General features: G+C 54.9%; 1 protein-coding gene across 1 annotated transcript; it reads right to left on the reverse strand.

Moving 5' to 3' along the window:
- Window positions 1-38,013: 38,013 nt before the first annotated feature.
- Window positions 38,014-103,607, reverse strand: BCOR (BCL6 corepressor). The gene is given in 17 exon segments (XM_054205557.1): window positions 38,014-39,134; window positions 40,310-40,460; window positions 40,672-40,749; window positions 41,946-42,091; window positions 48,807-48,973; window positions 54,671-54,940; window positions 55,302-55,630; window positions 61,220-61,573; window positions 61,974-62,255; window positions 70,349-70,532; window positions 71,022-71,075; window positions 71,806-72,984; window positions 72,986-73,528; window positions 73,530-74,639; window positions 75,555-75,633; window positions 77,172-77,301; window positions 103,378-103,607. Coding segments are annotated over 16 exon segments (5,307 nt in total). The 5' UTR covers window positions 77,258-77,301; window positions 103,378-103,607; the 3' UTR covers window positions 38,014-38,839.
- Window positions 103,608-142,207: the final 38,600 nt, after the last annotated feature.

Raw genomic sequence — 142,207 nt, forward strand, 5'->3', positions numbered from 1 at the left:
AGCACATATCCTCCCTGACACTTCCCTTGACTAAGAGCAGCACAGTCTCAGGGGTTCTCCCATGAGTTCACTGCCGTCCTAGGTTGGGAAGGATCAGGCTGCTTGTCCCCTTCTTCCTGTCCTCCCCCAAGGACTGCAATGTAGCCTTCTAGGACCCTATCATCCCCTCCCTCACAGAGTTTCTAGTACTGTGGCCAGGCTCTCCAACAAAAGTCTCACCAGGGATGGATAGCATCCTCACCCACGCTCCCCATCCTGCTTCTTCTGCCACTTCCACCTCCAGGGAACAGGCTCTAGACTGCTTCTGCCAGCAAGGAACACAGCCTTTTGCTGTTTAAGGAAAGATGTGGGTGGGGAGAGAGTCCCTTGAGCTAAGTGGAGAGGCAAAATCTGCAGTCAGAACTGCAAAAGCTGTTCCTCCCCCATGTACTCATCCCTTCCAGGCCACAGCCTTGTCCTTCTCCCCAGAATACATCTGACCCTGTTGCATTAGACCCTTCCCCACCTGAGACTTCTATTAACACTTACAGAAGAAAAGGAAAGGTGTCCAGTACTTCACCGGCGTTACCCACCACCTGTTCTGTTCATTGAGTGCCTGGCCATGCTTTCACATCCCAGCAGATCTGCAGAAGGTGGTCACAGATCAGCCTCCCCCTGCCACTCCCTGGGCTACATTTTGCATCAGGAGCCCTCCCTAGCCTGACAGAAAATCCCATGTACCACAGATTATCTGTTTCCCGCCGCCACTGTTCCTACTACTGCTGAAGCTGTAGTGAGAGCTGGTGAGGCCAGTGCTTATTTCATTACAGCCTGTACCTCATCCAAACAGGGTACAGGTAGATGGATGGAAAATTCCATAGGATTAGTCTTACTACAGCGTATAACTGTGTCTGAACATGGTCACCACCAAAAAATCACCACAACTGAACACATTTTAGCTTTAAGTGCAAGAGCAAATTGGGATCAATTTTAACCCCTGTGTTGCCAAGTCTCATCGTGTTACCAAAGACCTTGTGATACCCAATACTCTTTAAAGCCTGTGTTCCGAGATTCGGGTTACACGAGAATCTCACCTCAGTCTCTTTTACACATACCCTTCTTCATGTCTTATTTTTGTCTCCCTCATATAGCTTCCTGACTTTGTGAACCTCAAAGTTTCAAAAAATAAACAGACACCCTCTTCTTCACTGAGATTTTTAATCTCATGACCAAGGGAGCAGCTGGACTTCTGATTGGACTACTCCACTACTTGGACTCGACAGTACTATACGCATACTGACTCAAATGCAGACAACAGGTACACTTCCAAAATGCCTTTTCCTCTCCATCTCTGACCCAAAAGCCATGTCTGATGTTGTGTTGAAGAAAAGCAGCAAACACAATTGTGTTCACATGTGAGAAAATATTGAACTGGAGGCACACCTTAGCACACAGAAGAGGGTTAAAAAGAAGAGTTAAGAAGCCAAAAGCATCCTTACCTTTTTCTAAGGTCTCTCTTCATGCTCAGCATCTCACATCATGGCCCAGATCTACCTCACACAGCCCAAACGTTCTGTCCTGCTCTCTCTGCATGTCTTTTTAGCCATCTGCTGTAAGTCACTTTTTCTCAGAATAAAACCAAGTTTTGCTCCAAGTTATGCACTGTCAATCCAAAGCATCGGCTCACTCTGTTTAACTATGGGCATGGGGAACATTAGAAACTATTTCTATAAAACGGTACTAGGCTGTTATTTGATACAGGGGTCAGAGTAGAGGACATGGTCTAGATTTGACCAAGACAGAGTTTAAAAGCGGTCTGGATAAATGGGGTTTCACTGTAGGGTAGACAGGGTTAGAGGTCAGCCTTTGCAGAGGAAGAAGAAAAGAGTTCTGATCCAACTAGGTAATTTCTGCGAAAAGCAGACTTATTTATCAAAAACTGAATTGATCTAGCTTGCACAACATTAAAGCCAAAGAATAAATAATAAACAGCACCTCCACTTGTCACATAGTAAAAAAGAACAAAAGTGCACAACTGGGAAAATGGAATTTGGAGAAACGTCCAATACAGAAAAAAATAAGGCAGAGTTGCACTAGCAAAATAAAACCAACCTGTGATTTATTAGCAACTATTGTGTGCTCTGTGCTGTATTTCTTTATTCAAATAAAGCCCTGTTCAAATTCCTCTGAGGTGACTTTTCAGCAACATTTAGCACACTGCAAGGCAGGGCTTGAGGGTCACGAGTTCAAGAAAGGACTTGTGTTCTGTCCTCCAGCCACCTGATCTGAGCCACATACATGACTTATTCAGCTGTGGTGATGCTGCTGGTGGGAGGGAACACTCTGTCTTGTGCATTAGCGTCTCCTGTAAATTATCTCAGGAACAAGACTGATACAGCTACAGACCGAAGGAGCATTTCAGCTGTCCTAGGCTGGAGGGAAGCTACAGCTGATGGCAAGAAAGGACAAGAAGCAAGGAAGAGAGAAAAATGTCATTTTGGAGGGCACGGTATGAAAATTTTAACAGCATTATTTGCACGGGCCAAACAGCAATAAAACACAAGCGTGTTGGAATAGTTTATTCTCCTCTGGCTTCAAGCAATGCAGAAAGATCTGCTGCTGGGTCTCCCGATGTCACTTTTTTCCCCCTCCTTTTTATTATTAGCCTCCTACATTTTCTCTGCCTTTAACAGTAAATTGCTTTCCAATCAGCACGCTGTGACAAGGCTAACCAGAGGCAGCCAGAGCCCGTGCAGTGCAGGGCCCAGGCAGGCGGCAACGACTCCTATTCACTGCAGTGACACCTCCATGGTATTTTTCTTACCTTCCCTGACCCTTCAAGATCAGGGGGCCCTGACCATAATGCTCAGGCAGTGAAAAAAACACAAATCCTGCTGGACTTGCAGCTGGGGGAGAAACAACCTCAGGAACTGGAAAAGGAGCTGTCAGCCTTCATTATTAATATCCAGCTGTTAATATTTAATGTCATAAAACCGCGGCTCCCTCCGCAGCCTAGTCATCAGACATGCAGGGGTCACACCAGCCAGAATCCTTTAGACAGACGATTCAATGTCCCTGTGCTTTAGCTTCATGCCAGGACTGCTAAAGGTGTTCCAGATATATTTGAGATGAAATGCTAGAAGCTTTAATAAAGCCTGAGATTAAAAAAAAAAAAAAAAAAAAAAAGGAAAAGGAAAAGGAAAAGGAAAAGGAAAAGGAAAAGGAGAAAAAAAAAAGTGGTTACGTTCCTGCCTTCCCAAGCAGCTCTGCTCTTCAGCGCTGACCCCATCCACTAAGCCAAAGGGCACCTGCAGCTGGCAAAACATACACGGCACTGGCCAAAGCAAGACCCCGTGTTAGCATAGCACAGACGTCACCCACCGCTGCAGCTGGACCTGCGGGGTCAAGTTACTGCCCTAGGCTTGGTGTCCTGGCACGGAGGAAAGGCTTAAACACAAGGTAAAGGGAGGGCTAAGATTTAAATCCTTTACACTACTACAGCCAGATGACTCTACGTTAGGGAAAAGACCATCTAGTCCACCCTAGGCTGTGTTCCCAGGCAGTGTGGCACACGCTGAGGAGTGCAAGGCAAAGCACGCCAGGAAATGCTATTGAATGTTTGATCTCTCCTTTTAGCAGATGAAGGGAGACAGAGAGAGGGCCTCTATCATGGGGGCCAGGCAAGGGACATTTTAGTGGTTATTTTCAGAGCCTTCATCCTTACAGCTTCACAGAAGGGTCAAACACAAATGTTGGTAGCAGGCAGTTTTCCTGTCGGCGGGAGTGGGAGTGCGTCACCTCTGCCGGCACAGAGCCACGGGTCCTGTTCCCCCCCTGCGGATCCCGGGCTCTCCCCTCTAGCGGTTCCGTTTGCTTTGCCAACGTTGCCACTAAAGCTGCCTCGCAGTATTAATTTTTAAAGACTCCTTCCTCCTCCCGGGTATAGATTCAGAGGCAGCTCCAGAAGCCCACACATACATACCAGCGCAGCGTAGCAGCCAAACGCGTCAAACGAGATTTTAAGGGAGAACGGGGGAATAAAAAGCACAGCCAGAATGCTTTGGCACGCAGCGCAAAGATAAGCGTGGCACCTCGTGCTACATCTGCTACTCCTTGGCCTTCCCTGCCTCTCCTGTTTCCACCTGTATGCTCAAGATAGATTGATTTCTTTCTTTTTTTTTACAGAGCGGTGTAGTCAGAGGGGCTGGAGCACCCCAGGCAATGAAGAAACAAAAGTAATGAGAATCCTCCAAGTATGTTAGTCAGCATGATATGAAGACAGCTGAGACGGTCCACGAAGAATTGGTCAGATCCAGCAGAGCTCATTAGCTCTGGCTTGGGGCTACTTCTGCCAGACCTGGGGTAGCACGAGGTCCCAGGTGTCTCTGAGCTGCACTCTGGGCTCCAGGCTGCCACATCGGCCCAGCCCTGGCCTTTGCTGGCACCGCGGCTCGATACAGCACAGCCCCTCAGCTAGGCAAAGCGCTGCAAAGCACGATGCAGAGGTATCCGAGTGGCTTTTCAGGAAACAACCTGGATGCAGCAGTGCCCGTACTGAGACGGAGCTATTAAACCTAAGCTGGGCTTGAGCCGACTCTATGCAGTGCCCTCAGGTGACTCTATCCTCCAGCCCCAACTTGTGTGTTTGGGAACACAGCGCAGAGACAGCCCAACGACCCTGCCTACAAAGTCATCCCAGGTGTGCAGAGAATTGGTGGTGCAGATTCAGCGCTCTGGGAACACACGGGGTCCGTTTTGGTCTGGAAGCAGATAGCTGTGTCCTCGCAGCACTGTGCAGGAGCCCAGCTCAGGCTGTTAACGCACAAGGGCAGTTCCAGCTTCCAACCCTTGTTACAGGTGACCCACAACCCAATTAAATTGTCTACGGACAGGGAGGAACTGACTGCAAGCGGATACTAAAATAAGGTGATTATGACTGTAGTGGTCAGATGTGATGAGCAGCAGAAGGCAAACCTCCCCTTCCACCACACTCAGTCATGGTAAAAGTGACTATTTACAGATAGCGTCTCCCTGTCTATGGATAACAGTAACTTCAGACAACTCCTGCAAACTAGGACAACAAGTGAACTCCAGCAGTTAATTATAGTAAATATTTACATAACGGCTGGGCCCTTCAAATTTAGAAGGAATAGTTAATGCAAGGACATGCCCTTTAACCATCCCATTTTATTACACAAACCACTAGGGAACCCAGCACACTAAGATTTGCAAATGAAGTGTTTGATATTGGCTGAGACATTAAACTACTTACCTAGTGCTATAAAATGCATAGGTACAGTACATCATTCTTTCTGCAGAAATTTCAACCCCCTTTACTTTAGTTAACTCTTTGTCTGCACTTAACGTGTTGTGTGCTACAAAGAAACACAGTACCTAACCCTGAATAGACCTGGTGCCACCGCTTAGCAGAGTCTGACTTAAAATAAAACTGTTTTCCCCTTTGCTGTTACTAAATGTGGCATCACTTATGTAGATTCTATTGATGTGTCTAATCTACTTAACATCCTCGATGTTCTCCTATTAGCTGGTTGCTTGGGAATTTGCCTTACACAAAAGATTCTGCTTCTGTGCCCCATCCCCTGCTTACTCCACACACGCACTGTGTAATTAAACCAGGTTCTGTAAGTGGGGTAGTATTTTATCATCCAAAATGACTTGCTTCTCATGAGCATTGTAGCAAGTCCTGTAATAGCAAATGCTGTGGATGCTGGGACTGAAGGTGCTGCATGGTTTTCAGCCGGGATATAGTTTTAAAAGGATCACAGTCTAAGTTTGGGAATCCAAGTCATTCACAAGCACTGGCAGGATTCAGATGTGCCTTGGGCAAAGTGTGATCTACACCAGGAGCAAGATGAGACACTGGCGACTCTCAGGAGACACCAGTTGTGGCCATCAGCTGGTGTGACTCTAGAAATACCTGAAGACAAAGCATAATGAGCTCATAATCTTCAGGAGCTCAGTATGGAAGAAAAAGGAAAGGAATGAAAAACAAAAAAATCCCAGAAGGCATTTCCTTTTCCCCACTACAAAAAATTGCATTCCCAGCTGCACAAATCAAATACAGGAAAGGGTTGCCCACGATTGCATTAGACATAGTTTTAGGTGGTCCATAAAAGAGCTCTTCTTACTGAAATGTTATCCCAGGTAGTATTTCCTGCTCTATGACTTCCTTTCTAGAGGATTTTTGTGTTACCTTGGGGAGGAAAATGCTGAAAGGTATCATAAGTCAAGGTGCCAAAGTGTGCAGTGTAAAATTAGCTGAGAAGAGAGGATGAAGCGGCCCAAGAAATGGTCAAAGTTTAGCCAAGGGACAACTGCTGCAAAATCGGGAACTCAAAGTGCTTAATGAATGTGGGGTTTGCATGCATCAGAAACCTTTTGCCAGGCTGGCTGATTTATGTGACTGAGAAGGCACAGATGAACCCTCCCTCCTGAGCTCGCTCGCAACATTATGGGGCAGGCTAAGAGGGTTACTCAACGTTATTACTGCTGTTGCTGTTGTTTATTTATTAATGCATCTGTATCAGAGAGCGTGGCTGATCCTGGGAGTCTCGCTGTGCTACGTGCGCAGGATGCAGAGCAAGACAGAGCAGCCGCTGCCCAAGAGGGCTCCAGGTGCTCCCTTTCCCCAGAACCGGAGCAAGCTCCCGAAACTGTCCCCAGGGACACAGATCCCCCTTTGCACTGCCGTGTTAGCCACTTATTATTTCCCAGCATAAATATATTTTATAGAGAAATAAAGTCTGCAATTCGGAAAAGGGAGTGCTTTCACACACCCGCTTCTCATCTATAAAGGCCCATGATTTGGCATCTCAGGTTAGAGTATGAAATTATGACACCAGAATTGACTTTAGGAGTTTCTGATGCTTCCTTGGATGATTGCTTCTATAACTTATAGAGACAGGGGAGCGTTTGTATTCTAGTGAACACATAAATTAATATCCATACGTGAAAACGATGTGGAAGGAGCAGGACTGGGGCAGGGATGAGTTTCCTATAGTGTGTAACACCAAAGGAGAGTTTGTCAGCAGCAGTTTCTGTTGTATTTGGAATGTTGTGGTGAGAGTCTGCAAGTGTAATGAAGTAAAATAAAAACGTTTTATGCTTGACTTTTTAAAGCAGCTGAGAAATTTATGGTCTTTTCCATCATCATGCCATTTGGGGGGGGGGAGGGAGTACTACTAAAAATAAATATACATTTTGATTCTTGCTGGTAGATACAAACCAGATTTTCATACTTTCACATGGGCTTTTTATACTTTACACCATGAGGAGGGCAGGTTATTTTGCGGAATAAAGAATAGATGTAAAGGTATCGGAGTCTGGCCTTATAACACATAGGAGATAAGATTTTACTTTTCTTGCTTGCTGAAAGCTTTATTTTAGTCTGTCATGGCAGAGATGCAGTTATTTGGTTTAGCTTCTCTACATTTCTAACAGCAACAATATTATATCTGCTGAAAAGAAATTAGCGCAAAATACGCAACAGAACATCCCATCCCCTGCACAGCCCATGGATCTCAAAGCTTGCTAAACCCATGTCAGCGAAGTTTTAAAAGCAGAAGGGATGAAAACCCCAGCCCCTCTGAAGTCAATGGGAAGCTCTCGGTGAGGGACAGAAAACAGGGGGGCTGATTTTCACCAAGACAGTGTCCCCCACCACTGTCTTACATCAGAAACAGCAACCAGGATGCTTCTGTTTCTCTCACCTCTGACCCAAATCTTTTTAAAATTTAACATAAGATGTTATAGGCGCAACATCAAAGAGTGGGAGACACAAAGAAAACCTTGGCCTGCTCCTGGCCCTACGCGCTGGTGAAACTGTAACGCTGCGTGAGCTGCGACAGCAGGTAAGACGCCGCCGTCGGCGCGGCACGCTGCCTGTCAGATGCCGCTGCCACTAGGAGCAAGAGAAGAGCTTGCCACGCACCGGTGGCTGGACCAGATGGAGGCTTTGGCCTCCACTGCAACGTTCGAGTCCTCCCCAGACCTGATGGCAAAGTCACATGCCAGTTTGTTAGACTGGAGGGCTCAAAGCGATCCTGAGAGAAAGCCTTATTCCACATAAATCGTCTGGAGCTGATGGATGGCAGGAGCCTCAACTATAAAAATCTCAGCCAGAAACATGATAAATAGTTGCATCCTGTTAAAAATAGGCAGCAGAGCAGCAGTCACACACATTGGCTGAGTAGGAATGCCAGTCAATGACTGAACTGCCAAGGCATTTTGGCGTTCAGCTCCAGAACAGGATTTCAGGCTATTCTTGCAAGTGAACAACCTCTGTAGTAACCTGGTTTTCAGTCCACATTGAATTTCCTCTGGATACCTTAGGAGTTGGCAGAAGCAAACCCAGAGGAATGTTTTGGTTGACTCTGGTTTTTATATATATAGCATGTGCTGAAGCCAGCTTCTCCTGGCCAAAACCAAGTTTTTCCCCGTGGGCATCATTTAAATTTGTTTGCTTTACCACCAAATCCTTATTTTGTGTAAAGCACTCAAGGGAGAAAGTTGCCTCCCTGCCTCCTCCACCAGTGTTTCTGCGTTTACTGTAACAGTAGCATATTTGCATGGCGCCTGCTGCATTGGAGGCTCAGACTCCCATAGTGCAGGTAATAAACAAATATTACTGTGAGCTTTCTGGAGCAATTCTCTCCCTCATAAGAACTTCTATAAAACAACAGTCACTAGATTACAGACAGAACAGCAAACCTTTTAAAAAAATTCTCTCGACACTTAAAACTACAAACTAGGTACACCGGTCACATGTGGTTTGCTCTATATGTAGGGGAACTAATGAAACCTTGCAAATTTGGGTCGTACTGCCAAAAACTTCCTCCCTATGACACTTAAAACTTTGTCTCACTTCTTTGAAATTTCCACTGTAGCAGCCCAAATCCTTCCCAAGCCCCTAATCTCCAGCCTGGTATAGCTTCAGGCCTCTTCCATGTTCCTTAAACACACAAACTAGGTCATCTTTTCACCTCCGCAGTGCCCTCCTCCTGTCCTGTGTGACTCCTACCATGCCCACATATGCCCCCACACCACTCTTCCAGCCTTTCAGCTTGGCAAGAGACAGCACATGCTGTGACTCAACCAGAAATAAGTAGATTTGGACTGGGGAGCTGTCAGATGCCAAACCGCAAGGGTAACATCTTCTCTTCAGCTTTTCCTTGGTGGGAGTACTAATTGGCATCATTCTCCTCCAAGCACCACCATTGCCATTGCCCTCTGCCAGATTTGACTCCATGCTGACCAGCGGAGCTCAAAAGCTCATACTTGGGGACTTACAGATAAAGAGTATGTTTATGTAACTTTTGTGTCCCTAGGAAACGAGGCTGAAAACAGGAATATGAACTATGTCCTGTTAGCATGTTTACAGATGTCTTCCTTGTTAATATTTCTGTTGAACTTACCCCTGAGACGCTGAGCAACTCAATGCGAAGCACTGTATAAAGATAGTAAGGCATGGTCTCTACTCCAATTGAAGAAGACAAGTAAAGTATTAAAATCTATACTGCTCTGCTATTAAAGAAAATGGCTTTTGTAAATACGCAGTGAAGAATAAGTTGTACACAAGCATGGCACACAAATACAGGGACAGCTTCAGGCTGCGGTTGTCCATATCTGATCATCTGCAAACATAGATAGATCCAAGCTTGTCCTATCTGAACCTAACTTTGAAAACACATGTGGCTTGTAAAAGGCATTCATAGTAGCTCAAATGCTAAATATGAAGACCCCTCTGCTACTCAGGAGGAAATGCTAATGAAAGGGGTAAGATTTAAACCACATCCCTTGTACGGAGTCAACCTCCCAACTTCAGACTGGCAACAGAAGCTCTGTAGAGACTGATCACTCTGCTCCATTGCCTCGTTATTAACCACACATCATATTTTCCCCAATAGCCATGGGTTCAGAACACTCACTGGTAGGGGGGACGCTTGTCTCAAAACTCCACTTGGCCCAGACTTGAACCTCTATGGGTGCAGCCTCTCCTCATGCTGCTGTTTCACTTCATGTTTCCTTGGAGCAGAGACAGGCATCTTGTTCTGCTGTAGCTCAGGGAGATGCCCGAGCCACAAGATCACAGCATTAACAACCATCTTAGCTCTAATATTTCATCAGCCTATATAGTCATGATGCGCTCCGATTGGGATAGTCAATAGCTTGATGGTCAGGCCACTTTGCTAGGAGAAGCGCTTAGATCTGCCCAAATTAGGCAGGGTGAGGCTCCAAAAACAGGTTTTCCATCTGTTAAGAGATTGCTCTAACCAACGGATAATGGGTGGAACTTGCCCACAAGCTCAGGAAGTAGCTAAGTGGGGAACATGGGCCTCTGAACATACCTAACTAGATGCCTTAGCTGATTTAGGCCTTATTTTAAAACTTTGCTACATACGTGAACCAAATCAGATTGGAGTTGTTCTCCATCAAAGCTCTGTAGATAAGCAGAACACTCAACCATCATCCTTCTTTTTCTTTGCTCCATCAAGAAGGAGTTATGCAACTTTAAACTGTGCTGATGGGGCATACAAAACAGACCGAGCCCTTCCCACAGACCATCCCTCAGCCATCCCAGGAAGCTCTAGCACGCATGCTTGGCTCAGTTTCAAGCCCCCAAAAGAGCTCATGTCAGTTACCAACGTCAGCAGAACATGACTTGAGAACCAGGATTCCTGGTTTGCAAAATACTGTCATGATGCCATCCAGCAAGTAGCTAGAAGCTAACTACGCACATTATAATGAAGATGGGCATGTAAAGGTCCTCCTCGCTCGTTAATCTTGTTTGGGTTTTTTGGGGTTTGGGGATTTTTTTTGAGAGGGAAGAGGTTTTGGGTGGGTGTAGAAGACTTAGCAGTGAAATATCAGGAAAGCAAGTCAAATAGAGAAGCAGTAAGGACTTTAGGTTTTGCATCTCTCATCTTGAATCCCAGCTTTCCTGCAACTAAATTTATGGGGAGGGATGTGGGGAGGGAAATCTGCACTTATTCATTTCTGGAAGTTAAGATGAAGTCATTATGGCTTGCATGGTATGTTTGCTATTATGAAGCTGCAAACAGAGCTACAGAAAGAGCATTTAGTGGGAAATATTGTCAGCTGGCAGTCTCGGGCACTTGAGTATCCTCCATAACATGCATAACGGAATCAATTTAAACCTAGTGAAAGGGACATTGTCTGATAAAGTAATTCCTCTTTGAACACAAGATGGCAGCCTTAAATAAATGCAACCCCGCACAGCTTTTAATCTTACACATCATTAAATTCCTAATTTACACATTATGTTTTCATGGGCCAACCCATAACTCATTAGTGTTGAACTCATGAGTTGTAAAGACCAACACACTAGACAAATGCTGGTTTCTTTATCCGCTTTTCTTTGGGTGGTAGTTCTCTTTTAATTTACCACAGAGCCAAACTTCAAATTCAACATTAAGAAAGCTTTCTGATCTTGTGTGCTTTGTGCACACTCTGCCCCAAAGAAAAACCTCTCTGATTACTGCTCTGTACCCACAGATTTTACTGTCAGAGGGTGGAGAAAGGAATGGGGAATACCAAGGTTTTTCTCCTTGTTCAAGATACTAGAGTTCCGTGGAAGATATATTTTTCTGTGGGAGGATTTCAAACAGGCCTTGGAGTCAAAACCAAAACAGACTACATAAAGCATAGAATCTGGAGCTGGTCTTCCCACTCTTCCACAAAACTTAACATACCTAATAATGTTTTGATCTCTTTTCTTTCCATTCTCTTGTCCGGGTGTTGCCTGAAAGATGACAAGTCACAAATGCCATCTGAAGAGGAAGGGCTTCATAGTGCTCCAGTACCATGATACTAGAAATAATTATACCAGAATATGTGGCAATGGCAAGAGAAAGACTACAACCACTTTCTCTGCTTTGGAAACTATGGGTGAAAAATGTCCATCATAGAAGTCTTTGCAAGAGACCTGATACCACTGCTTTAATATTACATGTAAGAACATAAATGGCTATTGGAGCACGTCAGGCCAAGGGCTCTTTCAAGTCAGCCACTGGTCTCCGCTTCTCTATGCAGGCAGTGGCGAAGTGTGAGTCACCATGTGGGGCCATGGAAAGCAGAGCAGCCAGGCAAGAATTGAGGCTAAGTTTTTTCTTCCTGGGTTGGGCTGCAGTTTGTCTTGGCCGCAGGGTCACTGGTCTGCAAGAGCAGCTACTTTGAGCAAGCCAAGGTCCAGCAGCCCAGGCCCCTCTGTGCCCTGCTGGAACTGGGCTGAGGTTCTCTAGAAGGCCAGGAACACTGCTCACGACAAGAAGTTCAGGATCAGCCCTTTCAACCACAGTTGAGCAAGCTGCTGGGTTAAGTCAACACTCCCCTGGGGAACGTTCTGCTGTGTTACTGCCCAAGAAAAGCCATAAACCTAAAATCAAGTAACATTGATGAGGAGAGAGGAGGAATATTCCCACCTCAAGTGTAAACAGTTGCAGGATCTCCTCCCCATCCTCCACTAAGCCAAGTGGAGGCCATCCACAACACCAGCAGAAGAAATTTTGATGAAAGTCCCTGTCTAGGCTCTTGCCAGTCACATCTCCAGCATCTCGCAGCACTTGCACCACTGGGCACCTTACAGACCTTTCAACCCTTTTAGAGAATAACAGTGCTGACACAAGTCATCTGCGCAGCATCCCCCTGTAGCTAATTTCTTATTCTTATACTATGGATGTCTTCATTCATTTTTCTCCTGTTTCCATTCATTTTTCTCCTGTTTTCTTTATCCATCCCTTCTCTTTTTTTTTGGTGGGGGAGAACACACAGGTTTGTTCATAATGAGTTAATGTCCATCTAAAGGGGAAAAGAAAGACATAACAATCAGGCAAAGTATCTTTCTACTGGTACCAGTTTCCCAGTGGAAACTCTCAATGAGCTTGTGGATGGTGAGGGACACTTAGTGTGCAGCAGTGGGGGTTGTTCTTGTGCAGCGGATGAAGAGATTGCGTCTCTTTACAGAGAGTAAACTACCTGGGGAAGAAGGTGGGCCTGTGATGTACAACTAAACAGCAGCAGCAGGTTTTGCTTTAATCTCTAGCACAGATTTTCAGAATGACTTAAAATCATACTGTACTTCTCTATGCCTTAGTTTACTCCTGGGGTAAAAGGATCTAGCACTCAGAGCATTTATATGATGATTCCACTTCACACTCCTCTGCAAACACATTGAGACTTGGAGACCCAAGCTGCATTCTGTCCTTCCTCCACATCCTCCCCATTAGTGATCACTCTAGAGGTCCCCAGCAACATCTGTGCAACCTCGTAAGGGCATATTTTAAAAACAATGGATTGCACAAGCATACCAGGAAGGAATGGATTCCTTTCGTGGTTAAAGCACAGCAGGAGGGCCTCAAAGATTTAGGTTCTATTCCCAGCTCTGCCCAATAGTTTGAACAAATTATTCAACCTTTCCAAGCTTCCAGTTCCCCTTTATGAAAGGGGAACAGTACTTAATGGGGATGCCTGTGATGATTAATGCACGTGATGTGAAGGAGATGAGGGTTGTATTCCTAGATGCATAACAGCGAGTACTATCCTTGGCTTGCCAAATCTCCTTTACTCCTGGCCAGAGATGGGACACAGCCTCCAGAGGTGGCAATTACAGCACTGCCAAATATTGCAGCGATGTGTGGCACAGGGCACAGCCACCCCTCCTTGGCAGGGCGCCTCTCCAAACAGGGCTGAGCCGCGCAAGTGCTCCGGGTAGGGCAGTGTCCCTGCAAGCAGCCCAACCCTGCCCAGGCAGCTCCGGGCAGATGCAGAGCCAGGGTGGCCGGCAGGCTCAGTGCCTGCTGCCGTGCTGCCGCCGCTGCTGCTGCAAGCACAGTGGTGGGGCTCAGTGCAGCCTGGAGCAGCCCATGCCCTGCCTGCGCTGCCCCACTGCTTGGCCCGCCCACACCTTGCCTCTGCTGCCCACACCCTGCCTGCCCTGCACAGGCTGCCCACACCCTGCTCCCCATTCCCTGCCTGGGCACTGCTTACCCTGACTGTGCTGCTACCCTGCCTCCCCAGAGGATCCCAGAGAGCCCCCCACAGCCTTCTGTTCCCCCACACCCCCTGCTTCTGCACAGCCCCTCTCCAGCCAGCCCTCACCTCCAGAGTCAACGCTTCACAAGTGTCTGCTCCTGCTGCTGACACCCACACATACAGAGAGAGTCAGGGTTAGACATCTTTCCATGCTTCCCATTGCCGCTCGCTGTCATGGGCACAGCCCACCTGGACACATGGGAGCCCAGCGGCTCCCATCTCTGCACACCTTTTCCCTCACCCACAGCCCCTCCGCAGCCTCTCGTGTGCCCTCTTGCCCTCACACGCTGCCTCTCTCACACACAGGGCTGAGGCAACCCTCCACACAAGGGCCAGCCTCCGCAAGCCTCGCCAGAACACAAACGAGACGTACCCTTCAGCTACACACTGCCAAAGACAGCACCTCACGCCGCGCAAAGGATTCCCTCTCTTTTGGCCTCCTTTGCATGCCAGACTTACTCCACACCCTGCATACACCCCTCTGATCCCAAATATAGCCACGCACAGCCGAAGTGTGCACACACCAGCAGGTCCAGAAACCCTAACAGCGACACCCCACTGATATTTACCATCCAGGCTGTTCTCAAACACTACTATAACAGACAAACCCTGTGGCAGAAACAACTGCTCCGTATCTCTCCACCAGTCTTGCTCTGCATGTGCAAACACACAAGTCCTGGCTCCAGGGCTGTGCTGCACATCTCCCACGCGCTCCCTACCTAGCTCTATACCCGTATACTTTACAGACAATACATAATTCTGTAAGTATCCCAAATATAGCCCCTACACTTCCACGGGAGTGACTTCCCAAACTCTCTGTGCAACTCAGACACCGTGAGTACATCCACACATCCCATATAGATTTTCACGCTACCCAAGTCAATAGTGCTTTACTGGCAGGACAAGTTACATTGTGGTTGCCAAATCAAGAGACAAGATCCCTTAGATCTTCGTTAGAGGTAGATGCAGTCTGCCCAGAATGGAGACTCAGACTGCTTAGGGCTTTTATTCAGCTTATTCATTTGTCCACTTGCATTTAATGAATTAGCAAAAAGCCATTGTAATATTTATCTCTATTCTTGCAGGAAAACATACATCAGGATCCCATTGTGTCTGATGCGGTGTGAAAACAGATCAAGAGCTGACCCTTGCACCAAACAGAATACATCCTAAGTAAGCGAGAAGACACAACAACCAGTAAGTACTAGAGATGATGGCATTATGCAGAGCTGTTCTCTCCTCCTGCCTTACCACATGAATTTACTTTCAAAATCTCTTATCATTCTTAACACTGCAGTGGGCTACTTTATGCCTTCCTGCACTTTGGACACTAAGGGGAAAAAAAAACAACCATTTTTTTTTCTCTTTGTCACATTGGTGACATAATCAGCTCTGTCTTGGTTTTCCCTGGCTTCCATGTCCAGCTTCTGGCCATGGATAGTGCCTTTGGTGAGATTTCACCCCACTTTATGTCCTTTTCATTGTCACAAGGTCAGGTCACTTCCTTACAAGTGACCTGCTGTGGTCAAGGTTGTTTTCCTTGACCTGGTTTATTGCCTTTTAAATGCTTTAGTGTTTTGACTGTTTCTCAGGTTGAGCACAGGATGTTTGTTGCACTGGTAAGAGGTTAGTACTGTGAAGCGTAGGGAGTGATATATGGATGGCTCATGCTTTCTTTTGGATTTAATTTTTCATCCTCTAGTGCTCTGTGGTGAAAGGAGTGTTTGCTGCTTGCCTAGGGAGACACCTGACATTTAGACTTTATCTTCTGTAAAGACTTGGGCCAAAATTCCCTTCTCTGACTTTGGGAGTGGCAGAAAAGGACACACAGTTGAAGTGAAAGAGGGGACAAAGAGGGGTTTGTGCCCTTCTGATCCCATGCTGCAGTAAGGAACCATACAGCCCTCTGACGAAAATCGATTGCTCCAATATAAAGGGGGCTTTCATTCCCCAGGCACCTTGCAGTTTGCCCTGCAGAAACTCCTCAGTCCCGTAGTACTCCTGGGCCTTGTGGTGCGGGAGAAGAAAAGAAGAGCCGCAGCGTCCTTCTGTAATGTCCTAACCAGAGGAGTCCCCAGTGCCTCTTTTTGGGGCTTTCACAGCCCCTGCGCACTGAAGTAGAATACAAGGGCTGAAGAAAAGGGAAAGAATCTTGCCCTTGAATACTTTGTGCTCAAAGCACTGAAACGCATAGGGTTTCCATTCTTTCTCTCTTTTTTTTCTTTTATTTTTTTTGGCTGAGACCTAATTTTGCATTGTCCTAACCTGATTTGGCTGCCCCTGCCTCTGGCTGTAGCTCACGTCCTGAGCCAGTAATGTTGATTTAACAGAGACAGATCTGACAGGAGCAGAAAGAACAGGGAAAGGAGACCTTTCTGGAGATAACCCTCCAGTGTAAAACAGATAGGTGTGCGAATCTTCCCATCTCCAAGGGCACTGGGGAGCAATGATGTCTCCCTCCAGAGTACTCGCTTTCCAAGAACTAAGCACAGTGGCTTTCAGAAATTCTCTCCTTAGATGCTTACAACAGTTTTGCTAGATGGGGCCAGCACCAAGAGATGCTATTGGGTGCAGCTGGTCTTCCCATAGCTCTTTATTCCTGACTTTCCCTAACCCGAGCAGCCACAGCAGCAGAGGACAGTTCTGAAGGGGAGGACACCTCTGTTGGGCATATGAATGGTTGATCATGGGTCAAAGATGCCAGGAGAGGTTTCTTCTGTGAATGAAAGGCTGAAAGTTTGTGTTCCCCACTCCTAAGACACAACCGTCACGTGAGGTTAGTTTGTACTGCCTGTGCCCACACCTGCGCCTTTCCAATTGTTCAGATATCTGAGCTGCAATGACTGATGGCCCATTAATAGCTAAAAAGCCCCCTTGGCACAGTTGCTAAAAGAGGTATGAACTTTCTGTAAATGGCGCTGTTTTATAGTTGTTGGAATAAATGCTACTTACCTGGTTTCCCAATTTTAGATAAGGATTTTGTGTCTTCTTTGATGTGCTCAGTGTGAGAAAGGATCAGTACGGTTGCGTTTTGTGGTTGCCACTGCTGGCCTCCCTGTGGGTAAGTAGTAACTGCTTGCAGAACTGTAGGCAAAGATCTTCTGCATAAATCTTTTATTTCATCAAGTATGATAGGCTGTAAAAGTTAGACCTGCAGCTTTTACTCCTAGGCAAGAAGGACAGAGTTATGCTCTGTCTAACTCTTTTTTTATCAGAAATTTCACTGGCGGGTTGTGTCGATCAGGTGGATTCTTCATAGTACAGAAAGGCTAGCGAGCTTTCCTTGTCATGCTTTGAAAGGAGGCCTGAATGTCCTTGCTCTGATAGAATTTAGAGTGTATGTAATTTCCATGTCGCTGAAATAAAATAGTATTTGTTTTAGACATTTTGTGAAATACTGTTGTTGTTTTCTAGGCTGACCTTTAGAGGCTCTGTATTGCCGTGGCAGTATGTTGCTATGGGGATCACCTCACATGGGTGAGAGCACGAACCAGTACATAAAGATATACTGGGTGCTTTATGCTGCGCCTATTCAATGGTGCTGCACAATTGGAAATTGCTCCCAAAAATCTGGTAGGCTGACTCATAAACACATAGGGAGAGCTGGCTTAACTGACGTCCCTGTTTTCCTATATTTTCCTGTATTGCTTGGTGAGGGCAACTTTTTCATAAGTTAGTTACTTATTTTCAGTGGTGCCAGACATTTTGTTTTCTTCTAACAAATAACAACTTGCAGCAAACTGAGGATCAGTCCTGGAGGAGTCAGATTAAGTCAAAGGTTTAAGCTATATATATATCTCTATGATGTAACAAAGTGCTTTCTTCTTTTCTTCTTTTTTCTTCTTCCTTTTTTTTTTTTTATTTTTACATCACCTGTAAGGTAAAAGTGTATCAGTGGTTAATTCTTCCTGGAGAAATCCCATACAAATTCAGAAATACTTTGCTGCTGGACAGATGGCTGAAAGGAAATGATTAATCTACTAACCTTGGATTCAGGAGATATGAATTCGAGTCCCTGCTTGCTGCAGATTTTCCATGTGACACTGATGCGTAAATATCCTAGAATACGGCCACTAGCCTCTCTGCTTGAGCTCGCAGGCTGTAAAATAGCATCACCCTGTCTCTCAGGGCAAGGTGAGAAGAATGAAGGCACATGGCCTCAGTTGGGTAATCCCGGCTCCTTTACAAGGGAGGCTGCAGGCCCACGGCAGCAGGGTGAGCAGAAAATGACTAGGACAGTACCTGAAGCATGTGTGGGAGAGAAGGTGATGGCAAAGTATTTTGTTACAGTTCTGGGGTGGTGTAGACATATATCACAAACCGAGGCTGTTGGATGCTGTGAGGATGGGTGCCATACCAGCGCCTGGCAAAAGCAAGGCTATTTTCAGGAAGCTAAAAGATAATTTGCAGCTGCTCATGCTGACACAGATTTTTCTACAGTTTCATGTCTTGAGGACACTTCTGTTCAGTATGGGCATAATTAGTGCCAGTGACCGTCTCCCAAGGGAGTGTCTGAACTGGAATGCAGCCATCCTGAAGACACAATATCATGAGAAGGTTATCTGAACAAAACAGGCATGTCGTCCTAATCCCCCTACCTGCTCTCTTTCTCTATCCCCATATCCCATATGCAACGTCTTTTATACAGACCCCAGTACTTATTAGTTCCTCAACTATTCTGAAGGACAGATCTGACATTTGCCAAAAAATTCTCTCCTTCTTTGGAACCCTACATGCAACGTGAGACACACCATGGGCTGGCTATAGGCACCATGTCCACCTCTTTCAACACCACCATACAATCCAAATGCACAAGTCCCACAAAAGGAGACTTTGTGTGCAGAGTGAACTTGTTAAACGTGTGTGATGGCCTCTCTAGTGACTAATCTATGGGGGAGAATGGTTCGTGTTTGTTACTACACATGCTATCTTCAGACCATCCTAAAAAGCAGAGACGAAGGCACACAAACACAGTGTTCCACATAGTCCCTCACACATCTTCCACAAAAGCACTTTCCCCTCTGAAGGAGGGTCTCTCTCTGCCTTTTTGATGAAAAATCCATCATCAAAAGTATTTATTTGTTTTAAGTGAATCCAGAAACCAAAACTCCGAGCTGCTGTCTTTTGCAATTTCCTGAGCTGACTCCACTTCTCTACGCAATTCGTCATTTCTTTCTTTGTGCTCTGCCTGCTCTACCCTCAAGAAACATTCAAAGACATTGAGTACAGGCCTTAAAAGTACACATGCCTGCACATGGCTGTCTCTAACATCCTGAGGCTGTATAGGTTGAATTGTCTAGGATTTGGAGCTTGGGGGAGGAATGCATCCAGCAGACGAGTCACAGGCAGGGGCTGGGAGAGGTATTGCCAGGGTTGAGTGTAAAGATTGATACGTTGGAGAGAAAAATCACAAACATTCCCCAGCAACTGGGATCATGGTCCATCTCCAAGAAGGGCTTCACATCTGGGAAGAAACTGCCTGCGGGTAATTGGGTTTGCTAGAGTTGCCTCTCTAATTAATAAGTGATTTGACTTGGAGATTGGAAATAATAGTTGAAATGATGGCATAAGCACAGGGGCATTGGGGCTGCTGCTGCTGTACTATTAAGAAAGGACTTTCCTGCACAGTCTAATGACACTATATGGCAGTTTGAGGAATGTGAAGTTGTTTGCCCAGGAGACCAACAATGTGATAATATTGGCATATAACCTTCTAGTATTTGAGTAATTAGTTGCTTAGCTACTTTGGATAGGTCATTATTTTGCAAACTGGAAACATTTGCAAGTGGTGATATTTTCCCCGGTATGGTGAAAGAGCTAAACCTATTCTGGCAGTGTTCAACTCCTAGAAATATATATGCATAAATTGTTTCTAATGAGACCATCTGCCTTTTATAGCCCCTTTGGAACTAAATAGTACCCAAAGACCACTCTGTCTTTTAGATATCTGTGGTCAGAAAGGCTGCTCCTGGCAATAAAAGTATATAGTTTTTTGCAGATAGAGAAGCTTTTTGATTCCTACATTTCAAGACGTGTGTTTGTGTGTGTCTGTGCACGCACCCATGACACTTGCTTATATTTGTTAAAATTATTAGAACTCACTGGCCCAAATCTCTTAAGAAATAGCATCTGGCAACTCATCTGCTAAATTAGTATTTTCAAAGAGAACAGAAAGTCCGATTTTTCACTTACAGGGCTGGGGGGAGCTTTGCAGCCCTTCTTCACCATGTCAGTATCTGCAAATGGATGGCATTATTTTAAAGGAATGCCCTCAATTTAAAATCACAACTGAGTTGCTCAGACTAGGCATCTCATGTTGAAGCACTCACATTTTGACGCTGGCATGAAAATGGTGCAACGTGCAGGGCGCTGAGCCCGGCCGGTTGCCCTGCGGGGGCGGAGACACAGAGGGGCTCAGCACCTCTCAGATTCCACACGGCTGTCATCCTGGTGCCCACATCAGGCCAAGGGAACAAGTTTCTTCTTTTGCTTGCGCTTATAAGCGTACAACAATTACTACAAAAACAACACGATAACCTGTAATTCAGTGCTTGCTTCCTCCTTGCCTTCTCTTGGCCAGAGCCGACCAAGTGAGAACACAGGAGTCAGGTGCTTTTCTTCACCAGCTAGTTTTCAGTCAAATCCCCTTTAAAGTCCTTCTGTGGCAACACAGACCTTTAAAAAGCCTCCGCTGAATGTTTGTTTGGTTGTTGTTTTCCTCTGCGACCACGTGGATGTATTGGCATCAGTCTGAGGCTTCGTCAAGTCGTACTCCGTGTGGTTTCTCTTTAAACGCTCCCTGCGGTTTCTGGCTGAGGAGATGGCCGAAAGCGCCGGATCAGTCTCAGAGGGACGAGCTGCACAGGGGACAGCAAACCGGTCCCACAGCCATACGAGTGGTGCCGAGGGGTCCTAATGTTGGTGCAACAGGGCTGCATGCAGCAGTGTCATCTGGGTACACGATAATACACGTTTTTTTCTCCCACGGACTTGCATGCCTATGGCATCATCTCTGTTTGCCCCAGAGGAAGCGTCTCCCTGCTGGCCATGCAGCCCCATGCCCACAGCACGCCACCTCCGCCACCGTCCCTCGCCCCGCTCCCGTCATGGCTGCGGGCCCTGCCGGGCGCAGGGCTGCGGGAGGGGACCACCCTCCACTCGCTGCCCAGCCAGCCAGGGGCAGGGGAGGCAGGCAGGCTGTCATGGCAGCTGGGCCTGTGCCCAGGCTCGTGTCCTGCCAGCAGCTCACGGGGCCAGGCCTCCTGCCCCGAGCTGGGTATACTGGGCACACTGGTGAGGGAGCGGCATTCACCCAGCAAAACATCTGGCACAGGCAGAGGCATGCCGGGCCTGCAGGGAGGGAGAAGGCAGAGGAGGAGGTCCATGGCAGGGGGGCTGGAACAAGATGACCTTCAAGGTCCCTTCCAACCCAAACCATTCTATGATTCTATGAGGAGGCCGGGCGCCTGGCTGTTGAATGGGGAGGTCACACAAGGAGTGAGTGTCTTGAGGCAGCTCCGCAAACCTCTCCACCCCGGGGGAGGCCGTTCCCCTCGGCATGCGGCTCCAGTCCCTCGAGAGCTCTCGGGAAGCCGGAGAGCCCGGACAAGCCTACATCCAGGCCTGCCTGGCCTGAAGGGGCCGGGGATCAGGGCTAATCCACACCCCATCCCGGGGCGAGCAGCAGGGAGAGCAAAAGGAGGCAGAAAACCTAGTGTAGGCACAGCCCCGAGCCTGTTTCTGGATTAGCTGAACTAAAAGCTGTCGGTGCCCCCAGGACAGCACACAGGAGGGGTTTTTCAGGGCGTACCTGGTAGATGACCAGCCCTGAGGCAGTCAGATGTTTCCGTGGTACTCTGTCTTGAATTAAATATTATCTGCCAGGTCATGTTAATTAACATTCCATCTGTCATAACACAGCAGGGTAGTGAGCTGAGGGGGGGGAGGATAAACACTCTCGTATTCACTACCTGCTGCTAATTAGTGGAGGAATTAAATAATAAAAAATTTTAAAAGGCTGCACTCTTTCTGAGGGTTGGTGAATCAGTGCTTTGTGGTATCTCAGCTGCTTTGGGTGAATCTGGGGTCTCAACTGTAGCCAATATTAATCCAGAACTTCAGTCAGTGATATGAGTGCATATTCTTGTCTTAATTACAGCCTGGCTGTAGCCATGCTACGCACAGCTCAGGACACATGCACACTCAGGAGGCTTAGGGTTGGAGTTTTTTCAGTCATCATCTCTGCACCCCAGGAAAAAAAAAATCTCTCCCTTTGAAACCTCACTTGCCCTATTTCCTCTCAGAGGAAAGTTTTTCTGGAAAGTTTGATAAAACTCCTTTGGTGTTTTTAGAGCTGTAGTGCTTTGAAATGTATCTGAACTTTCCTTTAGAGAACTTTTTCTTTTTTTTCCTTTTTTCCTTTCTCAGCTCAAACACACTCCACAATTGCTTGGCCTTGTTGTGTACCTGTCTGAGGCAGATTAACTAGCATAATAAGAATATCGACAAGTTAGTGGCTCGTCCTATTTCTTTAAAATGCGGTGAAATCCATTTTCTCTTCTCAGGTCAAGTGTCCAGTAATCACCACAGAATTTGTTATTTTAACTTACTTTACAGATAAGTATTTGTGCGCACCATTGCAAGAGATAATGTAACACGTGGGAGTTCTTACACGGTAGATAGCTCTGCACCGAGCGTGTCCACCACAACAGCCATGCCTGTTGTGAGACAGCATTAGTGTGATCCTGCCTCACTCAGGCACATTCCCATCAAGCTAACCAGTCACAGTTAGCTTTGATGGCTGCTGAAACGACTTGTTTTGCTCTTTGGCAGGGCTGTTTTTGTAGTTTTATCTAGCCAGCTTTACTGCTACATCGGCATTCACAGCAGAAGTGCTTTGCTAGCACAGAGCAGCAGTATTCCCCTACCTACAAAGCATCCCAGATGCAGATACCGCGTGACTTAGTGCTAAGAGGACAGCTCTGACAAAGAGCTTCATCCCTGTTAGTCTTTGTTCCTGGGATAACGGGATTTTCAAGATATGGGGAGTGGGGAGAGGGTTTACTTGTTTTTTGAATATAATGGCTGGACTTGGTTTTGGTATTGTTTCCAGCAAAACACACTTTAAAGCAGAACTTTGGGTTTTTTCTTCATGAGCTTGTTTGTTTGCAAATACGGGGTCTCTATCAGCAGGACAGGTCTTCTGCAAATATGTGTCTCAGTGTGTTTACAGGCCATCCACACACAAAAGTTACCATCTGGTTTGTAAACCACAGCCCTGGGGATCAGAGGGGGACTTCCCTTGCAGCTTTTGTCAGAGCTTCAAGACGCCTTCCTCTGGACCGGGTCACAGCTCTGAGCTGCAGCAACGTCATCGCATGTCTTTGTGCATTTCAGTAAAACAAGCAAAAGTTCACATCTTGGTCAAGAAAAGACAGCAGCCATTACACTAAATCAACACGAGCAAATTGCTTCTGTTGCATTGAGAACGGTGTGGCCAGCGTCACTGTTACGCACATGAGTGAAATGTTCAACCACAGGCAGGAAAAATAAAAGTTCAAAAGGAAATGCGAGACATAGGCAGAGCAGGGTCCTCTCTCTCCCTTCCTGTGCAGAAGTGGACAATCAAAGATGGACAGCAGGTGAGGAGCAGGGATGAATCTGTGGGAAGTCCAAGAGCGCGCCGGGTTTAACGTCTCTTTCACTGCAATTGTAATTTGCTTGTGTGACAGATCCCCCAGAGAAGGAGGGGGAAGTGACATTCATTTTCATACGTTGGGGCACTGAAGGGCAGAATCCAAATTTGCAGAGTAGTTGCTGTCTTGCGGTATTTCACAGGGTAGGGGAACCAGTAGGAATTTTTACTCTTTACCATCTCCAACATTAGGCAGACTCACCAGAAAATACTGGGAGTAACATCAGAGGTGGACAAAGTGGTTGCATTTTAGAAAACAGGTCTTCTTTGTGCTGCCGTGTACCTTGTCTGTAATCAATCAGAGAGTTTGAGACGTAGAGATGTACACGAATACCCTTGGCTAGAGGATTGGTTCTGGACATAGACTTCTGTCCGTGTTTGTGACACAGGCTCACCGCTCCGCCTACGAGCAAGCTCTGCGTGCCTTCTGCCTGGTCAGTCTCACACTGGGCAACTGAACACTGACAGGTGAATTTTGGTCCTCAGACAGGGCAAGTTCCTAAATCACTGGCCTGTCTTCAACACCTCTCTTACCAAGACCCACATTTCAGGCAGCAAGCGAAGCAAAATGTTTTGACACAGAGTGCACGTACAGTTCAGCTTTGCTTGTCGGACGATTGTGGCTATCTTAAACAATGCAATCACAGTCCCACTAGCAGCATTAATGGGAAAACATTCTTGCAATCAGCTTTCTGAAGCTTACACTGGTAATTTTCCATCTTCTACACAGCCTTAGGTAAGCCATGAGAGGGTGGGGGTCTATGTGCGCTGTGTGTATCCGCACACGGGGACAGGGCTTTGCTTTAGCTTTTCTTCCCCAAGTATCGCCATTCGGACATGAAGAATGTAACCTGCAGTAACAATTTTTCCAGAGAAAAATTGTACTTATTTTTGGTGTCATAATAAAGTCAGGAGGGAAAGTGTCTTCACCCCCACCTTGTAGCACAGACAACACTCACAGATTACTAGAAATAGCAATCCCTCCAATAAACCCTGCTGTTAAAATGTTACATAAAGCACAATGATTGCCGGGATCCTCTCTTTGTCTTCCCCTTCTGCCTTTTCTTCCTGGTCTTCAGTTTCAGCTCTATCTCCGTAGTGCTGCTCCAGCCCTTTCTGATTTTATTTTATCCTCTTTGCACAAAGACTGTTTTCTTTTAGGACTTGTCCCTGTTCCCCAAACTATTTTTACCAGTTCCACCTCCGTCTCTTCCCCCTCTGACTCACTGCTGGGAATCCTCTCTTGGATCATTCCTCCTTGCCTCATCCCCACAGTGTGACTCCTCCTCTGCTAGAGGTCAGAGCACGCTTCTCGATTCCTGGCTGTAAAAAAAGGGACATCTTGGAAATCCAATGCCTGGGGGAGTGGGTCGGCAGCTGCTCCTTCCAAAATCAGAGCAAACAGGCTTCCCTGCCTTTCACAGGGCTTAGTCAAAGTTCCCATCACTTGTGAGGTGTCTACATTGAAAGGGGAAGTGTCCTTAATGTTTCTGCTTGGTCCCTCTGCTTTGTCCTTTGGACGGTAGGCATCTGCCAAAGGGGGCTGGGCACTGGGTGGGAGCTGGCGTGCTATTGACCCCCTGCATGGTCAGAGACAGCTTCTCCCTGGAGCCGACCACCTTCAAAGACAAAACTCTGTTTCTCGCCCCTGCCTCCTGACATTGCTCACGCAGAGTTGTTCTCCTTGTCCTGTTAATAAATCTTTTAAAGGCAATAAATCTCCAATCCTTTTAATAATTCATTTTCATGCGACCAGATTCCAGGTAGGTGTTTAGGCTCGCACTTTTCTCCTGGGACTTTGTGGATGGCAAGGAGCCTGTAAACCTCACCGTTTAAAAATACCTGTGCTCACACACCTGCCCTCAGCCTCCCTCACTGCCCCAGAATTGCTCCAGTGTCTCGGTGAAGCTGTGTCTTTAAGAGCTGCATCCTTTCCCAATGCCATGCCTTTGGGGTTGTGCTCTCCCTCCCCCAGACCTTAGATTCCCTCTCTGCAGGATGTCAGCTGTCCTCCTTGTCTCCTCCCTTCAGTGGGATGGCTTCCTCTGCTCTTACTGCGATAAGAGTTTGTTTTCTTCTCCAACATACCCTGGGCTACTGCCGCTCTCTGCATTTTTCTGCTTTGATACCTGCATTTATGTTCTGATTTCTCTCCCTCTCCTGGGGCCATACCGCTTTTCTTTTCTCACCCAAAGCCGCTCTGCCGTAAAGACAGGTATAACTAATAGGACTGGGCTCCGTCAATGACACAGAGTTCAATTTACCCTTTGCAGAGATCATACGGAATTGGGCACAGACAAGAAACGTCGGGCTAAGATTTATGTGGGACTGTTTGTCTAAATGGGTTCCCTACTTCCTTATTTCCATGGAGCGAGGAAGCTGCCAGCATCTGCTCTGTGCCTGATACCGCCTCCGATTCCACCAGTAGAAACTTTTCCCAAGAGACAGGAGCAGGTAATTTCCCAGGCTGGCGGGCGTTTTTGTATCAAGGGCTCCGTTTCCACCAGGGAGATAGATAGGTGCAGGGTGTGGGTTTGCTCTGCAGCTCCTGGCTGTGCGCAGCCTACGTGAGCAGTGGAAATCCTTTGCTCTGGGCAGCTTGTGCGCCACTTGGGAAGGGGAGGCACAGAGCCTCAAGTCAGCCCTCTCAGAGGCTGCTCGTGGTGGGCACAAGGACAGAGGAGCTCTTGCTTTGCTCAGACGCCATGCGTTTCAGCATCCCCCCATCCTCTCCAGAGAGAAACCCCACTGTTGTTCCCGTTGCTTCTGCTGTGCGGGTCTGATGTGAGATCTGATGCTTCTCCTGCCCGAGCTGCGGCAGCCCTGTCTCCTGCGGGACAGCGTGCAGCTACTGGAGAGCAGGCAGCAGGTCCAGGGCAGGCTGCCCACCACTGGGCGCTCCCTGGATTTGGGGCTGAAGGAAGACTCCGGCGAGCCACAGAGACTCTTCTATACCCAGGCTTCAACTAGAGAGAAATTCTTTTTTTATGCCTAAAAGTTATGTGGTTTATGGCTTTTTTGAAATGTGCACTAAAGCTCTTGCTTGTCACATGCGGCCCCCTGCATGGCTGTGCAAGCATCCCGGGATTTTACTGTGCAGATACTCCTGCCTTCAGATGGAAGGGAGCGTTGAAACTAACGAAAAATAGGCTGACTTTATACTAGCCCTGTAACAAAATAAATTGAGGGGAATGTGTTAACTTTTGTTTTATTTAACGTCGCCAACTTTCAAGTCAGCTCTCAAGCACCCAGAAGGTTTTAGAAAATGTTTAATCTAGCTCAGACAATTTCCTGAACTCCCTAACTGGACCACCCCATTTTCTGAAACACTGCCAGAAGGCCTCAGTTACTCGCAGGCTCCAGCGTGCTGCTCTTTCACAACTTCTTGCTGTCCTCTCACCCCCCCACCCTCAAGCCGTTGTGCGCGCCTTAATATAGTCCAGAAAGAGGAACCTCCTAGACCTCGCTGCCAGTGCCTGATGAAGCAAGCCCTGCTGATAGCCACCGACATGCCTGGCAAACGGTTGCCCTAGCACGCTTCGAGGCACGAGCACGAGCACGCAGCCTGCCTGCACTAGCCTGCCTGCTCCAGGTGTGCCTTGCCCACCCTCCCAGCTCCCCCTGCCCACAGCCTGAGCATCTGAGCTCTGTGTCTGCCCCTAGAGAGCCCGGGGATGCTCCCTGTCACTGGAGTATGGTACAGTGGTGTAGTCTTTCTTCACCCTGGCTCATACGACAGGTTTGCTGTGCTGGCACCCCTGACGCCCCGTCCTGCATTCAGCACAAAGGAGCAGGGGCTGTATCTCAGGGTCATGGGACAGATAAGATGGTGAGCATCACCTCTCTCCTGTCACCTCCCTCACCACTGCATTCTGTCTATGCAGCTGTCGCAGGGCAGGGAGCATCCATCACACACGAGGGTGCTATGCTGACGCCAGACCCCTCAAAGATGCAGCTTTCAGACCTTAAAAATTATTTCTTTTTGCACCACAGCATAGCACAGTTGTAACAGAGTCTGCAGCTCACTGGGGTTTTAGACATTCCCCCACGGAGCGATGCTTGCTGTTTGGGGGCTTATCACCGTGTGATAAAAGTTTCCTCCTGAAACTTAGTTTCCTGCTCTTCTCCTGTGCTTCCCTCTGTTGTCCACCCACGCCATTGGCTCCAAATAAGGGCAGCGAGCTCCCTAGAGCTCTCCACCACCTACTCATCACCCTGCTGTCCTTCCTCCCCTGCCCGCTTGCCCTGTCCCCTCTTGGTCACAGAGGAAGCAGGAGGACAGAAAAAACTGGCTGGGCTTTTCCAGGGATTTCTGGAGGGATTTGCTCTCTTTCTCTCCCCAGACCCTACTGGCCCCATCTTTAGGATTTTTACTGGAAGAGATGTCATTCAGCCACAAACACAAATGAAATAAGAAGTCTGGGGGAAGAGGATAAAGGCAGCAGCAAGAAAAGTGATGAATTAAACTGCTAGGATCACGCGTCTGTCCGCAGCTTCATGCTGGCTAAAACTGACAGAGCGCATCAGAAGTCATCCAAAGCCCATGGGGTCAGAGCTAGCCCCACAGCACAGCCCCTGCTGTGGGATGCTCAGTCCCAGCATGTGCAGGAAGGGGGGTGGCATTCCCAGCTCCCCAGCCAAGGTTGGGGGGAACGATGAAACATCCAGGGCGCTGGGCTTTCCTCCCCTCTCCCCGAGGGAAGCAGCTCTGCAGCAGGGGGGACACTGCCAGTAGGGAACAGCAATTTTCTCGAGGTAAACTTTTGCCAGGGGCAAGGGCTTTCCTGGGGGTAGAGCCATTCGGGACTGGCAGGGCTGAGTTTCACCTACTCAAGATGGCTGGCTTTCCTTGGGTCCCGTAGGTGTCATGCAGCTCTTAGGAGGCTAAACCTCCTACTTCCACGTGCTGGAAGTCGCTGCTCCGAGCGTGATGGCACACAGGGTCTTCCACAGCTTCAGAGTCATAGAGTTATTGCTCAGATATAATTTCCCTGTCCTTCACAGAATTATTGCAGGAGGGAGAGGATTAGCAGGTATGCAAATCACAGTGGGTGGGGGAGGGAGAGAGGGCTATACTAAAAAATTAATAAATGCCACGGCGGTTTTGCTGTTCAAGCTCTCTGGTGCCTTTTTAGGAAAACTAATTTGTTTGCAGGGTGACTGCAGCTCTGATGGGAAGAGGGAGCCAACCTTCCCCCTCCTGGCTCCTGCACTGCGTCAGGTAACAGGATGTCCCCCACAGCTGGGGCTAGGGACAAGCAGCCAGCACCCCCCTACACACACACACACACACACACACACACACACACACACAGTGCAGCATCGGATGCTCAGGGCTGCTGCATGCTGAGGAGAGGAGATGGCAGATGATGGCAGGAGCACAGCAAAGGCTCTGAGGGAGGGAAGGGACTCCATCCCCGCTGGGGTCGACTGCGGTCCCTGACACGCTGGGCTGCGTTGAGACCTCACGGCATGCTGCAGCCGCACCGCACGCCTGCTCCTCTTCTCTGGTTGTCATTTGTCAGTGGCCAGCGCCAGGCAGCAGCCCGGGAGAGCTGGGCAGCTGAGTCCTTCCTTCACCCTGGGTACTTCCCCAGTCTCCCTGTCCCAGCTCCCAGCTCCTTGCCCCGGTCTGATTTAGACATGAGGCAGCGCATCTGCACCCCCACCTCACCTAACCCAAGAGAGTACGCACTGCTGCAGGGGGGCTAATGGCAAGCTAGAGTGACTTGAGTAAGCCCCTTAGTGCCCGATCTCAATTTCTAAATAAATCTGCTTTAAATTACATTGATTTACGATTCACGTATTTTTATGTGATCAGTCAGCAGTGCTGCAAAACCTTCAGGCGCTTAAGGTGTTTCTAATCTCCCCATCCTGTCGGATGGAGGCACCACTTGCAAAAGGCTTGGGTTTAACCCCTGAATCCACCAGCCACTCAGCCAGACTGTCAGACCGGCCAGAAGCCTGTCTCCTCTCCTATCACTGGGGCTGACTCTTTTCCCGGCTCTTGTACATCATGGTGGCCCGGTGTGATCATTGTGTAGATTATCCGGCATCTCTGGGGTCCCCTGCTGTCACCCCGGGACACTTAACGTGAAACTGGGGTGAGGATATTTTGGACACTGGCTGTGACAGTACACATCTCTGGGAGTTTACATTTTAACATTTGTACCAGGAAATCAGCTCTCTCGGTGTCACAGGGTTAGACAAATACCTGATAAAGAAATAAACCTGTCAAATAAATTTACTTTACAAAAAGACCGCTCCGTGCAGAAGTCTCCATTGTGTATTTTAAAAAAAATGCCTTACGCCTTCACAAACAGACTGCCTGGGATACCACATTCCTCCGTGCTCGGGAGCCGCCGGCAGCGGGAGAGAGAGCGTCGTCCTTGGGGCTATTTTGCTGCGATTCAGCACCAGCTGCCGAGCAGACCCGCTCTCCTCCTCCTCCTCCTCCGCCTCCTCCTCCTCCTCCTCCAGCGAGGGACAGGGCTGGCTCACCTTACTCTGCCTCCAAAGCCACACCGAGGGTCCCACCGAGCGCTGAGCATTACCACTCAGTGAAGTTAAGCCAAACACTGCGCAGGAAAGACTGTAACGTTGTTAGAAAGTTAGCCGGATGTTTGAAGCCCTGGCAAGTCAAAGATGGGCTGAGCACAAGGCTGGTTTTCCGAGATAGTATGTAGCCATAGAAATAAGCCTGGGAAGGGGCTTTCTGGATTTCTCCAGCCTGCGCTGCCCCTGCCACCGCTCCCACTGCGCTCACAAAATAGCCCAAGGCTGAGCGCTGGGGCAGCAGTTGGTTGCTTTCCTCCTGACAGCACTTGTTTACTATTAAATAACCTTGAAGACAGAGACGCTGCTTTGTGTCCACAGAGCCCTGAGCTGGTCTGAGCCACTGGTTTCTCCAGAATAACACACCCTCCCTTCTCTAATGTTTCACAACAGCAGGAGCTGTTGCTTGCCGCTACCCAGGGCATTGCCTCCCAGACTAACAAGGCACCTTTCTACTGCAGTGTATTTGCATCTCTTTGTTGACTTTGCTAATCAAGCTCACTCCAGAGCCTTTGAAAACAGTGGTAATCAAAGGCACGGTTGGCTCTTGGGGCATGGCAGCCATTTCAGGAGAGGTAACCCCTTGGGGACCAGGTACTTTTGGTCACTAGAGTGTTAAGAGCTGCTTGGGGAGATGGTGGATGGGCTGAGCATCCAGGCTCCGGAGGCTCAACCATCTTTCTGAGCCAAGGTAATGCCACACTGCCACCAAAAGGGCAACGCTTCGTTGCCTGTCCCTGACCCCTTGCCCTGCTCCCACAGACAGGCAGCACTGCCTCCTCCCCTTGCATGGAGCTGGGGTGCTCTCCCACCCTGTACTCCCCCACCCCGAGGGTCTCCTGGGGCTGGATTTATCTGAGTCAGTGAGTGCAACCAGCTCATGGGGGTCCCAGCCAGGACCACCCCATCCAGTAATAGTGATCGCTGAGACGGACCCCACTCTGTCACGTAGCAGTCACAATCACTGGCCCTGTGGCAAAGCACCCCAAATCCCCAGGTGCTTGCACAGGTAGGGTCCCCAGGCTGGGGAAGCCAAGTCGGCCAGGGCAGCCGGGCAGCTACAAAGCCACCCTCGTGACACGGAGCTACAGGGCAAAAGGATGAACTCCTCGCTCTGCGTCTGCTCCCATCCCATGCTTCCCTCTGCAGGGAAACGCAGAGCAGAGCCCAGCTTAACTCTGCCTGTGGGTTGTCCCAATTCAGAAAGGGGATATTTTATTTTTTTTTCATGTAGACTGACGTCTCGCAAAGATACTCAAAACTGATATTTCTCCTAAGGTGCCACGGAGGGGGGAGATAAGATATCCAGCTTCAAACTACTAGTTTCAGTTCCCTCAGTGCTTTATGCTACCGGTTTCAGCATCTCAGCAAGGGAGCCCGAGCCTGGCCCCACCGAGCGGTCAGACACCAAACGCCCATTAGATTCCTGTGGTGGTGGAGGAACTTCTCCTAAACAAGCACCCGCAGACCACTGACCTAACACGTGGCAGTGGCAGCCCAGGTCTCCCCACTCCCAGCGCTGGGCTCTGTCATTAACAGCGGCGGTTTCACAGCAGCCAGGACAGGCTGCTGGAGAAGAGTCCCTTCGGTGTGTCTTGGCTCCAGTGCTAAATTTGCATACTGTATTTGCCAAGGGTTATTAGTGTTGATCAGCTGTTAAATAATCTGCCCTTTTCATTTCAGGAGGCCTGTCAGGACTTGCCTTCGCGTAGGCTTTACTTAAACAGGAGTTTCATGGCATATTGGAAAAGGGGTTTCATTAGAGAGCCTTTTCCTTGAGATTTTGACAGCTACAAATACTAAGCACTGTCTCTGGCATCACGATCGCCTGCCACATGTGTTGCCTAACCCTCTACATCCTCAGCGCACGAAGATGGCTGCAGCCACGGAGCAGTGGACATCAGGCCAGGGCCCCGGCGGGCACCCCTCATTGTGCCAGGCAACGACCTGAGAGAGGAGGTGAAGATAAGGACAGATCCCACCACGTCAGAAAATTAAATTATCCCCTGTCGGAGCAGGGCATGGGGAAGTTGCTGTATGCAGGTTTTAAAAACAGCCTCACCCTGCTCTGCACCTGCGGGGATACAGTCTTTGGAGTGGCTTACGGCTGCATTTCACCATCCTCCGTTTTAGCTGTGTCTCTTCAGGGCCGTACACCCTTTGCAATCAGCCAGCAACAGGAGCTCCCGAGCCTGGGGAGGCTGGGAGCACGGGCCAGCGGTTCAAAGAAGGGTGGCTTGTGACTCATAAGGAAGCAGCAGGATGGGGTAAGAACCGCATTTGGCCTCATGGTTAGGTAACGCCGTCAAAGGCCTCTGGAAAGTCAAGCCAGGAAAAAAAAATAACTTGAGGACTGAGGGGAACTTTGCAATATCCATCTGGTTCCCACACATGTAATTATGCCCAATACCCTATAAATCGTTAAAAGAGCCAGAAAGGAATGAAAAAATATGGATGCAGCAAGGAGCTGAAGAGGGTTTTGATATGCATGCTGACTAGTCTTGAATAGCCCGGCAGAAAAAAGTTGTGCTGCTTTGTGGGCAAAGGACCTTCGCTCTTACCAGCAAGGGAGCTAAAATACCTGCTTGCAGGATGTCAACTGGTGTCAAGGCAGTATCCATGGGGAGCACCAGCTGGTGGAGATAAGGGGGAATGGGGGGGGCCTGTGGAGCTGTGATGGCCACTTTTCCCCCAGCTGTGCTGGAGAGGTGTCCATAAGATAAGGGGAGTGTAATGATAGGACAAGGAGTAACGGTTTCAAGCCGAAAGAGGGGAGATTTACATTAGATATTAGGAAGAAATTCTTTACTGTGAGGGTGGTGAGGCACTGGAACAGGTTGCCCAGGGAAGCTGTGGATGCCCCATCCCTGGAAGTGTTCAAGGCCAGGCTGGATGGGGCTTTGAGCAGCCTGGTCTAGTGGGAGGTGTCCCTGACCAGGGCAGGGGGGTTGGGACTAGGTGATCTTCCAACCCAAACCATTCTGTGATCCTGTGATTCTATTATTCTAAGATGGCAGCAGGTATCACGCCAGGCACAGACTTCACTTTCTCTCCCACCACTCTTCTAAGGGGGGAAGAAACAAAAGCACCCATGAAAACCAAACAATTTGACTGTAACGAACCATAAAACACAGGATCAGCTGTCTGCCCCTCGCTCACCTCGCTGGTGCAGTGAGTCGGTTGTGCCTTGCTCGTACTGCCTGAGTTATGGTCATCAGGCGTCAAAGCCAGCAGTTAGAATTGATTAATTGATTTGTCCATTAAATAGGTATTCCTGCTCAATTATTGGCAGGTCTGTTAATGGATTACTATTTAAACAATTCTGATATTTTAAATTACATATTATTTTATAGACGCACATTTACTTAAAAAAAGAGCACCCCTTGCATCTATTAACATATTAAAGAGAAAATAAAACATCCAAGATGATATAATGCACAAGGTGGCATTACTCTGGGTGCTTCCTAAGCTAGGGAAATCTTATTTGTTTAATAATAAGTTGGTCATGAATATGCAAATCTGCATCAATGCAGTACCTCACTGCTGTCACTATTAATGAGTTGCAAATTAATGTGACAACAAAAGGAAAATCTATTTAGTGGCAGAATTGTGGTTCATACCTGGCTCAAGAGAGCAGCCGACTACAGTCACGTCGATCCGCTGGAGCAAAATGTGCACATGGCGTGGACAAGGTTTGCTTCGGGTCTGGCAATCCAGAAATAAGTAACCCGCTGCCTGCACCGCCAAGGGTAGAAGGCAGCGTTTCTCCTAATGATCCATCACGCTTAACTTTCAGGAAAATACAATTTCTTCATTCTGCAATCACGGTGAATCTGTGCAAAGCCCACTAACGGGTGAAATGCAAGACTGATGTAGGTGGGAAGACGGCGTGGACATCTAGACGCAGTACTTAAACAGAACTTCTTCAGATCTGTTTGGGGATTTTTTTCCCTCTGCCAACGCTACAAGCTCACAAAGTGAAACTTGTTGGATTCCAGTCACTTTCTTCTCCTGCCCCTCCTTCTAGCAGAAATGCAACGGTGACTAAACACATTGAGAAAAGACCTAATGTATGTCTTCATGAGTGTGGCATTCAACTCTTCTGTCCTGTGTAGTGGCGCCAAGCCCTCTCCTACCAACACTGGACCCACACTGAAATGAAAATACAATGTTCTGCAAACAATTTTAAACAGATACAATACTATTTTTTTCAGTTAGCTTGCATCTGTATAAGTTTAAAGTAGCAATGTGTGCCTTTTTCCTGTACGAACTGAAGAAACGATGCTGAATGTTTACCAGCAGCCCCGCAGAGCCTGGGAATGGCAGCTGGCTGGATTTACCACTCCCTGACACCTTGTTCGTATTAATGCACAAACGATGGGTCTCATCTATAGTTTTGTTATTTAGCACAGAAATGAAGGGAGGAGTCAGCTTCAAACTCTTTTGATTCACGGAGTGAGCTTGGTCCTGGGAGCAGTTCTGAAGACAATTTCCATTCTGCTCCTGTGGTCCTGCAAACTGGAAGCTGGGCTTCCAGCAGGCATCTGGGCTCTCCCTTTAGCAGATTGCTCCCCAAAGAGCACAAACAAGGACGAAACGCCTCTGGCCCTTGCTTGCCACTCACCGTATCAGTGTCTTTGGCGCAAGTCTCCAGCTAGGCCACCAAAGGGGGAGACAACAGTAAAGCAGAAGAAACAAGAAGAGTGTCTGGTGTGAGAAATAACCCAAATGGGAAACACCCGGGGCTGACCCCACTGTGCAGAACCCAGTCCTCTCGGGTAAGGCAAGAAAGCGAAGGAGGAGTTCAATATTTTACGGTCCTCAGCAGCATGGCTTATCTTGGGGGAAAAACCTCCCAGCACTGCCTGTGCTGCGTCTTCCCCCCCACCTTAGACAGACAGCCTGGAGCCAGGCATTTCCTGGGATTTCCCAGCCAGCACCAAGTAAAAGTTTGACAAAGGGAACTCCCTTCAGTGAGGCTCATCTGCTTCCTCTATTTGGAGATGGGACTTATTGCACCAGGGGTTCTCCAGCACCTCCCTGCGGCAGCACAACTGGGAAATTCGAGGAAAACACCCTGGCTTGGGCACCAACAGCATCAACGCTGCACTTTCACCTTGCAGAAGGCAGGACGCAGGATCGGCAGGGTTTTACCATCCCCAAAGGCTGTGTTTCTCTTTCCTTATTTTTTAATAACCTGGAGTGATGCCAGCGGCATGAAGCGAGTATCTTTGGCCCAAGGAGGATGCACAGAAAGGAGACCGGCGTCAGCCCAGAAGCTGAAATACTGAACATCAGCCCCCTCCCAGCCCTGCCCTGCCGTGCTGGTTGGAGCTGGCTCAGTCCCCGGCTCTGCCCCGCGCACGATTCAGCCCGTCCCAGAGTTGGCAAGGCAGACAGCATTTCACTCCCCCGCCTAGGCTTGCTGTCACCGAGTTTGTTCCTTGTCGGCATGCTGCCATCCCCAGGGTAACTATCCCCTGGGCCTGCCTCCTGTAAAACCTCGAGGGTTTATCAGGGAGTAGAGCGATAGGACGAGGGGTAACGGCTTCAAACTGAAAGAGGGTAGATTTAGATTAGATATTAGGAAGGAATTCTTTACTGTGAGGGTGGTGAGGCACTGGAACAGGTTGCCCAGAGAAGCTGTGGATGCCCCATCCCTGGAAGCGTTCAAGGCCAGGCTGGATGGGGCTTTGAGCAGCTTGGTCTAGTGGGAGGTGTCCCTGGCCACGGCATGGGTTTTGGAGCTAGATGGTCTTTAAGATCCCTTCTAACCCAAACCATTCTATGAGACTATGGAACTACATGTGCAGCCAGCCTCTCCTGTGACAATTTCTCCCAAACCGCCCAGAAAATGGTTGGCCAAGCCAGCCGATGCTGCCCTCCTCCTTCGCTGAACCCTGCGTGCTCTCTCTCAAGCACCCTTGCACAGCAAAGTCTCTTTAAAAAAGTACATCCCAGAGATAAAATGGTTGCGTTATGTCAAGGGACAGCACTCCGATCAGGTGTTCCCGCCATGGCCCTATGTTTAGAGCTCAAGCCCCAGGGCAGGCAGACGCTTGCATTACAACAGCATGAGGCTGTTGCTGTATTTGAGCACGGGTGCAAGCGCCAGCATGGAGAAGGCCCAACTGTACTCGGTGGAGCCAGTGGAAAGCTGACTAAGCGGAGACGTGTGGAGAGCACATGCTCAAGATCATTTGAGGAGGAGCCGGCCAAAAGAGGAAGCCGCGTCAACCTTCTGCTTGCCTGCAGGGCACGGCAAGAAGCGAGGTGTCTGCCATGCACCCCTGGAGGTGGCACGAAGCTGATTTATGCTCAGCTCAAACCATCCAAGCACATTACGCAGCTGATCAGATAAAGGCGTCTGTAACAATTGCTTTGAATGTTCTCCCTTGCTTTAGTTTTTTGGGCCCACCTCTGTTTTCAGGATAAAACCAGGCGTTAAAAACAGCCGGCACTGGAGACCAGGGACGTCTGTTTCAGTTCCTTGCAGAGCTGGAGGCTGGCATAAAATGAAACCCAGGGTGTGCATGTAAGCCGCACAGAAGACACCATCATCATCCTTATCCAAAGTCTGGTGAAAGATGTCGGTTGTTGTCTTAAGACTAAAATTTCCCTGTCCAGTGGGGAGACGGGACTTCAGCTGCCAGCAGCAGACAGCTGTCGGAGCTCTCTCTCGTCTCTTGGCTCAGCCACAAAACCACCTTAACCCCCAGAAGCAGTCCCACTGCAAGCCACACACTACAAACATTTGTCAAAAGACTCGATGGCAACACACCACAAGAAGCTCTACGTCTTTCCCTCTGGGACACCTTCAGGAATGTGGCGTCATTCTCTTGCCTTCAGGATGAGGGTAATCTGCACTGTTTCTTAAGCCCCCCCAAGAGCAAAGATTTAACCTGCAGTATGCTGTTTGTTAATCAAAGCCTCTCAGCCTCACTGCTCCAGATGGAGAAACTTTTTTCCAGATGCTTTTCTCAGATGGACCAGGTGCTCTGCTGGAGACACTTTTGGTGGATGTCCTAGCCCTCATCAGAAGAGCAGCGCGATTTAAACATCTCAGCTGAAGCGTTTGGCGATCACAGGACAAACTAGCATTAAAAACAGACCCAAAGCAAAACTCAAAGAGTTCTGGTTCCCAGCAAGAACTTCCTTCCACAAGGGGAAGGGCAGAGCCGGACCCTCAAGAGAAGGCCTGCCCAAGCCCAGGAAGCCCAGTCTCTTAGATGCAAGGTCCCAAGCTGTGTAGAAGTGACATTCTGGTCACTGTGTCTTTAGATCCCCCTAAAGCCTGCTTATAGCTTTAATGCTCCAAATTAAAACTAAAGCATTTTCCCTGGTACTATCTTCCTCCCCTCTGCAGACACCACTGAAAAGAGAATTCAGTCGATTCAACTTAAAATGATGACAAAGGAGGGAAAATAATTGAACCTATTCACAATTCTTTAACTAAAAGGCGGCGCAGAAAGAATTCTGAATACCGCTTTTAAACCTCTGTCCCACAAAAGGCACCCGCTCGATGTTTTCTTGTAACCTTGAATTCAGAAAGCCGATGCAGATTCTACCTCAGATTTCATCAGCTGCTCGCCGGCACCTGTGCCAGCTCCGCTCCGCTTCGGGAACCGCACGCGGAGCCTCCTTTCATAAACATTAATGAGTCGGAGCTCATTTCGCAACCAGGCACGGAATTAATGGGAGTCACTTTAGCCTCTTCATTTCTCAACAGTTTTATTGCCTTTAAGAAAATTTTTGTAAAATATAAATACAAAGGCAGGAGATTTACTTACAAAGTTAAAACACAGATCTCAAACATAAACACACAATTCAGAAAATTTAGTTTATGTACAGTTTCAAGCAACTTCAACATATGTTAGTTTTTCAATATTTTACAAGGTACAGAAAAAATAGTTCAAAGTCTTCTTTAAATAAAGAGCATAAAATGTTTAAACATATATAAACAATCCGGTTTGATGTGTGAAAACTAAATTTCACAGCTTTTAAATTAGGATATAAAAGTTCTTACAATTAGTTGATGCGTATGGATATGGTTTAATTTATATTACAAACTATTGAATTATATTCAATAGTGCTTACCTGGCCAAAGCAGGTAATTCTGTAAACAAAAAAACAAAAATAATATCACCAAGTGCCTTACCGAATTCTATCTCCCAAACAAGCCACACGACTTTGATCACATCACCTAGAAAAAGTCTGTTCTGTGTAATCAGTGCTTTGTATGAAACAAAGTCAATGTGTGGGTGTGTTCTTTAAAAAAAAAATGTGTTCCGAGTAATAACAAACTTATCCCAAAGCCTGTGTGCATTTAAAGAAACATTATATAACAATTTTGTAAAAACTGATTGAAGTTAAAAAAAAATTCTTCCAAAATCCATCCAACTGGAATTCAGATCTCTTATATAAAGGAAAGATATTTTCATATTTAATAGTGTCCTTTCTTTACAGAAACAATTGCATTTTGAACACATATACATAAAGAAGTAACTGTATAGAGCACTGTACATTAAATGGCCTGATGGTTCACCAGAGGATGTCGAAGGGAGGGTCCTCGTGCGGATGCAACCAGTGAAGCGAGGAGCCCAGCAAAGTCTTGAGTTCGCTTGTAAACTCTACCAAGTCCAACAGCTCTTTGCTCTCCGGGTTAAAAGCTTCAAGGTCCGTAGCGCAAGAGAACAACTGGCTGAGGGAAGTCTGTTTGTAAAACTCTGCCTCCGTGATGGTGACGACTTCCAGATTGGGGAAGTTGCAGCGGAAGATGCGAGATGACATTTTTAGCCTCTTCACCACGTCCGAGAGCAGAAGCCAGTTTCGTGGTCTGTGGAAGCAAAGGAGAAAGAGGCTCCAACAACCGACATCAAGTCATGGCCGCCTTGACGCTGTGTGACAAACCCTCCCCGACCATCCCCGCACAAACAAGCCCCCTGAAATCAAGACCCAGGAGGTGGAATATAACAGATGCACAGGCGCGTATGCATTTACTCGTAATACTGCTGCCCGCAGCTTTGGGGAAGGAGGGGGATCAGGCACGCAGCGGGCACTGGAGCCTATAAACCCCAGGTTTGTAAGCACGCGTGTGGGTCAGCGGCCATCCCGACCGCTGCTCGCACGGTTAAAGGTTCACCAGGCTGAGCCCAACTCCCATTTAGCAAGTTAGGAGATGGCCTAGAGTTATAATCAGAAATCTCAGCACCGCTGACTTCCAGAGATGCCAGTATTAAATACAAGTCAGCAGAGGGGTTTCTTCACAGATTAAGAATACAACTTTTTAATGCAATCTTTGCATTTGCCCACTTCAGAGAACTTAAGTTATACCCATCACCCAAATAATAAGAACACGCTAAAACCCACACTCCTGCATGATTAATATTTAATACTATTTTTCCCACAGCTGTCATCAAAACTGATGCAAATGACAAACGGCAGCTGTTTATGAAGCTAATTTATATCTTGAATAGAACAGATAATAAAATTTTCCAGGTCTTTGTTTATTATTAAGTATCATAGTATCTTCTGCAAGATGTTTATTTCTTTGATATGATTCAGGGCTTTAAACCAGTTTTGCTGCAAATTCTAGAAGAGCAGTAACAGTGTCATTTCGTCATCCACAAAAGCGTGTCCACTCAGCAAAAAAAAAAAGCCCATTAAATAAAGAACACCTAGAAACATGATATCCAAATTTAAGCGCTTGAAGCACTTGTATTTTGGGGTGTTAGACCAAGATGCCTGCCTGGGGTGAGGGAAGGAATCTATCTACGTCCAAATATCATTCATTCAGCTCAGGAGTACGGCACTCAAAACACAGCCCTGACACGACAGCTTTTCCCCCTCTTTACCTCCCATGAGCTTATTTCTAAAAAGCCCAACAGTTACAGTACTGCTCTCTCATTTACGTTAGATAAATGCAACGCATTTCCCCCTAGACACAAACTGCTGCCACCCCAAGCAGATCGTCTCAGCTATTTTTACCCCAAACCCTGTATTTGTTCTTACCCCTGAGAGAGACACACTTGAATGTTGTAACACGGCAAGGGAGGCTCATCCGAAAATTCAAATTCAAACACATCGCTAAAGCCGTCTTCATCTTCATCACCTGGGCCAGGAGGATTTGCCAAGATGTCAAATCCAGACTCATCTTTCGGATCTAAATAAAATTGAATAAAGGTGCCAAGTCAGCATTGAAGAGAGACTGTTGCAGGTCTTGCTTTTTCTTCCAATAACGTGATCTGTAAATAAAATCAGTTCGCTTCCTTCCTCACTTCCTCCACCATAAAAACAAAACAGCCCCCACCCCCACGTGCCGCATGTTTTGAAAGTCTCCGCATACAAAGAAATAAAGGGTAACATTTGCTCACCGCACACAGAGCTGCCATAGAAATCCCAGTACAAACCAGGGTCATCAACACTTCGACCTTGCAGGTCAGTTAAATACTCTGGAGAGGAAAAAACAACAACAAAAACATACTGATGAGAACAAAAAGCTGGCAAGTTTAGCAGACCGTGTGTCATGCAGTCTCACTATGCATCCTCCATACCTTCCATCAAAAAAACCCACACCGAATTCCTGAGGCACCTGCTACAAACAACAGCATATACACACCACTCTCGCAAATATTCCTGGAATTCGCTTTTCTCCTGCATTCTTTCTCCCATCACATCAAATAATGACCCGCCACATCAAATAATCACCCAAGGTCTAACAGGGACACAACCTTAAGCTTCAGAAACCGAGAGGGACGTTTTATTTTTGGGAAAGATAGGATGTACCACACTTTTTAGCCCGCACAGTTATTGTGGACGCCAACTTGGGGGTGAAACAGTGGCCCCAAAGAAACCGATGGAAAGGGTTTTTCCACACAGATAACATTCAGAGGGTGCAATTCTTTTCTACAGATATAATTTGGGAGATTTTCTAGTTGAGTTGACGAAAAGATACCGGGGCTCAGGATGATAAGAAGTCCAAGATACTGGACTTTACTGGAGTCCTGGTACACCTATGCGCTTTCTACACTGCACCATTTAAAGAGGTAAGTGGGTGAGTACTTAAACTCATTGACTGTGAACACTGCAAACGTTTTCAGAGGTAAGTTACTAGGGAATGCAAGGCTCTTTATCCAAAACAAACAGGAAAAAACCTAAAACCCTGTTAGAACATGGACATGTTTTAAGACAAGAGCCTTTAATATAGTTTTACAGCATTTCAGATACAAAATGAGGCAGAACTTGCAAAAAGACAAGTACTAGAAGGACAAAAAGTAAGACCATGGGAAAACATGACTCTGTTTAACAAACAGCTATTCCATTTGGCAACTTTCTTATTTTCATTTCAAGCAGAAAACGGAAGGCACCAAAACAGCCTGCTGACCTCCTACCTACCTACCAAATCTGATAGTGGCATAATCCTTATGACTTATTAAGAGTTTCAATTAGAAGGAGCCCCCATGCATGGCTATGCTTCTCAGCTGCAGCCGCTGGGGTTTTTGCGGGCAGAGAGGGAGCTCCTGCCACCTACCCTAACGCTCCTCGGCATGGAGCCATCCCCGGCAGGCAGGGGGGACTTTGGGGGGGCCAGCGAACCTCCCCCCATTTGCCACAACCAGCAAAGCCCCACGCCAACGTGGCTACGGACCTGTGAGGAAGGTCTCCATGAGCTCACTGTGGGTCATTTTCACGATGGTCCTCCCAGAGTAGGTCGCGAGCGTTGGATCAGCACCGTAAGACAGTAACAGGCGGACAATTTCCAAGTGATCGTTTTCGACCGCGTCATGGATTGGTCTAGGGGGAAATAAGAAAACGATCACAGCGTTACACTTTGACTCAACAGTATTATGCAAATGCGTCTGACAAGAAACTTCTGACTTCAGATCAAAGTTATTTATAGCAAATAACGCTATTAATACAGCTGCCAGTCATCTTATTGTCTGTTTTACTTGCGCATCATCCCCTCCCCTCTTGTCTTTTCACAGTCAGACTGCTCGGGGCAGATATTTCTGCTGCGTCTATTCGTTGCCGTACATATTTCAAGGGCCAGTAAAATAATTACACCGCTGTAACAGAAAGCAGGAGTTTGCGTAAAGCCTCACAAACATAATTTTGCTGCAAGTCACTCTACCATTCCAAATCTCTGCCAATTTAACGGCATGTTGTGGAGTAAGGGCTCATTCAGCCTGCCTCTGGGCAAGCACGGAAATCAGTTACCCAAAGCTCCTAAATTATGTACACAGACGTAAGTTATGAAAATTTGCTAGGAATTAAACTTCCGCGCGATATCCTCTTTAAACAGTACTTGCGAATATATTTGCAGCACAATACAACCCTTATACTCGGAGAATAGAAAAACATGTTATTTAAGTTTAGTCCACCCAGAAATTAACACATTTTACGCGGCGTGAGCAATCTATACAAGCTCAGACATAGATTTTGTGAGCCTACAGAAGGATTATTCATTAATACACATGCCTGCAATTCCGGGTTTAGAATTCCTCATCGCTAATTACAAATTGCATTAACTTTTGCCTTTAAAATTGATTATACGTAACGGGGAGTTGTCTGGAAGCAGAACATATTACCCTTCAGACTAATGAAGATGTGTTAAAAATCCCATCTTTTCCTTAGAGAGCGATGAGCAGGGAATTGAAAGGGGAGTCAAATTCGAAGGCCAGCGATGGTGGCACTTCAACTCAACTCCACCTACACTCCTCCTCCTTCAGGCTCTCAACACCGCCGCCCCCCAACAAGACTTTCAAGCTCTCAAACAGATATATTAAAAGGTAAGAGAAGTAAGAAAGGACTTTAGCTGAAACTCCCTCCTGCAAGGAGGCCACATCCCAACACTCCTTCTGCCGCACACGGTGACGTCCCCTCTATGACACCACCACTTTGGTACGGAATGGCATCCACAGGAGCTCAGGGCAGAGGGGAGGATCAAACCAGCCGGAAGAGGAAGGCACACCACTCTTTTCCCATCCATCACATAGCACTGCCGGTGGGAGGAGGACTCTGGTCCCTCTCAATAAGAAATATGTTCCAGGTATGTTTATTCCAAGTCCTTTCCAGTAGGCTGTGATTTAGGGCAATTAACATCTGTCACAAGTGAAGCCCTGTGGCTTGCCCCCATCTTGCTGGAAAGCTGTATGCAGTTTTGGTTTTGACATATGCATGCTACACGGACATGAGAAGATGCACTTGGAGAGTTTGAGGCTCGTTCCCTACGGATAGAGGGCTCATCCCGCCCTGCCTGCCTCCTGCACACCCCAGGCCACCAAGACAGCAGTCAAGGAGGTGATCCTCAAGCTGCTGAGCACAGTCCTCAACCCAGCTCCTGCCACCCCTCAGACCCCCAGGCACCAGAGAGCACAACACCTGCAGACCTTCAAAGCCTGATGTGCTGCTCTTTGGAAAGCCACATGCTGATTTTAAGACTAGAGAGGAACCAGCGCATCCAGGATCCGGCCAGTGCTAAGCATCCCAGGCGATACAACGCAAGAGGTAGCAAATAACAGGGGTGCTGAGGGGGAGGCTGAAGAAGTATCAGGTGTTTCTGGCTGTCAGCAAGCATCCAAGGCCCGAGCTGCCGGGTCATGACACCCCGAGCATCTACAGCGGGAAAGGTCAGCCTTACTGCAAACCCTCCTGTCCCCCACCGGGCACGCCGCATCCCTGGCTGCAAGTCTGGCAACAGGCAGCGGGGACAGATGAGAGTTATGGCTGCCGCCAAATGCTGGGGACGCTATTTCTCCCCCACTCCCTCACTTCACTGGAGTCTTTAATTTCGAACTGTTTTCCATTTTATTTCAGAATTAGCATTTTCTGGTTCAGGGGGGTGGGGGGTGGAAAGAGTTGTGGGTTTATTGGTTTGTGGGTTTTCTCATTTGTTTTTTTTTTTGGTTTGGTTTTTTTTTTTTTAAGCTGACTTACCTAAGTGGCTTTTGAAGCAGTAATGAATTCAAGATGATCCCTTAACTTATTAAAAACAGCATCTAAATCACCGCTCAGCGTTTCAATCGATTTAACGACACCCGGCCGAGTTTATTAAAGGGCGCCTGGGCATTCCCCGGGAAGGAAAAAATCACAGCGCATGGGCTGTAACCCCGGGATGGGACCCCCTCTCCCTTCCTACGGGTCACCCAGCCCAGCGTGGTGGCGCAGAAAGGGGCAGGGGCAGTGGGGCAGGCAGGGGGGGCAGGCAGACTCGTCTTTGTCGCCTGCCAGAGCACAGAGAGGCTGCCCCGGGCACAAGAGGGGACTTTATAGAGGCATGGGGAAGGAAAGACGCAGTAAAGCCATGCGGAAGGAGGAACAATAAATAGAAGGAAGTGAAGGAACGAAAGAAAACACTGGGGGGGGGGGGGGGCGGAGATTCCCCATAGATAAGGCAGGGGGGAAAAGGCAGTAACAGAGCGCTGACAGACTATTATTGGCTAGCACAGCCTCTTGGCAAGCTCACGAGAGGGACCATGCAAAGGCACAGCTACACGTTTGCTTCGCCCACCAGGGCCAGCAGAGGAGGGAGTATTTTTCAGTCTTGGCAGAGCTTAGGCATCTTCTTTGTAGGATGCAGAAGCGACTAGTGGAGACGGCAACTTTTTCAGATGTGAAAAAAAGATCCCTGGGAGTCCTCTCCTGGGCTGCTTTGCCCATATAATCTTTTCCGCCCTGCGCATCGTGGAAATAAATACTCTCTATCCCTAATGGTACAGTTAACAGTGGTACAGCTCATTTCTAAAACAAACCCTTCGAAAGGCCCCAGAAGGATCCGGGGACATTCGAGAGCTGCAATATCCTACAGGAGACACGCATCTCAACCCTCTCTTGTGTACTGTTGAATTCTTTCTACTATTTTTACCGCTACTAGAGTTAGGAAAACATTTCACTGGGGGTTTATCATTCCACCACCAAAATTATAAACTATTTAGACCAGTCAGGGTTTGCTCTCAGCCTTTCAGGCACCATCAGCATTTCCCTCACGGCAATAAGAGGTCTCGTAACTCGCTGAGCAATGCCGTATCTCGGGGTTTTATTTTTGCTTCCATCTACTCCATTATGCAACGCTGCCCCACGGAAGAGGCCAGGCACAAGTTGCAGGAGGGCAGCGATGCCGGCTGCCTCTTCTTTAACGCAATTAGCTGCCGGAGGGTACCGCTCTGCCAAGACCAGCTGAAAGGCCGCAGGAAGAGAGCCATCTTGGCATGGTCCTCCCAGGGAAAAAATAAAAAAAAGGCTGAGCTCATCAGCCGCCAGCGAGAAGGATAAAGCAAAACTGGCTGCGGAGAGCAGATCGGGCGAACGAACTCTCTGAAGCAACGGAGAGGCCTCGCTAACAGGCGGGAGATGCCTGTATTTTTAGCATGCGGCTTTGTTTTTAAAGCAGCGCCGGGTTCAGCCAGGGCATGCTGCCGAGGTACGAGGAGAAGAACAAGGAGATAAGGCCAAAGACACCGGCGACCATCCTTGCCAATGTCAAGCGCAGGTCATCAAACGCCCCTTGTCGAGCTACCCGGGTCCTGTCAGGGAAGGAAAGCCCTCACCTCTTAAGTACAGTCTATTATTATTTATAGGTAAGACGATTAAGAGCCCTTAGTGACTGTGGCACCTCTGAGACAGGTCTTAAAGATCTCGCCCCGTTCTACAATAATCTTTGATTAGCCACTAATTCAGCTGCAGAATGCTGTGTATTCAGGGTCTGCAGGCGCTGCATTTGGAGAGCCATCACCAGCATGGAGTTTCAGGGGAAAAACACAGAAGACAGGCCATATTTAGCCTGGCCAGACAGATGTGCTGCGACTAGGGCAGACAGAGGGACATGGCGCGCTGCTGGCAGCAGTAGGTGTGCAGGCAGGGCGAAGGGAAGGACTGCCCCACACCTACACCCCTAAAACGCCGTCACCTCCTCGTCCTGCCACTGCAGTAGGGCACTTCTGACAGTATCAGAAACCAGAGGCTAAAAGCCTACCTCACCTTATCTACTGAACTCAGGACAGACTGGCTGTGTAGGTACATTAAAGGCAACACCAAAGCAAGTGGCTCAGGTCTTTGCTTCACTTTCAGAACTTAAACGCACGCATGCAAAACCGCCACATCGATCTGAGCACCTGCACTTCTAACAGGACTGAACAGCGAGATGCACCGACTTGGCAGAACTTTCCGACATCCTTCCCGTTCGGATGGACATGTTGTTCAGACTGAAGCCATACCCTCACACTTGCCACAACTTTTCAGAGAGTGTCCTCCCAAAAATGCTGACCGCAGAGGCGGCAGGCAGCAAGTAACGCAGACTGAAGTGTCAGGCGGCTGGGATCCAAGTGACACCCCAGGCTGCCACGCTGATGAACGCGGCGTACGCGGTTACATCACAGCCTGTGCAGTTACATCACTCCTCTATGTGGATTTACGTTAACTGGCTGTACAGAACTAAACACTTCCACTGTTATTGTCTGGAGACTTGAGAGCCTCCAGCACAACCAGAAATGTCTTTGGCTACTGGGCTTGTGAGGTGGCAGAGGGGGCTATACAGTGTAGTTTAAAAAGCAAGGAAGGGGGAGAAGTCTTTGATGGTAGATTTGTTTGGTTTTGGTTTAAGATTTTAATATCTTTCCAAAGGGTGACAACGTTCAGGAATTTTAATTTAAAAAGCAACACAGTTTGAAGAAGACTGACACTTCTTTCCTCCTAAAAGCTAAAGGAGAAAAACTTATTGAAGGTTCAGCAAAGAAACAGGATTTGTCTTGTGAATGTCGTGATTTACTCCACAGCGACCAAGAAGTCTGGCCCCACCAAAAGGCCGGTGATAACACCGATCAGAAGTTTCTTACAGAAACTTCTGCTTTCTGTCCTGCCCAACTCAAGGCAGCCTGACCCTCTTTCATCTGTGTATTAAACGCGTTTTGGATTCACGCTGTCTGTTGGGCAGCTTTTCAAATGAAAAACAAGTCTGCCATCAGAAAAGAAAGGGAAACGCAAGCTGAGTTCTGACATTACTGTCTATGATCAGACCACTATCATTTTCATTTCTAAAATGCGTTTTCCCCAAAACAACTTTTCAGGGTACACAAGCCAAGTTTCATCCCTGAAAATCAGCTCCATCTGGGAATCGATATCAAATGTGGACTCTGAACTGGCGGGTGATTAAGACTGGTCAGAAACTTCCTGGGGTTAATTTTCTATAGAGGTTATTCCAGCAAGTGACACAAAAATAATTTAGGATTCTTTTTATGGCAAGTGGCCGCTGTTGCATAGGTCACCTATTAAAGCTGAAGACAGCAGAAAATGCAGGGCTGTTTGTAAGCCTAGAGAGCTCAGACTTCTTACAAAGAAGTGGGAGATGGAGAAGGAATCTGACAATCCAGCCAGAATTTCAATCTTTCTCCAGAAACGTCTCCTTTGGGCCGTGATGGGCCGGTAACAACTGACCATCATGAACCTCTAATGGACCATCCTAACCGGCCCTCTTGGGACTATTGTTTTCCCCGACTCCTCCCTTCCCAAGTTAATAAATAAAGAGCTCAAAAACAAAAGAGGCAGACTCTTAGTTATGGTAATTTTATCTCCCTGGCTATTTGGATGGTGATAGTGAACGCGATAAACCATTTAAGATAACAAGCTGCAGGAGCCTGGCAGAATACAAAGCGACCCATCCCCAAAACGCATAGACTGGATAACGTTCTGCATATGCTGAGGAAAAGTTATCCCAAGGTCAGCCCCGCAGAGGTGGTCAAAGAGGTACTTTAGGAGATGCATAAGAAGTTTAAAAAGGTGTGGAGCAGCATTTCGGGCTCCACAAAGCCAAAAAAAAAAAAAAAAAAAAGAAGAAAAGCTATGGGAACTAAGCACACCTACTATTTTGTGAAGGAAACTAAAAAAGCCAAATTCGAGATAAACAAAAATAACTCCGAAATAATCAAATGAGCGGATAGAATTTAACAGTTCAGCAAAACAACATTTTCACGTAGCGTATACAGGACTCGCACACCCAGTCGCCGCCAAACGCTGGAAGTGCTCTTCAATTAACCCCGCTAACGAGGCGAAGCCCGTTCCAGTGGCACAACCCAAAGGACCCGGAGCGCCCAAGAGCAGGGCTGCAGCTCAGGTACCGCTCCTTCCTGCCCTGCAGCTGGGAATTCCACAAACTCTTTAATAAAAAACAAAACAAACGAAAACAAACGTATTAAAATTCCCAGAGGAAAAAAAAAAATAATAAAATAACGACGGCTGAACTCGAGTCACACCAAAAGTGTACCCCCACCGCTTCATTAACCGGAGAGCGGAGGAGGAGGTCACCCAGTCCTGCATTCTCCTGCCCAAGGACCAGCAATGAGGAAGCCACCATGCGTCACCCACTTTGGGGGTCTCATGCAGGATGGGGGGGGAGGGGGTGGTCCAAGAGGAGGATAAAGAAGCAAGGGATTGCTTTCTCCCGCCACCGTGGCCAAAGAAACCGCTGCCCAGTGGTGGTGACCGTCCCGATGTCGGGCCGGGGGGGGTTGCTGCTAACCTGGTTCCATCCTGAGCGCTGCAGTTGACGTCAGCCCCGTACTCAAGGAGATGCCGCACGATGCTCAGCCAGCCCCTGGCGCACGCCTCGTGCAGGGCACAGTAACCCGCGTTGTCACGATGATTCACATCACACACCTTGTTTTCCAAACAATACAGAACCACTTCCTGGAAGGAGGAGGAAAAACAGATACACCGAGTTATTTCTTGCTGCGGAGACGCACAGATTTCTTCTTCCTTCTTGAAAAGGAAGGGGGAAAAAAGGCAAAAACACAAAATCCCCACGATATGCCCATGTTACTCTCTTCGAAATGGGTCAGTCAAAAGGAAAAGAAAAGGGGGAGCCACTGAAAGTCGTGCTTATTCAGGAGACAGAGCAGAGAGCACGACTTCCCACGAGCAGACTAGCTTAGGCGAAGCAGCACTGAGAGCTCCACGTCCCGCAGGGACCTTCCTGCAGCCCCCAACATGCCAGGAATCGTCGCAGCGGGGGAACATGCAACTTTCGCAGACAAAACTCACTGCTTTCCATTTCTCAAAACTTCCACGTGTACAGCTAGCAGGAAGGTTTTTACTCTTACAGCTGCATTTTTTAGCAGAAAATTCTGCAAACACAACAGCAGCACAGCCGACGTCAGTTTGATTATAGAAAGAAAAAGCGCATGACCCGAAACAAAACACATTTAAGACACACAAAGGACGGTTTGCTACCGGCAAACAACAACAACAAAAAAAAGCCCGGCTCCATCAAGATCGGGGAAATCCCATTTTCACCCACCCTGGTTTTCTGCATGCAGAACTAAAGCCAGGCGCCAGGTTCCAGTAACGAGCCCGGTGCCGTGGGAAGCCATGTGAATTTAACACAATTCATCTTGCAGTCAAATATACCACGGTCGAGAGCCTAGGCCAGACTCAGCTCTACGCTGCCGTGCGGCCTTGAAACAATGACTGCTCCATCACTCAACCAAAAATTTAGGATGGTGCAAGTCGTTCTCTATTTGTGTCAGATGCAAAAGAAAAAAGAAAAAGAAAACAACACCCAAACACATTTCTAAGTGATGCTGCATGTATAAAATAGCCCCCACGTTCTCAGATTAGCGGCAAGCCATTAATTTTGCATTTGCTCCTCTCGGAAGGCTTGAGCGACATCCTCACAAAGCGGGATGGAGGTGTGGAGGGGGCGAGTGCTTGCTTTGCCAAAAACAAGAGAATAAAACAACCGCCGGGTGCGATGCATTTATTCTTCCCATTTCAAAATCTACCGGAAAGCCCGCAATAATCTGTGCTCTGGGTATTACCTGACCCGAGAGCTGGTATCCAGGATACAGCATGAAGCTGCTCTTTTAGCAGGCCCTCGCTAACCAGGCTAAAGGGAGGGAGCTAATGAGCTGCCCGTCCCAGGCGCCAGAGCACCCCCATCATCTGCTGCCGGGACGGAGCGGTCCGCCACCTACACCTGATGCGCGCACCGCTTTAACCGGGGATCCCCGCAGTCCCGCCTCTCGCCGAACAGGGCCTCTTCATGTGTCTGCTCATCAGCCCAAAGGCCAAAAATCGCTCCCAAACGGCTGCTTTTTACCCTGCGCTCGGCTCCAGCCCTGTCAGAAAGGGCTGTGCAAAATTATACCCTGGAGGTATGAATTTTCCTTCAAAACCAGACCACCCCGCCAGGCAAATTAGCAGATGGATATAGGCAGCAGAAGCAGCTGCCGTTCTCGGCTCCACTTTTAGCATGCAGTTACCATTTAAAATAGATTCAGCAACTCAAAATAAAGACCTTTCATCTATTTTTGTAAATAGGAAAGGATCGTCCTAGGGTGGAATACCTGCTACTGGACAAAAAGGCTAATTTTGTCGGGCAATTCTGTGTTAAGAGGCTATAAGAAGAATGTCATTAACCACAAAATGTAACCATAAAGACCATAAAACTCTACATTGTTAATTAATTAAATGCCTCATTAACTTTTTTTAACATGATTTATTCAATTTACAAAAAAATTAGCCATCACTGCCGAATACAGGAACACGTGGTGGCACAAACACACTTTTGGTTTCATAAGCATCTCTCGCTAACGTTAGAGAAAGGCTGCGAAAGTGCCACCAGGCAATTTAATGTCTGTTCAGGTGCTCTATTCAAACCAGCAATCTGAAAATCACTCGCAGTTAATCCAAAGAGTCAAGCGAGCAGGAAAAGTCCACGATCTGTGCCACCGCCACTTCTGCTGCCTGCAGTTTGTTACCCCAACTGCGAACAGCCAGCGTTAAAAGGTGCGTGCAAACACGCACACTCCATCCTCATCTACGAAGAGGTGCCCTTCCCTTTCGTCTCTCCCACCCGTGCTCTGCAGCAGCTCCTGCCCCTTTTCCAAGGGACGGGGTCAGCATCCCCCTGGGCATCCCTCATGCCCTGGGTATCCCCCATGCCCTGGGCACACATGCTGCCACCAAGAAGCACTACTTCCCTCCATCCAACCCCGAAACACAGCCCATGGGCAAGCCCAGTTGTAACGCTTCCCCGTAACACCCTGCCAAACCCCACAAGTGATGCTCGTCCCCCGGCGGGGTGCGGGAGCCCCAGGGGAACTGCACAAGGGCAGGATGATGCTCAGGAGCTCCTGCTCCCATGCCACCAGGGACACCGGGCCAGACCTTCATGTGAGGCATCCCCAGGGCAAACCCTCTCCCCCTGCCTGGATAAAGCCTGTCTCCATGAGTGTTTGAAGCCCCTGGAAACAAACACCATCTTTCCCCTACCACACACCGCACATTCCTCTGATTTCACTGCCTTCCCAGGCAGGACTTAATCCCAAATTCACCAGAGAACTTTCCACATCCAGACACACACACCAAAAAGCAACAAGCAGCACAAAGACAGCCAGTGTTTCCTCTCCCATCAAATTCATTACGCAAGCCTTCTGTAATTTTTTTCCCCAAAAGACTTTACGCTCCCTATAATTCCCCCTTCACGAAAAGTAAATTACAGTTTTAAGACTACTATTATCTCAAGTCATTTGTTTCAAATGGGGAAAACAGAATGGATTTGAGAGCGCCCGTACACTGGGATGGGTTGCTAACATCCCGATGAAGCACAGCCTGGCGCAAGAAGCCTGGCGAAGGAAAGGCAGAGCTTCCCACCGGCTTCGGCAGGGTCTTCCTCAGACCATATGGATTTCCAGAGCCAAAGACCATTTGCCGCACTGTCTTTAAGTAGCCTTGCTGGTTGCGGCCCTGCAATTTATCTGGCCAGACACAAGCCGCATTTGTCCTTCCAGACACAAGCCACATTTGTCCTTCAACATTTCACTCTCACGTCAGCTTTTACACACAAAATCCTAACTCTGTGTGTCTGTGTCCCTCCCTGCAACTATCTGAGGTGCATCCATACTGTGCAATTAAGAGTGGGGCAGAGACACCTGAGCGAGCAGCATCTGGGCTCCCCACGGGTCCAAGAGCGATATATACAGCTCGCCAGCATCTCTGCGTGCCAAAGCAGCTCTGGGTTTGGGGTGGGATCTCTGCACAGCTGCAGGGCATCCCTCCTGCACAGGCAGGCAGGCTGCCAAGGGCAGGCACGAACTCAACTGGCCTCAGGGCAGAGATGCTGGTGCTGCTCTGCCCCATACAGCATCCCTGATGCCGTCAGGGCTCGCTGCTGCTCTGCCCCATACAGCATCCCTGCCACCATCAGGGCTCGCCGGTGCCTCACGGCTGCCAGCCACTTCCAGCCCCCAGTCCTGCACCAGCACTCGGCGTCCCTTCGCAAGCCACGGCCCCAGTGGCGCAGACTCATTTGCCTCTTCTGCTGTCGGGCTGGCGAGGGGCCACAGGGCTGCTGGCTGTCACCGCAGCAGCGACAAGAAGCCCCCCATGCGCCCATGAGCATCCAGCGCTGCCACTTCAGCATCGGTCCCTGGCCACCGCGCTGCAGCCATCAAAGCAAACAAAAGAGAATTGCAGCGGCCACAGGTCACAAACCAGCAAATTACCTTGACCCACGGAGATTTTTTTTTTCTTTTCTTAAATAGAGGAACTTGTAACTTCTTGATCACTCTAATTTTTCTGGAGGCAGAGGGAATTCAGCTTTCTAAGAAATGCAGTAGTCTGGTCACTAGCAAGAAAAACAACACTGCTACAGAGCTTCCATGGCTGACCAAACTATCACAGCTCACCACAGGCCAAATGAAGCCCCAACCAGGCGTCGTGGCCACCCACCGCTCCAGTCCTTGAAAAACATGTCCGATGCCGGACCCCAGCGCCAGCTGGGGCACGCAGACCAGGCTCTCACTCTGTCTCACTGGGCTCTCCTGCCCTGCTCTCCACCTCAACACCAGCCAAATCATCAAGTCAAAACATCGGAATATTTAACCCTATTAAAAATGTGATGTTTGCTTGATCTTTTGGGTGCATTCAAGTCAGAAAATCCCTGATCCGCTGATGATTGGAACATAGGGTTACCCCAGGTCCCCGATGTTGGTGGGCCTGGGCATCCATAGCTTTCTGCAACCAGCCTGCTAAGGGTCAGTGCTGCAGACGGCTCCAGAGAGCCCTTGGCCCCTGCTTGAGCAAGACCCTCAGCCCATCACTGTTTCAGGGATGCTCCCATTGAGAGCACGCAGAGAGCCCAAGCATCCCACAGCAGCCAGCTATGTGCCAGCAGCGCTCGCCCCGACAGACACCGCGCACAAGAGGAAAACACAACACCGACAGCTCGGAGCACATGCTACCACACATTTTGATTTTAGATGCGCAGGAAACCTTAGGTGCATAGGAAATTAAATCACTTAAATTACGGAGATTACCATAGCAACGTTGTAACAACCACTTCTCCTCCTCCTAGCTAGAGCTGGAGTGCCCTGGGGTTAGAAGAAGCCTTTGTCTAGGGTAAACAAAACCTTTCCAACAAACCCCGCCTTCCAGAGCTGGAGAAGGCCTCTCTCCACACGAGGTTCCTCAGCTATACAAAGGGCATTTCCAGGTTTCTACAAGCTCCTGAGGCTGGGCAGGCCCCACCGGGCCTGGGAAGGGCTGATGCCACCTTCCATCACGGGGCTCGAGCCCAGCTCTGAGGTCCAAGAGGTCCTCTCACCACCAAGGCGAACCCTGCAACCACGGCATAGCCAGCCGTCGCTTGCTGCAACGAAGCACCTCTTCGCCAGATCTGCAGTTGAGCAACGACGACGCTCAATATACCTCCGTGCCCATATTTCCCCCAATAAAAGCGTGCTTCAAAACAGCAGAGCGAGGGGATTCATCGGTTTCTGATTTTTGTAGCAACAGGGGGGCCGTTTCATTAGACAACATTGTTCCAGCTCTGCCGAGCGGCTCCAGACTCCCGAGCATAAAAGCAGGCAGAGTGCTCCTACGATGCATCTGATCATGGAAGAGGACACTCCAAGCGCTACATCCTGTGTCACATACCAGATACTCCTTGGAGAAAAGAACCAAAAATAAAACCCTTCTCCTAAACTACGCGTTCGTCACAAAATAACAAAAAGCAAAAATCGTACAGCTCGTTAAAGATCACCATAAAGACGACGACTTTAAAAAAAGACATTCATTCTGTTTGCAGATGGCTTGTATTTAAACGGAAGCGAGGGTTACCAATAAAACTCTACCCTCTGCTCATTCCGGCAGGATGCTGCGTGCCCAGCATCCCCGCCAGCTGTGGGGACCCGTTCCCGCAGCGACCTGCCCCCAGACCCCCGCGCCCTGGGGGACAGGAATGCAGCATGGGATCGGGGCCGGGGGGACACCCTGCAAATCTCTCAAAAATTTCCATCTATGAAACTGGAAAGCGGGTTTTAACGTTCGGAGTAAAACCCCAGCCACCGTCCGTCGCGGGGTGAGGAGGGGAGGGACCCTCACCTCGTAGCCCAGGCGTGCCGCCCGCTGCAGCAGCGTTTCCCCTGCATTCTTGTTGACGATGAGCCTGCGCGCCTCGGGGGGCATGGGCCGGCTGGGGGTAGTCTCCTGAGGGGGGCTTGCCACCGGCAGCTGGGGGGGCTGCGAGACGGGGAGCGAGGTGGGAGGCTGCTGCAGGCGATCGTACGGCTTCTGCTCGTAGGGCTTGGCTGGCGAGGAGTCGCCGTCCGAAGTAGGCTCTGGTCGCTTCCTGACCTTCCTCGTTACCGTCACCTGTCAAAACCATTGTTGTGGGTTGGTTTGGGGTTGTTTTTTTTCCCCATCCTCCTTTTTACAATACAGCGATGGGACTATATTTTGCCAGCAAAGAATTACGCTTTTTCTACTCTTATTTAATTTTTTAAGAAAGACCTGCTAACAGCTTTTAAATGCAAGATGCCTCCCTCCCCCCCACCCCCCCCAAGAGCACCTTTAATTCGGATTAGGAAAAGCAAATGCGAAATGTGCAAAGCATCCACGGACGAATTTGAATGCAATTCCCCGCTACCCGGCATGCACGACAGCGCGTTGGTTTTAAGCAGGCTGGCTCTGCCTTCCAAGAGGCTGGTGGACAATTAAGTCTAAATAAAGATACCTTATCTTCAGCATTTTCGATATCTGTGGTGTCATCCCCTGTCAGAGATGACCTCCTTCTCCTCTCCTGCAGTGCCAAGTGTTTTGTTTTACACTGACGTTTCCCTGATGGCTTCTCACACTCGCTGTATTTCTGCAGCAGAGATGCATGTTGGAAATCCTCCTCTTCGTCTGTGTACAGCCCATCTGTCTTCCGGCTTTCTTTAATTTTCTGCTGTTTGGCAGCCAACCTCGAGGCTGGAGTACAGCTTGGCTGAGCCTGCCTTTTGCTGTTTGCATTGCTGGATGAAAGGCTCTTCATGTGCGGAGACACTGGGAATACGGGCAAGCCTAAATGGGAAGGAAAGGCATTACACATCGCATGGTGTGTTAAAAGGAAAACACATTGCTAGCACTTAACACAAGCTCCTCGACTGCTTAAGAGACCTACCAATTACGTTTTCAAATCATTAATATTTCAAGCGTTCCACATTCAAATTGTGAATAGCATCGTGCCAGGTAATGTTACGTTAACAGTTATTAACGCTCCGATAAAAAAAATCCCTAAATTAAATGCCCCGTGCCGGGTGCCGGGGCAAGGCAAAGGCTGTGCTACGCCATGCCATGCCATGCCGTGCCGGATGGGTGCTGCTACCGACCCGGCCACCGCCGGCAGAGCAGGAAGCCACCACCACACCCACTTCGCCGGGGGGGGAAAAAAAAAAAACTCGCCTCCTTACCTGGAACTGCTTTATCTGAAGGGGAACCAACTCCTCCGGCAGCCTGGGCCCAGCCGGGCTTGCCCACCGTGGGCTAGTTGTGGTCGCAGGGCAGACAAATGGATGGCGGAGGGGGAAAGCAAGAGAGGTGGGAGCACGGATGAGGACAGCGGGACAGCACAGGGGGAATGTTGAGCTTAGGCCCAGGATGGCAGTAAGACTGGGAACATCTCCCTGGCAGCATTTTTACTCGAAAAGCAAAGCAAGAGAGGAAAGGCTACTCAAGGAGCCGTCCCTACAGAAGCCCTGTGCAAACTATCAGAAAGCACAGGGATTTTGCAGGGAAAAGCAGTTGGCTGTGTTTTCCCAAGGACTACGTCCAGAAGCGAGTCTTTCTGCGAGACCAAAAAGCCCTGGGACATCGGGTATCTCAGGGCAGTGCTTGGCCACCAGCAGCGGGATGCTGGCAGGGCTGGGTTTTCTCCAGAGGCTGGCTCTAACAAGCCGGATCCCACAATCTGGGCCACATGCAAAAAGCATGGTTACCTTTTTTTTTTTTTAAAGTCAGAGTGCAGGCAGGTTTACAACAAAACAAGGACAGGAAAGCTGACTTTTTATAGTCTGAATTTCCCTTGGGAAGAGAATTGAGGTGACCTCAGAACCAACTCCTCTGCAGAAAAATTAAAGGTGGCTGGAAAGGAAGGGACACTTCAGCCAAACAATACCACACCACGGAGGGAAGGTGCAGAAAAAAACCCCTGAGCACTTGAAAGAGGCTCCTTTGCTCCAAGAAGTCTCTGAAGTGATGCTACTTTCAGAAAGGAAGAGATGGCAGGAGCAAATAAGGCAGCCGCTCAGAGAAGAGAGACCTTTATTTAAAGAGACTCGATGCAGAGCCAGCCGGTAAAAAAGAAAATAAAATCCAGAATCCTCTTGGTGGGCAACTTCGCACTTTTGTCTTCCTTTAAATAGATCTGTGAAAGCAACTTGCAGAAGGCTTTCTAGATTAAAGATGAAAACAGAAATCCCTCAGTTCTTTCAAGATGCTTTCTAGAAAAAGATGCATACCGCGGCTTGCCAAGCAGATGTCAAGGAATTTACGGGACACACGATGTGCAGATTGTTCAGCAAAAATCCAGTAAGTTTTTTAGGCTTTGCAATCCTGAAGGAAGGCGCCTAGTCATAGGCTGAGCCTACAGATGCAAGGCTCTTTCCAACTCCGCAGACAGCAGAGGAGGAAAGTAAGGAGTGTTTAATTCTCTTGTTCCCAACTAACCTAATTGGAGTAGCACATGTGAAAAGCCCAATTCCAATACAGGAGTTATCATCATTATCTACTTAATCACTTACTAAAAAAAATTGTGAAGATGGAACGCAGCAGCGATGAGGTCTGGTGAGGGCAAAGGAAAGCAAGAAACTGCTACACGGAGAAAAACTAGAATAGAAAGAAAGAAACCTCACAGGTCTGGAGAAGAGCAGAAATACGAAAGAATGGAGGGAAAAAAAAACACAGGAAGAAAAGCCTATCTCAAAGAACTGCAGGCTTTCCCATGCAGGGATGCCAAAGCATTAAAAGCAGAAGTTTAATCACCATAGAAAAAGCCTACTCCAGCGCCTGCAAGCTCCACGTAAACTCTGTGCTCCGCTTTGACCCTCCACAGTGGTGTGGTGACAGCAGGCGCCAGGCTAAACATGCACCACAGCTAAGAGATGGAGAGTGGCAACGCTATGCCCAGGAGCTTTGGGATCAATAACGTTGCAAGAGGCCAGTGCTATCCAGAAAAAGCCAAGCATCAGCTTGGGAAATGCAAGACACACACAGGCAGTGGAAAAAAAAAAAAAACAAAAACAAAAAAAAAAAAACAAAAAAAAAAAAAAAAAAAAAAAACAAAACAAAAAAAAAACCAAAAAAAAAAAACCAAAAAAAGGCAAGCGATTAATCCTGGAATCCCACCCCTTCACTGTATAACTGAAGGGAGAAGAAAAACAAGAATGAGCAGGAATATCCCCAAATATCCATGAAAAAAAACCAACTAAACCAAAATCCCAAAAAAACCCAAGGCCTCCGACTGATGTGGGTTGTGGCGAGTCTGACTCGGAGCAGGACCTGCCTCCCTTCCCGCGGGAGCGGGCTGCAGAGAGGTCCGCAGGGAAAAGCAGCTGCTGCCGCGTCACCTGAACGCTGGCTTCGTCAGCTCCCACCCCAGCAGCTGCCTCCTCCTGCCTGCCAAGCCAGCCGCCGCCGCGCTGCCTGCAGCCCGAGGGGCAGGCAGCGGCTTTCCCGGTGGGAGAGAGCCTCCCGGCTCCTCTCCTCAGGGCTTTCATTTCTGCGTTGCCTGGGTTTTCTCCTCTCTGCAATAACCTCCCGGTGCTACGACTCCCCGGGGAGACCATCGGAAGAGCTGCCTACTGCAGCACCGGCAGCGCCGGCAGGTTATTACTCAGCTGGGATCCCAGTGGGGACCATGGGTCCCGCGTCGGCCACGGGTCCGGGCAAGCGGCACGATGCCCCGGGGTTGCCAGCATCCCCGTGCTCACGCACCACCCCAGAGAGCCAGCACGGGCAATGTCACCTCGCGAACGGCATGAGGCAGGGACTGAGATTATTTTGGGCAAGCCGCATCCCAGCTCTCGTGGTTCTGACCCGCAAGTGAGGCAACAGCCAGAAAAGTCACCAGGGGAACATTTCCAGCAGCCACCGCCTGGTCACCCAGCCAGCAGGCACGGACAGGGGACAAAGGGGTGACAGCAGCCCCGTGCTTGCTTGCAATGCCAACGCATGACTTCTCCCACACTAAAATCCCAGGCTGAACATGACTGGAACAACAAACCCAGAAGTCAGCACCCTCTGTCTTCCCAGAGATTTGCGGGCACAGGCGGCAAATCATCCTGCTGTTAGACTAAGGCTTCACGGGCACAGGGGCAGACCCCGATGTCCTGTTACAGCCCGCTTCTGGGGATACGGCCAGCTGCCCAGCAGCAGAGACCACCATGTTCGCAGGCAGTGCTTGGGCACGGGGAACAGCCATTCCCAGCCCCAGAGCAAAAAAAAGCTGCAAGCGACACGGTATATTCTCGTATTCACAATATCTGCTTGTTTAAGAAAAGTTTGAGGACTAGTGCCGGGCAAGAAAGACAAGCTGGAAGTCTCTGTCCCCATGCGACTGTCACGCAGAGGATGCTCTGTCGCACAACGGGAAAAAATGTCCTCCTCCTGGTCAACTGCGAAAAAGGGGATTCAAAGGTTTACACTTCAGTGGGGCTGGAGGAGTGTCAGCAAAATGATCTGAATGATCTCCGGTGCCTTGCACAATGAATGGCAAGGCATAATTCAGTCAGGTTTGTGATTTTACAGCGGCTTCCAAAACCAAGAAGTTTTTCATAGCCATAGGGCGACTGAGTCTGAATGCCTTCGGGAACGGTGCATAAATCAGGAGCCACTCTTTTTCTTTCCCGAGGTCACGCGTTAAGAGAAGCCCGTCACTGCCACGGGAGGCATTGCAGGGGAAAGCGAGAGCATCCTTACACAATGCGGCTTCTTGTTAGTGACCCTCCTTTAATCTCTACAAGGTATCTCTTTCTGAAAGTACAAAGGGGAGCAGGTGATGGGCAGGGATGTTTGAGCCGATACCACGCTCGCCAAGGCAGCACATAAAGCAAGGGAGTAAGAGTCAAAGCTCCTTTTAAAACTAAGTTTTGATCTCCTGCTCCACAAAACCTGTTGGAGAACCTTCCCCATCAATAAGCATCAAAGTTTGGGGTTTTCTGCCCTCAGACAGTCCTACCAAGGGGAAGGATGGGTGAGGAGCTTTAGGACACAAGGGAAGCCGGTATTTTCGCCTGTGACCATTTTGGAGATGCTACCGAGGAAAACTCTCACCGGTGTGGGATGACTTGCACTCGGTCCTCTCCACGGCATGAGACAAGAGGATCCACTCTCCTCATGCTTCTCCCGTTTGAGGTGATCTCAGCTAAACTACAGGACAGGCCAGCTGGAGGGTGAAATGCTACCAGTTTGATGAAGCTGCCAGGTCTGTGAAAGAGGAAGGAGCCCAAATGTCCAACTCAGAGCTCTCCCTCCCAGGAACAGCCTTTCCTCAAAACAGGCAGAGGACTTGGAGGGGTAAGAAGAGGAGAAGAAGGAAGAAAAGAAAGGTATCTGCAACCTTGTACTTGAAAAAAGTATACGTCTCCCTGCTGTGCCCAGAGGAGATGGGGATTCACGAAGAAGTGCAGGGGATGCAGGAGGGGGACCGGCCACGTGGGCTGCGTGCTGCTGTCCCCACCATCCTCCAACCAAACTACGGCAGCAAATGTCACAGGGAAGGGAGAAAGCAGCAGGGGAGACAATCTGCCCGCGGGCTGAGGAGAGTGGGGACCAGCGAGTGTCCTGTCCATCCAAAGGAAAAATTGGCGTATTGCCTCCACAGGTTCTCCTCCAGGATAGGGAATGGGCAGAAAAGGGGAAGACGATGGGGAAAAGGAGGAAGCGGAGTGAGGGGGAACAAAGAAGCAAAAAACAAGTCAAGGAAAGCTGATGCGCTTTGAGCAAGCGGCCCCTTAGGACAGAGACACTGGGAAGATCTGCACCAAGGGGCTGGGGAATGGGGCCACAGGGGTTTACAGGAAGTGCCCGCGATGAACCAGCACGGCATCCTCTTGGGGAGGAGGATGAGCCTTGCTCTTGCGCGTATACCCTGGGAAAGGCGGGGAACGCAGCAGTGCCGAGGGTGCTGGAGGCGTTGGGTTCCCGAGATCAAGAGCCGCTAGCTGAGCTGATGCTCTTTCAGAGGGTCACAGCCCCTCAAATCCTACGTGTGGTTAAACGCCCTTCCACCGCCTAGCAGCCTGTTTGCTCCCTCCCTCGCCCAGAAGCATGCCCGCGTTGTACGCCACCCCCCGCCCCAGCTCTCCTCTAGAGACATAAATTCATCTTCACGTTATCTATGAAAGAGTATTTAAAGCCAAAACACGCACACGCACAAACACATAGTTACACACACATACACAAACACATTTTCTTGTCTGCCAAATATCAGCTACAGTGCAATTCTTAAAGAGGAGGTGTCAGTCCTTATACAAATTGACATCTACAGAAAAAAAAATAATATATAATTTAAAAAAAAAAAAAAAAAACTCTCGACAATTCCTTAACATCGGTGGCAGCATGCGTCACTGTAAATGCTAAAGCCGTCTGGTTTCCCTAGTAGTCTCTGCATACCTTGTTCATTGTCACTTGTTTTGAGGGACTCTTCAGACCAACTTCTATTGCTTTTGGCCTCTGACCTTTTCTTGGTGTGCCTTTCTTCTGTGAAGTCTTTGACCTTTGCAGTGGCCTCTGGCTGAACAGCCTCAGCTAAATCTTTCCTGCTTTGCCGGCCCAACTTGCCGGACGGGGATCTCTCTGGTGACACCTGCTGCTCCCATAGTTCCCTAAGATGCTGCAGGTGACGCTGCTTTTTGGGATGGAGCCCTGTTAATTCAATGCACACCTTCAGGTTGGTCACCTCATTACAATTGGGCTCTTCTAAGTGGTTAGAGGAATTGTTTGTCATTTCCCTCTCAGGCCAGTCATCTAATGGAAAAATAACTAAAAATTAATCAAAAAGCCCCCTCAACTTAAAACAAAAGCTACATTTCACTTTCGGGGCATATAGTCTCAGCTTTACCACCACACTATGCATTTTAAAGGTTCGCTCATTAAGGGTTACATGCACTACAGTAACTTGTACCGCTGTGGCTACAGTGTCCAACGACTAGTGCTTTACCCTTATATGCCAAGATTTTTATATATACATATATATATATATACACATATATATACATACATATATATACATATATATAATTTTAAGTGAAATGACAGTGCTCACATTAGTAACTATCAAGTTCAAAAATGGAAACACATTAAGCCAAAGGGACGTTCCTTTCACAAGACATTCCTTGAGAGAGACCAAAGCAAAATGCTGCCTTACCTTTGGAGTTCTTCTTCTTTTTTGCTTTTGATATAAGTTCATCCTGCAGTTCATCCACAAAGTTTTCATTTTGGCTGCCATCATTTTGCACTCTCTCACCAGAGTGTTTACGCTTCCTGTCCAGACGTGGACATGGATGTTGGCCAATATCTTCTGTTGGCTGGTCTTCCGCTTTTTCATATATAGAATGCCTCTCTAAATAACATTGCTCATTTGAGAGATCTTTTTCCTCTGGAGTTTCAAGAAAGTGACCTTGGTTGTTTTCTGTACTAGTAAAGTTACCTAAAAATGAAAAAAACAAACACCACAAGACCTAATAAATACAAAACAATTCATTGTGAGAAAGCTACGATCTCTGATCTCTTCAATGTCATCTCCACCATGACTTACGGTTTATGAGGCATGCAAATAAACACAAAACCTTACTTCAGAACAAGCCTCCTCTGGTCAGCCTAAGGCAGGAGTTTCCTCAATGGCTAAGTACAACCCCCCAAAAGCGCAATACTTCGTGTTGTTTTTACATCAATTTAAGAAGCACAACATTCACAATACTTGTAGCCATCGAAACATCACAATATGCTTTTTTAAATACAGAAACATCTTCAGATATCGAAAGCGCAGACCCTTTTCAGAAAGCGACCCTGCCCCCCAAAACCATGATAAGTAATAACCCAAGCTTCACTGTGCAATGACTTTCTTTTCAGAAATACCTTCTGATGATAATAAAGTATCAGTCTTCCGCTGATTCCTAATCCTTCCCTAACTTCTCGCATCGAATTGCAGAGTCTGACTTAAAAGCTTTCGTCCCTTCTTCTGGAGATACAAATGGGATACGGAGCATGCACACACGTACACGGGAATACCACTAAGAATAGCTGTGATATTTTGCAAAAAGCACTACTCGAATCCAAGGTTATAAAAAGGCTTCCTCGCTTCAAGTAACCAGCCAGTCACCGTACATCACATGATCTTTGTCACCTCCTTTTAAAAAAGACCTCGCTTTTTTCAGGCAATATTTCCAGCAGCAGCAACCGGGTGAGCTTTGGAAAGCTTACAAGAAACTAGTCTGACAAACTAGCCCCAAAACACCTACGTTGCCATGCTTGCCCTACGTTCAGCTTCCCCTCTCCAGTACTGTTCCCTCAAATTTAGAGACAGCTTAAGTGATTTTAAATGGATGCTTGCTTAAAACAGCAGTTAATCATCATCTTGAACAGGTATTTTTTCTTGCATTTAAACCGCACTAGCCGAGGCAGAGTTAGGCAGACATGGGGCACAGACTGCAACACGGTTAATCAGCTTCCTATTTACAATTCTCACAAAGAAGTTGCTTTTCCCAGGCGTTTTAGCCCTCCTGGCTGACCAACACTCCTTCTGCACGTCTGCCGCTCTTTAGCAAACTGTCTGTATGCTCCGTCCTACTTCCCCACGGCTCACTGCCCCTTTTCCTCTTCCTCCTCCTTGCCTTTCCTCCTTCTCCCACTTCCCTTCCTGCAAACACATTTGGTTTCCCACCTGGACTCCTGACAGTTTCCCTTCCCTCCCCTTCATCCTCCCAGTCCTTACTCAGCTTCCTCCCCGGTACAGCCTGGCCTTCAACTTCTGCTCTTCCCCCTCCACGGCCCCCCTCTCCCCTCTGAGACCCACCACACCAGTGAGACCCACCACACCAGTATCCAGGCCCTGGCAGCCCCTGGATGCAGCCCAGTTGCATCCCGCCTTATCCCAGGAGCACCTTTCTACAGCTCTGCCAACATCTTCTGGCTTGACGACCGTCCTTGAAATCCCTGTTGTCAGCAATGGAAGGCTGAGGCGGAGAAAAAAACCTCTCCGATGAGATTTTTCTTCAACACAATTTGGAAAAGTCTCCAAGTAGCACCTAGGGCTCCGGAGACGTTTGCAAGCACCAGAGCATCATTTTTACACTGCCTGGGAAGCTGCCTGCAGGGCTGCTTTATAAAACGGCAGAAGACATTTGGCCAAGAAAAATCAAAACAAAAGTTGACTTTTTCCAGGCGAGCGGAACGCTCGGGCCATTCTGCTATTTGGCGATGCTCCTCTCCACAAGGCCGTCTGGCCAACACCTGCTCCCTTCAAGACTTTAAAACGCAGTTTGTCACACTTCTTCCAGCCAGCAATGCTGACACGTTCCAGAAAAAAAAGTCTCTCGGCTTACTATGACTGTGCCTCTAAATCGCCAGTGTCACCCCCCGACCCCAGAAGGAAACTGGCAATACCCTGTGTCTGCACATCTGGCACAGAGATGCTGCCCAACAGCTGTACCCTACAACCACACCACCCGCACCGGCAGCCCTGTTTCACACAGCGTAAAAGAAGCTGGACCAGCCACGTTCTAAGTAGCACTTTAGAAATGCTTCTATCAGATTTCACTTTACGTCTTTCATGCAACCTGCTACTTTTCCCCCCCTTTCATAAGGAAACATTATACTTATACGCTCGGTTTCCCCGGACAGACCCGGTAAGAGCACTCCTCCACCCCGCTCCCGCTCTTCATAGCCTTCATGTCTCCGGCGGGTACCAGCAGCTACACACTGCGGTTCACACCGAGAGTCGGTAGATCAGGACGGCTTTCCTGCTCCTAACACCGTCTGGCCTGAGAAAAGGCAGGCACATCCTGACCAATTCCCAGAGAAGCTTTCGCAGGGTCAGAGGAAGTATCAGGCTGTAAGGAAGGGTGGGGGGAGGGGGGGAGTGATGGTCTTAATCTTTGGGGCTTGCAGGAAACAGCAAGCTAATTCCAGCCCGCCACCACCAAAAGCGACCCGCTGCAAATTAATTCCTTGTCTTATCTGCAGAGAGGACTTGGCACAGGGATGCCGAGCGCTGCTCGCTCCGACTGTCCGTGCTAAAAAATTAAAAAGAGGGGAGAGACATTTTCTGTAACCTCTCTAACAGCCTTTCTCCGGGGCTCCGCGTGCCACTGAAAACAGCACACACGCATTGAAGTTTATCCAAAAAGCCCTCGCTGCCAGCTGCTCTGCCACACCTTTGCTCTCCGGTCACATCCGAGGGGGACATCCCCCCCCCCCCGGCCACTAGAGCTCCGTCTCCTTGGCCGCTGAGCCAGAAATCCCTCTCGAGGACTGCCCGCCGCCGCACACGCGTCCCTGAAATCTGTCCCGCTACGTGCGGTTAAGACCATTAGAGAAGCGACATCTCCGCACATTAATCCGGGCTTGCGTAATCATCCTGCATCCACAGGGCAGAACGGGGACAGCGAAGCCGGGCAGACACGTCCTTGCCGATCCGATCTCCTCTGCTGCTGCCACCGCCGCCGCTCCCCACCTCTTCCACAGCCGGATTTTCACCGCGAAAGAACAAAGGTCGGCTGCCGTTTGGGACACGGCCATAGCCCAGGGGCTGCCAAGCTCTCCGCGCCGCTCACACGGACACATCGCACGCCCAGAGGGTTTATTTTCCCCTTGGCACAGCGGCGGCAGCCGCCTCACGGGGCACGGGCTCTATTAATATTTTACCACCGGATTCCATCCACTCCGTCCTCACAAACTGTTTTGCAAGCAACCCGGATCAGACACGACGGCTCCCCAAATTAAGATACGCATGTCAACATGAGGCACGGCAACATAAGCATATCTTGCGTGCCCAACAAAGACAAGGAGAATTTGTTTGCTTTTGTTCCCCCCACCCCCCCCTCCCCCGCCATGTATCTACAACATCCTTTCCTCGCCCCGAGGAAGAAAACAACAAAATACTTGGGAGTTTTCTTATCCTCATTATTCAAACACTGACGAGGTAGCCAGAAACACAGGATAAATGCTGAGTTCTCATAGCAACACACCTCTATGAGTAAGGAGATTAAACTCCTAAACGTCTTCCTTCCTCGAGCCACCGGCCTTTGCCAGTCTCACACCAGCTGCCGAGAACCAGCACCAACAACTCAAAACCACTTCTCACTGTCCTACCCAACTAGAAAACAAGGAAGAATGAACCAGATGCTTTTTCCCTATACGGTTTCTGCCTGAAGCGGCGCCTCCTCAGTGCACGGTCTACAAACTCACGAGAAACAGTTACACGCACACACAAACGCGCTACCCCAAAAAAAAAGCAAAAAACTTTCCTTCATTTTTCCATCTTCCTGTTGCCGTCAGCTGCTTGAGGCCAGGCCCTCCCATGCGATGCAAGCAAGGAAACATAGAGTTTAAGCTGCAATTCTTTTGTTCAAATAACATGGCAGCTAAAAACAGCCTTTCCTCTTCCCTGGAGCAACCTTCTCATTGCACTCACTTACGCAAGGCACCCTTTCTTCATCCGAGAATGGTCACGACTATCCAAAGGCTAAACCCCAGCATTCGTCACGGAGATCACAACATCAGTAAGAAATTCCCCCAAGTCACCTTCAGCATCCAATTCCAAGCATCCCACGGGGCAGAGGGAACCCAGCCGATTTCATTTTTCCCCTCCAAGCACCTCTGCTTGGGAACCTTCCACATTTGTTTCCCCCTGCCCAAGCCCTCTGCGCTGCGCAAACAAGCAACGCAACCCCCATTCTCCCTGCGCAGACTTCTGATTTTTTCCTTTTTTTTTTTTTTTTTTTATGCACTATGTCCCATCGCAGGAAGGTAATAACTGACCGGGGCAAAGGACATGTTTACTGTCTCCATCTTTCATTTGTTCAGGTATACGCATAGCCCAGCGAGAAAAGCAAAGCAGCGGATTACCATGCAAAGGGACACCGGCACCTCGCTCTGACGCCAAACATCAGCTCTAAAGGCTCTGGCACGTCACACCATTTACTTTCACCCACAGAAACTGCTTTAACTTTTTCCCCATGACCTCATGCCTTAAGATCAAGTTTTTAACGTATCGGGTTTTATTTTTCCCAGCTAAGGCTTAAACGGGCAGTGTCTTCCTCCTATAAAATTAGCTAAACGGTTAATCGCACTCCTCGCTCAAGAAATTCGCAGCTTGTAGAATTTATTCAGTCTTTCACACTTGGGTATGATTTTTTCAACACCGCTAGAAGAGCTTTGTTATGAACCGACATGCGATCATCACATGCCCGTATTGATGCGCGCGTCCGTGCCAATAGCTTAAATCACTTGATCTCTGAACAATCCTATGACTCATGACATATGCATCCCATAATTTATCATGTTTGTGCTATGGAAATGCACCGGAGCAGCATCGCCTCAGCAACATTTACAAGTCACCTTGGCAACACAAAGCAGCTTCGCGGCTGCTCTCAGAACGCCCGGCAGAACCTAAACGAGATGGGAGAGAATTAAAGCACTTCTACTTTACTCCTTAGCTTTAATTGCTCATTAATTAGCTAACGCGGCTACCTCCCTTAAATCAGGCCTTTGGAAAAAAAAAACAAAAAAAAAAACCAAACAGCAAACAAAACCACGTCTTTTACCCTTGTCCAGAAGGCACGATGAAGCTTAAGAAGGCTCTCGGTATGGGAAAACCATGCACCGCCAAATCAGAGGAAAAGTTCAAGGAATTGGATATTGTGCCTTCGCTTGCTTCAAAAAAAGTCCGTACGCGTGCTACAACAGTAGGAAAATGAGGAAGTCCCAGGGCAAGCTAAAAAAAGGAGCTTCCATCCCATCAGATGCCTCTGTAAGCATCACCTGCCTGTGCGTTACTTCGCCTTTTGTTGTTGTCGTTGCTGCCGTGGGGCTGGTGGATTCAGAGAAACCGAGGGGACGAGCAGCTGCCGGGGCCCCCATCAGCTCCTTGCGCTCCACCACTGACTGGCGTGGCGGCAGCGGCGCAGCCCTGACAGCCGGCTCCGCGCCGCAATCACAGTTTCAGTTGCGGTTTTCCTCTTCCCTGCCGACACCGGGCAGGTGAAGCGCTCACAGTGGAGCCGGGGGGGGGGGGGTGGTGTGTCACGCTGTTTTTGCTCCTAAATTCCCCACTCCCGCACAGGATCCCAGTTTGTAGCTTTTAGCCAGCGCTGGACGAACGCTCCGTCAAACGTGGTGAAACGTCTTTCCAGCAGCGAGATCGCTTGCAGGGGCCAGAAGGGAAAACGGAAGAGGTTGCAAACCATCAGCTAGCTGCTGTTCGAGAGCTTTAAAGCCAAAGGCACCCTCAGCGTGCTTAGAAATCGGGAGGGCCAGGGAAGGCGAGGGATAAGCAGCCCTGGCTCTCGCCAGGGGAAGAGCGGGCAGAGCCCATCGCCCCTTTGGCCAGTTTCTCGGTGAGAGATGCATCAAGACGGCGGGCGGCTCAAACCCCACCAGAGCACAGGCCACTACACTGGAGGCGTTCAAGAAGTGTGAAACTCGGCTTCCTGATTTATCAGCTGCTATCCTGCAGGGCAGGAGGTGAACCCACCACCATAAAAAAAACTTCTACTGAGAACTGGATCTGTACCAGTAAGTATTTGCTGCCGTGAAGGCAGAAGAGGAGCTCCCTCAGCAGAACAGATCCGTGCTTTTAGGAGTTTAGACATTCGGCCAGACTCCGAAATAGCCTGTTAAGTCAGAGCTAATTAGGAGAGGAACGAACTAATGTACTAACATACTTTCCCTGCTTCCAGTGGTTATTTAACAGTCTCAAACACATTTTAGCCAGCAGATTCAAGTGCTGGAGACCTCACTAAACGATGAATTTAAGGATGCACCGCATCATCAGCCTTTTGCAAGGATGGGAGGCGGGGTGTTTCAGCCAACGATGCTTTAACGCTCCCCCTCCCCGCAGCACCCCCCCCCAGCAGCATGCCCCACGCCCCCGGCCAGGCTCTCCCTCCCTCCCCTGCACCCATTGCCGACCCCGCAGACCACTGTCCCCCTCTGCATCCCCAGACCCATCTCGCCCCGATGCCCCAGACCCACCCCACTGCTGCTGCTGCTTTCCAGCACACCCAGGGTGGGATTTAACAGAGGACATCACCACAGCACCCTGAGCCTGCTGGGGAGCAAGGGGGTGCTGCAAGGGGAGGAGCCGGGGCAGCAGCTCTCGGCTTTTGCACAGGGACCGTAAAGGCAACGGTGCCTTCCTCCCCCGAAGCTGCCTCCATGCAGCTGGGAGAAGGGAAAGCCCGCTCAGCTTCCAGGGGCTCAGCCTCTCCCCATCCTGGTACCTCCTCCACTTCCACAAGTAAAACTTTCCCTTGCTCTTTTGCCAGGCCGATTCTTGTTGAGGCCGCTATTTCAGTGACAGCCACACCACAGTAACTTGATTTAGGTGAGTAACCGAGCAAGCACGATTGACCAGCATGCTCTCTGCCAAAAGCATTATTTAAAGACCAGAACAATAATTCAAAGTTATTAAATTGCCTGAATGAAATTTTCTACTAGCCCCACTCATGAATCTCCACCTACAGAGGAGCACACTTAACCACCGAGTTACACAATGCGCACGCACACACACACACACACACGATGCGGTCTGCAACGTGTTTCCTCTTGTTTTGCAATACTTTTCAGCATAGGGTTGGGGTTTTTTCCCCTAAGTTGTTAAAAACAAAGTAGCAGCAGGAAGAACTTCCATTCCTTAATTATACAGGTAAAAAAAAAAGAAGCTGTGAAATTGATGGAAGCCAGATGCTTACCAAGAGTTTAACACCAAAACAAAAAAAAAGAGGCAATTTCTCTTGCATACAGTAAAAAAAACCAATACCATTTACGTTTGTCTTGCTTTTAGGACAGTGTTTCTAGCACGCAGCCCTCTTGACACCTTGCCGCAGCCTAGAGGGAAGAGCCAGCCCCATCGACCCCACAGGGAATTTCACAGGCCCCCCCCCACACACGCATGCCTGCGAGGACCTGTGCTGGCCACCCCCACGCACCCCCCCGGCCACCGCAGCAAGAAGTCACCCAGGCACACTAGTTTCTCAGAGTTTTGAGTTTTACAGGCAGCCTTTATAGACAAGCCAGCCTGGCAGATGATGTCCTTCCCTGCTCCCCATCACCCTTCTCTCCTCCATCCTTGCTTTGCCTGGAAGCTGCAATAGCGGCATTTCCCACAGCTGCAGCACCTTCAGGAACCTAAACTCCTTGCTGCCCCTCACTCTGCCCCCATCTCCTTTCTTCATTTAAAACGTAACCTTAGACCTCCGCTTTCACTGGCTGATGTGGTACTTCATGGATTGAGCAGAACAGACACGGTAACTTTGGTGACAGTTAACTCTCTCTCCTGAAAAGCGGGTACAACCATAGCCAGGAACTTCCAGACCCCGAAACAAGCACGGAGAGCACCAGCCATGCGTGGCAGCTCCGTACCTGCAGAGCCTGAGGTGACAGTGACTTTAACCAGCGAGACACCAGTGACTTTAACACCCCGAGAACACCAAGACTGCGCTGCCCGCCCAGCTTTGCCGCAAGCTACCGCGGCGCAGAGACACGCGTACGCGCTTCGGAAAGCCATCTAAATTCGCTTACATCTGTCATTGTCATTTTGGTCAGCAATGGCATCTTCCAGAGCGACAGACTTTGGCTTCTTTTCACTGTTTCCTTTCAAGTTTTCCCAGTCTGCCTGGCTGAATCTGCAGACCTCTGAGTCTTTGGTAGCTGTTTGGCCTTCTCTCTCTTTCATCTCCAACTCTGAGAAGCGCATCATTGCACGCTAGAAAGAGAATTGATATGAAAAAAAAAAAAAAAAAAAAAAGTCTTGCGATAAAAGCTACTTCATTTACCTTACCTTATATGAAAGCATTTCCAAAGGAAAAATCGGCTCAAAACCAAGGTTTGAGATACATAGCTAGGGTAGCAGTTTTAACACACCTGACTTGTAAAGCAGTGTTCTAGCATCTATATGCAAATAGCCACACAATTCTTTCATATATAAGCATATATATATGTAAGATATATATATATAAATGTATACTGTATATAAAACAAAAACGTTCTGTTTTGGAGGTAAAAAGAGACAAAAACAATAAGAAAAAGAAAAAACAAAACAAAACAAAACCAAAAAGAAAAAAAAAAACAAACACAAAACCGTACAATGAATAAAGACGACCATGGCCCACAAACTTCCCTTTGTGTATTTGGAAATGAAATTTAACTCAAAGGTTTATGTAAGAGTCTAGTAATAAAAATTTGAAGAACTGACCTCACAGTAAGCAGCAGGTAGACATAAAATACTGTCCTCTTGTAATCCTTCCATCTATGTAATTAAAATGGGCACTCAATGGATCATTTAGATAATTTCATCCATTTTTATAAGCATAAACCAATTCTTTTCTTAACAATGCAAAAACAATTTGGCTTAACTCATCCCTTCATTAAAAGTAAAATACCTTAAGGATATTCCTACACGGTATCTGTCTGCCATCCCTCGGCATCAACCTCGACACCGCTCCTACTCTTTCCTTTACGCGTTTCGCTTGGCGCAAACGTTGCCTGAGACCCGCTAAATGCATGGCTGCGACTCCTCTCCATCGAGCGGCACGTTTGGCATACTAATCACAACTTCTGGGTACGCTCTGCTAGCTGGCACTACAGGCCAGCCGAGAAATTACAGCCATCGCTAGCGCCAAGGTAACATGCATGCCTGTCCGACTCCCCTCCGCAACTGCACAAACATTTCATACGTACATTAACATTTTTCATCAGGTCTTAGCAAAAGCCCTTTAAAAACCTTACTAGCGCGTGCACACGTAAAAAGCCATACATACTATTCTTTACAGCGCCTGGCTCTCATTAACAAACTTACTTCGGCTACTTAGAACCGTTTCTGGCGAGTACGCCCTAGCGAGAAAAAAAACAAAACAAAACAAAACAAAACAAAACAAATCTGATTTCTTCTCTCAAACTTTAAAACTTGACTGCGACTTGCCACAGAGAAATAACGACAAAAAAAAAAGCGCGGCGGTCGTTGGACCGCGCGGACTCACCTGCAAGGCCCGCTGCTCCCGGCTGAGCTGGCTGGAGTCTGCGTACAGCTCGGTCGTCACACACTTGAATCGATCACCTACGTAACCGGCGGAGTTCGCGATCCTCTTGGCCAACTTGGACGGCTTGGGCTTCAGGATTTTGCCGTCGGCAGACTCCGCGTCGTCGGCTCCGTCTTTGGTATAGCTCTGGTTGGCGTCGATGCCGGGCGGCGCGGTCCCCATGCAGAATGGCTTCGCCTCCTCCTGCACCTTGCCAAAAGCCAGAGCTGGAGCATCGCTCTCGTGAGCGCCTTCCAAGAAAGCGGGCGAAGGCTGGACCGCCACTCTCTCTTTCGGCTGGCTCACAGGCAGGTCTTCTTTCCTTAAGCCGAACACCGACGAACTCTGGGCTTGCTTGAAATTATAGGTTTCGTGAAGATCATTACTTCTTCCAAACTCCTCTCTCATTACAATAAAATCTCTGTGCTGCGACGCCTGCTCTACCTTGTGCTTTGTAGGGTCATTAGCCTGATTACTGCTTTCTGTAGCAAAGCCGGCTTTCGTTACGTTTGCTTCACTTTTAGCCTCTTGCTCGTCGCGCAGAAGATCTGGGAAGAGGTGCTTGTCACTTTTGGCTGAGTTTTTACCGTGGCTGGAGCTCTGGTGCAATTTCAAGCTCTTGTCGCCGGGCACGTCGAAATGCACCTTCCCACCGCTCTCCAGGAGCTCCGGCAACCGGCCCCTCAGAGCCGGGTCCTCGTAGCGGACCCTCTCGTGCGACCGCGACCTCCTTTCCGCCTTCTCCTCCTTAGTGATCTCCAAAGCCGAATGCTGCAGCAGCATGGGGTGCACCATCCCCATCCCCAGGGCATCCTGGTAGGTCATGAACTCCCCACGCCCCGCCGGCAGGCTGTAGGGGAGGCCAGGTTTGGGAGCCAGGTGGCCAGGGTAGAGACTGCCGTTGGGCAACAAAACGGGGTGCGGATACACGTGTCCTTTCCCGTGGAGGGAGAGGGGACTGATGGCTATCCCCTCCGGCACCGGGTACGGGAGGTAACTCCTGGGGTAGGGCAGCGGCGGGGAGCGGAACGTCTCGTTGTGGGGCAGGAAGATGGGGCTGGAGGCCAGGGCGGTCTCGCTCGCCTTGAAGTTGGCTTCCTGGCCGCAGGACTTGGCCACCTTATTGCTGTGTTTTGCGGGGGGTGGCGACAGGCTGCCCGACGTGCTGTATGACTGAGGCGGTGCTCTCCGCGGAGCTCCGGGACGTCTTGGCGCAATCCACGTTGGCGTTGGGAGCTGGCGACGCCGACGCCGGCCGCCCCCCCGCCGACACCGTCCCCGAAACGCTGCCGACGACTGCCTCCGTGCCCCCCATCCTGGGGCAGGAGGAGCTCCGTTGCTGCGGGATCACCCAGTCCAGCGCCTTGTTTTTCAGCTGGACGCTCTTCCCACTCTCCTCGCCAGGGCTGGGACCGGGAACAATCCAGGAGGAAGGCGCCGTGCTGATAATTTCAGGCCTGTAGATGGGGCAGCCGTTCCCAGGAGAAATAGTTTCCTTCTGAACGATGTCGCTGCCGGGCAAGTGCGTCCCCCCTCCCGCCCTGCCGTGCACCAGCACCGTCGGCGTCATTTTCTTACCATGGTCTGACTTGCTGGCGGTTTCCGCGTCGACGACTTTTGCCGACAAATCCAGCGGTTTGTCAGTGACGTCTTTGGTGGGGGTCTGCTTCTCCAGGAGTGGGGGGGGACCGTCCGTCTTTCCGCTCGTGGCCAGCTTTCCGCGCATGGGGGGCAGCTGGCGGGGGGGCATCCCCGGCATCGCTGCCCTTGGGGAGCTTCCCGTTGGAGAGGCGGGAGGGCGGGAATTCGCCGCCGACGTTGACGTAGGGCTTGGGGAGGGTGACAGCGGAGGAGGGAGAGGTGGTGATCCTGGGGAAGTGTTTGTGGAAGTCGGCGTAGGCATCCCCAACCTGGGCGGGCAGGGGGAGGCGGGGGGATGGCCGGGGCGAGTGGGGCAGCAGGAGCGCAGGGTCAGGCGGGATGTTGGCAGGAGCCGGCTTGGCGGCAGGGACCCGGGGCTGCTTGCTGCTCTGGATGTGGGGGTAGGCATGCGCGTCCACGGGGCCAGTGCCAGGGCTGACACCCATCTTCCACGACAAGCTCTTATCCGGACAGTGCACCAAAGGCGGGATGGCCGGCGATGCCGAAGCCGTCGAGAGCCTCATGGGCGACGCCAGCGACGAGGGGATGTGGGGGGCAACGTAGTGGGAGGGAGGCAGGTATAAAAAACGTTCGCCGTTCGTACACACGGGCGAGTAAGCCAGGTGCTGCGGTAAGCTGTAAGTGGACTGCTGAGGTAGCAATGCCTTGTACATGTTCAACGAATACTTATTTGGTGAGTCAAGGAAAGGGTATATGGTGGGCGTCGCGCCCTCCATATAGGGGTTTACCCAGGGGAGCCTTAGGTAACTAGCACCATTGACACCGAGGGGACTCTGCTTGTCACCCGCAGCTCGGTCCAAACCCAGCGTCTCTCCCGTCGGGACAGAGTTTTTTTGTATTCCAGGTGGCGTTTTGTATATAGCGCTGAAGCCATTCGGGGCTTTTCCAGAGACAGCTGCGTTTTCTACCGCTTCGGGGGGATTAGACTTAAACTGTATCTCTGGATTTCTTTCAGGAGTAAATCCCAGCCCGGCTATCGAACTCGTAGCATCCCGTGATTTTTCTGAGCCGAGTCCGCACAAGCTGGAATAGACAATACTACTGGGGACTCTGAGTCCTTCTCGCATGAGTCCAGACCTGTCCATACTCAGAGCTGTGAGACTGTCAATGCGATGTGCTGTAGTCGCATCCACCTTTACAGAACAAGAAGTATGTTACTTTCACATTTCGCCACAGTGATTACCGCTCAAGCTACAAGACACGTCAGCATTTGGAAAAGAAACGATACCAATGCAAACACCCTGTTTGCTGGGAAAACACACAGAGGCTGATCGCACTGGAGAAGGGGAGAACAGGAACCTACAGAGCAATATTTATCACCACAAACAGCAATACAACTCTCTCCGCACCCAAAATCCACCAGCCAGAAACAAAGGCGTGAGGACCCGTAGCCCAAGAAGCCACAAGTGGCCCCGAGATGATGCTCGGTGGCATCACTCCCACGTGGTAACAGGCCCCTCAGCCCCAGCCCCGCCAGAGCACAAGGATGTCAGATGGCGGCGTGGAGAGTGGGAAGGGAAGGATGGAGAGCTTCTCCTCCTCCTCCAGGACCTCTCCCTCCGCCACAGCTCTGCTCCAGAGCTCGCAACCGCCACACAATTCCCGGGGCAAGGAGGTGCCTGAGGATGCAGCACGAAGAAAAGTCCACTGCTGAATTTTGTCCCCATTTGCTGCTTCCTGCATATGCTCGAAAGAGGAGAAAACCACCAACTCTGCTGAAACAGTGATGCACTTAACACTTAGGCGAACTATTCCCATTAGACACGCGGGGATGCTGCACGACATTATTCGTAACAGAGCAGAAGTAAGAACATGATGTCATACGACAATGCACCGCCACAAAGTCAGCGTCAAGAGATTAACGAGATGATAAATAAACAAAGTCCCATCTCACTGTTTCACAGAAACAAATCGTATGTGCCCAAGTCTGGCTAGAGGTAGTTTAATCATTCCTCCAAATGGATCATGTAATAATACCCGGGGGTGGGGGACAGGGTGGGGAGGACAGGCACAGATTTAGCTACAGCATGAAGCTATAAACTTCTTACCACACTGTGATTCAGGTGATTTTCTTCTCTCAACTCCAGTCTGCTTTTCGGCGCATCGCCATCGTTAACGGGAATTTTCCTATTAAGAAACAGAAGCTTACTATTTGAAAACATCCTGTGCATCTCAGATCAGTGAAAGATTATATCACCTCCATATTTTGGTTCCCCTAGAGAAGTCCCGTATGATACCGTACTTATCCTCCTCTGTACCCCTGCACTCGCAAGGACTTCAGAAAGCAAAGACCATTTGAAAACAAGTATAAAGGGTTTTGACAGCAAGAGCACGCCACGCACACCTCAGAGCAGCCTCTTTCAACGCGAGTGATTTTTGTCAAGGTCTTCTCTTTTGCCCCTTGCCCTTTTCTTTTTGCAAGGAGCGAATACCCCATTTTAAACACACCCTGTTCATAAACACTGCCGAGGAGAAAATTAAAACACACACGCTAATATCACACGAACGTCAGCTGTTCCATGCTAAAGAGGGAGCTGCACATCTGTGCCATACCAGTGTTACAGCACTGGGACTTGTTATCACAGAAAGCGCCGATAAAGAATATACCTTAGTGCCAAATTTCAAATCCCAGGGATAAAAATCGCTGACGTGCAGCAGAAGGAAAGTTTCAGCATTACCCAAAAGAACTCGTTTCAATCAAAATGCTTAAAGGCACATCATCAGCTTAAAGCAGAAATGTGATTTTAAAGTATTTGTGTATTCGTTTTTATAAGAGTCACCTCTCCTGCAAGTGGCACGTAGTACCATTACCCCTGAAAAACGGGGAGGAAAGAGGGGAGGGAGGGTGCAAAGGCAGAGTGAGACGTTTAGCTGTTTTCCTTCAGTTTCCATTTGCAAATAGTTTTTCCCTGCAAAGACCAAAAACCTTCCCCAACTTCTGGGAGGGCTTTTCCCACAACAGTGAGAACACGGGCTCAAAGAGAAGACACAGAAACACTAAAACCGCATGGAACTGGCACAGAGAACCACGGGGTACCCGCACCTTCAGTTCAGCGTCGTTTTGCTTTTTAAAAAACTGGGGTTTAAGGGAAGAGGACACCAGCCAGTGCCCGCATCACCCCACCAAAAATTACACAAAACTGTCATTTTATTCATCGAATGAATGATATTCAGCAGGAAAAAAAGGTGGGGAGGAAGAGAGATTCACTTGTGGGATATGGGAAGGCCACTGTTCCTATTTCCTGGGACAAGCTGTTGGTCCGCAGGCAGGGAACACCAAGGCGCAGGCGGGAGCCCCTCTGCCGTACAGAGTCACCGCAAGAACGCGTGCACTATTTGGTTTAATTCCCCTTCACGAATACGAAATAATAAATTAATTGTAAAAGCGCGTTTAAAGGCTGCTTTGGGGAGTAATCTCTTTAAAGGGCGTCCCCGCTTCACTGACCCAGGTTGCCTGTTAAATAGTAAATCAGCGGCTGGCTCTACCGCTCTCAGGCACGTCGTGTTTCTCCCCCCCTTCCCCCCCAACTCCCCCCTCCAAGCCAAGCTGATCTCGATGCAAGGCGGCAGCTATCTGCTCCGGCATTAGGGAAGCGAGCGAACTCCGAGACCTCACGCTGCAGAATTACAGTGTGGTTTAACTTGCCAGAAGCTTAAATATTTACCTGTCTTCATTAATTCCACACATGCGGACCCTTTCATTGCTCATCCAGCTATGAACGTTGCCATACAGGGGAGTTGCAGAAAGCATGACGTCTTCTTAAAAATCGCCGCTTTTCTTCACGGTTTTATATTCTATTAAAAGAAAAAAAAAAGAAAAGAAGAAAAAAAAAAAGTTGAGCAGATTTGTCTAGGAGGAAGTGCAAACATCACGGCGGAGCAGCCAGCCTCCCTCCGGGTAATTAATAATGAATGCAGGATTGGTGCGGGGAGTGAGCTGCCTACGTTAACCGCTAAGGGAGATACCCTGCAATAAAGGAGCAAATTGAGGGCATTTATAGGTCAGAGGAGATGGATCTTTTCCCCAGCGCGCATCCAGAAAATTAAGAATCATTCCAGGCTGACGACAAATAAAAAGTTTCCCCGCTGCATTTCATTTGAACAAGAAACGACTCAGCCGGCCCAAGTGCACACCGATCCCCGAACCTTCGTCTCTCCCACAGGCTGAACCACGGAGGGAGATCCCACGGGCTGAGGGGAACACGCGAAACTACCCACAGGCGCTGACGGAAGCCCCAGCCTTAGGAACGCTGAGGAGCAGGGGCGCATCGCAAGGGCAGCCCCATACCGTGTGCGCGTTAGGGACGCCAACTGCTGATAAAAAGCGTTCACGCGAGGACTTAAGAACTGAAGAGACGCTGCTAGAGAAGGGATCTAAATAAAAACCTCCCCTTTAGCGTCTGCACATGACTAACTTGGAGAAAGGGGTTAAAAATAGTAAGTGGGTTGGCGAGCTCCCCACCCCTTGATTTGATTAAGCACCGAGCCCTGGTGGCTTCTGCATCGGAGCCGCCGCTGCTGCTGCTGCTGCTGCGTGTGCTTTCAGTAATTCAATGATGCCTGCTCACTCCAGGGAAAGAAATCATTAGCAAGCTCGCTGGAGAAGTATTAGCAGTCCGCGAGGATCGGCGCTGTGTGCAGCCGGAGAGGCAGGTGAAAGGTAACCGCATTTTCGCGTCCATCCAGCGGCGGAGGGGGAACGGCTTTTTCCTCCCCTCCGCCTCGCCCAACGCCACCTCCGCTCGCATTAAATCCTAGTTTGCTGCATGAGCGAAGTGTCAGGACAAGCTGCGTTTTATTAACAGGATTATCGCGGCGCATGATTTATTCCAGTGCAAGATTTTAATTGCTCTTCGGAGGTTGAGTCGTTTCTTTTGACTGAGCTTCAGCCTGCATCCTGCTGCTAAATACTGGGTTAATAAGTAGGGGGAGCCTTTAATGCACAGGATATCCCTCAGCTCTTCCTCTCTCTCAAAAATAGAAGCCTTTAAGCGGGAGGCATGATACTCCTTTTACACACACACACACACACACACACACACACACAAGCCAGTAACGGGCGATTGACCACTGGGAGTTTAATGCCTAACGTCTCCCAAAGCATCCATGCTTCCCCAGCAAACTCATTTCCTTTGTCAGGCTACAAAATATGCAAATGATCACTTTGGCATTTAATGGGGAAGAAGCCCAGATTGGGCCTTTAACACAATACTTCACACACGTTCAGAGAGGTTGAAGAACTGAAACGGCAGGAAAGCCTTGTTCCCCAACACTTTTTTCTCCCCTCAGAGAGGCCTTTTGTGCAAAACTCCACGTCTGGAACAAATGTATATTAATGAAAACGGCGTGCTGACCCTCCTCTCTCCAGAACGGTTAGCCTTCCCTAATGAAGTCTGCAAAAATTGCTGCGAGGAAACAAAAATCCACGGAGATTAGATACCGCGCTATCATTCAAAAGGAGTTATTTCACTGGAAAGACGGTTTCTGGACAGATTTACTGGTTTCCAGATGCGCCGCTCGTAATGTTTTCAATAGAGGCAGCAGCAGCACGGAGAGAGTGATTTAGGGTTTTACATAAGGTTAGTAGCCGCCCCGTGCGTGCTGCCTCACCCGTGAGGGACGGAGGCCGGCTCGGAGGAGATGGGACTCCAGTGGCCCACGGTCCCGCTCCCCTCCGGGGGCACGCGAGGCCAACCCACGCCTGCGCCCGCCTGGTTTCCTCGCTGGAAGTGTATCATTAAGATAAGACGCGGTGCCTGAATTAGAGCCCGTCAATCCCCTGACATGTGCAGATAGCGAAATGCTGAAGTTGCACCCGGGTGGGGGGGGGGGGGGGGGGGGGGGGGGGGGGGTGGGAGGCGGGGGGGAGCTTCCCCAGCCGCAGCAAGGAATCTGGAGGCCCCACATCCCACCACCACCGCGGGAGCAGGGCAAAGCCCACCAGGGCGCAGGGACGCGGGGAGGCGGTGGGAATGTCGCAGGGCCCACCCGGGTGGGTCAGAGCCCGCGCCCCGACGGCTGCCAGCCCCTTCCCCAAAGCCACCCCCTCGGCACTCGCCGCCCCGGGTGCGCGGTTCTAATCGCCGCCCTGATGAACTTCTTGTGAACTGTTTAAAAGTGGAGGTCTGCTGAACGAGCAGCGGCGCCACTGCCAGCCATAATTTCATTGCAATAAGCAGCAGACTTTTAACTCTTCGCACGCCCCTTCCTTCCTTTCCTCCTTCCCTCGCTCCCTCCCTCCCGCCCCTCTCTCTCCCCGCAAGCGGCCGCCCCCGTCGGGGCCGGCGGCTCGCAGGGAACTCCGGCGGCTCGGCCGAACGCCCCGTCGCTGCGGGGACGCGGGGGACGGGGACGGGGGACCGGGGGGGAGGACACGGGGGGACCGCAGTTATTTATACCCAGCTTCCGCGGGGTGCGCAGCCGCCCCCCCCCCCCCCCCCCCAATTATACAACCCGACGGCGGGCTGCGCTCCCCGAGCGGTAGCCGCAGCGGGGGAAACCGACGACACGTCTCTTTCTCCTCCCTCCTCCTAATCCTCTCCGCCTGCCACCCGCCGGGCCACCGCGGCTTCCCCCCCCCCCCCGCCGCTGTCAGCGCGCCCCAGAGCGCCGCAGCCCCCCCGCCTACCCCCCTTTTCTCCCCGGGCCGCCCCCGCTGCGCTGCGCGGCGCGGGGCCGCCGGAGAGCGCACGGCATTTCCTCCGGGAGGTGTCTGGCCGATAAAGCCATTTGCGGCTAAATATAGACGGTGATGCACGGAGGAGGGAGGGAGAAAAGGAGGGGGGGGAGCGGAGGGGGGGGGAGCGGAGGGGGGGGGAGCGAAGCGAGACGCCCAACGCACACGCGGGTTCCGCAGCGATGCCGCCGTGTGAAACCAGTTGTGAAAAGCGCCTGCAAGCACTAACCTGCCTCCCGGCGTGCTGCCGAGCGGGGCCCCGGCGTGCCGGGGCCGTGCCGAGCCCCGCCGAGCGCCCGTCGGTGCCCGCGCCCCGCCGGGGCAGGCGGGGCCCCCGCAGCGCGCCGTGCCGGGCCGTGCCGGTTAAAAAGGGAAACGTTCGGGTCTCCCTCGCAACGTCAACAGACTTTTGGCAGCCATTGACGCCAGCAGCAGCGGCAAAGTTTTTTTTTGTTAACGCGCTCCTGGCGTGGAAAACGAGAAAAACCCGATGCCCGCGGGGAGGGGAGGGGGGAGTGGAAGGAGGAGGAGGAGGAGAAGGAAGACGCCGCTTCTCCGTGCCTCCGGGGGAAAAGAGGAGGGGAGGGCAGCACCGCCCGGGCCGGGGCAGCCTCTTCTCGCCCCCACCCCCGCGACACCTTCCCGGCCCCGGGGTGTGCGAGGTGAAAGTCTCGGCGGGGAAGCAGGAGGAGGAGGGAGAGGAGGGGATACGATGATGATGGAGGAAGCCCGGCTGGCTGCAGCGAGCCAGGAAGCGGGGCGGGAGGAGAATTGCAGCGGCGCACGAGTTCCCTTTTGGCGCCTTTACTCTTTTCCACCTCCGAGCTCCGCCTGGCAGCCCGCCAGTTTCCACTGCACAAGCCACGGAGCCGCCGGCGGCGGCGGCAGCAGCAGCAGCCGGCGGCGGGGAGGGCTCAGAGAGGTAAAAAAATAGAAGTCTGCGAGCCCCGGTGGCACCGACGGAGAGGGCCCGGGCGCTCCGGCAAACAACCACGGCCCTTTCGGAAATTAAAAACGATGCAATAAATTACCTGGCTCTGATTTTCCACCCACACCACCGCCACCGCCCCCTCCCGCCACCGCCGTCGCCGCCCGGTTCCAGGCCACTGAAAGGATCATTTCTAGATTTGTGAAAATCCCTGAGAGAGGAGGGAAAAGCAATCGGGGACTCGTAGCCATCTACTTCGATTAGCCCTCAGCCCGCTCATCCGGAGTTTGATTTAAAGGGCAGCGCTCGTACGGTATTTATAAGCTTAAATACGGGCAGCTGCTTATGAATGTGTTTAGGTACCTCGTTTATCTTGTTACCTCCGACTTACATATTTACGAGTTATAAAAACAACGACCTGTGCCACCGCTAGAAAGGAGACTTTAAAGACGCTGTATTGCTGCACCGTTTACAATGCGCCGTATAAAACTCTGGCAGCAGCCAGCGATCTAATATTAGACAAGTGTTTGAAGAACAGGGGTGGCTGCGCTTTTTTTTTTTTAAAGAAAAAAAATACCATGGGTTATTTTATGCAACCTCCACACAGCATCACCGCTAGCGACACGTTTTGTAAACCAGTGGAGGAAGCTGCAGACTAAGTAGCCGCCGCACGGATCCGCGGATTAGAGAAGTTGTTTGACCTTTACCCGGGACGTGTGGCATTTCATTTAACCATAAAGCTAAGCACAATGCGCCAGCGAGATCGCTAAACCGATTTAAAATACATATTGAGTCATGCACGACGGTAGTGCATTTCGGTTTAGGCAGCACGCAGGCAGCTCAAAGGGGATCGGCGTCTATTTTAAGGCTCCTGTCGCAGCCACCCCATCCCTGTCCCCGTGTCCCCGTTCCCCCGAGTGTGTCGTGTCGTGTGTGTGTGTGTGTCCCCGCGGCTCCCACACCGTCACGTGTCGGACGGCGACCTGGACATTCTGCGCAGAGGAGCCGTCCGAGGGCAACCGGGGCCACCGAGCCACCACAAGCGCCGTCGGGGCATCCTCGGCCCCGCTGGGCATCGCTGAGGATGCCCCGACGGCGCTAGTGCTGGCACCGACTGGACGGAGACACCACACCCCCCCCGCTTCTCCTCCGCCCGCAGCGGCCCCCCGCGGCCCCCCGTTCCCGCGCCCCCCCCCCCCCCTCCCCCCCCGCGCCGTCTGTCACGACTTGGACCCTGCACAGACAGTCGCTGCGCCGTAGCGGCAGCGGCGCTTTCCCCCCTTTCCCATATGCTGCGAGGCGAATCATTGCATCGCTCTCAGCGCCGGCGGCAGCCAAAAAGGGAAAAAGAAAAAAAAAAAAAAGAAAAGAGAAAAAAAAAGTTTCCGATTAATGATAAGCCTAGGAACTGGGGAAGGGGGCGGGGGAGGAGGCCAATAAGGGAAAGTTAAAATGGCTGGCGATCCTTCAAATAACCCTGGCCGCCTTCCCCCGGAGCCCACACGGCGCTGCCTGCCGCGGAGCCCCCCCCGGGGAAGCCCCGGACCCTCAGAGAGAGAGAGAGAGGGGGCTACCCCGGCACACGACGATGCCCATACCTGAAGGTTACGGGACGTTTGCAGGGCTGGGGGTCCCCCGCATCCATTCCTCCCCCCCGCCCCGTTAAAACGCATCGAGGGGGTGCGACAGAGAGGCTGCAAAGGCTCACACACGCACACCCCGGGGGGGTGGGGGGGAGGCGAGGCGGCTGGTACCCAACTTTGAGACATCCCTGCATGAAGGATTTCCCGGGGATTCGCGGGAAACACCGACCCCGTCCGCCGCAACCGGCAGCCCCGCACCGCCGCTACGGAGCCCGCCCCTCACGGCCCCGTGTGTCGTCCCCCCCGGCGCGGGTGATGCCTGTGTCCCCCGGCGTACGCCGCGGCGGGCGGGCTGCTCTCTCTCCGGGAGGAGTCGGGGGGGGCTGGGGCTTTCCTCCCCACACACACACACGGTTCAGCCTGCCTCCGCTCCGGCCGTGCCGTGCAGAAGGCTGCCGGAGGAGGCGGCGGGTGATGGAGGGGAGCCGCTAACCGGCTCTGCCGCAGAAACCCCCGGGCCGCCGCGGCAGACGGGGCCCCCCCGGCGAGAGCCCGGCCTCCCTCCCCTCGCCCACCCGCCGCGGCATCTCCCTACCCAGGCCGTCCGCGCCATTTTAGAGAGAGAGAGAGAGAGACACACACACATACGTACACACAGTCACTCACCCACACACAGACACGCACACACACACACACGCACGGCAGCGAGGTTTCCGCTGCTGCTGCCAGAGACAACAGGCAGCAGCCGAGCTCGGGCTGCGAAGGAGGAGCAGCGGGAGAGGGACGGACACACAGACACACACACACACACACACAGAGAGAGGCATGCACACCCACGCACCGCGGGCCGGGCAGAAATGTGCATTTCAGGTAATTTAAGGCCGCGTTCCCGGCGCGGGGAAGGGAGAAGAGCGCAGGCCTGCGCGCCCCCACCCCATTAACCGGCCGCGCACTCGGCACCCCGGGAGCCCGTCATTGTTGCCTTTATTCCGTGTGGCTTTTGCTTTTCAGGAGGGGGGATAGAAAGCAAAGAGAGAGGGGAGGGGGGTAAAAAAAAAAAAAAAAAAGAAAGAAAAAAAGGGAAAAAGAAAAATACCACCAAGCCAGCCCCTTCCCCGCCCGCCCGTCCCCCATTGTTCGGCCCGCGGGAGGCTGGGCGAGCGCAAACGCCACGGGCTCGCCATTCACCGGGCTCCGCCGTGCCCCCCTCCCCTTCCTCTAGGGAAACTGATGGGGCTCCAGGGATCTCCCCCCCCCCCCCAACACTGAATACAAAAGTCCCAGCGCTCCTGCGAGAGAGAGTTGGGCGAAAGCCTGTGCTGGCTTCCGCAGCGTTATCCTTCCAGAAATACCGGAGCACGGCCCCCGTTTCCTTCCCCCCAGCCCCCGCCGCACCCCCCCCCCCCCGGGAGGGGGGGGGCGGGAGTGATTAATGCGACGTACGCCCTTGGTTTCCCTCCGGCCACCCCGGCGCAGCGCTCCCCGGCACGGAGCCGCCACGGCACGCCGGGCGGAGGCGGCCCCCCCCCCCCCCCCCCCCGCATCCGTCGGGGACGTTGGGAGATATTGATCACGGACGACTTCATTTTGCATAATTGCGGCTGACAGGGCCTGTGGTTCCCTCATTTACGGAGCAACAGCTTCGAGGGGCTGATGGATGGGGACCGGCTCCCTCCGCTCCCCTCAACTCACCACCCCCCCCACCCCCCCCCCCCCACCTCCTCCGCGGCAGCCCCGCCGGGGGACGATGGCTCCCCACCCCATGCAGCAAATGGCCGGCGCACAAGAGCCAAATATTAAAACTTGGGTGCCTCCGTCTCCCGTTTTACAGAGCGTAAAAAAAGCCTCCCGCTCCCCGCAGGGCTTTGTCTGCACAGCGGCGGCGGCGGGGCCGGCTCCCGGTGCACCGGGACCTTCGGCCGCCTCATGGAAGAAAAAGTGCTTGGGAAGTTGAGGCTTTTCCCTCTCTTCCCCGCCCCCCCCCTTCCCTCCCTCGTCCTCCCAACAACAAACAAATAAACATCTCGGTTTCTGCTAAACAAGGCATAAAAATTAGCCTCGCCCCAAAGTTTATGTCGGGTTTACGGCGCTACGGTTTCTCCTTGATGGGAAAAACGCTTTTTCCGAGCACTTCTGGAAAGTGCTTGGCAAGGCCTCGGTGAGCAAAGCTGCGTTCCAGGCACCTGGGTGAACGTCTCCACAACTCTTGTGTCCCAGCCCGCATCACCTTCTCCAGACCTCTTGAAGAAACCCCCCATCCAGGGCCGGCACAGCTAGCACCTCACACCACCCGGCTCGGCGTGCGGAAAACACCAGGCGGAGGTGGGGGGGTGGAAAAGGAAACCCAACACCACCACTCAGGTTTTCCGTGAAAAATGAAAATATAAAAATAATAAAAAAAGGAAATAAAGTTGCCGGTGGCGGCGATGCCCCGCCAGAGAGGAGGCCGCCGCCGGCCCTGCCTTCCCATCCCGGCACTCCGCACCGAAACAAAGCAGCCGAATCAACTGGGATGCAGATGGGCGGCTATGAATTTTTTGCTGCTGCTTAGAGCTTTAATTACTCGTTCTTGATCCGTGGGACTACGACACGACACCGCCAAGGTTAAAATGCCCTGAACAGCTCTGAGCAGATGTGAACGAGTTGGCAGACGCGCAAATGAGGTCTGCCTCTAAGCATGATAACAAGTGACTAATACATTGCATATCGCTGAAAGAAAATTATTTTTCTCTAATTTGCATTAGCTTTTTTCCTTTTTTTTTTTTTTTTTTTAACGCCAGCGACATTCCGTCCTCAGCGGCAACAGCATAATCCTGAAAATATTAGTCCGTGACTTTAAAAGATTTGGAAGGAGGCAGAGATTGCCAGTGTTTTGGCTATGCAGGCTTGTTTATCTTTCCGCCTTTGCTCCAAGGCGAAACTAGTTTCGCAAGCAGTATTCTTGCAGAAAAATGGCACATGTCATATAAAACACCAGTTTATAGGAATTGATGCTAAAATTGTTGAATGACTACTGGCGCACTTTCACCACTAATAGCACAGTGTAATCCATAAAGGACCAAGGGGACAGTCAAGGCCAAAAGAGAAAAAAAATAAAATAGATTGACTGCAGAGTAATAGATAAGGGCAACCCATCGACCAAAATTACAAAAAGGGGGGTGGGGGAGGGAATAAGCATCTCCCTACCTGCTTTCCACCCCAGAGCCGCCTGTCAAAAAGACAATAGTACGTGGAGGTCACTTACTATATAAAACATAGCGATTCTCGTAGGTAGGAAAACTATGTCAGGTACAAATATAGGCCGGAACCCAGTTCTCCAAGTTCCCTCGACTTTCCAGAGGCTCTTCTGAAAGGGGCGGGAGATCACTTTGGGTACCGCAGCAAACTTCAAGAACAGGCAGCATTTTATATCCTACGCTCAAAAGGCGAACCGTGGGGCTTAGATGCAGAGAAGCTTTGAGGAGAAAATAGCCGCTGGGGCTATTTACGCAGGAGGAGTTTTTTCACCGAGGACCTACTCCACGGGTGCCTGGGTGTCCAGGTTATCGGGGGGGAGAAGAACTTCTCCTCTGCCAACATGTGCTGGGGAAGCCAACACGCACTGTGCCCTGCCCGAGGCCACCGGGGCTGCCCCCTCCTCCCGCGGGGCTCCCGAGACGCCTCACCCGCTGCTTCCCGCAACATCACCGGGGGCCACCGCAAACCCGCCGCCGCCGCTTCCCAGGGATTTCCCAGTGCCGAAGGCGGCCGGGGTCGGGCGCGGAGCCGCCCGCTCCTCCCGCAGCCTCCCTGCGCTTGTAAACCAAGCGGAGGAGGAGAAAAAGGGGGGGGGACGGGGGACGGGACGACGAGGCTTCTCCCCGCCCAGCGCCGTTTGCCCAAGCCGCGCCGCCGCCGCGGCAGGGGAGCGCGGCCGGGCGCCCCGTCGCCGCCGCCCGGGCTGCCCGCCGAGCCCCGGGGCTCCCCGTCGGGCCCCCGGCAAAGCGGCGGGCGGTGCCCTCCGGGAGCGGCCCCGGGGCTGCTCCGGCCGCAGCCAGAGCTTTTGTGTGCGAGTGCCGGCGAGGCGCGGGCTCTTCGCGCTCCAACAGCTGTCACATTATTTGCGCTGGCTGTAAACAGCCTTCGCCTTCACACACACACACCCCACACACACACACGCGCACACACCCCTCATCCCTCCGCTCGCCACAGAGTTAAATCCAGACTAACAATCCCCAGCTAGAGATCAAACCAACAACAGCAGCATTGTGTCTGCCTTCCCTGCTCTACCATCAACTACCGCAGCTGGTTTACTCGAAACAAGGAACACCCTCTCTACCCACCTCCCCCACACCCGGGGCCAGAAACGGGCTCGTTCCCGGCGGCTGGTCAGGCGGAGCCGCGCTGCTCCGCGAGAGGGGGAGACTTCTTGCGGGGGCGGCGATGGGGTTCTCCGCCAGCCCGATGCCGGCGGGGTGCTCTCTCCCACAGCGGAGAGGGGTTTCCAGCCCGAAGTGGGAGGAAGGGGGAAAGCCTTATCAGAAGTTGAGCTCCGCTCCCGATTCGGGCTTTCGGGCAGGGCGCGGGGGGAGCCCCGCGGCAGCGGGGAATGCCGCGCCCGCAGCTGCGCAGCGGCACACGGCGGGCGCGCCCCCGCGGCGCGGCGCGCCCCCGAGCAGCCCGTCACCCGGGAAGGTCGGGCAAATCCCCCCCTTGGAAGCCACCCCCGGCCCCTGCCGCTTCGCACCGGTCTGTCACCGCAGCGAAACCTCCCTCCGAGGGGCCCCTCCGCCGCCCCCGCTCCCGGCGATGACCCCGTCGCTCGCAGAGCCAGCCCGAGGCGCGTTTCCACCTTCAGCCCTTTCCCTCGTAAGGAAAAAACACGTGAAAAAACACCCTAAACAAAACATCTAAAAGACGAGTCCAGTTTCGCTGGTGGTGCAACCACCTGGCCAGCAAAGGAGTGTGCAGCGCACTCTCAGCGAGTTTTTTGTTGGGCGCAAATGGAATTTGAGTGTAAATCCCCATACTTCTTTCCCTGCCTTTACTTATTGTTGTATCGGTGGCAAAGTCGGAGGAGAGGTGGAATATACTGAACAGAAGCGAGAGAAAAATGCATCAGCTGGAAGGAAACCTTTCCTTTGCCCAGTTTGACTCCCAGCACTATCCAAATCGTGCATCTCTAAGTAAAACCACGACAGGGCGACTTTCTCTAAAATGTGTGTACCGTGTGAACTCTTAAAGAGGCCACAGGAGCTGGAAGCGCACTTTCGAGGGGCTCGTATGCAGTTTGGGAAGCGGCACTAGCAAGGGGAAACAGCCGGTTTTATTGGAAGCGCATCTGCATCTTGGCCTGGCTCTTGCCCTAGGGCAGCACTCCTCGGGCAGGTTAAGGTGCCTTCGCACCAGCACCGTGTGATACATCTCCAATCGACTTCCGAATCGGATCCACCGACAAATGATGCCAGGACGACGTACTCGCAGGTCAGTATCATCGACTATTCATTGCCGAGACGTAGCTAGAAATCTGCTGGCCTGGTAAAAACCACTGCTAACAAAACAATGTCAGCAAAGGCTGCAACACACTCTTGTGAGAGACCAGCGATTCGTGCCTACTGAGGCTCTTTCAGCACAAAGGCTTTTAGAGGAAGACGAGAGAGAAGTGGGGGGGGGGGGGAAAGGAGGGAGGGCTCTCGTGTTTCAGGGCTGCTGTCCCCTGGGAACCAAGAACCAAGTGTAGCTTCAATCAAATGCTGACTTCTCCTCCGGGAGCTCAGTAGGAAACCTGATCTCACTCGCTCATGCCTGCCTCCATGCATATAGGCTGGGTTTTCTTTCATACCAGCAATTTGTATAAAGAGAAGAGAGCCAATGCAGTTTATTGCAAACGAGATCTCGCAGTAACAGATCTAGAGAGATATTTCTGTAGCTAAAATAAGACAACCTTCAGCCGCCTGCTCAGGGCAGGCCGCGCCGCAGCCGCCCCCGGCTCCGCAGGCAGGGCTCCGCCGTGGGCGCCCCTGGCACGGCACGGCACGGCCTCCCACGCATCTTCCGGAGCCCTGCATCCTCCCCAGCTGGCGGCAGCCGCCCTGGGTTGGGTTTTTGTGCAATGCCAGGTTACACTTCCATTAAAAGGTTTTTACCCCGGGAGATCACTTCCTGCTTGCAAGTATTGTTCCGGCTTCCCCTGCCACTCGCAACTTTAGCCAGAGCGATTCCTTCCCTCACCCACCAGCTGCGTGGAGACCCTGGGAAGCATCCACCCCTGCCCACTGGCCCCAGGCTGCCCCTGGCACGGCAAAGTACGGCACGGGAGGTCTGCCGGGGGTGGGGGGGAAAGGCAGACAAGTCCTCCAGGCAGAGCTCGGCATAACTTCGCACCGGGCTGCTTAATTCTGCACGGGGCTTCGCTAATCCACTTTGTGCTTGACTACTCAAACGGGAGGAAAGGAAAACACCGCGCAGGAGCACGGCCAGGCCAGAGCAAGGTGAGCCAGGGGGACCGCAGCCTGTGGGAAGGGCTTCCCCCAACACCCAGCTCAGCCTCCTACTGCTGTGGGCAAGCCGGAGCAGCTTACAGCACATCCCGGGGGCGTGGGAGCAAAGGGGATTGCCCGGGGATCAGGGATCCCTGTAGGATCTCTCCATAGCCAGGAGCTTTCACATGGAGAAAGTTTGGCTCAGGGAAGGAATTTACACTTAGAAAGAAGAGGAGCTCAGCCCACCCCTTCTCTCCTGCCATTAGCGAGTTCCCTAGTGAATTTCAAGGAGAGCTGAGAATACGCCCCTCCAAGCTTTGATTTCACTTCTCTGTCCCTCCCCTGCCACCATGCGCAAACGCCGTACTCGAGCCGTTGCTAAATGAACCCCGCAAAGCTCTCCCACCCCCTCCAGGAGCCCCCCCGGCTGCAATGCCACTCCGCTCCTGGGGAGCCGGGGGGAAACGCGGCAGCGCGTGAGGGACAGGCAGCCCCACGACCCCTGGGCCACACAAGCACAGGGACTGCCATCGGGCTGCTCCAGGCATGGTGTCTGCTGCCTGTGCAAGTATGGGCGGACGTACTTCTCTTTGCTATCAACTGTGCCAGGCGCCGGCTACTCCGATCCTCCCGTGGAGGAGGAGATCTGAGTTTTAAACTGAGGACAACAGGCACAAATGTTTTATAATATGCAAAATACTGAAAGACGTACGAGGCCCCTAGGTGAGGTATCCCCCAGCGTTGAATGAACACCTGGGATAAGAGCTAGAGCTACTCCAACTGAAAAAGAATAAGCAAAACACGCTCTGAGGAGGAACAGGGCAGGCTGGTAGCAATGGCATACTGCAACCCACCCCGGAGCCGTTGGAAGTGCACAGGGAAAGACCCCCATGCAGAGCTGCGCCGGCCGGTAGGAGATGGCTTTGAGAGCAGCGGGAGCCGCGGAAAAAGGAGAGCACTTTTGGCTGGGAGGGATCTCGCCCCTCCTGGCCGAGGAGCGGGGCAGAGGAAGCACAATGCCAGGCTTTCCCAGTGCCGGCTCGGCTGCCGAGCGCAAGCCCCGAAGCCTCTCCCCCTTTCCCCAGCGCTCTATTGAACACACTCAGCTCTTTATACCAGCCATTCCCAGTGTGGCTGGTGGATTCTGCGCTTTCCACTTTAATTGTCTTATCCAAATAAAGCTTTGTTTTCCTTAGCACGACAATCCCAACATTCAGGCCGCGATTTTCATTGGACAGAGGAGATATTTTATTCTCCGATTGTTTAGAGAGTCGGGGCTTACACGGAACAGCCCTGGCTTGTGTGCCTCTGCTCACAATGGGGTCTTTGCAGCCCCTGTCTCCCGTCATGTAGATTCATTTTCCGGAGGAATCGGGATGAGAATCATTTTTCTCTGAATTTCATAGCTTTCCAAGTCTACCCTAGGACTTTAACAAGTCTTTTAGTTCGCACCTAGACAATAAATTTAGTTTAATTTAGCTTCCGGTCTTTAATTTTAGCAGGTCTTCTTTTTGCATGCAAATCAATATGGCAATTACCATCTAAAAGCTCGCCCAGCCCCAGGTCAATGTAAATTGATCATTGTCCGCCTTCTACAAAATAACACCGGGAGTCTGTGGTGCATAATGAGATTATACTGGAAACTGTCTTTCAGATCACAAATTATATTTCATGCTGTCAGGATCTTCTCCAAGCGGACTTCCTTGCATGTCTAATCACACGGCACTGCATCTATTAGCTCACGAGGTAGGTCTGGGGGCGAGGAGCACTTGCGAGCGGAGAGAGAGAGTCCCGAATAATTCAGGAAACAGTTTAGGAAAACAGGCAGGCAGGTCCTGAAGCGTGCTCTCACTCGCTAACTTTTCCAGCGGTGGAAGAGAGGAGGGGAAAAAAAGTCTCCGCTCAGCCAAGAACTGCTGTCCAGCAAACAAGGAAAAATGAATTCCCTGCTGGAAGGCAGCAGAACTTTCCTAAATCCACATTTGCGACGCGTTCTTGGCCTCCTCCTTTCCGTCCCCACCTCGTCTGCTCGTCTGTTCAAAGGCGCCCTGGCTGCCCGCTCCAGAGAAACCCCCCAGGAAAGACGTGATCCCCCTCCCCAGGAGAGACACCCCATCCCACCGCCGCAGCCTCGGGACCCGAGCGGCTCAGCTCAGAGGGAAAGGTCGATCCGGAGCAGCCAACCGCCGTAAGCCCCCATTCCCTGAAAGGACAGGAGGATTAACAGAAGCTGCTCACGGCCCCGGGAACTCCCCCTGCCTGCAGCCTCTGCGCTGCCTCCTGCACACACACATACACACACAGAGACAGCGAGCGCTGCTCCTCATAGTCAAAAAGGGGTTCGCCTGGCTCTCCCCAGCCAGTCGGCTCAACTCTGCCACTCGGGTTAGCACGAAACCAAGAAAAAGGGGAGCAGGCCCGCACTGGACATCAATTATTTCTAAAGCGAAACCCAGCCTAAGGAGGAAGTATTAAACTTGGCTTCACGCCGCTCTTTCTAAGCCCACACTAAAACGTGATCTATTGCGGTGTTTGGGGGAAAGATAGCATATCACATATCACCTGTGCAACCCAACTACTCTGCAGAGTCCCAGCAATAGCCCACACCTTTGGCAAGATGCGCAAAAATTAAGAGACCGCTTCTCCTCCGTACCGAGCACCAATTTACTCCAAGCCACATTTACTCCAAGGGCAACGTGGCTGTTAAGAGCTAAGACCTGAGCTGGAGCAGGCCTTTTACCCATCTCTGCAGGGGCTACTCACTGGTCAAAGTTGAGAGACCTTTTAAACGACAGCCACAGATTGCTAAAACTACTTTGGTATGCGCAGCACTCATTATTTTGGGCTGTGGTGGCCTGGGTCCATTTTCTCCGCAAATGGCGACCCGAAAGCACGTCAACAACTTTGTGTGGTCTCACAGCTGCACAGATCCACAAAGTCTGCTTGCCCAGACTGTACAGGAGCCCCTGGTGCTCAGTCACCTTGCCTCTGGCATCCCTTTTAGGGGACCTTGGCTTCTTTATCAACCTTAAAAAAAGTGAATTATCATGGAGTGGGGGAAGAGGAGGGAAACGGGACGACAATTTCAAACAGCCTGAGCTGCAGGTCTCGGCACATCCTGGTAAAGGCAGATACAGTGCGTGACACGGAGCCTGGATTGTCCACGAGCGCAGGAATAAAGCCAAGGCACCAGTATTGTTTCAAGACCCAGTCCATATTTGGGCATTCAGTTCACACATCCTAAGTATTGCTTTAAATATTAGAATAGAGACATTTGCCAATGTGGTTCATAATGCACTCAAATGGGAGAAGTCGTTTCTGTTTGGCCTCAGATTACTAGCTTGGTCTTGCTAGTCTTTTTTTTGGGGGGGGGCAGTGGTGGAAAAGAGAGGGAAACCCTGCTGAGTCTGTTTGCACTGGTCTCTATTAGATATGCAACAAATCTGCCATTTCCGGTGTTGCTTCTATCTAATTAGAGATGTATTTAGATGTGACGTGTAAATAAGCGCTGAGCTGCCTGCTGCCCTGGCTGCGCGGACTGCTCGGGAGCATTTCCAATAAGGCTGTAGCGCCCGGAACGAGGGCTCAGACAAAGAGGAATGGGAATGGTCTGCGCTGCAGGCGAATCCAACAAAACCAGCTTTTATCTATCGCTCGAAAGCCTTAACTGCTTTTAATCTGTACCGCCCAGGCTTGCACGCCACGATCGCATCTCATCCAGCGAGGACGCCTGGGCACAAAAGGCAGCACACACGCACGCAGGAGCCGCAAAGAACCCCCGGCCCCAACGCAAAACCCCGCTCCCCGCCAGCCCTTGCCCTCCATGGGGCGTGCGTGCCCCCGTGGGCTTCCACGCACCCCCTCCAGGCAGGTACGCCCGGCTTCTGCCTGTGCAGCGAGAGGAGCCGAGGGCTGCCCCCCACGCCGTGGGCACCCACACACAGGCGGCCCCGTGGGGCGAAGGAGGACGAGGTGCCGGGGGGGGAAGAAGCTGACGGGACCCGACGGCGGCCGCGGAAACTCGCTTTCCCCGCGGGGCCGGGAACCTCCGCCGCGGGGTTTCCACTGCAACCCGCGGAAAGGCGGGGGGGAGGGGGGAGCCGAGGGAGGGGAGGCGGAGAGCCACCGGGGACGCCCCGTCGCCCGCGGCTCGCCCGCCCGGCCACCCCACGGGGCCCCGCCGAGCAGGAGGGGCTGCGGAGGCTTCCCCGGCCCCACGGCCGCCCGACCCCGGCTCCAAGCGCTCCTCGGAGTTTCCAAGAGAGAGGAAACTCCTGGGAACGAAATAATCTGGCGCTCGCCTCATGAACTCTTTTCCTGTTGTGGGAAACAGCTTCTTATAAAGCCATTCGACGGACGGGGCAGCGCCGGGGGCCCAAGGAGCGCTGCCCCGTCCCCCCCCGCTCCGGCAGCATCCCTGACACCGCTGCTGCTGCTCCTGCATCCTTCCAGGCTGAAGCAGCCGGCCGCGATCCCCTCTCGGCTTCAAGGGTTAACAACCATCGCCACGAAAAAAAAAAAAAAAAAAAAAAAAAAGAAAAGAAAAAAAGAAAGAAAGAAGAAAAAAATATCGCGGTGACCTTTTCCTCTCCGACTCCCCCACTCTCCCTTTCAGGCTCCGGTTCCTGAGCTCGCAGGGAGCCTGAGCGGCTGTCTAGACCGATCTATCACAGACGGACAAACAATACCAGGAGAAGCCCCTGCCCGGTCCCTCAGCCTCCGCCACTCACCTTAGAAATGGCGAAGAACAGAAAAGTGACCGCGATACAATCCTCCCCGGTATATTTATAGCCTTCCACACAGCCCACCTTCATGCCTGACAAATGAGATTTTGTCTGCTCTCTCAGCGTACGCTCCAATAAACACACACTTTTTTTTCCCCCCCCTTTTTTTTTTTTTTTTTTTTTTTTGGTGCCTGTTTGTTTTTGGTAACATTCCGGGCTCGTCCTTCCGACCTCGGGGCGGGCGAGGGCCCTCCACGCCCGTGGCGGGGAGGCAGGTTTGATAGCCGGGGCGGGAGGGGCTGGAGGGCGGGGGGGGGGGGAGGCGGGAAGCGAGAGGGGAGCCGGCCACTCGTCCACCCGCAGCAACCTCCCAACCTGGAAACTTCAATGTCCGTATTCATCACGCCCCTTCGCACCCAGCCTCCCTCACCCCAAACGCTCCCCGGTCCCGGCCAACCCACCCCCCTCCCGGGTTGCCTACGAAGGAGGTGTAATACGGGGCGAGGAGCCGGAGGTCCAACGCTGCAAAAGGCTGGGGAATAACTAATGAGCTGTGCAGCCCATTGATCCGGTGCATACTTCCTAATTAACTCTGAGTCACCTATTTGTGACAGCAATTCAAAGAACTGCACCAGGGATAAACTGCAACCCCGGCGCGCGAAGGCAACCGCGGGGGGGGGGGGAAGAGGCGGCGGGGGGGGGGGGGGGGGTGAGAGGAATTTGCTCCTAATCCTCCTAAAAGCAATTAGGGTGAGCGCTGCGCTGGCTACCGCTCGGGAAGAAAAAAAAAAAAAAAAAAAGAAGGGAAGAAAAGGGGAAAAAAAAATAGAAAAAACACCCAGCGGCTCCGACAGCAGAACCGAAAGGAAATGAATCGGTGTGTCGCAAGCGCGACAGCACCGGGCTCCAGACAGATAGGGAAGCACCGGCCTCTCGGGGAGGAGAAGCAGGCGGGAGCGGCGGCGGGGGGACGCGGTACGGCGGGCAGCGGCGCGCACAAAGCTGCGGAGAAGCGCGGGGGCGGGCGGACGCGGGGGGGGGGGGGCAGCAGCGCGGGCGGCGGCGACCCGGGCGCGGCGGAGCCAACGGTGGCGGTGGGAGGGGGGGTGCCCCGGGGGCCCGGACACCGCACCGCCCGCCCGCTCTCGCCCCCAGCTTTGTTTCCCAAGCGGCCCTGGCGGGGCACGGCTCTCCCCGGCCGCCCCCCGCGGTAGGGCCACGGGGAGGGGGCGGGAAAAAAAAAAGGGGGAGGAAAGTTAATAGAAACCTTTGGAAAATCCGGGCTTTGCTACGAGGCTACGTGGTGCGGGCTGGCTCCCCCCGCACCCCCCACCCCTTTTAATACAAACACGAATACAAAAGCTGCAGGCTCCAAAGCGCAGATGAAAGCAATGAACGGAGTTTCTGGAAAAGATTCATTAGTGGGAATTAATGCTGCGAGGAGCTCCGAGGCGATACCATTAAAGCCAGTCCTCACACTTTGTCAGCTCTACACCGCTCACTACGGTCGGGGCTTTTTTTTTTTTTTTTTGGTCGGGGGAGGTGCTCTTCGCCTCCCCCTCGACCCCTCCGCGATCACCCAACCCGGGATCCGACAGACATCGCGGAAACGAGGGAGAGGGAGAAAAGGGGAAAAAGAAAAAAAAACAGAAAAAGAAAAAACACAACACACACACACATCGAGAAAGAAAAGAGGAACGTGAACGCTCCGCAGCCCTCGCCCCCGGACTCGCTCCGCGAACATCAAATGCATGCCTCATATGCTGCGCAGAGCCGCCCCACTTGGCCCCGGCTTCACAAAGCAGCCTCCGCTGCCTCCCTGCCTGGCCGTCCCCCCCCCCCGCCCCCCCTCCGGCCGGCCCTTTGATGGCAAAAGCCCCCGAGCCTGCCTGCCTCCGGCTCCCTCTCCCAACTCCCAAACTACATTTTAGGGCTGACTAAACTTCCGTGTCACGCCGGACCTCACGCCAGCACAGCTCCGCGCACGGGAAAGCCCCGGGCCGACCGGCCCCACGTGCGCGGCGGCGCCCGCCCCGCTGGGGCGGAGGGAAAAGGGGGGGAAACGGAGCCCCGGGCTCTCCCGGTGAGGGGAAGGCAGCCCGCAGCGGGCTCTCTCCTCCGCTCACCTGCCCGCCGCGCCCGGACACACACCTCCCCCCTCGGCGCGGGAGCCGTCCCCGCTCGGCGGGTCGCCAGCGCCCGCTCCTCGCTCACCCCGGGGAGCCCGCACCGCCGCTGCCCCGATCGCAAAGTGTGAGACGACGGGGAACACCACGGCCACCCCACACACACACACACACACACAGGCGCACCGGAGCCGACACCGTGACCGGCAGCCTCGCCCCCGCCTCTCCCCGCGCCTCTGCTGCCCCAAACAGACATCTTTACAAGCAACTGCCTCCAAACTTCGCCGCCGCCACCGCAGCCCCGCAGGCGCACCGGGAGACTCCTCTCCCCACCGCCCGCCCGCCCGCCACCCCCGCTGCCCCGCGCCGTAACTTTCGGTCGCGGCGCCTCTGCCGCCGCCGCCGGCGGTGCCGTCCCCGCGGCTGGGCGAAGGAAGCCCGGCGGCCGCCCCCCGTGGCGGCGGGACCCGGCAGCGGCGGCGGCGGTTCCCCCCGGGAGCTGTTCGCGGAGCGGAGCACTGACCTTCCTGCCGCGCCGCGGGGCTGCGGCGTGCGCGGCTCCCCGCCGCCGGTCCCCACACCGTCGCCTCGCCCTGCTGCTCTCCCGGGAAGGGCAGCCCCGTCGGAAGCGGAGGGGATGGGAGGGGGGGAGGCGAGAAAAGTTTCCCGATCCCCCTCCCCTTTGCCGTGGGTGCGTGTGCCGCGGCTTGCCCCGGCGCGGGCGGATCGGGGAAGGGGTGCGGGAAGGCAGGGAGCTGCTGGGGGGGGGGGGCAGGAGCGCCGCCGCCGCCGCCTGCGCCAACGGGGCAGGTGCCCGCGGGAAGGGCTTTGCTTCCTCGGCTCGGCTTGGGCTCAACGGCGGGAGCGGCAGCGGCAGCCCGCGATGCTCATTCCGTCTGCCGGCTCTGGTTTGGCAGCGCCATGTTGCTGGCTTTGCTCCGGGCGAAGTTCCTGCGCTGGCGAGCGCAGCGCTCCCCACATCTCGCCCGCGCCGCCGTCTCCCGTGCCCTGGCCGCCGCGGCTTTGTGTGTGTGTGGCTGGGGATTTAATTCTCCTCCTCCTCTTCTCCTCCTCTCTCTCTCTCTCTCTCTTTTTCTTCCTCTTCCCCCCCCCCCCCCCCCCCCGCTCTTTAGTCCGCCGGGAAAGCCGCTCTTCCTCACCTTGCCGCTGGGAGACCGGGCTCCGTCTGCTGCACGCTGCGCTCCCCTCGCATCCCCCCTCCCTCTCTCCCTCCTCCTCCTCCTCCTCCTCCAGCCGCCGCCTCCCCTCCCTTCCCCTCCCCCCGGGCAGGCGCTGCACCGAGGGAGCCGCCGCCAGCAGCGGCAGCAGCAGCAGCGCCGCCACCGCTTTTTCCCCTCTGCAAGTTTCCCCCTCCCCTGGCTGCGTTTCCCTGCCCAGGCAGGGCTCGCCCGGCCGCTCGCCCGCTCCCCCCCGCCTTGCCCTGACTAATTGATTTGCCCCCCCCCCGTCTCCGCTCGCCGCGCCGCCGGCCCCTCGCCTCGCCCGCTCCCCCCCAGCTGGCACAGGTCACTGCCAAACTGCGGAGCCCCGGGGGGGGAACTCCGTGCTCCCCGTCCGGCAGGGAGAGGAAAGCCGCCCCCCCCCCCCCCCCCCCCCCCCGCCGATACTCCCCTCGCTCGCTACCCAGAAGGCCAGTGGAGAACCGCAATTACCATAAAGCTCCGCTCACTCCGCTCCGCCGAGCTGTCAAAAACCCGGCGGCGGCGGCGCTGCCAGACATCGCTGCCAGGCTCCGCGGCGGGTCGCGCCGCGATGCCGTCCCCCGCCGCCCCGCTCGCCCCTCGGCCCCTCCGCCGGACGCCCCCGGCCTTCCCGACTCGCTCCCCCTCCGCCGCACCGCGGTGCCCGGGATCCCCCCACCACCACCCCTGGCGGTGCAGCCCGCGCCCCCCCCGACAGAGCCGGCGGCTCCGGGTTCCCCCCGTCGCGCAAGGGCATCCCCGCCGCCCCAGGACTCGCCGAGGGCTCGCAGCCGTCCTGATCCCCCGCACGGGTCACGACGCGCACGGACCTTTTCGCTCGCACCCTCCCACCCGTGGTGGGGGTTCCCCCCCACCCCCCCGGGGCTCCTTTCTGGTCCCACCCGCCGCCCCCAACTTCGCGTGGTCCGCGGCTCGGCCGCGCTGATTTGCGCCTTTTTTTCCCGGTCCCCTTCTCCGAGCTTTCAAATCGGGATGGGAAAAAAAACCCCACTCGTTTGTCAACGTCTGCATTGCGCGGCGCGAGGGGAGCCGGGGCGGGGGGGGGGGGGGGGGGGGGGGACCTTATTAAAGCGCGTTTTCGCCTGATCCGGCTTTGGCAGCCCTTAACGCGGTTTTTACGGCGTGTGAGCGGTGTGGCAACCCGGGGTGGGGTGGCGACTGAAACGCCGTTTCCCTCGCTGGCATTTCTACGGCTGCTTTAAGATTTCTGCCCAGGTTGAGGAGCCCTTTAATCTCCGGGTTGGTAGTTATCGGCTGCATCTATTTACTTTGGCAAGGCAACTTTTGGCTCGGCGAGCTCAACTCGTAAATTTCACGTTCATAACGCCCATCCCCGCCGATACTCCCGGTTTGGTCCCGCGGAGCCCGCGGCGTGGAGGCTCCCGGGGTGGCCCCGGGGCCGCAGGGCCAGGCGGGCCCCGCGGCCCCGCAGCTCCCCCGCAACCGCCCGGCGCCTTCCCGGTGGAGCGGGAGCTTTGCCACCTCAGCGCCGCCGGCGCCGCATCCAGCCCTTCTCGCCGCCGCTCCGTGTGGGAGCGACTGCCAGCCAAACGCCAGGCGATTAACGCGGACAGTTCGCCCCGGGGGGGATTTTTAATCGCCACGTCCAAGACCCTGCGCGAAAAGGCTGCGGAGACGAGAGCTTTTCTCGCCGAGAGCGTACAAGCAGCAGGCAGGGCGAGGAGTATTCAACGCCAGAGAAGCAATGGGGCTGCCTGCCTGCTCTCCGCCGTTGCCGCTTATCCCCGAAGATGGAAAAGCACGAGTTGCCGAAAGTTGTCCCTACCAAAGCAACCCCCCCTCCAAAAAAAAAAAAAAAATCCAGAAGTCTTTCATCTAGAATCTAAGCCACGTCTGGAAAAAACGCGGGGGACGCCAGATGCTCGGGGAAGGCTACACAGAGTGCACACACACACACGGGTCACGGCCAGAGGGTTGGCATTTCGTGAAACTGCCATCACGGGGCTTTGGGTTTGGGTTTTCGCTACGTCTCTCTTAAAAAAAAAAAAAAAACAAAACTGGCCCGCCTCAAAGCAGAAGTGAAATATCCACCGTCTGAAACCCGAAACTCCAGCCGCACCGCTCGGCTTCCTCGCAGGGGAGGCCGGGGAGCCGCCGAGTGCGGCGGCCGGGCTGCGGTCCCGGGATGTCGGCCGGCGGGGTGCACGGCCCCGGGCAGCCGCCGGATTTGATCCCGAAGCGGCGGGCCACGCATCTGAAAAGGCTCCCACACGTTTTTTTAATCTCCGATAACAAGCAGAAGGACACCTGGCCTATTACACTGTAAAGCTATTTTTTATAAAGATGTTTTAGGGCTAGGCATTAAAAGTTATTAGACTGAACACACGTGAGTTACAGGCACACAGCTGGAGGAAAGACCTCTGTTGGTGTGGGTTTTTTCCCCTTTCCTAGGGAAAACCTCATTAAAATTGCTTCTTTCGGTAGGAAAGCAGAACTAGTCCGTTTCCCGGCGAGGTGGCCGCAGCCGCGGCTTCCCGGCTGCATTGATCTGGGCTTTGCCTCTCCCCGGCAGGTCTGGACCCGCGGTGCCATCGGCCCGCACTTGCATCACAGAAGTCGCCCGCTTCCCTTCCCCCGGGCTGCAAACTCCGGCTCACATGTGTGTGCCTACAGCGTGGGGCTGGCTGGTTGGGGGTTTTTTGTGGTTGGTTTTTTTTTTTCCTCCTCCTTAACTAATGACTTCAAGTTATCTCGGGGTAAACGCTCTCCACTTTTATTTTTAACCGTAGTTAAACTTTCTTTCTTTGTGAACCCAGTTTCCTCAGTGGCGGGGAGGAACAGACCCGCGCTTGTTCGCCTCTGTGCCTTTTTTGTTCCTCGGGTCCCCGAGCTTTGCAGCGGGAGGCTGGCGGCTCCCGGCGAAGACATTGGGGCTTCAGTTCGCTCCTCCCGAGGCCTGGCTCGGCCCGGCAGCGCTCCGCGCCGCCTTCCGCTGCCGCGGGTGCGGGCACCGCCGAGATAACACCGCAAAATTCAGAGCATGCCCTTGCCTTGCGGATTACCGGGCTCCAACACACACACACCCCCCCCCCCGCCTCCGTCTCACACGCCCCGGAGGGAACTGACCCCCGGGTCAGGCCGCTGCACATTGCTCTCTCCCCAGGAGCGGCGGGGGGGGGGGGGGGGGGGGGGGGGCTCCCCGCACAGATGCTCGGGGCTCCGCGCTGCTGCTGCTGCTGCTGCCTGCGGTTGCTGCCGCCGCGGAGCCGGGTGAGGATGCGCTCGCAAAAAAAAAACGGCTGCTCCGATAATGCTAAGTACTTAACCTCCTCGTAAAGACAAATCCATTGTTAATGGCAGAATGGGCTTCTCGCAGGAGGCTTCCAAGTGGGATGGCTTTACGCCGGGTCTCATTTACCTCCAGCACCGCCTCTAATTGGAAGCCTTCCCCACACCCCCCTTTCCCCCCGCTCCTCCGCCCCCGGCCCGCGCACCTCTGAAAGTTGGGGGTTAAAGTCCAGGAGCGGAGAGGCCGGGCCCCGGCCCCCTCCGCGCCTGTCTCGCCTGCCCGCCAAACGGCAACCGGAGCACGCGGGTCTCCCGGGCAGGGGAAATGAGAGAGAGGGGAGATGGGCGCTGCGAACGTAAAATGAATTAATGCGAGCGAGGTGCTCAGACAGCCTGGTGATGAGTGCTAGGAAAAGCCTATAAATAACAGATCACTGTCCTAAGCTTTGAATTGCCCTGCTTGAGTGTGTCTTAAATCAGACCTTTATCATTGCTTATTGTAAGGCTGTTTTTAATGGAAGTGTAGAAATCTGAATAACAAAACAAGACAAGCCTCAATTGGCGTTATACAGGGTCTGCAGCGCTTTCAGACCTGACACGGTGCCAGCATATTGTTACACCGCCATGCAAACTCCCCATGCAATCAAGGGGGTTTTGCGTAGCAGAAGTACTGTAATTTTACTTCGTAGTTCAGGGCTACTCTGTTGACAGGAGATCCATTATTTTCTCTCCCTCTCCCCAGAAGAGCCCGAGACGCGCTCGGTTCACGGACTAAGCGCCCCTATCTTTCTTACAAAGGCGAATGACAAATCTCCCCGGTTGCGTTCGCTTTTGCTCCGCACCCTCTTCCCCGCTGCGCAAAAGAGCGGAGATGCCGGCGGGTCCCGCGGGCCCCGTTTGCCGCTCGGAGCGGCCAGCCCGAGGAGGGACGGGCAGGCAAATACGCACGTCTCGGCCAGCCTCCAGCCGGGAAGCTCGGCCTGCCGCCCGGGGCCGGGGGCCGGCTGCCGCCGGGCCCGGGCAGAGCTCGGTGGGGACGGCGCAGCTCCGAGCCCAGCGGGGCGGCCGCGGGGGGACGGGCTAGAGGCACCGAGCTGGGGAAGGAAGGGGAGGGGGGGCGGCAGCCCCGGCCGCCCCCGCTGCAGGAGGAGGGCAGGCTGGCTGCGAGCTGCCCCCTCCACCTCTCCCACTTGCATACCTCGGCCATTTTGTCTGCTTGCGGAGCGCGTGTGCGTGTGTGTGTGTGTGTCCCCGCCTTGCCCCCGCACCGTCCCCTCGGGCAGAGGGGCTGCTGCGGGGCGCTGCCCCGGGCGCAGGGGCCGGGCCCTGCCGGTGGCGGGGTGGTGCGGGCCGGGCGGGCGGGAGGAGGTGAAAGGAGGGCCGGCGGCAACCCCGGTCGCTCCTGCCAGCGGGGAGATGCAGCCGCTAGGCAAGGCCCTGCAGGGGAGGGGGCGTGCGCCGCACAAGTCTGGAGAGGAGTAAAAATAGCGCCGGAGAGGTTGTCGCTCTCCTCGTCTTTCCCCCCACCCCCTTCCCCAGCCCGGCGGGGGGCAGCAGGCGGCGCGGCGGGGGTCGGCGGGCTGGCGGTGAAGGGGGGGCAGGACCCGAAGGCAGACAAAACGCCGGCCCCGGCCGGAGAGCGGTGCGGGCGAGGTTGAGCCTTCGCCTTTGAAGGCGATGCGCGGGAGACCGGGGCCTGCACCCCCTTTTCCCGGTGGGGTCCCTCATCTCTGGGGGGCGCGGGCTGCGCCCTGGTCCCGGTCCCGGTCCCGTCCCTCGGCGGCCCGGGAGGCGCGGCAGCGAGTGGCAGCTCGGCGGAGGCACGGCAGCCACCGCGCTCCCGAGTTTAAATATAATACGGCGGCCGGGGGAACCGCCATGGTTTGAAGGTGTGTTTGTGCAGACTACAGCTTGTATGTTAATAATTGGATACAGTCGATGAATCACCTCCGTCCTCCTTCTGGTTTTGTTTTTGTGTTGTGTTTTGTTTCGGAGGGGGTGGGGAGAGAAAGCGAGGAGACGATGCCGTGGCTCGGCGCTGAATACCAATTCCCCGCCTGGGTTCATAAACACTGGGGTTATTCACTCCGCCCCAGAGGTGACAGCGGAGGCCTCCGCCGCCCTCCGCGCCCGCGCCCCGCGGCGCAGCCCCCGGGCTCACCGGCGTGAGGAGCGGGATTTGCGCCCCGGCTGGAAGCCCGGCAGCGGCGGGTGGCTCGCCGGGGTGCATACATATGAAATGAGAGCCTGCAACATCAAAGCGGCAGCGGAGCGGGGGCAGGGAGGGGCTCTCGGTGTGTACACGTGTGTACTTTTCCAGAGAAAAGCCCCTAATTTTTCAAATCGTATCCTTCCCCCCCCTTCACTCGCATGGCAGACACGCGGAGAGATTCTTTAGTCCTGTACTTAACACTTCACAGTGTTTTTAGCAATTAAGGCGAGAGGGGGGTGGGTATAAAGATAAGCCACTTTTTCGCCCTGCAAGTGTGAAAGATAAGATAACAGTAAGCTGGGGCAAAACGTCTGCTTACAACCTCCCCCCAGCGATTCTGATCGGTCACCTCTTATCGCAGAAAATGTTCATTTCGAAAGCAGCTTCAAAAAAACAAGGGAAAATAAAAGTATTTTCCGTTCAGAAATGCCATTTAAAACCCCATCCTCACTTCATCTCCCTACGTTCCGCCTTCCCCCCCCCTCCCCCCCGCCCTCCCGCCGCCGCGGTACCCAAACCGGGGCAGCAGCCGCTTCCTTAGCGCGCCTCTCGGAAGCCAAATCACGCAGGTAATCAGACGACTGAAACCTGCCCGGCGCCGAGATTAGCAACGCGACCCGCTCCCCGGCGCGCCCCGGCCTTGCCCGCCCGCCGCCCCCGTCGCCGGCGGGTGAAGCGGCCCGCCTTACCGGCCCCTCACTGCCCGTAAAGGGAGCTGCGTTGGGGAGAGCCCCACGCCAGCACCACAGGCAAGAGCGAGAGTGGGGCTGCCTTTTCCAGGTCGTTTCGCTGCGGCACGCCCGACGGCATCGGGGCGGCGATGCTCCCCTCCGTCCTGCCCCTAGCCAAGCTGCAGGATCCGCTGTTGACGGCCGCCCTCGGCATCGAGTCGCTTCTGCTTCCTTCTCTCTCCCCCCCCCTCGCCCGGAGAGCCCCCCCGCGGCCGCTTCCTACCCCGCGACCGCCCCCGCGCCCCGCCGCCCGGCAGGCACAGGCGGAGGCCGCGGACGGGCACGGCGCCCGACGCACACGGCGGCGGCCCTGCCCTCCGCCGCACAGGGCAAGGCCCCGCCGCGCCCGCACCCGCCCCGGGGCCGGCGGGCAGGATGCGGGCGCCGCTCCTCCCCCCCCCGCCAGGCAGCGGGGCTCCGTCGCGCCCACGCCGGCCACGGCCGGGGCTACATCGCGCTTGCCCGTCCCCGAGGCCTCCCCCCCCGGGCCCGGAGTTTCCCCTCCCGTCCTTGAGCCGTCGCCACCTGCGATAAGCCGAGATGCCGAGTCGAAAAGGTTTCCCGACACCTCCCCGAGGGCAAGGCGCGGCCGCGCCGTGTCCTCGCTGCCCTGGGAAACCTCCCCAGGGGCCTCCACGCGAGGCAGCGGAGCGCGCGTGGCGTGGGCGTGCGTGCCTCCCCTCCGTCCCACGGCAAAGCCACATCCAACGCCCCGCACGGGAGCCGGGATACGCGGGGACCCCGCGCAGCCCCGACCTGCTCGGGGCCGGAGCGGAGCCGGAGGGGAGCCGAGACGGGGAGGAGGGGGCTTCCCTGGGCTCGCCGCATGTCCCCGTCTCCTCCCGCCGCCCTTCTCAGAAACCCGTCGGTGCCGTGCTCTCGAAGTGAGTGGGTCAGCAGCTGATGACAAGGGGAAAAAAAGAAGAAGAGAGCGAACGAGCGAAAAAAAAAAAAAAACCCCAAAAAAAAACCACCACCACCCTCCCAAACCCCAGCCTGGCGCGATTACTCATCCCGAGTTCCCCTAAGTCAGAGAAACTTGGCGAAGTCCCAAGGCCGAGCCGTTAGCACGGTCTGAGGCTCCCCGGGCACCTTCCGCCGTGGGGCCGGGGCCGAGGGCACGGCGGGGGCGGAGGGACGGGGCACCGGGAGCGGGGGCCGGGGCCGGCGGGGAGTGCGCGTTCCCATCCCCGGCGCTCTTCGCGCTCGAGTTATTGTGGAGCGTTTTATCTTCACAGTCACATCGTCAGCTAACGAAGCTCGGCGGCTGCAGCCCACACGACTTTGGTTCTCTGCATTTATCCTTCAATAAAAGCCGATTCCTTTATTAGAAACAGGAGACGTGTCTCCTACCGCCCCTATCAAATCCCAACTGGCAAGGCGCAGCCGACACCTCCCCCTCAGCCCCCCCCCTGCCCGAAAGGGGCAGGCGGCACCACCCCACGGCCTACGCCTCCCCCCTCCGGACCCCCCACCGCGAGCATCCCGCTCTCCCCCTCTCCAGCCCCCCCACGAACAGGGGCAGCCCCTCGCCCCCTTCCACCGGGGCAGCCAACGCCCCCTCCCCGCGATCCCCCCCCGGGCAGGAGCAGCCGAGGCCAGCCGGCCCCTCGCTGCTGCGCGCCCCTCCCCGCCCCAAACACCCCGCGCCGGCACGGGCAGCCGCCTCCCACCCCCCCCCTTCTCTGCCAAATCAATCGCCCCCACCAGGCGCACCCACACGACTTTCGTTCCCCTGCATTTATCGTTCAATAAAAGTCGTTTCCTTTATTAGAAACAGAGGAGACGCTTCTCCCACCGCTCTCACCTCATGCCCCCTCCGCGAGCGCAGCCGGCGGCCCCCCCCTTCCACATCGCCCCCCGCTGAGCGTGGCCCGCCCCACCCCCCCACCCTCCCGCTCCCACCACCGCCGCCGCCCCCTAAAAATAACAATAACAGTAATAACAATAATAACAGCCGCCGTCCCCAGCAGTCGCGGCAGCCAGCCCCCCCCCCTCCACCGAGCCCAGCCACCCCCCTCCCCTTCCCTCTCAAATCCCCCATCGCTAGGCGCAGCCAAACCTCCCCCCCCCGCTCCCCGCCCGCCTTTCCCAGGCGCAGCCAACGACCCAGCAAATCCCTTCGCCAGGCACGGCTCGGCCCCCGCCCGCCTCGCAATCCTCCCCCCCCCCCCCGCTCCCCGCTCCCCGGGCACCGAGCAGGTCTGCGCGGCGGCTGCTTGTGAGACTCCGATCGGAGCTGCCGCCGCCGCTACGGGGCGGGGAAGGTTTCCTCGGGGCGCCGCCGGGAGAGCCGGTGCTCGGAGGATGCCAGCCCGCCTCGCCGTACCGTGCCGTGCCCTGCCGTGCCCCGGGGAGAGCGCCCGGCGGAGATCTCGCCGCCGAGGCGAGGGCCGGGACGGAGCGCGCTCTGTATCGCATTAAATTAATCGCCCGGCTCCGGAGGAGGCAGGTGATTCTGCCAAACACAATGAGGGGTTTGAGCGCTGCGGAATAAAGCGCCGTTCATGGGGGGCCGTGGGCGGTGGTGCCCGGCTCCGCCGCGGGAATCGCCGCGTCCCGGGGGATCCCGACGCTGCTCCCCCGCCGCCGGTCCCAAAGCGGGGAGCTCCCGCTCGGCGCACCCCACCCTCGGAATGGATAAAGGGAGGGCATGGGGGCGGGGGGGAAGCGGCGAATAGCCGCCCCGGCACCGGGGGAGCAGCAGCCCCCCGGAATGGGAGATGGGGGGGGGGGGGGCCTGCAGCCAGGTGCCCCCCCGGCAGCGGCCCCCTGGGATGGGGGTTGAGCATCAGCCCCCCCACGGGGAGGCAGGGGCCAAGTGATGGGGACAGCGCAGCCCACCGGGCAGGGCAGGGCGGCGGGGAACGCGGGGCCCCCGGGGCGGGCGGTCCCCGGGGCGGGCGATGCGGGGCGGGCGGCGATGCCCGGGTTCAGGCGGTGGCAGGCGTTGTTTTTCCTCGGAGAGCGGAGGAGGAAATCTCCGGGTTTTTAATGAGGGGGTGCAGCAGGGCTGAGCGCTGGGATTACACGGCGCGGAGACGGAGCTGCGGGCTGTGTGTGCGCGCAGGGCTGGTAGTCTCCGCCCGTCTGCCTGCTAATCGCACGTTTTCCGCTGTTAAAAAGAAACCGAGACGCTGTGGCCGAGCCCAGCGCTGTCTCTGTGACTGTGACATGAAAAGATGGCGCTCTCTCCCCTCCCCCAGCCTCCCTCTCGGCTTACACTTCCTCCCCAACAGCTTTTGCCTTCCAGTTTTTTAAAGCCCTCTTTTCTCCTTTCCTTCCCCCCCGCTCCCCCGGCCGGATGCCACCAGCTTCCCAGCCGATCGGTGGGTCCCTCGGTTGCGACGATTTTTTTTTTTTTTTTATCTCTACCTCCCTATTTTCGCCTCTCCCTTTTCTCGGAAACCTCGATCTCCCTCTCTTTATGCCTCGCTCTCTTGTGAACTTCTGCTGCTAATGGGAGGCAGTTTGCAGGAGACGGGGGGGGTGTGAGGAAAAGCGGGGAAGGGGTTACCCAGCCGCTTCTCCCCCCCCATCTATTTCCTCCTTCTCCCCGAGGCAGCGGGGGCAGGAAAGCGATCCGGATCGAGGTGTATGCCTGTCGGGGGGAGGGGGGGGCAGGAAGGAGGCTCCGGGAGGTGCCTGCCCGCGCCGGCGACCCGGTCGCGCTGCGGCTGTCCCCGCGGCCGCGGGAGCGCCCGCGGGGAGGGGAGACGACGGCGGCGGGAGGCATCCCCGTCGGAGGAGTTTACCTGCCTAGAAATGTTTTACGGTGCTGCTTGCACTAAGGTGGTCCCGGCTCCTGCAGCAGCTCCGCGGGACCGGCCGCGGTCCCTCTCGGAAGCAGGAGGGCTGCTTTCCGCCTCACTCCCCGCGTTCATCACCAGACCGATCCAAGTGCTAAATTGTTTTGTTTTTTTTTTCCCCTTTCTTTTTTTTTTTTTTTTAAAGCCTGCAAATTAAATTCAGCGCCGCTCTCTCCTCTTTTAGTGTCTGTTATGTTAATTGCACTTAGCGCTGGGGCGCTGCTCGCCAGGGATGCACGAAGGCCTCGGAGATTAACCGCAGGCTCCGGCTCGGACTTTTCTCAGCTAACGGCGAGTTGCGAGCGGCTGCCGAGGAGTTCGCACGATCCCGTGTGATTTCGGGCCGTGCTGATGCTCAATCCAGGGCCAGCCGCTCTTGGCTGGGAGGTCAGGGTGGCAGCGGCTCCCTGTGTGCCCGCAGATCTATTTGCGTAAGGATTTGCATTGCGGGAGGACGGGTATTTTTCCTCCCCGTGGATGGTAAAAATGCAAAATTAAGTGCGACAGTTTCTAGGCAGAAGACGCCACGATTACGTGATCTCGTAGAACCTGTCGGTTGTGCTTTCTGGAGCAGCAGGGAAACCGGACACCTTTATCAATGACTCCTGGAGCCGTTCTTCCGGCCGTTCGCCGTATTTCTCGCCATCTAACCCCAGGCAGCCCGCAAAGTGTCGTGTCGCAGCCCCTGCCCTGCCCGCGGCTGTCCCTACGGCCGGCTGCGCCCCGCGGAATTACCCGGCCTCGCCGCGAAGGAGCGGGTCATGCGTGGCCTTCCCAGACGCGGCCATTCTCCAGCGCCTACTTCATCTATTCGTTATCAGGGGACGGCGTGTGGAGTGACTGAGCCTAATAAGTTGTCTCACTTGTTCATTTCAGGAGCATTGATTTCTGGCTCCAAGGCACTCTGTTCTAGCACTGGCTACAGCTGCGGGGCATTTCGCAGCTGGTCTTTGGCCTAGACAAATATCAGCGAGAATGTGAGCGTTATTAGCCACATAAATAAATCATTAACGTGCACACAAATGTTATTTTAGCGTAACTTCCAAGCAGAAAATATCTCGGCGGGGCAAGACGGAGAGGCGCGTTTGGCACAGACCGGCCTCGGGGCAGCCTGGCCGACAGCGACGGACGGGGGTCGTCGCCCCCCGGGGCGCGGTACCGGGAGGAGAAGCACGGCTCCCTCGCTCCCGATTGAACATTACACAGGGCCGGCCCGCCGTGGCACGGCCGCGGGGCCATGCCTCACAGACCTTTGTCTGCTCTCCCGAGGCCGGGCGGGGACGGCGGCCGCTTTTCTCCCCAAACGCGACGGCACTAATGAGATTACCGGCCGGCTGGCCGCAGCTGATGCCGCGACGCTGCCGAACCCGCCGGCAGAGCTCGGCCCCGGCCCCTGCGCCTCGGTAACGCGGAACCCCGGCAGAAACGACGTTTTGCTTTTCGGCCTCCCGCGAAGGGCTGCCGGCTCTCCCCCCCACTCTGTCCCGTGTCCGGGGAGCGGCGGCAGCCGCCGCCGCCGCCGCCGCCCGGGCCGCGCTCGCCCTGCCCCGCGGAATCCCGCGGGTGCCAGTAAAGCCCTGCCTGGGAGCCCTGCCAAGGCGGTCTCCCTTTGATATTCCGCACCACGGCCGCTCCTCCGCCCGCTCCTAATCACGCAAATGCGAGCCTGCGCCGGCACTTTCCCTAATAAACACCGAGACGCGTTTCGCCGGGCTCCCAAAGTAAATATTGTATGGGAGAAGCGGGGCTGCTCTGGAAAGCTGAAATCTTCCACTTTTTCGCCCTTAGCAACCGACTGAAGCGTTATGCGTTCCCTCTCCGAGCCAAGGCTCGGTGTGATTTACTTTCTGGTTGCGATGCAGATATTCACTTGTCAGTTCAAGGGCAGGACAGAAACTGTGCAAGCGGAGTCTTGTGAACGGAAATCTCCCATTTACGAGGTTCTGCTCCACCACCAACAGCCACCCTCCAGCACCTTTGTTCTGCATGCAGCTGCTTTTATCTCCCCCCCCCTCCCCCCCCCCCACCGCCGCCCCAACCACATCTCCATCCGACCCTTCTTCCCACGTCTCACTCCTCAGATGGATTCCCAGTCTTTTCCCGACTGACCCTGGGGGAGGCGGCGGGGGGGGGGGGGGAGAGCAAGGGGGAGGGAGGGAGACCGGGAGAGGTTGATGATGAATGACAAGGCAAATGATAAGAGCCGAAGCGACAGCAAAAGCAAACAGAAGTGGTCTCTGCTCTCTCGCAGGGCCCAGCCCCGTCCGCAGCCAGGGGGACTTGTGCCCATGCTCGTGAAAGCAACGTTGGCCCCCGCAGGCAGCCCGGCTTCTCCGGGGCGAGATAAACACATTTCGGTCACGTGGCGAGCCTATACGGTGCCATGCTCCTATTTGCTTTCCCCGCTCGCTTTTCACAATAACATGCCATCCGCCAGCCAGCTCCGAGGCTAACCTCACCTCCCTGGCCCCCAGCCAGCCCGCCCGGGCCCGGCCATGCGGGGGAGAAGCCTCCCTGAGGGAGGCTGCACCCCGGCCCGGGGCTTGGGGTAGGGTCCTGCTGCATCCCAGCTTGGGGCTGGGGCAGGGGCTGGCCGCATCCCCGGGACAGGGCTGGGGCGAACACAGTGTCCCCGCGGAGCGGCGGGGTGGGGTTTCGCCCGGGGACCGCAGGTGCGGGGCGTGTGCGGGCGGTGTCGGCTACGGGGCGGCGGGGGGTGGGGGGGGAGCCCCGCATCACCGGGAGCCACGTCCCGGGCGCGGGATGGGCTCGGCGGAGAGGGGGGAGGAGCGGGTCACCCACGGCGAGACGCCAGCTTTGCCGCTTTAAAATGGCTGCGAAAGGGTGTCCCCGGGCATCCCCTCCCCGCTAGTAGCAGCGGCGGCGAGCCCCGGTCGCCCCGAGCACCGCGGCCGCCTGCGGCAGCCCCGGCTGGTTACGGGAACAATGAGCCACCGCGGGCGCGCCCGGTGCCTCCCCGCTGCCGGGGCCGGGGGCAGCGCCGCGGGGCCGAGGGTGCAGGCGGCGGGGGAGGCGTGCGGGGGGAGCGGGAGGCTGGAGCCGGCCAAGTGCCGCCCCCCCCCTTCCCCCTCCCCTTTCCTCCGCCCGGCGGAGCGAGCGTGCCGTTTAATCCCTTTATCCCCGCTCGCTGGTGGCGGTGCGAGCCGCCGGGCCGGGAGCCACCCGCCAGCCGCCCGGGGAGGCGACGTGCTGGCTCCGCGGCGCAGATGTCGCCGGGTGGGAGCAGGGAGCCGATCCCCACCGGCACCACCTTCACAACGGCAGCAGCGGGGGCGGGAGGGATCGACCCCCGGGGACCCGGGCACGGCTTGGCCGCGCACCGCGGGGTTCTCGCTCTTCGGAGCCCCCTCCCCCCTCCGCGAGTTGCCTGCCGTCGGGCACCGGAGCCGTGCCCCAGCGTCCCGCCCGGCGCCCCGCGGCCTCCGTATCCCCGCTGCCGGGGCAGGCCTCGCTGTCTCCCCGCGGGGACAGGCTTTGCAGCCTCCCCTCTCTCCGGGCCTCCCCGGGCGAGGCGAGGGGCAGCCCCCGGTGCGGTGCCCAGGTTGGCCAGCCGCCACTCGTCTGCCCCGTGCTCCGAAATCCGGCAATTATGCAAATGCCCGGGATGCTCTCCCCTTTGATCTGAACTTCCTCGGAATGATCCCTTCTCATTACGAAGCATGAAAATGCCTCTCGGACGTGTAAAGTGAACTACAGAGCTCCTTTCATCCCCTTTTGTTACCCGCACCGGGCTCGCCTCTCCAGCCCCGCATTCCCCAAACGCCGGGAAAGGGGGACGGAAAAGGGGCTCCCGGGGCGAAGGCGGCGGGACGTGGGAGCAGCCCGGGCCGCCGGTTGTCATGGCGAGGCCGAGCGTCTTCCCGAGTTATGTGCGACTAATGGGTTTGTGCCCCGCTCGGCTCTGGGTTCACCTTCCCCCCCCCCCCCCCCCACCTTTCCCTCGCTGCTCGGCTCCCCGCCGACCTCCCCGCCCGCTCCCCGGGAGGCAGCGGCATCCCCCGCCCCGGCCGCCCCGCCGAGCAGCTCGCCCGGCCCCGCTGCCTCGTCCCGCTGATTCACTGCCTGCATATCAAACGCGGCGGGGTTCAGAAGCGGAGGCGGAGGGAGGGAAGGAGGAAGAGGGAGGGAGGGGGTGAGGATTCCCGCCGACGGGAGGGCAGCCCCCCGAGCGACTTTAAACTGCATCTTTTGTTGCGCTCCTCGCCACCTTCTTGTCTCAGGTTTGATAACTGAGACTAACGAGGCACCGAATGTATCATAGATTTAGTGTGGCCGCGCAACCGTGGATATGATTTTTCAAGACTTCCGAGAGCCATGAATGGAATTTTTGTTATCTTTTTTTTTTTAATTTTTTTTCCCCTATTCGAAGAGATATTAACAAAGTTTGTGCTGTCTTGAAAACTACTCCGGTGTAAGAAAAACATTCTGACCATTCGCTGGAGGCCATTTTAAGAAACCTCAAGGAGGTTAGTAGCTTGCATAATTTCAGGAATACCAGGTGTCTCTCTCCTTAATACCTTTTCCCTTTCCGATTCAGACAAGCCGGGAGCTCTGTAGGCCAAGTGCTCCTGTGACAGACAATGGATTCCCACCTATCACAGGGGCCTGGGCTAGAAAACGGATGGACTTCTTCCCTGCTCTGCTTACGTACAGTGCAGAGAGAAAGCCTGCTACGTCTCTGTGGGACGAAGGAATGCAGGTGAAGGAGGGCATGGAGTAAAGGAGCTACCCTAAGTATGTAGGTTGCTTATTATATTTTGCTAGAATTTGCAATTTCATCTAGAGAAGCACTGGTAGGTGCAGCATTAATGAAATTGTGCCGCTGCAAAACAAAGCTGAGCAAACGGAAGAAGGCAAATTATTTGAACTGTTTTAAAAATGTTGTCATGTTTGTTAACGGATGCTTAATTCTAGTGCCTAACAAGCTCTTGGAAAAGAAGTTTTATTAATGAAAAAAAAAAAGGCAGCAATCCCCCTCCTTGCTTACTATTAAATTATGACAGGTTATAATGCATTCCTTCAAGACCTCCAGTAATATCGGGGCTCAGGGGACTTGAAATACCTAATTCATAGATTTTTTTAAAGCAAGAACGGACCATTGTGATCAGCTGGTGTGACCTGCTACATATCATGGGCCAGTGAATTTCAGCCAGACGTTCTTGTATCAGACTCATAAATTCTGGCTGAGCTTTTAGCCTGGCATCCAATCTTGCTCCAAAGACTTTTAAGTAACAGAAAACCCACTGTTGCCTCAGTTGTTCCAGTGGTTATGTCCCCTCACCAGTTTGAAAAAAATGCACCTATTTCTGCTCAGAATTCATACAGCTTCATTTTCCAACATAGGATCTCATTATGCCTTTGTCTGCCACATTAAAGAGATCTCCACTATCAGAAATCTCCCCATAGAGACACTTAGGGCACTTAAAGACTATGATCAAACCAAGTCATAGCCTCCTCTTGGATAAATTAATAGATGGGATTTCTTTAGTCTTTTGCAATAAGATGTGATTCCCAGACCTTGAATCACTCTTGCGCCTCTTTTCTAATCCTGTATTAATTTGCCAATGCACTTTTAACATGCAAACACCACAACAGAGCCGGACACAGTATTCCAGCAACGGTCTCATTCATGTCGGAAGCGTTAATGGCGTCATTAAGTTTACTTGTTTAAAATCCTATGCAGATTACCTTTATAGATAGCCTTAGCAATACTGACTTTATTAAAACACCATTTAAAAAGTCGCCTGTCTTCATGCAGACTAGTGTTGTTCATCAAATTCACAACGCTGAGCATGGCTTGACCAAACTGCAGAGCTAGCTTAGTTTTTCTAGCTGGGGCTTTTTCAGTGCTCCACCAGCCCTAGCCTTCCGTAGGGCTTCCTATTTTTTTTTTCTTTTGTCTGTAAGAAGCAACTGCTGCATATTCTCACAATGGCAGTAGCCCTGGCTGTGCACTAACAGAGAAGTGCATACACAGAGCTCCACTGCACCATTCCCTCTTCCTCTCCTGCAATGCCGAAGCCCCCAGTTAAGTGCCGGCAAGACTCAGACTAGTTCAGTCAGTGGCCATGGCGGGGCTCAGTTTTGAGACGCTCCTCCCCAGATAGTTCACAGGCAGCTTCCACGAGGGATTCTTCAACCATGGCAAACGGTGTGCTTTCACACCTGAGCCCATTCCCCATCCACCTTCATATGAACCTCTGCTCCAAAAGATGGACAGTAAGCAGGGTAGAGCTGTCCCACTAGGTACCAGATGAAAAGTATCTGACAAAAAATAGGAGCTACCCTTCCTCTGCCCATCCTGGTGATGCCCATCCATTTTTCAGTCTGTCTCAGCTTCTGAGAGAGCTTTGCTGTGCAAAGGAGTGTGGAAATGCAGGATCTCTGGGGATCAAGGTCCATGTGTTACAGAAGCACTAACTGCATTGCTCCAGTACCTTCCCAACCTCTGATCTTCTCGAGCTACACCAGGAATCACTGCATGCAGTGAGTGCCATTGCACTGGGTGCTGCAAGCCTGAACTCTGCTCTGCGTGAAAGGTGGCCTGAGTTGTAGCTGAAATGCCCTGGATTATTGGGGTGAGACTGGCTCCCTAAAGCCTCCGCTGTAGCTAGGACTGTGTTGTGCTGGGACTTGTATAAGGATGGTGAAACAGTCTGTGCCTCAAAGATCTCTTTCCATATCATTTGTGTCCTCAAAAGCAGAAAATCACATAGGATAGACACCGTCTTGGAAATGGCTGGGCCTCGGCTTCATATACAATCCCTGTGCTTCCTAGCAGGACTCATACCTGAGCAACACTCCCTTACTTATTTTCCTCCCAAATGAGAGGTCATTTTCCATAGTCCTAGTTGGAGATTCACATTAATCATCATGTCGTGGTCATGCATCAGACCAAAGGTGCTTTTCCCATCAATGGCAAACAGACTGCCCCATGGCATCTTCTAGCTTGCTCAGTTCCCCAGGCTGTTCCCACTGACATCTCTGCCCTAACAGAGGTCATGGCACAGGCTGGAGACCGGGTGAGTGTAGTGGGCACCTTCTAGTGGGAAAGCAGCTACAACCTGCCTGAGAAAGGTGTTCCCCATATAGGGGTGATTCTCCATCTGCGCAGAGCTGATTAAGGGACTCGTACTTCTTCTGCCACTGCCCCCAGGGACATGGTGCCAATACAGCGTAAAGCCTGTGTAGCTACGCTTTTTACCCTGGGGTGAGCTATAATGTAGTTCACATTACGTTAGAGGACCTTGAAGCTGCTACTCCTACACCCAGGGAGGCCCAGCCTGCGTAAACCAGGACCAAGAGGAGGGCAGCGCAAGATTAAGGGTTAAGTTGCTTTTGGGTATATTCCCCACCTCACAGTTGTGTGCCAGCAGTCGCACCCCAACTGCCCTTTTAAGCTTAAATTACCCACAATGACACATGACACAGCCTTCACGTCCTCCTAGTAGCGGCCCTCCCTTCATTTATACTTACCATGTGCCCTCGTTTTACTATGAGTCAGACGCACTTGCCCTCTCTTCCTATGACTTACACTTTCCTACCTCAGAGGACACGTATATCAAAAGATATATCTGATGGCCCAGTTATGGATATCTTCTCGTACAATTGGCATCACTCCTTTCCAAAACCACCGCTAGATAGCCATCGGGTTCAAATCAAATTCTCCGTTAGCCTCGACCGTGAAAAAGCGAGCGCAGAGAAGTCACCTTTGTTGTAACAAAACACCCTTGAGTTGCACTTAATTCTAGTAAGCAGCACATTAGCCTCACTCGCTGTACCAAAATGCAATTTATAATTTTAAAAAGCAATAATCATTCAAACCATCAGACCTGCAGCTTTGAGGCACTGCGTACCACAGGATGGGATTGCCTCTCTTCTTTCTAATTTACCCGTGAGCGCGCGTCGCCCAGCCGCTCATGACAACCTGCTCTTTCTTCCTTCCAGGCTGCTGCACCTAACTGCATCTGGGGCCTGAGCGACTTGTTTTGGGGTCTGCTCTCCTCCAAGAACTCTCCGAGGGGTCTGTCATTAGTTTTCATGGAGAGCAGAACGAGGCTGTATGTGGAAAACCAATATTGACATTTCCTTGTTTAAATATCATACATCAGAGGGGGGTCACGGGAGCCAAGGCCACCAGAAAGGGTTGCCCCACAAGCTATTATTTCCTTTTAAAAAGCACCAGGGACCCAGCGGTCTCCGCTGGGCCTCACACCCGCATGTCTGCTCTCCTCTGCGAGCTGGCTGACTGCTGCCGGTGCCACTTAGCAAATACAGATGTTCAGGTCTTTTTCTTTCACCGCGGGTCTCACTCATCGCTGCGCAGAGGCCTGGTACTAAACGAACGCCTCATTTAAGCCCTCTTTTCAAGGCTGTTGCGAAATACACACCCCGTTCACGCTCACCTCAGTCTTTGCTTGCAAAAATCTACAGCACTTTCCTATCAAGTTTGAAACAAATGGCACTCGAACTTATTTTAAAAATTAATTGAACCAATACATCAACAACTTTCATGTTTTCAGAGCCTGCGCGGCCCTCGCCTGGGAAATTAGAACTGCGGGAGGATAATTTTGCATTTAAATCAATGGAGCTCTCTTTCCCAACGAGGTTGCCTTTACACTTCACAAAGCCAAGCAGTCCTACCGGGGTTCGGAAGAAGAGAGACCATTAGGTGTCCCGCACCTACAGCACACCAGATCTCCCTGCCAGGGGGGCTTCCTGGGGGGTTGTGGGGGTGTAACCCCCCGCGCTAGCACCAGCCAGTGCAATGCCATTGGGGAGTACTTCTACGCCCTACACCCCAGTTCCCTTCTCCTCCCAGTCATCCAAGCAGCACCTCGCCCGCTGTGCCTCATTCCTTACGTTTTCCCAGTTCCCCGTGTGTGTGAGCGCTCTTTGCCCTGAGGGTGGGCAGGCTCCCAAGGCAAGACTGGATGCTGAGCTAGGAAAAAGGGCATTTGGGGACTGCTCAGAAAAAGGACCAGAGAAAGCGACAGAAGACATGCCCCTTCCCAGGGAGGGAACGGCTGCAGGATTTCTCTTTTTTATCTAAACCCCTGAACGGATTTGCCGCTAAAAGAAAGATAATCCACATTATGTAGAAACAAAATTACATTCACATGAACACACGCATACAAACGCACACTGTTCTCTTCTAACTGCAGGACACTGGCTTTAGGAGCGGTGGCCTGGGAGAGCCATGGCAAAGGAGCCCACGGCTGAAGCTGGGAGCTTGCCTGTCTCCCAGTACCACTGGCATCGCTCTCCTGGTCATCTGCTGTTGTAGTTTTTACAGTTTTGCTTCTCTTTTTTGGGCAGGCAGGAACAATCTGCCTTCTGTGCACACAGAATGCCCAGCACGCTAAAGCTGCTGTCAGGTAACGCAATACTTTGGAACCTGGAAACATAAAATACCACTGAAATTTAGCATGCATCGATCCCCCCATTTATCTCTACACATCCTGAGCCTTATCCTAATCCAAAACTTCTCCCCGCTGTTTTGTGTTTAGGTGATAGCCACAGTACATGAGATGATGCCAGGCAGAGTCATACCCCAAAGACCAGAGCCCAGACAGGCAGCACAAACAGGGGCTACAAGAATACAAAGACATCATTTAAGTGGTCATGTAGACAGGTCTTTAAGAGGTCTCAGCGACAGGATTTTTGAAATCATTTTTCCCCTTCTCAGGAGCGTTCTGGAGGCAGTGAGATGTTAGGAAGTGGTGACAAAGAGAGATGTTGCGACTTGACAAATGGTTACTGGGCGAATGTCAAACGTGTAAGCCCGGCTGCAAGAAGGGCTGTGGGCTGGTGGGGATGGGGTGCCTGCAGCTGGCTACTGCTGGCAGGAAAGGGCCGGGGCTATGGAGGGAGCCTGGGGTGAGCCTGTGTTCCACACTGAAGCAGCTTTCATACCTTTTGGTGTCCCTGCCGACTACTCCAAGCCATCAGGGTTTGCCAGTTCTGCTTTAGTAGTGTTCTCCACCTCTTTGTTTCTGAGGCTTAGCCACTGCCGTGTAAGAGCACTTCCAAGGAGATTTTAAAATGCCTTCGGGGCAGCAAGGGACAGCAGCGGGAGGACTATCTGAACCACTTTGGTCAGAGACATTTGGACTTAGATGCATCCAGGCGTTAATTCAGTGAAAGCCAGACAGGATCAGGCTGAAACTGGCATTATGCGCTGTTGGAAGCAAATCCAATTCACATAGTTTTAAGCACACGCAAACCATTTTCTATGGGGACCTGGAGTGCTTTACAAGAGCGCTCGAGGGACCAGGTGACTTTTAGCATGGGGAACTCCAGTAGCATAAGCAAGGCTTAACGTTGTGGTCATAGCCCTCCCTGAAGTAGGGATGACTGCAAAAGCCAAGCCAACAAGTTGGAAAGGGTTTTTTCCCTTTTCCATTGCCACTGTCTTTTTTTTCCAGCTTCTTGTAACTGCTTGAAGAGAAAAGCGCTGTATCTTATCATCATGACACAAGCCTGTGTTTTTCTCTCCCTGCTAACATGCTGGAGGTACCTAGTGAGAGAACAGCTCTGTGCAGGACCCAGAGGGAGGGCCCATTTTTGCCTACTGCTCTTCAGGTGGCTCAAAAGTTTCAGTCCTACCTTCAGACAGTGAACGACAAGGCCCAGGGCTAGAAACAGCGGTGGTGGTGTGTAATACCTATGCAATCTCTCTCCTGTCACAAGGCAGGGACCTGTCAACTACACCCAAACCCCATCAGGCCCCTGGGAAATGGGTTCCAGCATTGGTTTGCCACAAACCTTGCCCCAAATACGGAAGAAGGACCTTGTCTCAAGCCAACCTGAAACAGTTGTGTAGACGCACACATATCCGCTGTTGTCTCGTTCTTGCACTCTTCCTTCAGGTGCTTCCTTGCCGTGGGAGGGGGTGTCCCCAAGCCCTCACTCACATGTATCTACAGGACTGTTTCCCAGACACAGCTTATACTCAGCTTTCCCCAGACAAGAGTTACTCTGACATCTTCATGCATGCACACACATAGGGATCCTTCTGAATGCCTTGTACGTGTTCTTTTGCTCTCCCGCTCCCCAGCAGACTGGGGCTCAGCCTGCCCAGACATGTGCCACTGCACACCTCATCCCCGTGCTCTGCCCAGGGTCTGTCCCCATCTCCTGCTCCTTCCACAGCTCCGACACCAGCCACGTCTGCAGCACCAGAGCAACCGCTTGAGGTGCAACAAGGGCACGAGTCATTTTCCTCCTAGCCAGCCCCGTCCGCTGTGTTCTGGCTAGAGTGACACGGTACTCTTGCTCCTGGTTCTTAAGCGGCGCTCAGAGGCCCAGGCCGGGTTATAGATTTTTTTGCCTCTCTCTGGCTTTTGGGCTTCAGAGCGGCGCTTTGTACTCATCAGGCCTCGCTGTCTGCTCGGCTGCACAGGCTGCTGGCTCGCTGCTTTCCCCCTTCGCTTCCCCCGCCGTCCTCAATGCGTTAAAAGCTCCTCCTGGCCAAGGAAGAAGGGGAGGACGCAGAAGGAGCAGGCGGGCTCTGTGGGGCACTGGGGCTGGGGTTTGCCCCAGGGTGCTGGTGACAAGCATGAAAGTAGCTGGCCTGCTCTGCAAACCCAGGGCACTCGGGAGCAGGGGATCGCAGACAGGGAGGTGTCACTTGCATGACCCGGGGCCGGGGCCACCACCGGGTCGGGGGGCAAACCACCCCGGCTGGCTGCCGTCGGGCTCCCCCGGGGCCGGGGCACGGCTCGCTGCGGGGCCAGACATCGCTCCTTGCCCCACGCCGTGCTTCACAGCGTCCTCGGAGACTCTTGGCTCCGCAGTCCTCCCGGCGAGGTGGCCCCGTGGGACACCCGGGGCAGCCCGGCCCCGCAGCTGCCGACCCCGACCCCGGCGGCACGGCCGGGCCGGCCCCGGCCCCCTTCCCCCAGGGCTGCGAAGTGGTGCTGGCCCCGAGCAGCGGGTGTTCCCTAGGCTGCGGGACGTGGCCTAAACCGGCCCGAGTCACAACCCCGGCGGTGCACGTCAGTCCTGTCGTGGGGAGAGCCCGCGGTGTCCCGCCTGGCTGAGGGGGAGCTCCAGAAAATACCGAGTGCGTGCTTGGACTGCATCGAAGGTATTTATTTTGATTGTCCTTGGCTATAACTTCCATCGTTCCCCTTTGTTTTATAGCTGCTCAAGTTTACTTGCAGAATTAAGACAGATTTGGGGGGGAGGGGGAGGAAGGGGGTAGGAAGCCTTTGTTCTCCGGAGTGTGCTTGTCTTACTTTTGCATCATGTGGCCTGAGCGGCACCCCCTCTGCCCCCCCGCCCCGATCGTATTTACTCTATCTTGAGTGAGTCCTTTGAAGGAGAGGGCAGAGTCGTCGTTAACCCTCTGCGTGCCTGCTGGGCCCTCCGCCGACAGAGCCCGCCTTCCGCGGGGCCGCAGCCGGTCCCGAATCCCACAGCCGAGGGTTGTCGCTTCGACGGAGGGCATCGGTTTCCCCTCCAAAAAATAAACACCACAGCGTCCATCCCGCGGCCGGTCTCCGCGCCAGCCGTGCGCACCGGGAGCCGGCGGCGGTGGGCCTCTCGGAGAGAGCCCGGGGATACCCCCTTGATCACTAGCAGGCTCGCCTGCTTAACACGAGGTTGGAGATGCCTACAAACTCGAAACAGCTGCCGGGCTTTGCTCTGGCCTGCCTGCTAAAATACGCCGATCTCCTTTTAATCTGTTTCATATTCACAAATTAAGCACTTAGCCTAGGTAATAAATCATGAGGCAGTTTACGAGGCTAGCAGGAGACAAACAAGTGGAAAGGGAAAACAATCGCCTAAAAGTGCATTCAATGTAACTGGAAAGACGCGCTCGGAAAACCCAGCCCGCGCTCCCCGGCGCGGCGGCAGCACCCCACGGCCCCGGCCGAGCCCGGCCGCCGGCGGGGGGTGGGGGCCGAGCCCAGCCTGGCAGCCCCCGCACTTGCCCGCGCCGCGGGGCTCCGGTCGCAGCCCGGGCTCCCGCCTTTGTCTCCCCGGGTACCGGCCGCCCGCACCGGCTCCACCTGGGAGAGACTCTCCCGGCAACCGGCCTGGAAATAATGACTCGGGCTGGCGATAACCTCCCCTCGCACATACACACCGGCTCGGCCCCGACTGGGGCGGGGGGGTGAGGAAAGGGATGCTGGAAAAAATAAAGTGCGGGCTCGCCTCACGCCGGAGCCGCTCGCAGTGCCCGCGGGGGACGTGGCGCTGCCCGGTGTCCCGGGGGAAGGCAGCCCGGAGAGGTGCCAGGGGCTCCGGAGCGCACATGCCTGGCTGCTTCGTCCCGGTGCTACCGCGCGCGGGGAGGGGACAGCTGAAAGTAGCTCTTTGGCTACCGGAGTTGCCCCCCGGCCCCTATTCCGGGATGGCCGGTGGAGGGGAGCACCCCGGCTGGCGAGGGACACCCCCCCCTCGGGCCACTGTCACGCTCACCAGGCGAAGGGGCGGCGCGGGCAGGAGGGGGCTCCGGAGGGCAGGGTTCACCCCGAGCCCTTCGGCTCCTGCGGCGGGAGAGGGGAACCGGGACGCGAGGGAGCCTGCAGCAGTGCCGGCCGGGCGCTGGTAGCGGGGGGGGGCCGGGGCACTGCTGCCTGCGGCGGCAGCCCGGGACTCCCCGGCGCTGTTCCCGGAGGATCTTCCCGGGAGAGCCGCCAGCCACCCCGGGGGACGCAGGCGAAGGCCCCAAGACAAAAGGCCCGGAGCTAAGACCCTTCCTGGCAAAGGCGCAGCCCGCCCAAAGTATTTCAGCAGAGAGACTTTTCTCCCCTCCGGCGGGGCTCCGCGCCGTGCCGAACCGTGGCAGCGGGGGCCGCAGCCTGCTGCGGGGGGGGAGCGCACAAGGGAGGACGTGCGGAGCCGGGGAGGGGGGGGGAAGGTCGGCAGCATCCCCCGGGAGAGGTGAGGCGGGAGGGGGGGAGCGGTGGTTTAAAGGGACTCCCGCGAAAGGGAGCGACACAGACCTGCGGCCGTCCGCCGAGTGCAATCTGCCGAGCGGTGGGTGCGAAGAGGCGCTGTCAGGGGCTATTTATCTCTCGCCGGAGCGGCGGCTCCGGTTCCCCGCATCGCCCGCCGGTAACAATGGCAGCGGCCGGCGGTTCCCCACGCGCCTGGGCGGTGGAACGGATGGCGGAAGATGCCGCCGCGCTCCGCTCAGGCGGGCTCCCTCATGCATCCCTCTTGGCCAGAGCCTCTCGCTACTGCCGCTCCGCCGAGAGCTCTGGCCCGCTCCCCCCTTCTCCCCCCCGCCCCATCCACCGCCCGCCCTTCCCCAATTTTCCATTTTCAGGACTTTGGCGCGGAGCCAGAAATGTCAGGAGGGGATGAAACTTGACACAGAGATCTCAACCCAGAGCGATTTCCTCCCGCCTTCCCCCCCCCCCCCAACCTCCCCCGCCTCCGTCCCCAGCCCCTAAGTTAACTTGAAGATAGTTTGGCCATATTTCAGTTTGAAAAGAAGGGAAATTGCAGGTCACTGGTGCACGGTCGGGCCGGGTGCATTTTTTTAATTTAAAACGGTAGACACAGAGGCCTGAAAAGCATATGCAGCCCGTGCACTTTAACTGCTCCTCCCGGCCGCGGCGCCGTTAACCCCTGTGTGCCTCGGCCGCTAGCCCAGCCCCGGCGACATCCCCTGCCCGGGGGGACTTCGGCCCCGTCCAGGCAGCGAGCCCGGCGCAGGGCCGCGGAGAGGAGCCGGGGCGGCAGAGCCGAGCACTGCACCCGCCCGCTGTCCCCCCCCCGCCCCTTCCCCGGCTTCGCCACCAAACTTCGGGGCTGGGTCGTACCCGCCAGCAGGATGAGGCCCTCGGTGCGGAAGGGCGGCCAAGCGACAAGCCGCTCGTTGAGGGAGGGCTGCCCCCCAGCGCTACCCGCTCCCGCCGTTTCGGCCCGGCGCTGCGCTCCCCGCTGAGCCCCCCCCCGCGCCAGCAGGGCAGCCCCAGGGACCCGGGCAGCGGGAAGGATGCTCGTCTGCTCCCTCCGGCCCCCGTGGTTCGGGACCCCCCGGAGGGCTCTCTTTGCTCCTGGCCAGCTGGACGTGCTGATAAGGGCGGGCGATGGGCGGAGGGGGGGACAGGGGGAGGGAGCCGGGGTGCGGGAGGGAAAGCTCCCGAAACGAGGAGCGCAGGGAGCGGAGCCCGAGCTAACTCCGGGGAGGATGCCTCAGCACTTTCTCTATTATGCATTTCCAGCACAAGGAAAGCTAATTCCTCCGCTGAGGGCCTCAATCAGGCATTTATTTGACACTCATGATGCATGAACGGCTAAACACTAGTCTAAGCGGAGGATCAGCCGCTAGTTTATAGCTCGCGAGGTTTTTTTTGATGCAGGTGAATTATGTTGATCTCTGAATGCCTCGTATTCCTGGGGGGTTGGGAAGGAGAGAAGGAGAAGGGGGGGAGAGAGAAAAAGAAAACAAGCGGGGGGGAGACGAACTTCTTCAAGCTCTTCTCCCTCACACCCGGGAAACTGTCTGGCCGGGTTTTTGGCTGGCACACCTCTCCACGGCCCTCTCCTGAACCCCAGCCGTCCCCTCCCCGTCCCCTCGCCCCTCCGCGCTACGTGCTGGCCCGGCTGAGCCCCTCGGGCATCCCGGCCGGGCCGGGCCGGGCCGCGCTGCGGGGCCTCTCCGCGCCGCGGCGGGGAAACGCTCCCCCGGGGGCCGGAGGCGTAACATGGAGCGGGGAGAGTCACGGAGACAACATGGAGGGGGGAGAAGAGGAGGAGGAGGAGGTGGGGAGAAACCATATGGAGCAGGAGGGAGGGAAACGACGCGGAGCGAGCGAGCCGAGAGAGCAGGGGAAGGAGCCGGGAGCCCGGCGGCCCGGGGCGCTGGGGCGGGCGGGGGTGGCCCCAGCGGGGCCAGCGGAGAAGGGGGGCACGGAGAAGTGGCGGGGGGGGGGCGGCCGAGCCCTGCTGCCCGCGCTGTCGAGGGGCTGTGCTTTCTCCCCATCTTCCCCGCACTTTCCCGGTCACTGCCCTTTATTCCCCCCGTGGTGAATTTATTTTTAATTTTTTCCCCCCCGCTTCTGCTGGCCTCTTTCCAACTGTTGTTCTAGGACCGAAAAAAATAACAATTAAGTAGGAGTCATGTCTTGTGACTTGCACAATCTCTTCTAACGCCTGAGTTCAATTTTACACAACATTTAATACAAATATTAAAAATCAATATATCAAGGGGGTTGTTAATGAAATGTTACAGTGAGTGTGTGTCACCAGATAGAATTTCGGTGGGAAACGTGTCTGATTTAGCAAAAGCTGAATGCGGTTGTATTCTTTATCCTCCTGCTAAAAACAAAAGATAAAGGTGTTCATTAAATCATATCAAATCGAATTAAACTCTATTGGCGGGTCCCTCCAGCAGAACAGAAGTCTGAAAAGCAGGGGATGGAAAATGAATCTCAATGCATCTCTTGACAACGGAACAGGAATCGGAACGCATTAAAAATAAATCAGAGCGCTGCTGTAGGTCACAACACAAGGATTAGACTGTGCTGGAATAATGGGACGGGAGACAGAAAAGCAGAGACTACCCTGCAGGTACACCCTGGCATTAGAAGGGGAAGCCAGATTTTTTTTAAGCGGTAGGTCACGCCGGGTCTGTAAGAGTCAGCCTTTGCCCCTATGCTTCTCCGTCGCCCCTTGCCTGGCTCTCGGGACTGCAGTGCGCCCCAGCTCCTCGGCGTGCTGCCAACTCAGCATTTTGCAGGCTGGTGGCTTTGCCTGTCGTCGTGTCCGTCGTTCGTCCCCCCCGCCCCCCCGGGCTCTTTACACCTCTCCCTTTCCTCCACCCTGGTCGGTCCCCGCTCTCCCTGGCTCGTCTCCGCTAGCCCGGCCTCTCGCACTATTCAGCTATTCCCCGTGACCCCTCTCAGCCCTTGCAGGAGTCCTTGGGAGACGTCTGCAGAGCGATCTGCCAAAAAGCTGGCAGCTGCCCGGGCGGCGAGGAGCAGGAGTCGCCGCTGACAGCCGCTGCCGCCGCCGCCCTGCCCGGCGCCCGTCCCGCTCGCAGCCCCCCCTCGTCTCCGCGCTCAGCTGCGAGCCCTGTGCTGGGGGGAGCAGCCCCGGGAGGGGGATATGGGACCGGGAGGAGGCCTCTGCCCTCTGCCACGGTGTGGCCAGGAGAGATGATGGTGACAGTGGAACAGCGCTGGGAGCCCAGGCCGCGGCCCCGTGGGAACTTGGGGTGCGCGGCTGCCCACCGTGCCTCCTCCTGGCGTACCGGGGCCCCAGCCCGGGCCGTGCTCCGGTGGGAGCCGAGGGCAGCGGCGAAAGGTGCCCCCCTGCCCCCGCTGCGCCCGGAAAGGGCTATGACCGCCGGGGCGGGGGTTGCCGTCCTCTCCCCGAGCCAGCTTCCCCAGGCTTGGACTTCGCTCTCGGCTCTCCGGCCCCGGCTCCCGCCGCCCTCCTCTCCGGAGGGCACGCCGGGCCAGTCCCTCCTTCCTATCGCGGGCGGCGGGGCTTCTCCGGCCCGGTTTGGCGGGGGGGGTGCTGTGCCCGGCGAGCCCTCCCCGGGCAGAGGAGCTGCACAGCCCCTGCTCAGGTGGGGGCCGCCCCTCGCCCTGCGTGGGCCTGCAGGGAGCGGGTTGCAAAGAGGCTCGGGAAGGGACCTGGGGGGGGCTGGCGAGTGGGGGAACGGACCCCCCAGGGTCGTGGCCCCCTCCCCGAGGATGCAAGGGCGCAAGTCTGCGGCCAGTGCCGCTGGGGAGACCGCGGGATCCGCGCTGCCCTGCCTCCTGCGGAGCCGGGAGTGAGCGTGGCGGCGGCGGGAGGCTGATGCGCGGCAGCAGCCGGGAGTGCTCGGGCACAGAGCCCGGAACGCGCGGCGAGAGCGGGAGCGCGGCGCCCCCGCGGTGCGGCCAACGGGGCCGGCAGCCGTCCAGCCCCGCCGACCTGGCGGCGGGAGCCCCGGGAGCCCCGCGGGCAACGCTAGAAACCCTCCGGGCAGATGCCGTCCCGCCGCTTCGCGATCGGGCGGCTCTGCTTCCCCCTCCCTCCACCTCTCTCTCTCCTCCCTCGCCTCCCCGGGGCCGGCCGTGCCGCACGGCAGCGGTTCGGCGTGCAGCAGCGCCGGAGAGCGATGAACAAGAGCGACCGGCAACCCTCCGCCCGCTGCCAGTCCGGCGGCACCGCGCCCGGCCGCGCAGGGCGGCGGCTTACCCCCGGCCCGCTCCCCTCCCGGGGGCCGCGGGAAGCCGGCGCGCCTCTCCCGCAGCCGCGGAGCGGGGCGAGGTGGGGGGGAGGGGGTCAGAGGTGACTGGGGGGGTCCGGAGATGCTCGCCGCCGCGGCTCCCTGCGCGGCTGCATGCTCGCCCCGCGGACCGTGCCGCGGGCTCCTCTCTCCGGGAGCGCAACTTCTGCTCCGACCTGGAGTCGCAGCTCCTCTGTTTGTTTATTTCCCCGGCCGCGGTGGCCGGCTGCCAAGCACGCCGACCTTGCCTATTAAAAACCCATTTTTCTTGCCCTGCGCGGAGCAGCAGTTTGCTCGCCGCGCTCCGTTGTTCCGTTAAAATAAAGCGCTGCAAAGTCTGCTCGGGGGTACCGGGGGGGGTGATGGGGGTGGCGGTGGAGCTGCGCCCGCCTCCCGCCCCCCGCCCGGGGCCAGTGCGGTCTCCCGGAGCGCCTCCCGGCGCAGCCCGATCCCGCGCTGGCCGCCGCCGTGCCGTGCCCCGGGATGGCGGCGGGGCGGGGTGACCGCCCCGGCTCCCCGGCCAAGCCATTTCCTGCCCTCCGGAGCCGCGGGCCCCTCGCCGGCGGCCAAGCGGTAGCTGGGTCTGGCCGGGGGACGGCGGGCAGCGGGGCCGGGCGGAGAGGCGGCGGCGGCCTGGAAAAATCAACACGCGGCGGCGGTGGCGAGGGCAGCGGCTGATCCCATTAGCCGCGACGAGCCGGAGCCAGGCTGAGCGGGAACAGCGGGGCCACCGCTGCCCGGGGGCGCCCTGGCCCGCCGGCCGGAGCGGCGGGATGGCGACGCTCGTCCCCCTCTCCCCCCACAGCCGGTGTCCGCCCCGGGGCCCCCCCTCGGCCTTATTGGCGGCGGAGGCGACGTCGCTGCCCACCCTCGGGGGCGGGAGCCCGACGGCTTTGTGCCGCTGGGCGCGGGGGGCCGTTTCGCCTCGCCGCTTTGTTCGGCGGCGGCGGCGGCGTTGGCCGCCGGGATGCGCTCCGGTCAGCCCGCCCTGGCCGGGCCCCGGCTCGCAGCTCCCTCACCCTTGGCACTGCCCCTCGGCTCCGAGCCTCCTCTGGCACCCGAGGGACGCGTCTCTCCTCTTCTTCTCTAGGACGATCTAAAAGTCGTCCGAAGCAAGCTGCTTTTAGAGCAGATACAACAATAAAGTATATTGAAATAAGTCTGCGGTTGGTGAGTTTCCAGCGATACTTAATGGCACTCGCGGTAAACAGTCCCTCTCTGTGCTAGCGGGGAAAATCATCCAGACACAAGCACATTCCACCCTCTTTAGGGCTCCCTGGCTGTTATTATAGTTATTGCATTACTCTGGTGTAAGCCTTTTGTAACTAAGCTTCTATAAAGCCCCGCTTACAAGCACCCTGATTAGAATTTTCCTTGCCAGTAACCAAAGGCCACCCGCTTTCCAGTGCTATACAGAGGGAGCCGTCAACAGCCACCCCTCTGAATGTACGCTTTGTTCCTGGCAACAAGGAAACGAGTGGGCTTCTATTGGGGAGAATGCAACCCTTCTTTTAAATATCACTCAGCGAAAGCTGATGGGGCACCGGGCTCCGTAGGGGCCGCGATAGAGGGAGAGAGACGCGGCGGGGTCAGGGGAGCGCGGAGTGGCCGAGCCCTAACGCTACCCTCGAAGCGTCTGACACTCAGCCGACGGCCGGGGGATCATCTGGCTGATCCCGGCTCAGGGGCGGGCGGGGACGGAGCCGGGGCCTGGATGGAGAAGAAAAGGAGGACGCCGGATAATGGTTTCCCAGCGGCTCACACCGCTCCGGCACCCTGGCTTACAGCTCCTCAGGCGCGGGGCGGGCAGCGGCCGGCAGGCCCGCGGTGGGGTGGGGGACTCGGGCGCAGGGGACAGACGCGGTCCTCTGGAGAGCCCTCCCGGCACATCAGCATCCCCTCTTTCCCCCGTCCCGACGCCGCTCCGGGGATGCTGGGTGCCCTGGGAAAGCAAACGCCGGGGGGGCGGGTTGGGACATCGCCGTTTCTGCAAACACGGCTTGGCTGCCGGGCACCCCCGTCTCCATGGGCGAGGAATCCCCCGGCGGCGGGGACGGAGTCCGGCTCCCCCGGGGCGGTCCTCCCCCCGCGGGCAGCTGCAGCGCGGCAGCCGGCCGGCCTCCCCCCGGCGGGCTCCGCAGCCGGGAGTCCGGCTATTGTGAGCGCCCGAGAGCCCGTCTCGCCGGGTGTAAGTAATTACTGTGATATGTCCAACATGTATGTTAGTGACATTACTAAGGAGGTGAGAGCTTGGCGCTCAGAGGGCCGAAACGCTGGGCTTTCGCTTTCATTCAGGATGTGTGTAACACAGAGTCTTTTCTCAGCTCGCCTGATTTTTAACTTCCTCTAAACCTCTCTCTCTCTTTTTTTTCTTTGCTCGGAGAGCGGCAACGAGAGACCGAGAGGAAACACGCTGCTGCTGTTCAAAATGTGGACCATGTGTGGGAACTATTTACTCAGAGTGCAACTGCAGGCACCAGGCGAGGGGCTGGCAGAGCCGGGGGGCGGTGGAGAGAGAGGCTACGTCTCTCGCTCGCTTTTTTTCCCCTTCGTCTTCCCTAAAGCCAAACCACATCGCTGTGTGTGTAACGGTGCGTTTTACTGACTTCTCGCTGAGCGCGTGTTGGGTGTTTTGTTGGGTTTTTTTTCCTTTTTTCCAGTCCAAGGCTTTCGCGATCTGCTTTTGTGCTCACCCACCTCAAGTCTCCGCGGGCAAAGGGTTAAATCTTCGGAGCCCTGCAAGGAAGCAGCTGAGTTTCAAAAAAAAAAAAAAAAGAAAAAAGAAAAAAGAAAGAAACGGGGGGGAGAAAAAGGAGTGGGAGCGTGAAGAAGCGAGCAGAGAGGGCTGCACGGTCCCCTGATCGTCCCTCTGGCTGCTGTAGAATAATAAAAATAATTAATAACAATAATAATCCCCAGCCTTTCTTTTTCTATTTGGCTGTATCAGGAAGTGCCTCTGGCCTTGAAGCTCCCTATTACCTCTGTTCCTCCCCCCCCCCCGTCCTTTCCCTGGGAAGTGAGAAGAAAAAGGTCTGCAGCTGACAAATATTATCCATCCTTTTCATCGATCGGAGCATATACAGATGTGATAGCTTGATGTACACTGCAAACCGGCTGATCCATCGCTTTCTCCCTCTCTCGCTGGCTCTGGTTCGGCCCCCTCCTCCTCCTCCCCCTTTGTTCTCCCCCCCCCCCCCTTTCCCTCTCTTTAAATAGATTTCAAGGCGCTGCCTGTTGGAGAGCAGCTCTCCAGAGAGAGCGAGCTATTGCTTCCCTGCCGATAGCCTCCCCCCTTCTCTGGTTTCCAAACAGAAAACAATCCCCGGCCCGAGGAACCTGTGCTGGGGCTGCAGGAAGGAGTTAAACCGGCAGCGAAGAGTGCGATAAGGAGGCAGCTCCCTGCACCATCTCTTTCAAGCCCTGTGTTAAAAAAAAAAAAAAGGTAAAAAAAAAAGAGACAAAAATAAAAAGAAAAATAAAGAAAAATGCAAATCGGGGCTCCCCATGGCGCACAGTCACATGGGGAAGGGGCAGTTTGTCTCGGGACAGGGCCGAACCTGGCTCCTGGCCTCGGCGGGAGATGCCCCGAGCCCCGGGCTAGCCAGCGCAGCGCGGCTCGGAGCGGGCAGGCGAGCGGCTGGGAGGCGGCTGGCGGCGCGGAGGGAAAGGGTTAAGCCTCCCCTCCACCGCCCTCCTCTCTCGCCAGAGAATAAGCGCTCGCACGAAGCGTTTCTGGGGAGGCAGGCTGCGAGCAGGGCCTTTCGCCGGGGATCCATGGCTACCTCGCTGTCTGTCACTGAAATGATGACCCTCCCCTGGTGCCCCGTGCGGTCGGTCCAGGCTGTTAACAGGCACTTGCAATCAGTTTTTCAAAAGGTTAGCCAAGGTCCCCGGTTCTTGCAGACGGGAGGCATTACGAAACCGCCTTTGTATCTGCATATACTTATATTAAAAAAAAAAAAAAAAAAAAAGCAAGGAGGAGGCGAGGGAAAGAGAACACCCCTCCCTAGGAGGGCAGCGAGCTGGGGGCGATGGGGGCTCTCCCCGGGCGGACGTGGGGACACCCACGGGCATCTCCCTCCGCCGAGGCACCGCGCCGCCCGGCAGGCAGCTCGCCCGCGGAAGAGCTGGGGTGGCCCTCGCCGCAAGCCCCCTCCCAGCCCTGCCCGGTGCTCGCCCGGTGCTGGAGAGAGCCAGCCGGCGGCGGGTCTGCCGAGGCGAAAATGGAGTGGGAGGAGGGAAAAGTGCTACCCGGAGAGCTGTTGTGACAGATGCTAAGCTTTGCCCTACGCGTGCTGGTGAGAGAAGGAGTTAAAAGCAAGCTGCTTTTTCGATCGAGCTGCTTCCCCGAGCGTCGGAAGGAGCGGCTTGCTAGAAAGCCGTCCATCAGCAACCAGTCCAACCTGCCCGTGATAATATGCGATCAACACCAAATCACCCCCGCTAGGCACGATCCATCATCGCTACGATGCAATGGGCCCTTGTATGGATGTGTCTACACGGGGGGCGGGCGGGGAGAGAAGGGGAGGGAGCGGAAAAGAGAGAGGGAGAGCGTGTGTGGATGTGTGTGCGGGGGGGGGGGGGTGTGTGTAAAGGAGGGGGGGAGAAGCATCATCCACCGGAATGGGAATCGCCGCCTCCCCCGGCTCTCGGAGCTGCCCGAGCCAGCGGAGCCGAAAGTTGCTGGGCCGGGGCTGAGCGGGGAGCCTGGCACACGGCCCCGCCGCCGCCTCCGACTGACATCAGCCTCCCCTCCCCCCCCGCCTCGCTCCTCCTGGGCAAGCTTGACTGGCGTAAAATTAATAATTAATAGGGTGAAATTGATTAAAGGGCTGGGCGCGCGATGGGGGCGCTCGGAGAGCCCTTCCCCTTCCCGGCCGCTCCGCATCCGCCTCCCCGCCGGCAGCGGCCCGGGAGCGGGGACTGGCCGCCGCCGCCGAGCCGGGGGAGCTGCGGGGCAGCCCAGGCCGAGCAGGAAGGAAAAGGGCGGCGGGGACCGGGGAGGGGGAGGAAGGCGGCGGCTGCAGCAGCAAACCCCGCTGGGTGGCTGACTGTAACCCAGACCGGCCGCGCTAACAGCGGCGGCAGCAGGCAGGGGCTGGCCCCGGGGCTGGCTCGGCTCGTCTCGGCGCAGCTGGGTGTGTGTGTGTACAAAGCCGGGTCCCGGGAGCTGCCCGAGGGCGGTGCTCAGCACCACAAGGCCAGCCTCCCCCCCGCCCCCCCATCCCCCCCATTTTTCCCGTACCGCGATCGTTCTCTGCCACGGAGGGAGTGGGGAATCGCAGGGGACGCGGCCGGGCCAGCACACGCCTCAGCCTCCAGCCCCGTGGAGGTGGGAAAGGGTTAAACGTTGGAGGGGATCGCGGAGCGGGGGGGGGGAGGACGGGGGATGGGGAGCGAGGGGAGGGGGGCTGCCGAGCACAGCGCTAAGCGCAGGGAAACCACAGCGCACCTGGGCTCGGCTCGGGAGCCGGAACGAGCCGCCGCCGCCGCCTCCTCCTCCCTCTTTCCCTCCCTCCCTCCCGCCCTTCCTCCAGCTCGGTGCCTGCCTGGCCCGTATCGCGGCTCTATCTCTGCAGCAGCGGGAGCTCAGCTCCTCTGTTCCTATCAGCTGCTCCCTCTAACCCCAGTGACCCAGATAAGCGCGGCGGCCCTCCCCCCCCCCCCGCATCGCCACCCCCGCCCGCCAGCCCGCCGGGGCCCCGGCCCGGCTTCCCACCAGCTTTCCGCGCCCGCCTCCCGCTGCCTCCCCGCGGGGCTGCGGGGCCGCCTCCCGGCTCGGCTCGCCGCCTGCAGCCCCAGCGGGCTCCTCCTGGCCCCGCGGCCCCGGCCCCGACCTCCGGCGGGGGCAGCAAACCTGGTCCCCCGCCTGCCCCCCGTTGGGCTTTGTCCGCCCCCCGGCTGGGGCGGCGCTGCCCCCCCCCCCGGTGCCCCTCTCGGACGTCTCGCGGACATTGTTTGCCTGCGCTGCGCCAGCCCGCCGTCAAAATAATAATTAAAAGCAAAACAAACACCCCGATCCGGTCTTTCCTGGACACGCGGGTCGGAGCCACCGCAGCCCAAGTGTTGTTATTCCGGGCTGGAAATAGCCCTGGCTCCGCCCTGGACAATCGCCTGTCAGAGGCCTCTTCTCTCCCCTCCCCGGAGGCCCTTCCCTGCCCTGCTTTATTTACTTTTGAAGTGTCTGGATTGATGGAGAACTGCGGACGGCACTTCCCCCGACTCCCTCCTGCACCGGGGCTCCGCCGGAGCCTCGTACCGCACCCGCCGCTCCGCATGACCCAAGATAACCCAGCCCCGGGGAGGCCGGGGCGAGCGGGGGAGGGCGCTTAACCAAACCAAACAGATCGATCCGTCCCCAGCCGGGGCCGCGGGAGCCGGGGGCGAGGCGGAGGGTCGGGGGAGGTCGGGGGCACCCCTCCCAGCGGCGCCCGGGGCGGGCGGGGGGGGTGGGATGCGGAGGGAGCTGCGGTCCCCCCGCTCGCCCTTCGGGGGGGGAGGGGGAGGCGGAAGGGAGATCGCGGTCGGGCCCGTAACGACACAAGGGATAAACACCAAAGTTATCACCAGCCGTGACCAAAATAAATGCCTGTGATAAAAAAGCACTGACAGGATGATCCATTACGCGGGTGTCACTGCCTACAACGAGGTTCAATCAGATACGCCGGTTGCCGTGGACAACGGGGGAAGCGGCGGTACCGGGCTGACGACTTTTCTGGAGAGGCGGGTGGTGGTTGCCATCAGGGAGGTGACACGGCGCGATCTGCACGAGGGTGGCCCGGCGTCGCGGGAAGGGACAGACCGCGGCGATCTCCCGGCCGCTTCTCTCGCTCGCCCCCTGGCCCCTCCGACCGGCTGCCCGCCCGGGAGGCGACCCCGAGTCACCGGCACGTCTTTGGGGAGAAGGGCGTCCTCCCCACAGGGTGCCCCGGGGACGTGCGCTGTGCGGATGGGGGGGGACACACCCTCCCTTCTGGGAAGCTGTCCGGTACCTTGCCCGGTTCGTGTCCCGTCCCGTCCCCCCCCCCAGTCACGGTGCGGGGCCAGGAGTACGGCTCGTCTCTCCGCGGCTGCCCTCTCCCCGGGCGCTCCGCGTCCCTCCGCAGCCCGGCGATGGAAATCAATGAGTGTTTGTTTCGTGCAGCGCGGCCGTCTTCTGAGCGATGCCCTGTTATTAGCGGGGGAAGGGGGGGGAGGGAAGAACGTCTCTCTGCGGGCTCGGTGCTGCACGTCCTCACCTCCGGCGGAGCCGCCTGCAGGTGCGGGAGCGGGGGACAGCGGGGGCCGGGCTGGCTGGCAGCGCCGCCGGGGAGAGCCCGTACCCCGGGGCGTCGGGCTAATCGCATGGCAGGTCAGCTCGGCGGGACGCCCGGGCCCCGGGCGGTGCGATTAATGAAGGCTTAGCGGCAGCGGGGACGTGCTGCCGGCCGGTCCCCCTTGTGCCACATTCCTCCAGATCGGGCCGGGCCGGGACTCGCCCCACCCCGGAGAGGGGGTGGCGGGGACAAGGTCCCCGGGGGAGTCAGGCGGAGGAGTGGCCCCTCTCCCCCGCCCCGGGAGCAATCAGCCTTTGGTGACGGCCGTGACCGAGGTGGGGGATGGCGGGGCACAAGGGACGGCGCGCCCCCCCCACCCGCGGGAGGAGCGATGCCGGGGCCGTCCCCGCCGGTGCCCCGGTGCGTGACACGCCAGCCCCGTGCCTCTTTCGGTGTAGAGAAACTTCCCGGCTGCTAGCGACGGGTGGCTGCGCCGCCGCAACGCATCCTCCGGTCCCGAGCTTACCCCCCCCCCCCCCCCCCCCCCCGAGCGTAAACGCATCCTCCCCCCCGCGCTGCCGCCCCCTTCCCGTCACGATTTAATGCTTTTCATGTTCTTCGGCAACTGCGTTTCCGCAGAGAAACCCCGGCGCGCTCCCAGCTCGGCGGCTCAGCTGTATTGTGGCGAGCTCAGGCACAGCCGGAGTGAATCCATTACGCCTGGATCCTACAATACAGGTTTATGCGGATACCCTCTGATTTACATTTAAAACAGCGCACGGGCATTGTCTGCTAGCCTGAAAAGAAAACACAGCCCTGTAACTTCAAATGACCTTCAAAGCAATGCAATTAACTCTCGTAATTATCAGTACACGCCTTTTAGAAAAAGACACAGGTGCTCGCCTCGGTGCTGTTCCACCTGGTTAAGCAGCCTCGTCCTACCAGGGAATGACCCTCCTCGCCACACACACCCACCCACCCCTTTGCAATCCCCAAATCTGGGACTCGCTCCGCCGTTTCCTACATTTCGAAATCTCCCTTCATCCTCCCCTTCCCCCGCCCGCCGCCCCGGCTGAGGGACAGCTTGCTCAGCGCGGCGAGGCTTTGTCACACCGCCACACACACACACCACCACGTCGCTGGCTGGTGCCGGCGGCGGGCGGCGTGTTTGCTTTCCCGGCTCCCACAAAGCGCTCCCCTCCCGCCGGCCCCCGGACCGCAGGCCACGCAGAGCCGAAATTTAGGTTAATAGGATGGGCTTTGATCCGTGGTCCCCTTCGCCCTCCCCTCACCCCGAACGACATCGATCCGCTGCATTTACTCCCGCGCTGGGCGGCCCCCGGCGCTCCCGCAGTCACGGTCGGCGCGACCGGAGAGAAGAAATAAATGTCCCCGAAATACCCGGCCGGTGGCGGCCCACGGCCCTGCCTCCCCACGGCCCCGGAGGTGCGGACGAGTGGCCGGTCGCCTGAATGTGCAGTGTCATGATGGCTCCCACGGCCCGCGGGCAGCGGCGGGGGCGGCGGGGACGCGGGCAGCTCGGGGAGGCGGGGGGGGGGGCGGGGGGCTGCACGAACCGCTGCCCCCCCCTTCTCCCCTCTTTTGCACACACACATACACAAAATAAATAAATAACGAGGCGGCTGGAGCCATCTGGGGTTGGATGGCTTCTCATCTCATTACAGAGCATTAGGAGAAACAGGCAAATATACAGCTATTAAAATTAATCGCCTCGCGCTGTCAGCTGAACATAATGGAAATTATTTATAGGCTGCCTACGATGCCTTTCTCGTCACGGAGGCTTGGTGCGGAGAGGCGCACTCGCGGCTCCCAGCACGGAGAGGCGTGCGGGGGGCGCCGGGCTCGGCTCGGCCCCGGCCAGCGAAGTTTGGGAGCTCGGGGGGGGAGGGAGGGGGAAAAGGGAAAGGGAAAGCAAGCGGCGGAGGCGCCGCGTGTAGCGAGCGAAGGCGGCCGAGGCGCAAATAGGGCAAACCGCGATGCTGGGGGCCTCTCCGGGCTGCTCTGGCGGAGCGTCCCCGGGGCGGTGCGAGGCAGGGTCGGGGGCAACCGGCGGGCTCCTCCAGAGAGAATAACCCCCCCTCGGAAAAGGGCGCTGAGTGCTTAGCAGCCGCCGTGCGATGCGGCGAGGGCACGCCGCGGGAGGGGGGCGATGCGCTTCCCGAGCGATCTGCCTGCAGATCTCCGCTACCAGATGAAATGTTAATTGTCAGCCCTTCCGCTTCTGCCTCGGGAGCCGGCTTTCGGAGCGGTTTGCTTCTGCTCCGGGGGACATGGGGATCTCTTCCGCTGGGGGGGGGAACCCAACCTAAACGCAATCGGCGATGCCAAGCAGAGCGGGCCTGTTCTTCTGACCGACAAAGAGATCGCTTTTGGGAAGCGGGAAACCGCTGCCCGTGCGTTTCCCCGCTCCGGCCGGGGCTGTTTTGGCCAAGGCAGCCGTTCCCGGCTCGGCCGGGGCGATCCGCCTTCCCCCCGCAGCCGTGAGGCTCACGGCCGTGCTTTGCTGGCCCTGAGGACTGGAAGCCTCCTTCGCAGGGGCCGGAGGAGGCCAAGTACGGCTGCCAGAGGCAGCGGGAGCCACGGGAGCAGCCCGGGTGGCACCGGCTGGGGTGGTGGGGGGCGAAGGTGCGAGAAGGTTTCCAGCGAGAGGCTGGAAACGCTGCTCCGCCAGGCTTGAGAGGTTAATAAATACACCCGTCCCCTCTCCCCAGCCCGCCTGAGGCTACGACTCGCAGCTCAGCGGGTAATTGACAGTCTCAATCCAAAATTGAAACATGTGTTAACAACAACGCCACGCATCCTAGGAGCTACCCGGGAGATCGCCACCTCACGGTCTTTATATATTATTTGAATCCACCGGAGGAAAGTGTCACGAGGTTTTCCGAGCATGTTTCACCCCTACCTGTAAATCAGTTCTTATCACTGCTGGCTGCTCAGACAGAACCAGCCTCTGCTTTATAGCGCAGGAGGAGGAGAGCCATTGCTCCCTCGCAGCGCCGTTTCCGTGCTGCCTCCAGGCGAAGCCCGCCGACACCCCCCTCCCGACCGGGCTGCCTCCCGAGGGACCCCCCGTCCCCCGCAGGGGCTCGCCCGTGTCCGGGAGCGGGCGAGGATGGGCGGATCCAAGATCCGGAGGCCGCCGGGGCTGCGCGGCTCCTCGACGCTTCCGCACGCCGCAGGGGCGTCCGGGACGTGGCACTCGGGGGAGCACTGCCGCATCCCGCATCTGCCTCCCCTAGGCATCCCCCCTCCCTACCAGGGCAAGCAGGACCCGTGTTCGTGCCGTGTATCCCTAGCCCCCCCGCCACCTCTCTCGAGCACGGGTCACACAGCTGCAAGCGGGAACCGGTGCCCGCGCCGATGCAGCATCTTTCCCATGGAGAAGCCCGTGTATCTGGGATCCAGTGGAGCTGCAGCCGCCCCCTGCGCCGAGCTGAAGACCTTTACCGGCAGTGCTCCAACAGCCGCAGCGGCATCGCCTACCGCCTGCAGAGCAGGGAAGCTGGGGATCCCCCCCCGCCCCAATCCCCTTTAGCTGAAATCCCTTTAAGGGCCTATGCTGTCGCCGGCAGGAGGGATCGGGCCGGGGCAGGGAAAGAGCAAACTTGTGCCGAAGCAGTTGGACGTGCAGAGGCAGGACAACACTGGCAGAGTTCCCCGCGAAGGGCAGGTCTCCAGGGCCTCCCACCGCCAGCTCCATCCCTTCCCCCCAGCGTTGCCATCGTCCCCTCCGCACACCGGCACCCCGTGCGAGAGGCAGCCTGCGTCCTCCGCCGGGGAGGCGGCGGCAGCTCCCGCTGCCCCTGCAGCCCGACCTCCGCTTAGTGCCTGCGAGCCCTGCGCGGAGGTCACGACCAGCGGAGCCGGCAGATGGAAAATCCCAGTTCCTGCCGCGCATAAACAAGGTGGGGACGGGCAGAGCGGCCCTCGGCGCTGCGCGGGAGGGGAAGGGCGTGGGGTCCCTCCTCCATGGCCCGCTGCCCGGCTAGCTCTTGCCCCGGGAGCTCCCTCCCTCGGCGGGCGCCGGCCGCGCTGCGCGGAGGCGGAGGGGCCCGGGGCGGGGGGGGGTGGGGGGCTCCGTCCGGCGAAGGGACGGGGCCGCCGGCGGGAAGCGGCCTCCGCGGGCGGTGCCGAGAGCGGGGGCCGCCCGGGCCGGGCAGGATGCCGGTAGGGCAGCGGGGCAGAGTTTCTGCCCGGCGTCCCGGCCCCGCGGCGCGCCCGCCTCCCCCCCCCCCCCCCGCGCCACTCGGCAGCTCTCGCCCACGCGTGCACTCACACGCACGCAGGCTGAGTCACACCGGCACGCCGCCTCTCGCGCACCGTGACACGCACACGCTCCGTGTGGCACACACGGCCCCTTGTTGCGCGCGGCGTACCACACGCACCGCCGATTCCCACGCACGCTCGCTGCTCCTCTCCCACGGGCACTGCCTCCCCCGGGGAAGCACGCCATCCCCCGCACCCACTCGGGACACAGGCCCAGGAGCTCGCACCCACAGCCACGCGTTCCCTCTCTCACACCCGGGCTCTGCCACGCAGCCACACGCACTGCCGCTGACCACGCACACGCCACCGCACACGCTCAGGGTTTTCCCACGCAGGCACACGCACACGCACGCCGCCTCTCTCGCAGCACGCTGCCGGTCCCCCCACGGACATCGTCTCGCAGGCGCTCGCCGCCGCAAACTTCTACACAGGGAGCCGCACGCCGTCCCCGCCTGCTCCCCGGGCACGTCGCCACCCGCACACGCCCACACACACACACACACACACACACCCCCACACACACGCAGCCTCCGCCGCTCACTCTCGGGGCAACGGGCGGCCCCACGGGGGCCGTGGCCGGCCGGCCGCCCGTGTTGCGCTTGCGGGAAACCCGAGGACCTCGCCTGCGGCCCCGTTGGCAGCGCTCCGCCGCCACCGCCGGGCCAGCTGCGCGGCCCCGGTCCCGAACAGCTTGTGTTTGTTCCCACCAGACGGCCGGGCGGGCGGGGGGAGGAAGGGTCAGCCCCCCCCCCCCCCCCGCGCCGTGCAGCCTGGGGCAGGGGGCACCGCGGGGCAGCGGCGGGGGCTCCACCTGCCGCCGGGCATCCCCGCCGCGGAGGCACCCCCGCCCCGCTCCTCCGTGGCCGCCACGCTTTATCCACCCCGTCCCCCCCGTCCCAGGCTGATGCTGCGGCCCCCGGGCGGGGTGGCCCCGGCGGAGGCAGCGCCGTGCGCTCGGCGGCTGCGATGTGCGGCGCTGCCAGAGCCAGCCGGGGAAAGGCCAACAGCGCCCGAGGCGCGGGCAGAGGTAGCGCTAGGCTGATCTCTTGGCAGATCTGAGAGCGATTTGGCCGCCGCAGCCGGGAGGCCGGCCCGGATTATTCATCACGGGCGGACGAACACAATCCCTCTCCCCCCCTCTTCCCCCCGCTTCGCTCCCTCTCCGTCAACCCTGGATATTTTGTCCCGGCCGTGCAAACAATATTCAACTTGTATCCTCTTCCGTGAAGGCACCGGGAAGCCGGCGGCTGCCAGGAACAGGCTCCCGTGCAGCGCACGGCAGCGGGATCCTGTTTCCCTCGCAGCCGGCGGAGAGCGGCAGCTCCGCGGGGAAGCGGGCGCTTCCCGCCCCCTCCCGGCGCACGGCGGCGGCCCCCGGGCCCTGCCAGCCGTCCCCGGGGGGGGGTGGTGGGGGGTGGGAAGGGGGGCAGGGGGGCGGTGGTGTTGGCCGCCGCCCGGGCTCCCGGCTCCCGCCCGAGGGCCCCCGGCGTGCAGCCGCTGCTTTGCAAACCGCACGATCGCAGCTCTGGGCGGGCGGCGCGGCGCTGGCAGCCAGCCCTGCCTGCCCCTTGCCAAGCCGCGGGCACAGCGGGGCTCGGCGGCCCCGGGCGCAGCGCTCCGGCTCGCCAGCTAAAGCCGAAATAAAAGCCAGCTCCGCAAACGCCCCCGGGGTTTGCCGGTTTCCCCTTTTCCTTCCCGCAGCCGCCGGGGAAGGGCGGGCCTCTCCCCAGCGGGAGCCGCCGGCGCCGCGGGGGGGGGGAGGACCCCCGTTAGGCGAGCTCCCCCCGGGCCCCCTCGCCGACCCCGCTCCCGCGGGGGCTCCCGGCGCGGCGGCGGAGCCGGGCAGCAGCCGGGCTTCCCTCGCCCCCTGTTGGGAACCGGGGCGCAGTGCGGGGCCGCGGCGGCGGGGGGGTCCCCTACCCCCCCATCCCTCAAGCGGGCCGCCGCCTCCGGGCGCAGGAAACGTCCCCGCCGCGCTCAACGGCGAGCGGGGGGGACGGCGGGGCCCGGGGGCCGCGGGCGTCCTTCCCCTTCCTTTCCTCTTCCTTCCCCCTTGCCATCCCTTCACGTTTCCTTTTCCCCTTCCCTTCCCCGACCGCGCCCCCCCCCCCCCCCCCCCGGGGGCCACCCCGAGAGTGCACTGAGCCGAGTGCATCTTGCTCTTAAATCAAGCCTGGATATTTAAAGCTTAACTCCCAGTTTATTTTCGTCCTAGACCAAAGGCGCTCGCTACTTATTCGGGAAGCTATTTAAATACCTCCCCCGACCTCCCCTCGAGGTTATGAATGTTTGCTGCCGGAGAATTTCACAAGGGTATTTGGTCCCGTCGCCCCGTCTCACCAGGACACGCCGCGGGAGCCCGGCAGCATTGCCGAGGGCGAGGCGGGGGGATGTGTTTGGGGGCGCCGAAGGGAAAAGACCTCTTTTCAGCCAGGGAATCGCGGTACTTCACACGCACTTCGTGGTTTTATTACTACAGGAGGAATCTGTTTATAGTCAAACCGTATTACATTGGGCCGTATCGATTTTCCGGCAGTACTCCCCACCGATTTAATTGTTTTTAGGAATGTCAATTGCAGCTCTCATGTTCCCTGAATTCATCAGCGTTCAAGTGATAAACCTCATCATCGCTCTAAATCATACGGCAATCTGCTCGTTACTTGCTGCGTGTGTCGTGTGTCCGTCCGGTCCCCCCCCAGCTCCCCCCGCGGCCCAGCCCCACACACTGACCGGACTGAACGTGTCTCAGGGTGTATTACATTTCACGCAGAGCCCTGGCTGTCTGCTCCCACCTCTCTCAGAGGATTCAGTGTGTCGTGTCCCCCCCCTCCCCAATCTTTTAAGTTTTACCGTATTCAAATGATGCGCTGAAGAAATACACCCCTAAATTAGTCACGGTTCCTGGTTTCGGGTTCTACAGCTCAAAATCCCCATTGCAGCGCAGAGCAGACAAAACCAGAAAAAAACCCAACCAAACAACAACAACAACAAAAACAAAAGCCCAAACCCAACAAAAACCACACAGAGAAGTCATCGAGTCTTTAAAAAATAATTAGGAAGAAAAACAAGCTGAAACTGCGGACAAGGCGCTGGAAACTCCACGCTGGTGCTGCTGCTGCTCGTGGCTGCGCTAATCCCCGCGGGCCAGCGCAAATCGATGCCTTGCCCGCCGCCCTGCCCTCCGCCTCCCCACCCGCCCGACACGCCTGACGGCGCGCACACGCGTGGGCAGCCGCGGTGGAGCCCGCCAGCCCCCGGCCAAGGTCACCGGGCTCTCAGCGGCGCTGCGGTTGCCCAAGGGACACCGGATGGCGTGGGGGGGGGGGCGACACACGGGACACGCGGTGTGACCCGCTCGCGGCAGGGACGGGTTCCTGAGGGCCAGCGTGGGGACCGTCCCGGGAGGGCGAGCGCAACCAGCGGAAGGCGTGGGTCGCGGCCGGTCCCCCGCGGGAGGGGACGGGTGTCGCCGAGCGCCGCGTAGCCCAGTTATTTCGGCATTTTTCCCTGCTGCTGCTGTGGCTGCTCGGGAATCCACTTTTCCCCGTCACAGCGTGCCATGCCCGCGGGCAAGCTCAGCCCCCACGGCGGTTTCCCTCCGCGGCTACCTTTAAGCGGGCTCCTTCCCTAATCCACTCGGCGGGTTAGTTTTCCAGAAAGACAGCCAAGCGCCTTAATGGCGAGCGGTTTAATTTGGGCTACAAAGTTAGCTGCTGTCGCTCGGGGCGGCGGCGGGCGGGGGTGTCGTTGCACGGGGGTGGGAAATGAGGTGGTGGGGGGGTGCGAGGCCGGCTGCGGTCCCGCGTTTTAGAGGATTTGCGGCTTAGCGGGCGACGCCGCGGGTGACTTTGGCATCCTCTAGGATGTTTAAAGGCGACGGCAGCGACCGCCCTGAAGGTAAGAGTTACCCTGCAAACTCGGGGAGGACACCCCCACCTCCCCAAGATATGGGGCACCCCCCCAGGAGAAAGGGCAGGGAAACCCTTGCTACCGGCTCCGCACGGTTTCGCACGGCTTCCTCCCTTCGGGCTACAGCCCGCCGGGAGGGCTGCGAAGCCGTGCGGAGCCAAGAGCAACTTGGAAGCGGGGTACCGGGATGCACAGGGGTATTTTGCACCTCGCCCCCCCCCCCCTCCCCCATCCCTCCCGGTCCCGGAGGGCGGCGACCGGGGAAAGTCGCCATGGGCTGCACGACGGGCATCCATCACCTCGCTCTGCCGTCTCCCGCGGGCAGCTCTCGGCTGCTGTTTATTTTGTTATCAAATCAATTAAGCTGCCGCTCTCGTATAAAACGGGGGCGGGAGGGGAAGGAGGAGGAGGGGGTTTGGAGTAAAACTGTGGCCACTCCTTTGACATCGTCTCACCAAAGCAAAGAGCTCCTCCTGTTGGAAAAATGTTTTCTTGCTGGATGAGAAAACCCCCAACACGCAAGCGATTTCATTTTATTATTTTATTTTGTGTTATGTAGCTTTATGTTATACTATGTTATATTTTTATTTTACTTCATCTGCCGGTGGTCCCTGCACCAGCAACCACGCCAGGTGCCTCATTCAAATGCTCTCGTGTGGTCTGCTTCTCTGTCAGCATCACGTCTGGCCACCGATGCAATGGGGAGGCCTGGTCAAACACTGTCCCCAAATCGGTGGAGCCTTCCTGTGCTGTGCCCCGGTAACACCAACAGTGCCCTGACAATACTTGGCACCTTGTAAGTAACATTTGGCAGATGCAGGATTTCTTGGCTTGATCCAAAGTTTCCCGCAATCTGCAGAAATCAGCATCCTGGGCACCGGAAGGATTCACGTTGGCTCTTGGAGGCTATCACATCAACTCATACACAGGGTGGTTTCTAACCTGTGCACTACTAAGTTCATGTCCAGGATTACTTTAAAGTTTTTTTAAACTTCGTGGTTTCTGTTAAATGAGCTAAGCTGAACTGGGTAGCCAGTATAATCACAACTGATACCTTTTGGGGAAACCTTAGCAGAAAAAGCCAAGTATTTGATGAGCAGAGATTCTCTTGGAGCCTCGTGATTTGCTGGGAAGTGCTCCTCTGAAGGCGGGGTCTGGCTGGAAGTGTTATCTGGCTACCGGAGGAGAGTCCTTGGCCAGCCCGCCCTGCAAAAAGCGGGGCTGCTGGATTTCGAGCAGGGGCTTTTGCTCCTTCTGTTTAAATGAGCTCTGCTCCTTACCACTCAAGTTGCTACCAAGGATTTAAGACCGTATCCTAC

Source organism: Rissa tridactyla, chromosome 1 (assembly GCF_028500815.1).
Source record: "Rissa tridactyla isolate bRisTri1 chromosome 1, bRisTri1.patW.cur.20221130, whole genome shotgun sequence".
NCBI lineage: Eukaryota > Metazoa > Chordata > Aves > Charadriiformes > Laridae > Rissa > Rissa tridactyla.